The sequence below is a fragment of the Phaseolus vulgaris genome, chromosome 6, assembly GCF_000499845.2.
Source record: "Phaseolus vulgaris cultivar G19833 chromosome 6, P. vulgaris v2.0, whole genome shotgun sequence".
In the NCBI taxonomy this organism is placed as follows: Eukaryota; Viridiplantae; Streptophyta; class Magnoliopsida; order Fabales; family Fabaceae; genus Phaseolus; species Phaseolus vulgaris.
In genome coordinates, this window is record NC_023754.2 from 18,759,578 (window position 1) to 18,873,766 (window position 114,189).

General features: G+C 31.6%; 13 protein-coding genes across 16 annotated transcripts; 6 read left to right on the forward strand and 7 right to left on the reverse strand.

Annotated features, from left to right (window-relative positions):
• Positions 1 to 17,962: 17,962 nt before the first annotated feature.
• On the forward strand, positions 17,963 to 20,217 carry LOC137831538 (uncharacterized). Of its 2 annotated transcripts, none has more exons than XM_068639257.1 (4): positions 17,963 to 18,857; positions 19,254 to 19,373; positions 19,713 to 19,883; positions 19,983 to 20,217. In XM_068639257.1, exons 1-4 carry the CDS (start codon positions 18,780 to 18,782, stop codon positions 20,076 to 20,078), a joined length of 465 nt encoding a protein of 154 aa, XP_068495358.1. In that variant the 5' UTR covers positions 17,963 to 18,779; the 3' UTR covers positions 20,079 to 20,217. The 2 variants fall into 2 exon arrangements, with proteins under 2 accessions (XP_068495358.1, XP_068495359.1); XM_068639258.1 differs by having other exon boundaries at positions 18,718 to 18,857; positions 18,943 to 19,373.
• A 3,341-nt stretch (positions 20,218 to 23,558) lies between these two features.
• LOC137831540 (eukaryotic translation initiation factor 2 subunit alpha homolog) lies at positions 23,559 to 26,406 on the forward strand. The gene is made up of 7 exons (XM_068639259.1): positions 23,559 to 24,122; positions 24,224 to 24,280; positions 24,361 to 24,447; positions 24,537 to 24,683; positions 24,830 to 24,934; positions 25,787 to 25,885; positions 26,047 to 26,406. The coding sequence occupies exons 1-7, from the start codon at positions 23,748 to 23,750 to the stop codon at positions 26,197 to 26,199; spliced, it is 1,023 nt and encodes a 340-aa protein (XP_068495360.1). The 5' UTR covers positions 23,559 to 23,747; the 3' UTR covers positions 26,200 to 26,406.
• A 4,095-nt stretch (positions 26,407 to 30,501) lies between these two features.
• Positions 30,502 to 32,418, forward strand: LOC137831542 (cationic peroxidase 1-like). Its single transcript, XM_068639262.1, has 4 exons — positions 30,502 to 30,952; positions 31,232 to 31,423; positions 31,560 to 31,725; positions 31,822 to 32,418. The coding sequence occupies exons 1-4, from the start codon at positions 30,740 to 30,742 to the stop codon at positions 32,205 to 32,207; spliced, it is 957 nt and encodes a 318-aa protein (XP_068495363.1). The 5' UTR covers positions 30,502 to 30,739; the 3' UTR covers positions 32,208 to 32,418.
• A 1,039-nt stretch (positions 32,419 to 33,457) lies between these two features.
• Positions 33,458 to 35,614, reverse strand: LOC137831541 (peroxidase RIP1-like). The gene is made up of 3 exons (XM_068639260.1): positions 35,201 to 35,614; positions 34,576 to 34,770; positions 33,458 to 34,355 (listed from the first exon to the last, which is right to left on the reverse strand). The coding sequence occupies exons 1-3, from the start codon at positions 35,414 to 35,416 to the stop codon at positions 33,792 to 33,794; spliced, it is 975 nt and encodes a 324-aa protein (XP_068495361.1). The 5' UTR covers positions 35,417 to 35,614; the 3' UTR covers positions 33,458 to 33,791.
• Positions 35,615 to 42,120: 6,506 nt separating this feature from the next.
• On the reverse strand, positions 42,121 to 43,837 carry LOC137831543 (peroxidase RIP1-like). The gene is made up of 3 exons (XM_068639263.1): positions 43,603 to 43,837; positions 43,240 to 43,434; positions 42,121 to 43,027 (listed from the first exon to the last, which is right to left on the reverse strand). The coding sequence occupies exons 1-3, from the start codon at positions 43,816 to 43,818 to the stop codon at positions 42,467 to 42,469; spliced, it is 972 nt and encodes a 323-aa protein (XP_068495364.1). The 5' UTR covers positions 43,819 to 43,837; the 3' UTR covers positions 42,121 to 42,466.
• Positions 43,838 to 55,439: 11,602 nt separating this feature from the next.
• LOC137831544 (peroxidase 4-like) lies at positions 55,440 to 57,491 on the forward strand. Its single transcript, XM_068639264.1, has 4 exons — positions 55,440 to 55,811; positions 56,170 to 56,361; positions 56,480 to 56,648; positions 56,954 to 57,491. Exons 1-4 carry the CDS (start codon positions 55,455 to 55,457, stop codon positions 57,343 to 57,345), a joined length of 1,110 nt encoding a protein of 369 aa, XP_068495365.1. The 5' UTR covers positions 55,440 to 55,454; the 3' UTR covers positions 57,346 to 57,491.
• Positions 57,492 to 61,520: 4,029 nt separating this feature from the next.
• LOC137831545 (U-box domain-containing protein 4-like) lies at positions 61,521 to 71,121 on the reverse strand. The gene is made up of 6 exons (XM_068639265.1): positions 70,674 to 71,121; positions 68,108 to 68,388; positions 64,398 to 64,514; positions 62,227 to 64,290; positions 62,038 to 62,129; positions 61,521 to 61,809 (listed from the first exon to the last, which is right to left on the reverse strand). Exons 2-5 carry the CDS (start codon positions 68,381 to 68,383, stop codon positions 62,070 to 62,072), a joined length of 2,517 nt encoding a protein of 838 aa, XP_068495366.1. The 5' UTR covers positions 68,384 to 68,388; positions 70,674 to 71,121; the 3' UTR covers positions 61,521 to 61,809; positions 62,038 to 62,069.
• Positions 71,122 to 72,680: 1,559 nt separating this feature from the next.
• On the forward strand, positions 72,681 to 78,542 carry LOC137831547 (phosphatidate cytidylyltransferase 4, chloroplastic-like). The gene is made up of 8 exons (XM_068639268.1): positions 72,681 to 73,029; positions 73,307 to 73,575; positions 74,782 to 74,972; positions 75,882 to 76,006; positions 77,068 to 77,201; positions 77,414 to 77,529; positions 77,899 to 78,001; positions 78,139 to 78,542. Exons 1-7 carry the CDS (start codon positions 72,799 to 72,801, stop codon positions 77,988 to 77,990), a joined length of 1,158 nt encoding a protein of 385 aa, XP_068495369.1. The 5' UTR covers positions 72,681 to 72,798; the 3' UTR covers positions 77,991 to 78,001; positions 78,139 to 78,542.
• Positions 78,543 to 82,322: 3,780 nt separating this feature from the next.
• Positions 82,323 to 84,933, forward strand: LOC137831546 (CBL-interacting serine/threonine-protein kinase 10). Of its 2 annotated transcripts, XM_068639266.1 has the most exons (3): positions 82,323 to 82,392; positions 82,534 to 82,606; positions 82,971 to 84,933. In XM_068639266.1, exon 3 carries the CDS (start codon positions 83,395 to 83,397, stop codon positions 84,781 to 84,783), a length of 1,389 nt encoding a protein of 462 aa, XP_068495367.1. In that variant the 5' UTR covers positions 82,323 to 82,392; positions 82,534 to 82,606; positions 82,971 to 83,394; the 3' UTR covers positions 84,784 to 84,933. The 2 variants fall into 2 exon arrangements, with proteins under 2 accessions (XP_068495367.1, XP_068495368.1); XM_068639267.1 differs by lacking the exon at positions 82,534 to 82,606 and having other exon boundaries at positions 82,329 to 82,392.
• Positions 84,934 to 88,290: 3,357 nt separating this feature from the next.
• Positions 88,291 to 90,615, reverse strand: LOC137831548 (uncharacterized). The gene is made up of 4 exons (XM_068639269.1): positions 90,397 to 90,615; positions 89,835 to 89,973; positions 89,262 to 89,395; positions 88,291 to 89,160 (listed from the first exon to the last, which is right to left on the reverse strand). The coding sequence occupies exons 1-4, from the start codon at positions 90,555 to 90,557 to the stop codon at positions 88,470 to 88,472; spliced, it is 1,125 nt and encodes a 374-aa protein (XP_068495370.1). The 5' UTR covers positions 90,558 to 90,615; the 3' UTR covers positions 88,291 to 88,469.
• A 2,386-nt stretch (positions 90,616 to 93,001) lies between these two features.
• On the reverse strand, positions 93,002 to 93,799 carry LOC137831550 (uncharacterized). The gene is made up of 2 exons (XM_068639270.1): positions 93,526 to 93,799; positions 93,002 to 93,444 (listed from the first exon to the last, which is right to left on the reverse strand). The coding sequence occupies exons 1-2, from the start codon at positions 93,700 to 93,702 to the stop codon at positions 93,343 to 93,345; spliced, it is 279 nt and encodes a 92-aa protein (XP_068495371.1). The 5' UTR covers positions 93,703 to 93,799; the 3' UTR covers positions 93,002 to 93,342.
• A 1,402-nt stretch (positions 93,800 to 95,201) lies between these two features.
• On the reverse strand, positions 95,202 to 101,234 carry LOC137831551 (uncharacterized). 2 transcript variants are annotated; one of them, XM_068639271.1, is made up of 11 exons: positions 100,186 to 101,234; positions 99,058 to 99,176; positions 98,836 to 98,955; positions 98,628 to 98,715; positions 98,164 to 98,255; positions 97,954 to 98,058; positions 96,512 to 96,621; positions 96,259 to 96,346; positions 96,137 to 96,172; positions 95,929 to 96,019; positions 95,202 to 95,599 (listed from the first exon to the last, which is right to left on the reverse strand). In XM_068639271.1, exons 1-10 carry the CDS (start codon positions 100,967 to 100,969, stop codon positions 95,936 to 95,938), a joined length of 1,626 nt encoding a protein of 541 aa, XP_068495372.1. In that variant the 5' UTR covers positions 100,970 to 101,234; the 3' UTR covers positions 95,202 to 95,599; positions 95,929 to 95,935. The 2 variants fall into 2 exon arrangements, with proteins under 2 accessions (XP_068495372.1, XP_068495373.1); XM_068639272.1 differs by having other exon boundaries at positions 95,926 to 96,019; positions 100,186 to 101,189.
• A 4,376-nt stretch (positions 101,235 to 105,610) lies between these two features.
• On the reverse strand, positions 105,611 to 108,423 carry LOC137831552 (CBL-interacting serine/threonine-protein kinase 11). The gene is made up of 2 exons (XM_068639274.1): positions 107,396 to 108,423; positions 105,611 to 106,591 (listed from the first exon to the last, which is right to left on the reverse strand). Exons 1-2 carry the CDS (start codon positions 107,970 to 107,972, stop codon positions 105,855 to 105,857), a joined length of 1,314 nt encoding a protein of 437 aa, XP_068495375.1. The 5' UTR covers positions 107,973 to 108,423; the 3' UTR covers positions 105,611 to 105,854.
• Positions 108,424 to 114,189: the final 5,766 nt, after the last annotated feature.

Genomic DNA, 114,189 nt, shown 5'->3' on the forward strand with positions numbered 1-114,189 from the left:
TTTGTTTAAAGGAGAAATAAAAAACTTACATAATAAGTTTTTTAATTACTTCCAACAACCTAAAAAAAACAATGTATATGTTCTCATTAAAGTTTTGTTACACTATGTTACATAGTATTGAAGTCATACATAAATGTTTCTTTTTCTAAATTTGACTGTCTAGTGAAGTCTATGACACATAGTACATGTTTCATACACATAATAGTATAAAACACGTGTCCGACAGAGACATAACATTGAAAAATCATTTTTGAATCTGATAATTTGATAATTTATGGAATATTGTTTTCAACAAAAATTAATATATTATGGTGATTTCTATGATAAATTTTTTTATTTTCTTATTTCTTAATTTATGTTATTTAGATTATTAGTAAAATTATAATATATTTTCTATTAATGAACTCTTTTACTTAACACTTTAACTCATAACTTGGTTAGAATTTGTTTCAAGTATCTAATAATAAAAATAAATATTTAAGACAACGAAAAGTAAATTATCTAATTTTTTTATATAAATTATATAAAATAAAAGAATAAAAAATAATACACCTGAATATAGATAAAAAAAATGTATCTATTAATAAAAAAATTATCTAATTACATACCAATGTTTTAAATACTTATTTTAAAATCTAAATAATTGATAGCTAATTAGATACCATTTAGAAATTATTTCTCAATAATAAAAACTAATTTAAATACCAATATTTTTTTTAGTCTCTAAAATAATATCTAATTTAATCAATATAGAAACTAATAATTTTTTGTCTCTAAAATTGATTTCTAATTAATTATTTTCATGTTACTAATATTATATGTTAATATTATTACCAATAATAATAAGCATAATATTATTATCAATAATAACAAAGAATTATTGGGAATAACATTTATAATTGACACAAATTGTATTTTGTTCAGGTGTTAAAATGTTGGTGAATGGTATACCATAAATTTGGATATAAAAACTTGACCTAACTTGTATGGCAGGGTTGTAGTAGCTTGACCATGGGTTTTCTCTTTTGTCGTTGCCATGAATATGTGATCAAGACTGTGACTGTGAAATGTTAATGCCGTCTTGCCCTAAAATTCCACAGGATTTGACATGCACCAGTTACACCCACATATATACTAAAAAAAAATAAAAAAAATTAACATATGTTTTACTCACTCACCACTACTGTACCATGAATTCGTTATTAATTGGACTATGGTTTGTTTGATGTTACATGCAATCAATATCAGAAGATAGGGTATGTAGTTTTCTTTTTTCACTCCTAACACATATACTAGCTTTTTATATTGAACCATAAGCAAGATACAACTATAGATGCTTTTATTAGAAGCCAAACAAATAAACGTTTCTATTAAAAAATCAGTATCAATTTCTTGTTAAAGAAGTTTCAAGGATGACGAACAAATTTCTGGATATTTTTTTTTATCCCGAGACACCTTTTTCCAATGACAGACAGCCAAACTCATCTCACTTCCATCGATGATTTTGTTTCTATATTTTATAATCGTCTTCGTTGAGAAAGTTTGAGATTTTGTTTCTATCTTTCATTTTCATTGAGAAAATTTATGTGACGGGTGATAGTTAAATAGAAAAATCTGTTGTTTTCTCTTAGTTGGATTGGTGTTTGGAACGTCTTTGTTGTATGAGGTATTTGAAAGTCTGATTCTTTACAGTTTTAACTAACGTTTTTTCAGTCTTGATAGTCGTGATGAGGTTTGTGCAGGTTTCATCGGTAACTCCTATCTGGCAAGGTTGGACTGAGGCTTGGAAGGTATTGCGTGGATGTGCAGGTGTCTTGGTCATTCCTTTTTGACAGGGTCGGATTGATGACTTTGTTCTGTGCTGCAGTAAAGAAAGTGTTTCTGTTGTATGCTTTTTGGTTTGGTGCTGGATTTTTTTACGGTGTTTGAATGTGGCAAAAGCTTTTTGGCCTATGTTTATTTCTTATAAGATTGGTTTGTCATTGTTAGCAATTGAGTTTTTGGTACAACTTAGTCGGTTCATAGTTATGACTTAGGTGTTGAATGGTGTGTATTATATTGGTTTGTTGTGTTTGTCTCTTGGGTAAGGCCCTCCAGCTTGATGACAAAGACCTTGTTTAGTTGTTGGATGTATGTTCTTGTTTGAGGGTGTGACCTCTCTGGTGGGTGATATAACTGTATTTGTTGGGTTTATTTACCTTTGTATGGGATTTTAGCTTGATAGGTAGTACAATGTTTGTTGGATCCTTAGTTGGTAGGGTTCTAGGAAACCTGTTTTGGAGTTTTGTATAAGGGTTGAGACACCCCTGAAGTATCTCATTTTATTTTATTTATTCTTTGCTGATAAAAAAAAGTTAAATATGAAAACAAAAGTTATATAATGTTTATTATTATTTTTATTTATATCTATATACTCTTATCTAGAATGAATTAAGAAAGTTGTGAGGTGAAAAAAAAAAGATCTTTAATGTATAGAACTTTATAGTGTTTTATAGTGTTGACCGTTATAAGTTTTTTTAACTTCAAACTACTAAGAAGACATTATAAATTATAAAATATAAATAAATTTTATACTAATAACCTATAATTGAGTTATGGTTTGATTTATATGTCTTAAATATTATATTAAATAAGTGATTATTGGTCCGAATGTAATTGTAATCTGAGTTATGTAAATAATTTCTTTTAACTTGAAATTTAAAAATATGTGTAGGTGGATTAATTTAAATGATGAACTAGCTCGGTTTAGATTAATTTGAGTTTAATGGATATCAATCCTTAATTTCAATTTCAAATAATATTTGTTAATCATTTTAATCTATTTTTTTATTTCTAATTATTATTTGAACTCGAATAATAATATTTATTTGAAGTTTGAGAAAACTTATTTTTATTGTATTGTATGACCTTGACTGTGTAATTTATGTTCTTAATATTCATATAGATTTTTTTTGTACAATTCTATAAAAAAAATGCGATCATAATAATAATAATAATTATTATTATTTAGTTTAAAGATTTTATTATTTTTACACTATAAAAAAATAATTAAATATAAATTAATTAAAAATAAAAAAATAATTAGTCATTATATTTATTAAGGTTAATACTATTTTATAAAAAAAATTCATAAAAATTATAAAAAGAAAATTTAAATATTAGTCAAAATATTTAAATAATTTTTCAAATAAAGTAATTTAATTTAATTTAATTTAATGTTTAACTGTTATATGAATCAAGCTAATAAACTTGAAAATATAAATTAACTAAAAAGAATAAGAGAGAATAAATTATAATGATTTTTTTTTCAAGTGAGAGTTATATATATATATATATATATATATATATATATATATATATATATATATAATATGTAGCTTAAACTCATGTCATAAAAAAACACAACTTTTTCCATATTTGAAAATGTACTATAATACTTCATTATCTAGAATTTGTTCGTATTTCTCTCCTGAAATATTCTACTAAAGTATAAAATAATTCTTATATACACATGTATATAATATAAAAAAATTATTAAATAAAAACTAATTTTAAAGATAAAAAATAATTAATTAGTATATTGATTAAATTAAATATTATTTTAAAAATTAAAAAAATTATTAATATTTAAAGTAATTTTTATTATTAATAAAATTTATAAAATAATTTTTATATTAGTATTTAAAGTAATTTCTATTATTAATACAATTTATAAATTAATATCTAATTAGTTAAAAAAAATACCAGTTAATTTAGATTTAGATCAGAAACTAATTAAATATCAATTTAAAAACTAATTTATAAAATTTATTAATAAAAAATCTACTTTAAATATTAATAATTTCTTTTAGCATATTAATAACATAAATATAAATACGCATATACATCTCATATATATAAATTGTATGTCCCCAAATTACTCATACTTATATTACTCATATTTATATCCACCTATATTCCAACCAGTTCACATGATACTATACAAATTTATTTGTGATTTCTATTTAAACTTTTTAAAATAATTTGATAATAATATTAGTTACACGATAATAGTACAATATTAATATGATTAATTTTTAGAATGGGCCCATGGATCTTAAAAGGATCCTTGGATTGAGCAACATCTTTAGAGTGTTTCTTCCTGCACCATAAATTATTCTAACACCTCCATACTTTGTCCTTTAGTAAAAAAAGGTACATTCCAGGGAGGAGGTTAAGAGACACGAAAATATGGGTTTGAATGTTAAGCTTTAATTTTTTCATGCCCGTGTTTATCTTTCTACCCCTTACTTTTTTCTTTTTTTTTTCTTTTTTTTTTATAAAAAAAATACTTTTCACTGATATCAATTTTATCGTGTTGAAGTTTTTGGTAAAATATTTAACACAGAAACGTTTTGTTGCGATAAATTTTATACTAAAAAAGAATAATACGACATAAACTTGTTTTTATTGTGCTTTTTTTTATACATATCGACAAATATTTTTCTATCATATGGAAAAAGAGGGAAAAAGAAAAGAAAAAAGAAGAAGAATAGGAGGGGGATGAGAATGAACGTAGTAGAATAACAAAGTTAATAAATAAAAATACACATATTGGGAGTGAGAAGAGGAAAAAAGGAGTCGAAAAAATCAAGGCCCTTGAACGTAGAGGTACATTTGCTTCAAGGAAATTTTATAGTAACTACATTTAAATAATATTTTTCTCTTTAAACCCTCTCTTTTTCATATCTTAAAGTTTGGTTTTCGAAATGTAATAAATAATTATGGAATTAGCCTTTAACCATTATGCCCTCAAATCTAGGTCAAGATGTATAAATACTTGTCAACACAATATTGATTTTTAAATTTAATCAACCTAATCAAATTAATATATATGTAATAATGATATATGTAATAATGAAATTTGAACTTGGTCAAACAGATTTCTGAACAATAGTCAGGAATCTAATGTGCTTGTTGCTGAAAAACTTCTCTTCACAGATGCGCATGCATGCTTCATGTACAATGTCCACATACGTCTAAAAATCTAGTGAGGGCACAAATGATATTTCACTCATTCTATTTGGCACTCACTCTCTCATCCTCTCCTTTCTCTTCACTTTTGAATGCTCTTTTGTTTGACCCAACTTTTCCCTTACCCTCACCCACACTCTCAACCATGATCAGATCCAAATGGGGTGGCATCCCACATCCGTCTGCGGCTACAGTGCCACCTCCCAATCCAAACAAGGCTTAGGGTGTTTTTTCCTACCGTTTTAAAATACTCAAATTACTCTTTCGTAGTTTTGGATGGTTCCAAAATAGAGTGTTTTGTAAGCAAAAGAGGTATCTAGAATAGGAAATCCAGAAGAGAAATAATCTGAAATTTATATATATATATATATATATATATATATTATGAATGGAGGAAGTGCACATGAATTGATCAGATCCTAAACAATGCCCGTGATTTAAACTTTGTTGCATGCATCATGCATCCACCACGTAATGGTGTTCGTAATTCACATTATTTTGGAAACATTATATTATTTATTGTATATATGAAAGAGGTGTTTGTGGATGACATTTTATTTCATATATTTTTGTATTTATGCATAGAAGAGACTGTTATGAACATATATAATAAATCTTGTTCTCAATAATTCTCTTTGCCTTGTTATGAAAGAAATAATTAATATTTGCTGATGAAACTTGAAATTCAAATTTGTAAGAAAGTGGTATACGGAATATGTTGTTCACGGGTCATCATCACACAAACATGCAAGAGGATTTCATTCGTGAGTTCTGCTGCATTCTTCACATAGCAGTAAATGGACCGATAATTTTATTTTTTTTATTTTATTTATTTATTTATCAGCAGAACGATAATTAATTAACTAAAAACGACAAAGATTAATTAGATGCCTTACATATAAAAAATATCTTGAATCTACGGCTCAAAATAAAATTTGCTTATGTAACCCTAATCTTCTAAAAATATGATACTAAAATAATAAGACACTAATTAACACTTTCTCTCTGTTAAGGAAATATCTCTGCACCAAAACAAAACATTCTTTCTATCTGAACCATCACGAGCTGCTTGTAACACAGTCACCACATTTAATTAAAAGCAACTTCAATGACTTTTGTATTAGGAACTTCCAACAAAGTAATTAATATTCAACATTTTTTATCCCAAGACAACCTTTTTCCAATGGCTGCCAAACTCATCTCACTTCAATCGATGAAATTTGTTTCTATCTTATATACTCATCCTTCAATCAATATACAATTTACTTTAGTAAAAAAATAAAATAAAATAAATGTACTGGTATGAATCGAACGGTCAACATTATAACTCGACTCTCATAACTGGGTCGATCAAATCTCGCAGGCCATTAACGCTCAATCAAAGTCAGCAAAGTTAAATCATCATTATAAATTAGATAATACACCTCTAAGTGCGATTCACCTTACTAATTTGGCCCAATAAAGTAAACTCATTAAAATAATATAAATAGTGCACTTTCTAAGAACAAGGTACGTCATTAATTACTATACACCTCCGAGTGCCGAACGCCCCTTTGTTGACTTGAGCTCGGAATGCCTTCTGCAGTACCCATTCGGCATTCTCCTTAGAGACTAAGCGATCAGACGACCCGGATCGGAAAGAGTAGCACGAAAATTGAAGGACTAGGCTAAAGTGTGAGCTGACCAATAGGAAAAAAAAAAAGACAAAGTCAGTTAACAGTTCTCTAGGTCCCATTTTTCTAGCAGCCAGAAAGTAAGAGAACGCAAAACTCACCACAATTCTTCTCATCAAAACTCAGCATTTACCTTTTTCAGAGAGGCTTCGTCACTTTGTGTTAGGGGTGTGTTTTCACCCTATTAGTAGATTAACATAAATTAAGTAAAGTAGATTCACGTATACACAGTACTTATTAATCCTTGAACATCAATCCAAAATTGACTTGAGAAATCATCAAAACTAACAAAATATCTTTACGTACCACCATTTGATGTTGCATCTTTGTCGAGAAAAGTCGACCAACATTAGAATATTTACAAGTCTTTCATGTTGCCACTTTCTCAAATAAGACTCATCAAACATAGCTGGTCATGGAGAACAATAGAGATTCATGATCATTTTTCCTTGTCTTGTTCTTAGTTAAATCTATGGTAAGATATTGAAATTAATTAGTTTAGATTTTCTCCGCAATTGTATTATTTTAGCACATAGTTCATTTTTTTCTTCGCTACTTTCACTTTGCATAATTTTTTATTGATGATTTATTTATGTCAGATATTATCACACTGGTCTCTATAAAAATAATGAAACCTCCCAAAACTAAGATCTTTCGCCACTTGACACCAAGTTTGAAACTCTTTTATGACATGATATTGAAATGGATTCTTCAAAACTGAAAATATAATTCTCAGTATACTAGGAGATCTTGATATACAAATGTGGGTTTATGACTCACCTTTCCGTTTTCTTGTCATAATTGGGAGGTTAATTGCCACAATCAATTGCAATCAATATGAGGTTAATTGTCACAATCAATTGCAATCAATAGGAGGTTAATTGCCGCAATCAATTGCAATCAATGGGAGGTTAATTGCCGCAATCAATTGCAATCAATAGGAGGTTAATTACCATTAATTGTATTTATTATTGTTGTCTCCTAGAACCACTATATATAGTGACTTCCTTCTAGCAATGTAACACACTAAAAACAAGCAACACGTGCTTCCTCTCTCTTTTCATATACTCTCTCTATTTCTGTTCTTGGGTGGTGTAAGTGTTTAACCCATATAGAGATGATTTGTTTTAGGGCTATTTATCTATTAGTTTGAGAGGAATTCATTGTACTCCCAGTATCATTATAGTGAAAGTTTTGGCTCTCTCGCCGGTGGTTTTTTACCTCTATTTAAAGGGGTTTTCCACCTAAAAATTCTGGTATCATTCTCACTTTACTTGTTACTTTAATTTCTCATAATCTTTTGTTGAAATTATCACGCTTCCGCACACGATATCCCTACAAATTGGCATCAGAGCTTTTCGATAATTCAACCAGGATCTATTGTTCAATAATGTCAAAATTGGATATTGAGAAATTTGATGGTAAAATCAGCTTTGCTATCTGGCGAGTCCAGATGCTAGCTGTTCTCACCCAGAATGGTTTAAAGAAAGTTCTGGCAGGTAAAATGATGAGACCAACCACTATGACGGAGGAGCAGTGGGATGAGATGGATGAAAAGGCATTGTCTGCAATACAGTTATGCTTGTCCCATGAGGTGTTGCGTGAGGTCATCAACGAGAAAAGTAGTACAACAGGCATATGGAGTAAATTGGAGTCTTTATACATGACCAAAAGTCTTGCAAACAAACTCCGGTTAAAGGAGCGACTCTTTACACTCCGAATGTTTGAAGGTACTCCCATCCAATCTCACTTTGATGAATTTAATTCCATCATAATTGATTTGAAAAATTTGGATGTTAAAATTGATGATGAGAATAAAGTCGTTCTACTTATTGTTTCTCTACCACCCTCGCATCGACAATTCAAAGAAATTATGTTATACGGTAATTATCTTACCTTAAGCTTTGATGATGTCAAGACTAATTTACTAGCCAAAGAAAAATTTGATACTCAAATTCATTCTGAAAGTTCTGGCGAAGGATTAGTAGTTAGAGGGAGAAACCACTGTACTGGAAGAAGAAGGGTCACCTTGGTAACCACTGTACTGGAAAGGTTGATTTCTGTGAACATTGCATTTTTGGTAAGCAGAAAAAGGTTAGTTTTTCTAAAGCCATACACAGAACCAAAGGTACTTTGGATTATATTCATTCGGATCTTTGGGGTCCTGTTCCCTCCAAAGGTAAATGTCGTTATATGATGACAATTATTGATGACTTCTCACGAAAACTGTGGGTGTATTTCCTTAAACATAAGAATGAAGCATTTTCCACTTTTAAAGAGTGGAAATTATTGATTGAGAATCAGACTGGCAAGAAGATAAAGAGGTTAAGGACAGACAATGACCTTGAGTTCTGTTCGAATGAATTCAATGATTTCTGCAAGAAGGAAGACATTTCCAGACACTTCACCATCCCAAGTACTCCACAACAGAACGGGGTTGCAGAAAGAATGAATAGAACTATCCTGGAGAGAGTTTGTTGCATGTTCTCCCATTCTGGTTTGAGCAAATCTTTTTGGGCTGAAGCGGCTTCAACGACATGTTATCTGATAAACCGCTCTCCTAACAGATCAATTGATTGCAACATTCCAGAAGAAGTTTGGTCAGGTAACCTTGTTGATTATTCTAATCTTAAAATATTTGGTTGCCCTGCTTATTCTCATGTAAACGAGGGAAAATTAGAACCTCGTGCTAAGAAGTGCATTTTCTTAGGTTATGGCTCAGGGGTTAAAGGCTATCGTTTATATGACCCAGAATCTCATAAAGTAATTCATAGTCGAAATGTGACCTTTAATGAAAATGCTATGCTCTCTTTTGCAAAAGATACTGTCATTTCCTCAATTGATACAGGTGACCAGGAAGATGCTCGAGAGAAGGTGGAGTTTGAGATTAAAACACCCGCTCATGAGGAAGACGTTCCCAATTCCTCCAGTACTCAAGGTGATCAAGTCACTGTTATTGATGGTACAAATGAACATTTGAGTCCACATGAGCAATGTCCACCTAAACGATGAGGGTTACCACAACCGTGGTCTATGGCTCAAGAACTTCCACAACAGAGACCAAGAAAACAGACTCAAAGATTAATTGCAGAATTTGCCAACATTGTTTATGCTTTAACTATTGCACAAGAGATGGGTGAAGAAGGTGAACCGAAGAATTACTCTGAAGCTATCTCTGGTGACGACTCAACAAAGTGGATTGCTGCTATGCAAGAAGAAGTTGAGAGTCTTCTCAAAAACGAAACATGGGAATTGGTGAAGTTACCAGAAGGAAAACGAGTCATTAGTTGCAAGTGGATCTTTAAGAGAAAAGAAGGGATCCCTGGTGTTGAGAGTACAAGGAATAAAGCAAGATTTGTTGTAAGAGGTTTTGATCAAGAGAAAGGTATTGACTTTAATGAAGTTTTTTCTCCTGTTGTTCGTCATACTTCAATACGTATATTACTTGCTTTAGTTGCCTTGTATGATTTGGAGTTGGAACAATTAGATGTGAAAACTGCTTTTCTTCATGGTAATCTTGAGGAAGAGCTATGATAACTGTGTTTATTTTCAAAAGACATTTGATGGGTCATTTATGTACTTGTTCTTATATGTTGATGACATGTTGATTGCTGCAAGAGATAAATCTTTAGTTAACAAGTTAAAGGCCCAGCTTAGCAGTGAATTTGATATGAAGGACTTAGGTCCTGCCAAGAAAATTTTGGGAATGGAGATCAACAGAGATCGTCAAGTTGGAAAACTTTTTTTATCACAAAAGAAGTATGTTCTTAAGATGCTTGACAAATTTGGAATGCGAGACTGCAAAGCTGTTAATACTCCAATTGCCGCCCACTTCAAGTTGTCATCAGATCAGTGTCCAAAATCAGACGAGGACAAAAGACGCATGTCACATGTCCCGTATTCAAATGCAATTGGAAGTCTCATGTATGCTATGGTATGTACTAGACCTGATTTAGCTTATGCTGTTAGCATTGTTAGCAGGTTCATGCATAATCCAGGCAAGGCACACTGGGAAGCCGTTAAATGGATACTTCGTTATCTGAAAGGTTCTCCAGATCTTGGGTTGGTATTTGATCAACATAGAGCCGATCCCGGAGGAGCAGTTGGCTATGTTGATGCTGACTATGGTGGTGATTTAGATCGGAGAAGGTCACTTTCAGCTTACATCTTTACCCTATGTGGGTCTGCTATCAGCTGGTATTCTTCACTTCAAGCCATTGCGGTTTTGTCCACCACTGAAGCAGAATATATTGCTGCTACAGAAGGTATGAAAGAGGCTATATGGCTTCGAGGCTTGGTAAGTGAACTTGGTCTTCAACAAGATGTTCTTGTTATATTTTGTGATAGTCAGAGTGGTGTCCACTTAACCAGGAATAGTAAGTATCACTCAAGGACCAAGCACATTGAAATTAAACACCATTTTATCCGAGACATTGCTGATACAGGAGATATAATTGTTGAAAAAATTTATACGACCGAAAATCCTGCAGACATGTTGGCAAAGCCACTTCCATCGGCTAAGTTCGATCATGATCATTTTTCCTTGTCTTGTTCTTAGTTAAATCTATGGTAAGATATTGAAATTAATTAGTTTAGATTTTCTCCGCAATTGTATTATTTTAGCACATAGTTCATTTTTTTCTTCGCTACTTTCACTTTGCATAATTTTTTATTGATGATTTATTTATGTCAGATATTATCACACTGGTCTCTATAAAAATAATGAAACCTCCCAAAACTAAGATCTTTCGCCACTTGACACCAAGTTTGAAACTCTTTTATGACATGATATTGAAATGGATTCTTCAAAACTGAAAATATAATTCTCAGTATACTAGGAGATCTTGATATACAAATGTGGGTTTATGACTCACCTTTCCGTTTTCTTGTCATAATTGGGAGGTTAATTGCCACAATCAATTGCAATCAATATGAGGTTAATTGTCACAATCAATTGCAATCAATAGGAGGTTAATTGCCGCAATCAATTGCAATCAATGGGAGGTTAATTGCCGCAATCAATTGCAATCAATAGGAGGTTAATTACCATTAATTGTATTTATTATTGTTGTCTCCTAGAACCACTATATATAGTGACTTCCTTCTAGCAATGTAACACACTAAAAACAAGCAACACGTGCTTCCTCTCTCTTTTCATATACTCTCTCTATTTCTGTTCTTGGGTGGTGTAAGTGTTTAACCCATATAGAGATGATTTGTTTTAGGGCTATTTATCTATTAGTTTGAGAGGAATTCATTGTACTCCCAGTATCATTATAGTGAAAGTTTTGGCTCTCTCGCCGGTGGTTTTTTACCTCTATTTAAAGGGGTTTTCCACCTAAAAATTCTGGTATCATTCTCACTTTACTTGTTACTTTAATTTCTCATAATCTTTTGTTGAAATTATCACGCTTCCGCACACGATATCCCTACAAATTGGCATCAGAGCTTTTCGATAATTCAACCAGGATCTATTGTTCAATAATGTCAAAATTGGATATTGAGAAATTTGATGGTAAAATCAGCTTTGCTATCTGGCGAGTCCAGATGCTAGCTGTTCTCACCCAGAATGGTTTAAAGAAAGTTCTGGCAGGTAAAATGATGAGACCAACCACTATGACGGAGGAGCAGTGGGATGAGATGGATGAAAAGGCATTGTCTGCAATACAGTTATGCTTGTCCCATGAGGTGTTGCGTGAGGTCATCAACGAGAAAAGTAGTACAACAGGCATATGGAGTAAATTGGAGTCTTTATACATGACCAAAAGTCTTGCAAACAAACTCCGGTTAAAGGAGCGACTCTTTACACTCCGAATGTTTGAAGGTACTCCCATCCAATCTCACTTTGATGAATTTAATTCCATCATAATTGATTTGAAAAATTTGGATGTTAAAATTGATGATGAGAATAAAGTCGTTCTACTTATTGTTTCTCTACCACCCTCGCATCGACAATTCAAAGAAATTATGTTATACGGTAATTATCTTACCTTAAGCTTTGATGATGTCAAGACTAATTTACTAGCCAAAGAAAAATTTGATACTCAAATTCATTCTGAAAGTTCTGGCGAAGGATTAGTAGTTAGAGGGAGAAACCACTGTACTGGAAGAAGAAGGGTCACCTTGGTAACCACTGTACTGGAAAGGTTGATTTCTGTGAACATTGCATTTTTGGTAAGCAGAAAAAGGTTAGTTTTTCTAAAGCCATACACAGAACCAAAGGTACTTTGGATTATATTCATTCGGATCTTTGGGGTCCTGTTCCCTCCAAAGGTAAATGTCGTTATATGATGACAATTATTGATGACTTCTCACGAAAACTGTGGGTGTATTTCCTTAAACATAAGAATGAAGCATTTTCCACTTTTAAAGAGTGGAAATTATTGATTGAGAATCAGACTGGCAAGAAGATAAAGAGGTTAAGGACAGACAATGACCTTGAGTTCTGTTCGAATGAATTCAATGATTTCTGCAAGAAGGAAGACATTTCCAGACACTTCACCATCCCAAGTACTCCACAACAGAACGGGGTTGCAGAAAGAATGAATAGAACTATCCTGGAGAGAGTTTGTTGCATGTTCTCCCATTCTGGTTTGAGCAAATCTTTTTGGGCTGAAGCGGCTTCAACGACATGTTATCTGATAAACCGCTCTCCTAACAGATCAATTGATTGCAACATTCCAGAAGAAGTTTGGTCAGGTAACCTTGTTGATTATTCTAATCTTAAAATATTTGGTTGCCCTGCTTATTCTCATGTAAACGAGGGAAAATTAGAACCTCGTGCTAAGAAGTGCATTTTCTTAGGTTATGGCTCAGGGGTTAAAGGCTATCGTTTATATGACCCAGAATCTCATAAAGTAATTCATAGTCGAAATGTGACCTTTAATGAAAATGCTATGCTCTCTTTTGCAAAAGATACTGTCATTTCCTCAATTGATACAGGTGACCAGGAAGATGCTCGAGAGAAGGTGGAGTTTGAGATTAAAACACCCGCTCATGAGGAAGACGTTCCCAATTCCTCCAGTACTCAAGGTGATCAAGTCACTGTTATTGATGGTACAAATGAACATTTGAGTCCACATGAGCAATGTCCACCTAAACGATGAGGGTTACCACAACCGTGGTCTATGGCTCAAGAACTTCCACAACAGAGACCAAGAAAACAGACTCAAAGATTAATTGCAGAATTTGCCAACATTGTTTATGCTTTAACTATTGCACAAGAGATGGGTGAAGAAGGTGAACCGAAGAATTACTCTGAAGCTATCTCTGGTGACGACTCAACAAAGTGGATTGCTGCTATGCAAGAAGAAGTTGAGAGTCTTCTCAAAAACGAAACATGGGAATTGGTGAAGTTACCAGAAGGAAAACGAGTCATTAGTTGCAAGTGGATCTTTAAGAGAAAAGAAGGGATCCCTGGTGTTGAGAGTACAAGGAATAAAGCAAGATTTGTTGTAAGAGGTTTTGATCAAGAGAAAGGTATTGACTTTAATGAAGTTTTTTCTCCTGTTGTTCGTCATACTTCAATACGTATATTACTTGCTTTAGTTGCCTTGTATGATTTGGAGTTGGAACAATTAGATGTGAAAACTGCTTTTCTTCATGGTAATCTTGAGGAAGAGCTATGATAACTGTGTTTATTTTCAAAAGACATTTGATGGGTCATTTATGTACTTGTTCTTATATGTTGATGACATGTTGATTGCTGCAAGAGATAAATCTTTAGTTAACAAGTTAAAGGCCCAGCTTAGCAGTGAATTTGATATGAAGGACTTAGGTCCTGCCAAGAAAATTTTGGGAATGGAGATCAACAGAGATCGTCAAGTTGGAAAACTTTTTTTATCACAAAAGAAGTATGTTCTTAAGATGCTTGACAAATTTGGAATGCGAGACTGCAAAGCTGTTAATACTCCAATTGCCGCCCACTTCAAGTTGTCATCAGATCAGTGTCCAAAATCAGACGAGGACAAAAGACGCATGTCACATGTCCCGTATTCAAATGCAATTGGAAGTCTCATGTATGCTATGGTATGTACTAGACCTGATTTAGCTTATGCTGTTAGCATTGTTAGCAGGTTCATGCATAATCCAGGCAAGGCACACTGGGAAGCCGTTAAATGGATACTTCGTTATCTGAAAGGTTCTCCAGATCTTGGGTTGGTATTTGATCAACATAGAGCCGATCCCGGAGGAGCAGTTGGCTATGTTGATGCTGACTATGGTGGTGATTTAGATCGGAGAAGGTCACTTTCAGCTTACATCTTTACCCTATGTGGGTCTGCTATCAGCTGGTATTCTTCACTTCAAGCCATTGCGGTTTTGTCCACCACTGAAGCAGAATATATTGCTGCTACAGAAGGTATGAAAGAGGCTATATGGCTTCGAGGCTTGGTAAGTGAACTTGGTCTTCAACAAGATGTTCTTGTTATATTTTGTGATAGTCAGAGTGGTGTCCACTTAACCAGGAATAGTAAGTATCACTCAAGGACCAAGCACATTGAAATTAAACACCATTTTATCCGAGACATTGCTGATACAGGAGATATAATTGTTGAAAAAATTTATACGACCGAAAATCCTGCAGACATGTTGGCAAAGCCACTTCCATCGGCTAAGTTCGATCATTGCCTGAACTTAGCTGGTATTATCCATACTTAATCAAGGCTTCATGGCGAGAGAGTGTTCCAATCAAAGGCAAGTCAAGGTGGAGATTTGTGGGTTTATGACTCACCTTTCCGTTTTCTTGTCATAATTGGGAGGTTAATTGCCACAATCAATTGCAATCAATATGAGGTTAATTGCCACAATCAATTGCAATCAATAGGAGGTTAATTGCCGCAATCAATTGCAATCAATAGGAGGTTAATTGCCGCAATCAATTGCAATCAATGGGAGGTTAATTACCATTAATTGTATTTATTATTGTTGTCTCCTAGAACCACTGTATATAGTGACTTCCTTCCAACAATGTAACACACTAAAAACAAGCAACACGTGCTTCCTCTCTCTTTTCATATACTCTCTCTATTTCTGTTCTTGGGTGGTGTAAGTGTTTAACCCATATAGAGAGGATTTGTTTTAGGGCTATTTATCTATTAGTCTGAGAGGAATTCATTGTACTCCCAGTATCATTATAGTGAAAGTTTTGGCTCTCTCACCGGTGGTTTTTTTACCTCTATTTAAAGGGGGGTTTTCCACCTAAAAATTCTGGTATCATTCTCACTTTACTTGTTACTTTAATCTCTCATAATCTTTGGTTGAAATTATCTCGCTTCCGCAACACGATATCCCTACAACAAAATATAGCTTTTATTCTCTTTAATAAGTTTAGAGTAACTATCGACAAAATTGCAATGTCAAGTTTATACTTTGTTAAACAGCTCTGATAACAAATTATCTGAAAAATCCGACAAAATGATTAAGATAAACTTTAATGTTGTTTTACTATATTTGAATTTAATCTTACGTAGACCCTTCTTTTTTTCTCTCTATGTATATATAATCTCTACACGACGTTTGAACACTGCATCACATCAATTTGCCTCTGCATATGACCAGTAGTATTCTTCAATTACATAAAAAATTAACACAGTGAAGAACTTGTACTAAATAGAGAAATCCTTTACCTTAAATAACACAGTTAGTGTGTACCTTGGTGATATCGTATTACTATGTATCATATATATATATATATATATATATATGATAACACTATTGTGAAAAGAAACAATGTAGTGTGATAATATAAAAAATAACTGATAGACATTGTAATATAAATAACAGGTGGTATGTAATAAGATTGAAATATTTTTAAAATATTTCTATTATTATTTCTTTACTTTCTGATAAAAAAAAAAACCTTTAGAGAGAAGTGAGTAAACCTAAATTTTGTACATTGCTACACTTTCTTCTAAGTTTATGTTATCAGTACTGTGGAACTTGTTTCTTGTGTACCACTAGCGAGTGACAAATTCTTCAGCCTACTAGCAACCCCAATTATAATCCAAGTTGTGAGGCACGTGAATCAACAGCAACATGCATGACAAATACATATGCCAATAATTCTTGTTGTATTCATTTTCTCTTTTTGCAACTAACAGTTCCATGAATCCACTACTTTTTCCTTTTAGCATTTCAAAGCTTTTCAGTTGCGGCCTTGATGTGCATGTCTACAGTTCCTTCTCCTTTTGCCTTTTGGCTTTTGAGCAGCAACATAAAATGGTATAAGCTCACATGCTTCCATCACAGTTTTGAGTTTTAACTTCATTCTCGCACAGGCTGCGCCCAAAAAGGAAACCAAGCTAAACGAAATAAGAAAAACAAGTTTTCCATGATTAGCCAAGAAAACTCATGAAATATAGATATAACTATATGTGTACATTTATAAGGACAAACTTTTGACAACCTATGTATGATGCAGTCCAAGCTGTGTAACCTATGTTTCAAAGCAGTGCCCTATAATTAAGGAAAACAGAAATTATGCATTGCAATGTATATACCTGTACCTTAAAAGATGGAAAGAAAAATAAAATGTAATGGCAATTACTAGATAAGAAATTGATGGTTCTAAGATCAGAAAGATAAAAGAAACACATGAACCAAAACAAATGAATATGAAACAATAATACACTATAAGATACACCACTTTTTTTTTAGTTTTTCTCTCATCTATAAGTACAGTGTTTACACATATTTCTTCACTTTAAATACAAATGTTTCTGCCTAAATACCATATATACAAAGTTAAGTCACTTAGACTTGCATACTAAGCAAATTTGTATGAAATTAATGAGAAAGAGTATTCCCATTAGACTAAATCTCGTCAAATTAAATGATGTCTCAACACATTTTTCAAAATTTCCCTCAAAAACAGGCAAATAAGTTGAACCAATCACAGAAATTCAATGACAACAGGTAAATAAAAACGACAGAAGAGAAAGACAAAGCGTTTTTGCTTTTTGTTTTGGAGGAAGTGGAGAATAATGAAGAAATTGAATGATTTAATTTTGTTTGTGCAGTAGTTGATAATAGAACCAAAAACTCTTTGAAGTGTGTGGGTAGAGATAGATAGGGAAAGAAGAGAGAGAAAGGGTTTCCCGTGAGAAAAGCTTGGATGCATCCAAAGAAGACACCTATAACGCTATAACATGTTTTTGACACTTCTTGGTAGATGCTAAGCTACTTCCTACTGCCATAACCCATTCAGATTCCTTTTCCTTGCCAGCTTCCTGCATAACCCCACTATATATGCTTGCTGCCAATGCACCACCACCACCACCTCCACTCTCTTACCAGTTTTACACGTTCCCATGCAGAAGAATGTTTTATTTCACTGTTTTCCCTTGCCCTATGACCCACATGCTTCTTCTTTCACCACTGTGTATCATCAATTGCTGCCTCATTTTACACAGGACAAACGTACACCAGCTTGCACATCTTGTCCCTTTCTCTGTTATCCACTTTGACTTAGAATCTGCCAAATCAAACTCCATTCCTCCTACATCATTAACTTTCATCATACTTTTTACTCATATCGATTAACTTTATTCATCTACTTCAACAACTAAATGGTAAATAGATCTTTAAGTTAATCAGTCAAAAGATTGATAGATAATCACTTTCTTTAGTTTTGTAGTTATTAAGAACATTGCTGAATTAAAGTTAGCCCCTGAAATGATTTTTTTCCCGCTTGTAAGTTAATTAGCATTCAATAGTTAATGAGAATGGTAAAAGATGGTTGGACTAATACAAAATATCTTAGTGTTTTTGTTTTCTTTTCCATTTTTATATTTCAGAAATCCCAATACTTTATTATTTGTACTGTCCCCATAAAACATATCGTGTCACACTTGGTCTTTGTTAGCTTGAGAGAAGAACAAAATTGGATCAGTGACAATGAATATCTCACGAGGAAAAAAACAAGACCCTTGATCGAAGTTAAACATTTCATGCATTTTGTAATTCCAAAACTGCATCACATGTGATCAACAAGATTCTGTATCATCATCCTCTTTATAAACCATCAATAATGGTTAGATTTCTTTGCTTATAGTTCTCTTGTGAGAGAGAGAGAGTGTGTGAAAAAGAGAGAGAATGGTTTCAAGGATTCACAAGAGAACAGCCATGTACAGGAACCTACAGCTGCTTCGTTCAATCAGATACTCCCACTCGGTGATTACTCTTCAATATCTCTTTCTTCCCTGTTTACATGCCATATTTCCCCTCATTCAGTTTCTGGACAAACCTTTTCATGCAGAATCCACTTTAAAAAGGGGGAATACCACGTTTGATTTCCATCAGAGTGATCACTTTCATTCTCTTTCTCTCATCAAATTCATATATTTCATGTCACTAATCAAAACTTTATAGGGAGACTTTCGATATTTCTAACATTCATGTACTCACTTTGATATTTGTTTTTTTACCTGTGTGTATATTTAATAGCAGTTGGATATACAAATTCTACTAAATCTCATCTCTTGCTCATACTTTTTACCTCCAAATAGAATTTTGTTTTATAATCGAATATCACTTTCAGATTGACGGAACGTTTTCGTGTTTATGCAGCCACCTAAATCCCCAGTGTTATTGGATTTGTCAAATTGCATACAAGGTTTAAAGCAAAAGCTGCAAGAATTGAACCAATTAACGGCACGAAAAATCGCTGACTATGATCCAATGCCTAAGGTATGAGAATCTCACCATCTAATACTTTAGAAAAGAAGGGGAAACAATTTTATTAGTAAAATGATTAAGAATGTTAAAGTTCTTCTCCAAGTGTTTAAAACAGTTTCATATTTAAGGTTGGAATTCAAAATCAAAACCAATAATAAAATAACTATCATGATTCATAGGTTATAGAAAGCATTCATAATATTGAAAACATTAACATTTATATAAAGGAGGGTATATTTAATCTCCTATTGATAATACCGAGAAATTTTTTACTGCATTATTACCTCTATATATCTGCAGATGTTGGTAATATAATTGATTAATCTGTGTTTGTTGTTAATGATTTTGTAGCTTGAAGTTGAAATGCAAGAAGAGGGTTTTGTGATAAAGGTGCTTAGTGAAAGGAGTTGCCAAGGGTTGCTGGTGTTTATATTAGAAGCCTTTGAAGAGCTGGGTCTTGATGTGCTCCAGGCTAGGGTTTCTTGTGCAGACAGCTTCAGTTTAGAAGCTTTAGGAAACAAAGTAAATATGTGAAACACTTATTTTAAAAAATCAAAATAGCAATGGTAGTGTAATTGTATTTGTATTGATGGAGTTCATTACTTGTTATGGATGTTTCAGGAGAAGAATGAAGATACTGGTGCTTTGGATGCAGAAGTAGTTGAACAAGTAGTGTCTAAAGCTATTCAAAACTGGAGGGAAGTTTCAGAGATATGATGATCCAGCTCCTATATGTATTGTCATGATTACAAAAACTATGCTTACTTAATGTTATTAGGTTGAGAAAGTTGGCCTTTCTGATGAATATTTGAATCTTTCTCCAGATAAATAGAACCTTGATCCACTTTTTGGTGTTTTTCTATGGTTGTACGAGTTATTTTATAAGGTTTTTTTTAAGAGAAAAATAAATATTAATTTTTATAAAAAATAATGAATAAATTAGTGATAAAAACATTTTTTCCTAAGAAGCTGTCATTAATTAAAGTCATAATAATAATAAAAAAAAAGTAGAGTAGGTTTATATTTATCATGTGGGTTCCGTACAAATATTCAAATTAGTGTAGAATGAGTGCAGAACATTTTTCCTTATAAGTTAAAACACAATATTTAAATCAGGAGTGTTTGTAAATTGGAATGCTACTGTATATATAGTTTTCCACAATCTATCTATATTTTAATTAATAATCTCATTTAATTGTTTTGCCAAATATAATTGATCTCCTATTCTAATTCTTTTAATTTAATTTGAAATTTTATTTTATTATATATATATATATATTAAAATACGTAAAACAAAAGTTTAAAATAAACTTCGTATTAAAAGATAAATGAATATATTATTAAGAATAGATGAACTAACAATCATAAATAAACCACCTTTAAAAAATTCGAAGATGAATTAGAATGTAGCACGATACGGATACGAATATATTATTAAGAATAGATGAACTAACAATCATAAATAAACCATCTTTAAAAAACTCGAAGATGAATCAGAATGTAACAGGATACGGACACTCACACGACACAGAAATACGTATAATCTTTAAAATGTAGGATACGGAGACACGTATCTATATATTATATAATTTTAAATTATATAAATTAAAAACAGATATTTATGTGCAAAAGTTTGTTTAAGATCTGAGAAAAAAATATTTTTCATGATTGGTTCAAAAGAATTTGTTCCTTATTTTTATAATTATAATAAAAATTTATACAATAAATTTGAGTTTTTAAAAAATTATTGTATTTATACCTTTTAAAATCGTGTTAGAACCATGCTAGAATTTTATAAAATTCAACAAATATTTTGAATTGAACACTTCACCGATAAGTGTCCTACGAGTGTCGTACAAGTGTTGACACGGATACGTGTGTCCGACACGAATACGCCATTTAAGAGAAGTGTCTGAGTCCCATAGATCACACTAGACTCAAAAACAGTAATGAAGATATTGCCTAAATAATTAGAGGATCTTAAACACCTTTTTTTTTTATTACATGTTTTATTTTTCTGTTGTAAAATTATTTTCTTTTTATAAAGATTATATTTGTTTAGCAGTTTATGCAAATGAAAATGACATGGTATAAGTATTGCACTTCAAGAATTAATTAAATTATATATTATTTTAAAAACTAAAAAATTATTAATAATTAAATTACTATATAATTAACTATAAAAAATTCAGCTATCAACTATTTATATTTTAAAGTTAGTAATTAAAATTTAGTAGTTAATTATATATTAATTTAAAAACTATTTTTTAATAATAACAACTAATTTAAATATGAATAATTTTTTATTTTTTAAAATAATATTTAATTTATGGTATGCAATAAATTAATTTGTTTATGTGGTGGATCATAACGATTGTGCTTATACGATATTTTGATGAACTGAGATAATGTACTGAATTGAAACCACTTGCATAACTGATCACAACCAAAACACCAAAACTAGGTTAGATGAATAAATTCATCGTAATTCAGATAATTGGTAGATTGATAAGAAAAAAATTAATTAATTTACTTTAATCCTTAATAATTAATTATTTTTTAAAATAATTTTTTATTCAATAATTTTTTAGTAGTGTTAAATTAGTTCAATATATATTAATATCCTCAATCCATACTTTTAAATATATATAATAATTAATAAAATCATATATATATAATATTATAGAATGCTGATTTACCCAAATGATTATTTGAAATTTTGTTTTGATCTTATAATTTTACATATAAATCATTGATAATAATATATTAGAACAAAAAATTATGGGGTCACGTGTGTCACTGTTCTTTTACCTGTTATAAGTTTTCTGTATATAACATGTTTTCATTAGTTGGTCGTTTACATGTCCAATCCAAAACAGCTAAATACAATAAGCAATTCATTAGTCCTCTGCACTTTATCTTGTTAGCAGGGTGAAACCAAAATGGAGAAAGAACATCTTACAATAACATTCTGTGATGAATCAAAGGAATAAAATTTTGGTTTTGGTTTTCCTAAGTGGTGAAAACAGACACATTATAATGTAGGTGCATGTCCCCTTATCTTGAGTAGGAACAACCACTATCATAATAACTCATGCACTCCAATTTTCACTCTTTTACATCATTAACTACACTTCCACAAAGAGAATCATCCATCTTCCACATTAAACCAATTTATAATTATTAACCTTATGCTTCTTCACATTATTGCTTTTTTATCGCCAGACACATGTACCTTCATTAAACTTTTTTTACTTGGTCATTTTATTTTTATAGCATTGTTGTGGACCATATAATGAGGGAAATTTCTCAAACATTTTTCTTTCTTGTTTAAATAATATAAGAGTTTTTTCATCTAGGAGGAGGATATATATGTGGCTACTGATACATTTATACTTTATTAAAATTATTAACGATTAAAAATAGTAAGAAACACTATGAATACATTTGTAATTTTTAATAAATTTTAATCTATGACACCAAATATAGATGGATTATGTCTGACAGTAGTTCTGAGGCTGAAAACAAATTGGGCTAACCAGATCCATTGGGAAATTTCTATTTGCAGTCCATCATCCTACTAGGACTACCTGCATCCGTACGTTTTTCTTTCTGCACCCCCAAAATTTTCTAAATCCTGAAACTGGCCTTGATCTGTTATTTGAAAAAGGGCACCGTGGTTACTGGAAATCGGGATCTGGAAGTGTGATACGGATTCATCAATCCGGAACTGAATCATTTTTTTTCTGGATAAGAGGTGTTCTGGAAGCAAATTTTGCATAAATTATTGATTTTCGAATTGTTGAATCTGGAAACCTAATTCTGTTATGGATTGATGGATCTTGAATGTTTTTTTTTAATTATGGATTTCTGAATTCGGAATGCATATTTCTATTACGGATTGGTGGATCTGGAATGCTTTTTTTGAATGATAAATTTTTGAATGTGAAATACATATTTTGAATTACGGATTGGTGAATCCGAAATTTTATCGGAAGTGCCAATCCAAAATTTGTCCAGATTCCATAATCCAGAATGCAAAAAAAATAAATACAGTTCAAGTGTATTTTAAGGTTTTAAAAATGTAGGGATGCAGGAAGAAACTCCCGATAAACACGCTACAAATTAACATCCTTATCTCTACTATGCACAGTAGCTAGGGTTCTTAATATGCAAATACTTTTTGAAATCCAAAAGGGGAGTGTGTTTAGTAAACAAGGAAGTGCATGTAGTGTAAGCAGCATTTTTGGGTTTAGATTGATCCCGAGGAAGAGCGAGCCCAAGAACGTGGAAGATAGGATTCCCAGGGTAGTGTTTCTTTCCATTTTCATTTCCCACAGAGCAAAACGAAAACCCTGAGTCGGCGCTGAGAGAGATCATCGAAGGATGGGTCCGAACCTGGAATGTCGTATGTACGAGGCGAGGTACCCGGAGGTGGACATGGCGGTGATGATTCAGGTGAAGAACATCGCCGACATGGGGGCGTACGTGTCGCTTCTGGAGTACAACAACATCGAGGGCATGATCTTGTTCTCGGAGCTCTCCCGCCGTCGTATTCGCAGCGTCAGCAGCCTCATCAAGGTCGGCCGCATCGAGCCCGTCATGGTCCTCCGTGTCGACAAGGAAAAGGGTTACATCGATCTCAGCAAGCGTAGGGTCTCCGAAGAGGACATTCAGGCCTGTGAGGAAAGGTACAACAAGAGCAAGCTCGTCCACTCCATCATGCGCCATGTAGCTGAAACCCTCGACATCAATTTAGAGGTACTGACCAAAACCCCTTTTTTTTTCTCAGTTCTCATCACTTCCTATAGTACCATTTCACACTTGCTTTGAACTAAATTCAAATGGCCTTTATTTTGTAGGAGCTCTATCTTCACATTGGATGGCCTTTATATCGCAAATATGGTCATGCTTTTGAGGTGGGCAATTTTTGTTTTTTTAATTCTTTGATGCTTTTCTGTTCTTGCACTGGTCACTGAATAAACTTCACTCTGTTCAGGCTTTCAAAATAATTGTCACTGATCCTGATACTGTTTTGAATACGCTCACCCGTGAGATCAAGGAAGTTGGCCCTGATGGGCAAGAGGTAAAGTTTTTTACAGAGTAAAATTTACTTCCTCTCGTGAGTCTCTCTGTTCATGACTGAATGTATTTTTTTTTTTGTTTTGCCCATAGGTGACTAAGGTAGTGCCAGCTGTCTCTGAAGAAGTGAAGGATTCTCTTGTGAAGAATATTAGAAGACGGATGACCCCCCAGCCCTTGAAAATCAGGGCTGATATTGAAATGAAATGTTTCCAATTTGATGGTGTTCTTCACATTAAGGTCTTAATTGTTTCTATTTTACCTGTTTTTTTTTGGATAAAAAGTTCCTCCTTTTCTTTCGGGTGTCTGATTTGTTATATGTTGTCGTACTGCTTATAGCTTACCATCCACAGTATCTCAGGTTTTATAATCATTTGATCATGCAGGAGGCAATGCGTAGAGCTGAAGCTGCTGGAAACGATGACTGCCCTGTCAAAATTAAACTTGTTGCTCCCCCACTTTATGTTCTTACCACTCAGACACTTGACAAGGTTAGTGCAATCTTCACAAAAATTTTGTTATGTTGATTTTCTCTTTTATCAAAATTGAGCAAGTCTTTGAAATATGACTTTGCCGCTATTGTTGTATTATAGTTCATGCTTGAGGGCATTTAGGTTGTAGAACTAGGTTGGCAACTGTTTAACGTTACTATGATTGCCATGTAAGCCATGCATTTTGCAACAGCCAAATAGGATTCATCCCCGAAGGCCTGAACATTCTCTCATAACTCTTTATTTCATCGAAGTCAGTGCGGTGTTGTAAGATTATATTTCTCTGTTGTGGTTGTTTTCTAAAAGGGTGTCTAAGTAAAAAAAGTAAAACTTAAGGGAATACTTGTTTGTTTCAATCATTCTTAGGAATGTGAATCAGAAGTTGCTTGAAAGTTTCTGCCTTTTGCACCAAATATCCCCATCTACTTCTCATTAACTGTGGCTGCTACTGAGTATGATTTGTATAGTGTTTGGTCTGGGTATCTCCTGTCACTTAATGAGAATCAAATTCTTTTAAACAACAAATGTTTTCAACCTGATAGCTGGTGTTAACAAAACTAAACGTTGTGATTTTTCTGATTTTGCTGTTATAAGGAAGTTGTACTTTAGACATGGCTTGTCTGTGGGTGTGTATTGATACTTTGCTGAGATTTTTTATTCCAATTGTTTCATAGAACGGCATTGGGAGAGTTCAATGAACTGAGTTTATTAATATCACCACTGTTAGACACTATAATATGCATGGTATTCAATATCCACTCTACAAGAGGAGGTTGTAGATTTGTCTCATTAAGTTCATTTGATAACCTTGCTATTGAAAGTAATTTGTGTATTTTGTTATGGTCTGGACAGGAGCAAGGAATATTGGTTCTTAACAATGCCATTACTTCTTGCACCGAAGCAATAGAACAACACAAGGGTAAACTTGTGGTTAAGGAGGCATCTAGAGCAGTGAGTGTCACTTCCTCTATTTTTTTTATCATCTATATTCTATTAATTTACATAGTTTTTTCCATCTGCCTTTGGGTCCTGTTCTTTATTTTTTGTCAGTATAGGGATAGAGTTCTAGTACTTTCTTACATTCAGAGGTTTGACACTGCATTTTGTTTCAGGTGAGTGAACGTGATGATAAATTGCTTGCTGAGCACATGGCTAAGCTGCGCCAAGATAACGAGGAGGTCAGTGGTGATGAAGACAGTGAGGAGGAAGAAGATACAGGAATGGGTGAGGTTGATGTGGATAACGGTTCTGCCATAACAGAGTGAAAAATAAGTTGTGGGTATAGTAAGGCACAGATAGCATAGTACGGCTTTACTAATTTTGTGTTTTTTTATTATTCTTTAGAAACTGTTTATCTGCGGTTGTATAATACAAATTTGAATTACTGTTTGTTGAGTCATGTAACTTCCAAAGCGATTTTGTAGTTTCTTGACGAGGGTGTTCAACCCAAACTAAGGAGTTTTTACCTAGAATAGTGGTTTTAGTCTAAGAAACAAGATATTTAAATCTAGGCCAGTACTATATTTGAACAAACTTATTCAGTTTTGCCTTAACTATTGATAAACCTTGGGGCTAGCTAAGAACTCGCCATTTAAGAATGAAACTATAGAAAATGACAAAATTTGTTCACATTTGTTTTTGTGAATTTGTCCAAGTATTTTTCACTCTGTTTATGCAGGACTTAAGTAGTACCTTAAACATGTTCTGTTGACGTATGTTGGTATCTCTCTAATTTTGCTGCTGCTATTATCTCTCTATTTTGTTGTTGATTCTTGTGTGTTTGCTGTGATTTATGGGTACGTGTGCCTATAGGGTGAAAAGTGAGTCACAAATAAAATGAGGTTAAGTCCGTGAAGCCACTGTAGAAGTGTCCCCTTACATAGCTATTTTGAAGCTCATTTTGCCTGTTATTCGTTGAATTATGATTTATTTTGAAGTTTATATTTCACTTTATTAACTATGTAGTGAGTTATTTTACTTTAAAAGGCCAGTATACAGATGTTTTCATTGTTTCTTTATATGAAACACTCTTAGACCTGTTTATTTCTTTTATGATTTTGTGAGCTATAGATAACATTTTTAGTTATTGATTATGAATCTTAAGATTCATAATACAATTCGGTTCATGATTAAGAAAGAAGTCTTCTGACTTATGATTTGCCCTTTCAACCTCATTTATGATCTTTTTCATCATTTATAGTTTATCATTTTCACTATTTTCACGTTGTATGCATTAAAGTTTATCATTTATCATTTTCCCTTCTGTATTCTGCTTTCTACTGTCATGCTGGATTACAAACGGTAGAATTTTTTGTTTAGATAATAGTATAGTTGGCAAACGTATGTCGTGATGAACGTGAAAACATTGTTTAATGCAGAGACAACATGAAAATAGTGTTATGTGTAGGGCCAATTTGAGTACGCAATGGAAACAGTGCGTTACAGAAAATTTACCAAAGATGTAGATAACATTAATTAAATTTATTATTAATCTGTAATTTCTTTTTAATTGAAGTTGTAATGTTTAAATAAATTGTGAAGAAATTGGATAGTTAGTTGTTTTTTTTTAAATGAATGATAATTACTATTTTTAAAAATAAAAATGTACAGTTAAAAATATTATTTTATTAATAATATTAAAATTTAATTTTGTTATATTTAAAAAATATATATATAAAGTTGAAGAATTAAAATGATTTTTTACAATAATATTAAATAATTTGTAAAATATTGACTAATTTTTAAATATTGTTAGTTAAAATTCATTTATAAAAAATGGGATATAATTTATATATAATTTTTTTAATATAATATATGAAAATATAAATTATATAATATGTAAAAATAATAATATACATATATTTATGTTAAAAGAGATATATTAAAATATTTGATAAGAATAACATTATAGAGGATTTTACTATTTAAAAGAACAATTTCTTTTGTTGTGACTTATTATGACACTAAAAATAAAGGATGAGTATAAGGCCATAAGATTTAATTTATAAGGCTATAAGATTTCATTGCTATTGAATTATATAACAAATATTATGTTTGAATTAAATATAACTGAATATATTTATTTTTATTTTTATTTATTATGATAAGTGAAATTTTCAACTATTACGAATGTGACCTTTTTTCATTTATTTATTCTCGGTTTTATAGTAAAGAAGTTGTTTTCATCCTTTGGAAGAAGTTGGTTTCGTTATTAACATCTTCTATTCAAATAACATGCACAGTTTTATTTTTTTTATAAGCAATTCTTTATTTTTCACATCATATACCTAGCCTTCTCACTTTGTTAAGAACTTTTTTATCATATGTCTAAATAATTTTTACTTTGATGATATGGATATAATAATAACAATGATATATGTATTCATATTTTTTATTTAATAATTCATTACGAGAAAATCATAAAATAGAAATTAATTTATAGAAACCAAAAGAATTAGTTGCAATAATAACTAAATTAGAGACCAGAAACTCAAAAAAAGAATTGGTTTCTAAATTAGTTTATATTATTGTTAAATAATTTATAAATTTGTATCTAATTAGTAACCAAAATTTTTGTTACCAAATTTAGAAACTAAATAATTAGTAGTTAAAACTAATTAAATACCATTGAGAAACTATTTAACAATAATAGAAACTAATTTAAAAATCAATTTTTTTTAGTTTCTAAAATAGTTTCTAATTTAGTTACTAATACAATTAATTATTTTGGTTTCTAAAAATTAGTTTATATTTCATGATTTTCTTGTAGGGATATTTTTTATTTAATAGACTTCTATTACCCTTATATTCAACCAGGGTGAGTTGCATGTTTCTTTAGTTTTGACATTTTTTTTAAATGCTTGTTTAGTTTTGGTATTTTTTTTTAGATGCTTGTGCCAATTTACCTATAAAGGTAATTTCTCTCTTTATATTTTAGTATAATTTTATATTATATTATATATAAATATTATTTTAAAATGTTATGAATATTTTTTTATTATATTTTTTTAGTTTTATGAATATTTTTATATGATATTATATGTGAATATTAGTATATTATATTATTACAAATAATATTCTTTTTAGACTATTTTTATGTTACATTATATATAAATATTTTATTGATTCAAATTTTATTTTATCATAAATTCGATCAGCAGCACATTGAACATTTTAAAGAAAATTCATATACATATAACACACATATAAAGTAATATGATGGAACATATAGACAGAAAAATGAAAACAAAAATGTGTAAAATAAAGATATTCGTGTTAAGTCTTCTGGAAACCAAAAAAGAAAAGTGTCAACCATGATGAGTTTAGTGGGGTGTTGTGTACATAGGTATTCGTTGCTCCATATTTTCCATTTCGGCTGCTACTTTCTTGCAAATTCAAGTGAATGGAACAAATTATATATATAGTGACACATGAAAAGTCAATTAGTATATATATGGTGATAACTAAATATACATAAACCATTCCATCCACATGGTCATCTCAAAAACCATATCTAAATATGAACCTTTTGGACCCTTTTCTGTATTTAATGTTTACTTTTGTTCTTATTATTGATATTAATATAATGAGACATGTGGAATGTTCTGAAGTTTGGCAGATCCGCAGCACTTGGTTTCCAAGCTTAGGATTTGACTACCTTGATTCCTCCAATTGCATGTTCACATTCCTAATTGCAATACTATACTATTAAAAGCACTACTGATTTAATATTTTTATAGTACCAGTGTTCTATATACAACTTGCTAGCTACCTTTTATGACTATTTTCATCATCAGGATTAGGTATCTTCTAATCAAGCTCAACAAAATTAACTTTTGGACTTTGGCATTCTATAAGCAACACATGTCAAAGCATTCAAGAAAATATAATTTAAATAAGTTTTTTTTTCATTTCAGTGGCCATTGCCCTGCTGTATTTCTGCACCTTAGTTGTTAAAGTGAGACCTTCTATTTGGAATCTCAGACTATTAATCTCTTTAATTCGTTTACAAATGCTTATAACACCAGAAAGCTATCAGTGGTAAATCAATGGCAATTAACTAATGCAACCCAGATGCTTAAAGAACCAAACATTAATAATAATACTGTACTTAACATTATCTATACATATTTTTTATACTTTCTGCATTTTCTTGTATACACATTTTTAAAATATTTCTCCAAAATTAAAGGAAGAAAGAGGTTATAGTTTTGCAAAAGTATTTTCTTATTTAAGCTAGTACAAGTTTTAGGCCATGAATGTGAGGTATATATTGTTTGTGTATATCTTCTGAACTCTGCTCTTGATATATTACAAATGTATGTTTATGTGACCTATAAGTGCAACAAGAATTTGTGAATGGAACAATTTTTCCACTTCAAACTTTTTTCCATCACATTGCTTGGCAAGCAACATATTACATTGCTTTGCTTGGCAGGCAATAGATGCATTCCTTGGAAATGCCTTTTTCTAAGTCTACCAATAGAATAATAAATCTGTTTTTCCCCCATTACCTTGAACACATTACCTTTAATTTAATATCCAACACATCGAAATAAGCAACCACCATGCAATAATAAACCAAATGGGAGACTTTGGTTGAAACCCAATAACTAAAACATGCATAGTGTTTAATTTTCTGTTCTTTTGACCAACTTAAAGTTGATCAGAACCAGATCACATAAGGTCCAAAATAGACCGCGCATGGCTTGCTATATATTAAGCTGGAGGAGCAGTGTTCACTCACAAAACCACAAGTTCAAATTAAACTTGACCTAGCCAGTGCTAGTGATTATTTGAACTATAATGGCTTTGAATTCACGTTGCAACGTGTTTTGCTTCTCTCTTTTCTTTTGTCTGCTTGCCATAGCCTCTGCTCAGCTATCTTCAGATTTCTATGCAACATCATGCTCCAGTGCTCTCTCCACCATAAAATCTAAAGTCAAAAGTGCTGTTTCCAAAGAGCGTCGCATGGGAGCGTCCTTGCTCCGTCTTCATTTCCATGACTGCTTTGTTAATGCAAGTTCTTTCTTCTCTCTCTCTCTCCCTTCCTTCGTCTCTTTCATTCTCTTACTCACGTACACATGCATATATTCACTCAGATCTTGCATGAACATCCATGCATATGTATATACAACTTCAACATGACATGACATGATCTCCAAACATCCTTGGACTCTGTCATGGAATAGAATATATGTAGCTTGTATGAGTTTCCAGAAGTTACACATTTATTTTTCTACACCATGGAGAACACATTGTGTCTTTGTTGATTAAATATTGTTATGAAACTTGTAGGGATGTGATGCATCAGTTCTTCTAGATGACACTTCGAGCTTCACGGGAGAAAAGTCAGCTGCTGCAAACGTGGATTCTTTGAGAGGTTTTGATGTAATCGACGACATCAAAAGTCAGTTGGAAACTGATTGTCCAGGAATTGTTTCCTGTGCAGATATTCTTGCAGTTGCTGCTCGTGATTCTGTCGTATCAGTAAGTTAATTTATTACAATACTATGAACATATACAAGAAAAATTCACATAAACAAGAAATCCATTTTCACTGATGTATGATAAGTTTGTAGTTTTAATATAAAATATTAAGTGAATGGCATTTTTATTGTAACAGTTGGGTGGTTCATCATGGACTGTTGGCTTAGGGAGAAGGGATTCAACCACCGCAAGTAAAGATGCTGCCACCACCGATATTCCATCTCCTCAATTGGATCTGAGTGATCTCATAACAGCTTTTTCAAATAAGGGGTTTACCACCAAAGAGATGGTAGTCCTCTCAGGTAAATTCAGAGAACATGTCAAGATATTTGTAAATTCAGTACAAAACCTAATGATTTTGTTTTTTCTTATCTCAATTAATGTACAATGATGTGTAGGAGCTCATACAACAGGGCAAGCCAAATGCCAGTTCTTCCGGGGTAGGATTTACAATGAAACCAACATTGATTCAGATTTTGCAACATCAACACAGTCAAATTGTCCAAGCACTGATGGTGATAGCAACCTGTCCCCACTTGATGTGACCACCAATGTGTTATTTGACAATTCTTATTTCAAGAATCTAGTGAACAAGAAAGGCCTTCTGCATTCTGATCAACAACTCTTCAGTGGTGGTTCTACTGATTCTCAGGTCACTGCCTACAGCACCAGCTCTTCATCTTTCTATGCAGACTTTTCTAGTGCCATGGTCAAAATGGGAAACCTCAGTCCTTTGACAGGAAGCAGTGGCCAAATCAGAACAAATTGCCGCGCAGTTAACTAAAAATGGAGAAAGTTGGATGAGCATGAATTGAGCAAAGCTAGCTAGAGAATTACATGCTCATTCAGTCACAATCTTTGTGTTATGTTTTTTTTTTTGGTGTGTTCGAGTCTTGTTAATGTCAAAGAATTATCTGAATTTGTAGTCAGTTTATTTTTAGTTGTAGTTCTCCATGAATTGGATACTTTAAATAAAGAGTGTTATTGTTGGTCCATGACACAAGTGTTATTCTCATGGCATTTCAATTCTTGGTGTAAAAGTAGCATGTTGCATCATTTTCTGCTGATTTTAATTGAATCAACTATAATAATTAAACGCCATCATCCACTGTAAAAGATAACTCAGAGGCAATACAATTTTTTCACTTGTTTACTTTGTATCTTATTAACTTAATTCAAGACTCTTTTTAACTAAATGAATTTTGGTTCCAAATAGCTTCGAAACACAATATTATTTCTCCATGATTTCAGAGGAATGCACTTTCTTTATTTTCATGAAAATATATAAAACAAGAGTGCAATTTTTTTTTTAAATCGATCGTTATTATTATTATTAAAAGTTAAAACAGTGTTTGGTAGGTTATTGAGTTTAGCGATAGGCCAACAATTCGTTGACTTAACAGTTTCAAAGTTGTCCTAATTAAGGGGTTAAAAAAATTAAAATAACTTTTTATTGTTTTGTATTTTTTTCACGATTAATCATTTTCTTTCTTTTTAAATATAACATTTGTTTTCTTAGTTACCATTTTTCTATTGTTTTTATAAAAAAATATATTTTACTTAACACAAGATGGTGCCTATGTCACCATCCATGATTATGTTTTATTTAAAAACTAGTAATCATGTGCATCCCCCCATTGGAAAAAAAAATTAAATAATGAATATTCAATTCTAAATTATAAATGTTTTAAATAGTCAATAGAATAATTTTTTTAATAAAAATTAAAAATATCCAAACATAGAATTGCTTAAAATTAATCAAACCTTTTCACTATACAACTTTGAAAGTTCGTCTTAAAGAAAACCGAAACACACTAATAAAGTATACTTTGAGCACGGTTCTCAGCTCCAAGTCAAACTCATGTTCTTCCACTGAAAATAATCGTAACTAAATGTTGACCTTACGCATATTACTAATTATCAATTATAATATAGTATTATTAGGGTTTTAAACTGTAAATGCAATTATTTGAGCTAAGTTTTTTTAATTGGCAAAAAAATTATATTAATAATAGAGGATTTTGGGGATAATTATTTGAGCTCATTACGAACAAATACAACTAATTCAATTTATTATCACTTCATCACAATTATTTATGCTACTAAAAAATTACTAAATGAATACAAATACAGTCACAATTACATTATACAAATACATGGAAACTCAAAAGGAATGAACAGTTTGACATTGAAGCTGTTCATTCCTTTTTGTACTATCAAAAGAGTCTTAGGTTTACAATTTAAGACTAAGTTGTTCTACATTACAACGGTTAAAAGGAAAAATAGAAATAATTTTTTAATAAATTATGGATTCATTGAGAAATTTTGAAGGTTGTAATTGCAGTTATAACTCTGCAATTGCTCCAGATTAGTTGACTCTTCTACAATTGACTCTGATCTCTCCAGCATTCCCAGTAAGAGGCTTCATGTTACCCATCTTGATCATGGAAGCTTTGAAATCTCTTGCAAAAGCAAAAGGGTTACTGCTGTAGAGCTTCACCAAAGAGTCACTTTCACTGCCATCTCCTTTGAAGAGCTCTTGATCAGAATGAAGCAGACCCTTTTGTCTTAGCAAAGCAGTGTAGTATGAAGTGTCAACTCTTGAGGGAGTGACACGATCCAACGGTGCCAGATTACTATCTCCACCACTTTTAGGGCATGTGCTCTGCAAAGAAGATGCAAAGTTGGGGTCTATGTTGGTGTCATTGTAGATCCTGTTCCTAAAGGTAGAGCATTGCGCAAATCCAATGGTGTGTGCACCAGAAAGAGCTACGAGATCTTTAAGGTCAAGTCCATGAGATTGAAAACTTGAAAGAAGCTGGGAGAGGCTGAAAAATGGGGGAGGAAGATTTGAGTTTGCAGCATCCTTGCTTGCAGTTCTTGCGTCCCTTCTACCCAGTGGCACTTTGTACCAATAGAGTGAACCTCCCAACTGTTACCAGAGCAAAGCATTCATTACTATTTGAAGGAGATATTCATCTATAAGTATTCACACAGTTTATTTACTTCTACTTCATTTCATTTTATTTTTCTCTCTATTCTTTCTTTTTATTACATTACCAATCTAATTCACTTTCTAGCTCTTTCATAATTTATTTGTTCCAGAATGTGAGAAGAGAATTAAGATTAGTATGACTAGTGTTGACACTCACAATGGAAACAGAATCACGAGCAGCAATTGCTAAGATATCTGCACATGATACCACAGGACGTTTGCAAGCTTTGTCAACCGCTGCTTTGATTTCATCAACCACCTCCAAACCTCTAATTGAGCCAATATTTGGTAGTGCAGTCTTCTCCCCTGTGAAATTTGGGGTGTCATCCAGCAGAACTGATCCATCACAGCCCTATAATTTCAGCCATGCACATTACTTTTTTGAGGATAATTTACTCAGTTCAAACTAAAAGTTCTTATTTGAATACGGTACCAATGAAAATTTACTATAATGAAATGAATCAACTAACTTGACCTAGTCAACTTGGCTTGGAAATGATGTATATGCAGGCTGTATGTAAGAAGTCAACGGGGGGAGGAAAACAAAAGTCAGAGAAAATTATCATGAATGAAAAACCTGATCCTATAGCTAATTTGACACTGTTTATAAGAGTACCATTTGCAAGACAGACACATGCTATCAGATCATTATTGGAATATCTGCAATGCTTCTTATTGTAATTTTTTTGTTGGAGATGTTTAACTTTCAATGTGAGAAAGAGTAGAAAAGCAATATTGATTAGTGATAGAACTAAGGATTACAGCGTGTGCATGCAACTCACATTGACAAAGCAGTCATGAAAGTGCAAACGCAGTAAAGAAGCTCCCATACGTCGTTCACGGAATATGGCTCTTTGAACAACTGACTTAATGATTGGAAGTGCCTGAGGGCAAACCATGTTGTAAAATTCAGGACTGAGTTGTTGTGCATGAGAAGGGATTGTGAGAAGTGTGGCCATGGCAATAAGAACAAGGAAATGTTGGAGATGAGAAGCCATTTTTGGATCTCGATCTTAACAAGTGTATGATTTGTGTGAGTTTATCTTAATTGGTAGTGGGATTTATATAGACTAGACTCCAAGTAGCAACCAGCTAGTTTACTTGTTTGAGTAATCTACCTAAATTTTTGGATCGTTGTGTTTCAACTTGATTTTGCTAAATTACAAATTGACGCAAACCGCGTAAGAGAAATGTTCAAATATTGCCCCCACGGGCCACACATTTCTATGCATTGCATGCAAATGCATGCCAGCTTCAAATGGGAAAAAGTCGCATGTTAAGCAAAAGGTAAGAATGTTAAACCAAAAACAGTGAAGAATTGTTTTCAGAATCTTGCCCTCAAAATTTGAGTACTAATATTTCAGAATATAGAAAAACATAATGGATATTTACATGGAAGTTTTGAAACACATAAAACAGAAAAACGGGAGCCATTTATAATTAGGAAATGGATAAAGTAATGAAGAAAAAATGTATGTTTTTTTATAAAAGTATATTACGTATCACGGGTCAAAGAGAATTGTCGTTGGTACAAATAATGAAAAGTCTAGTGTCAATATATTTTCCGCTTTCGATATCAGTGTTACATGTTACATCACAGTTTTGTTTTTAAAAATCGTTTTTTAGGTTGAGAGAAGTATATAAACTACCTTAATATCCATTTACCCTTAACCTTAATTTCTGAGTTTGTGAGTGATATGAGAGTATATTATATATGAAAAGAGTTAATTGTGTGAGAGAGCCAAAAGTCCATGCCAGCTTCTATGAGTAAACTGATCATAAAAGTTGCGCGTAAGAAGAGGTAGTTGGTAAGTATTATATATGAATATAATAGTTCGTATTGACAAAATGTTAACCAAGGAAAGTTGAAAATATTGAAACGAAAATGTCGACCAATTCTGCAACGTTAAAACAAGAGTAAATAGAATCTTAATATAGTTTTTCTTTTCGTGCTGTACTACTCAGTGCAATTATTAGGTCGGCTTTAGTAAGGAAGATTCATAATTTGGATAAAGTCATAATTTATTAAGTAATTGGATTGCAAAAATTCATAATCACACATTAGTGAAAACGAAAACTGAAATAGTTCAACTATGATGATTTCTTCAAAAGTCAAGAAAGCATGCATATACTTTTTTTTTTTTTTAGAAATATAAATGTACTTGTACGACCAGCCGAGTCACCAACTTGAGGACCAAATCGTGACTCAAACGAGATAGTCGATCACGTCGCACACGTGGTCGACCGACACATAACATTCAAGTCAAAGGTTGATCGGATTTGCGAGACTAATCCATGATTAAGGGTGACCTAACACAACTCTAATTGTAAACTAACCTGGCCCAACAATGAAGACCCATTGAGGTAATATCAATAACACGCATTTCAAAAAGAAATGTACGTCATTATCTACAGTACTCTGATAACCGAGTGCTGATACCCCACTGACTTAAGTATCGAAGTGCATTTTGCAGGTACTTAAGTATCGAAGTGCATTTTGCAGGTACTCCACCCGCCTGAGGAGTTGGACAACCAGGAAGACGAATGCATCAAGAAGCATCAAAAGTGTGAAACCGACCGGACACGTCAGCAGGAGCAATTGTTCCCTAGATCTCCAAATTTGGTCTCTAAATCTCCAAATCCGTTCGAGAAAGAAAAGCTATTACATTGACGATGAATTTAATGATAACATTACTACTACCCGTGCTACGCGAACATAGTGACAGTTCAGGGGCAAAGTTACTGTGATTAGTGTACGAACTACTTATATGATAGATATTCATTGTTAATAAAAAACTTTTATGATAGTTAAAAGCCATAATAATAATAATTATTATAATAATAATAATTATTATTATTATAATCATTAATATTTTTTTGGAGGAAATCGAATCAAGTAGAGAGATAAAAGTTTTAACCAATACAAACATTATATCATTGTTTTTATTATAATTATGGTTATTATTAGTATTATTATTAAATATTACCCTAAATCCTAATAATAACAATAATAATATTGAGATTAATATCATCAATATTATTAATATGTAATTCATTAATATTATTAACATATATTAATATTATTATTACTAATATTAATAATAAAAATATTATTAATATTAAAATAATAATAATATTTATAATTATTATTATTTATATATATTCATAGATAAATTTATCCACAGAATTTGCATTCATAAAATTAATAACAATACTAATAATATTAATAACAATATTAATATTATTATTATTATGAATAATAGTATTAATATTTTTATTATTACTATTAATATAAAATTGTTATTGTTAATATTAATTTTTTTATTAAAATTGATGATAAAATTATTGTTATTAATATTATTTATAAATATAATTCCGTAGGTAAACTATTCATGAATCTGTGTTTGTAAATAAATTTATCTTCATATTTATATTCATAAATAATATTAATAAAATTTTGATACTTTTTTGTAGTTTATTGTTAAGAATGAGAGGTATGGTATATGAGATGTAGGTAGAAGGGTTAGAATAGTAAGAGTAGATCAGGCCATAACTAGTTTAGATTGAGCTTGATAGAAGATAAAAAAATAAGAAACAAAGGAGACATGTATTTCATAAAGGTAGTAAGAATAAGAATGTTATCATTATACTTGTCTCCATGCATTTCTTGGGTCATGTTCATCTATTATTTAATTAACTACAACAAAAATCATAAATAATAACAAAAAATTCAATCACTAAATGATCAAAATCAGCACTAAGTTAAACAGTGACCAAAATATTGATCACTATTTTAAAATCTTACACTAAAAAAAATTGGTTTATTATTATTAATACTTTTTTTACTATTATTATATTTTTATTATATCATTTTTAAGGCTATTAAAGTTAATTTTAACGTTTTGTTGAAAAAGGAGTTGAACCTCCAAAACTACAACAATGAATATTTCCAAAACCAGTAATGAAAAAGTATGATTATTATTGTGTTACTATGACTATTATTATTATTATTATTATTATTTATAATATTGTCATTAATAATGTTATTATTAAAATTAGTATTATTTTAATTATTATTAATCTATTTTAATTAATATTACTATTGATATTAATATTATTATATTTATTAATATTGTTAATGTTAAAATTATTATTATATTTATTAATATTATTTATTGATATTAATAATAATAATAATAATACTATTATTATTATTATTATTTTAATTATTAATATTATTACTAATTTATTATTATTTGATATTAATATTATTAATATTCTATTTAATTTTAATATTTTTAATATTAATAATATTAGCATTAATATTATTACTATTATTATATTATTATTAATATATTTAATATTATTATTAATATTAATTTTGGGTGAGCTAAGCGTGAAAATTAAAAAAGAGAAATATACATAAATTGTTGGAAAATAAAAACTTAATATAATTATTGATTTTTTTTTACTGATTTTGTGAATGATTTGATGATATAATTTATAATCATTAATTTGATAACTAATTTTGTAAATAATAGTTACTACATTTTTCGATGATAAGACCATATATTTCAGTCACTATTCAACAACTTTTTAATAATATTTTTATTTGAGACTAAATAAATTAGTTGATGCTAGATGTGAAATAAAGAGCACGTGGAAGGAGGAATAAGGATAGAGAGAGGAAGTAGGAGAAAATGTGAATTGTGTGTGTTGTGTTATATAGTGTAGTGTTTGTCATGTAGGTAAGTAAAGGATAAACCAACCGCACCAGGAGAATTGGAGCACAAGTTCTGCAAATAAGGAGAAGGATTTTTTTTTTCTCAACAAAAAATAAATAAAATTAAAATAAACATGGTGTCTCAATATAATAATCAAATTCAGCAAAATCAATTCACACAGTAACTACCTAGTTTGCATAGTAATGCATGACAGATTGCACATATTATAATTTTTGTTGTAATGAAGAAGGACTTGAAGGCATATAAGTAAAGTTGGATGATGAATGTTGAGGCTGTGAATAGTGAAGAAAATGTAGGGATATAACGATAACACTAGAAAGCTAAGCGGTGAATGGAAAAATCAGAACTTCAAGAGGGATGATATATGAAGGTGCTACAAGAATCAATCAATCAAATAGAAGAAGTGAAGTCCCATTATGATATAAGCCAAATAATCAAAATTCAAACTCTTTATTTTTGTGCATGTATTGGAACTCCAACAAATCTCATAATGATACATTTGTATGTAAAAGTCGTTGGTTGGTGAGACTAACGAAGCATGTACATTGTTATGTCTTCACGATGTTGTCTAAATATAAATTTCTTTGTTTTTTGGAATGGGCTAGAGCGAGTGACACTTATACTCAAGGCACAAGATTTTAAAGATTATATATAAATATTCTATTTATAATATATTTATTAATTTAATTATAGCTAATAAAACACTAAACTAAAAAAACTTCAATCTTATAATCAAACCAACAATATATTACAACTAACACAATGCGTTTACTTCAACATTGTTAATTTCAATGTGGTCCACTCTATAAGCTCTTCTTGCTGACGGTGTGGTGAGTATGCAAGTAACTAAGGGAAAAAATGATATATGTAACCAATAATAATACTGAGTAGGTATACATTGATAATTAAATAGAACATGAAGCATGCATTAATTTCCTATTGAGGGACCAACTTCAAATAATTAATACATCTCACATTGAGGGAGTACACCAACTCCAAATAATTATTAGAGCTTATTTTCTGTGTATTAATCTTTCACCTTATACCAGATGTAATAACGCTTTAATTAAAAAATGTTTCATAATAATTAAGTGCCAGATAATCTTCCATCATTATTTTATGTTGCAGGCCAATCTGCAAAAAATGACAGTAAATATTTCTTAAACTTTCAATGTTTGACCTAAAATTAAGCTCGTGAGTAATGGAGCATATATAAATGAAGATGAGTGTATACACGCGGGTAAATTGCACATATTACGGACAGATTAGAAGTTTGAGCGAAACAAGTAAACATAATGCAAAAAAATTTTAATCAGTAAAAAAATATATAAATAAAAGAGTAATGGAATATCTCAACTCATATATAAGGTTCTGTATAAAATGTTCTTAAAAAAAAAAAGAAAACTATAATCTACAAGATTACGCTGTACAAAATCCAAAAATTTAACAATAAGCTGAATCCTTATGTTTATATTGTAATTATCATATAAAACATAGAATTTTTAATAAAGAAATCTTTCACCTTTATGCATTGTATAAGGTCAAAAAAAACTGGCATGATTCTTCTTTTTTTTATCGACAATAATAAATTGATAAATGCGATCCATTTTAGGGATGGATCAACCCTTATACAACTGGTATGATTTCTAATGTGTCAAAGTAGGTGAAGTTGTTAACTTGACAGATAAATGACTAGCAGACTACATTTAACTGTTAAATGTGAGAACATATCCTATTTTAAACAACGAGATAGAACAATCAAGACAAGTGGAAATATGCTAAAGGGTTCAAACACCATAAAGGATAAGTAAAATCTGATTTTTTATTTTATTTAGTTTAGTGATCCGAATCCACCATTTGTTGGATTATACTAAAGATTTCCTTCCTATCACAAATATCGTTCTTAAACAAAACTCTATTTTTGTAAGACCAAATTTCTGACATCATTGTTGTTCATAGGCCTGGAGGGTGTTAGAAAACAAGATTGCTACTAAAGTTAACTTGGAAAGGCGTTCAAATTTTTTGCAGTTCTCTTTATGTAAGGCCTCTGTCAACTTTACATTGCATACGGATTTTTACATACAAATTAAATTTCGTATGTAAACAGGTATTATATACGGAAAAATCCTTATGTAATTACATACGGAAAAAATTGCATATCCGTATGTAACTTTTGGCGCCATGGAACGCCATAAAATAAAATTTGCAATGAATGGGATTCAAAACAAGGTTCCTTCATTGACCAAAAAAAATTTAACCACTACACCAAACAAATTCTTTAATATTATTATGATTTTTATTATACTTATTATTATTAATAATATTAACAATATTAATATTAATATAATTTATTTTATTATTATTATTATTAATATAATTATTATATTAATAATAATAAGTATAATAAAATTGATAATCTGACTAAAAAACTTATCTGGTCTAGTGGTTAATATTAATGTGACTAATTTGTTGTTAAGTAAAGTGATCAAATTATCATGACTTATTTAAATATGTATCTCTTAAACTCACTTTTCTTCCATATTAATTCCTCCTTCTGTCTCACTATGTTATATGAGCTATTTCCTGCATTATAGCCGGTTTAAATGTCGTATTTCCCACTGAAATTACATAATCAGGTCATTCAGTAGAAAAAATTTGAATGAAAATTTTAATCTTTCATGAAAAATGAATTCATTAATTAATATGAAAAAATTCAAATATTAAATCAACAATAGGTAATGAAAACATTATATAAAATAGAAACTTGCAAGCTATAAAAAAAAACTGCTTACTGTTAATTACTAGAAACTTGTGTAAGCTATAAAAATTTCTCACTAATAAGACCGATATTAAAAGTTATAAATATTAATTACGAGTTTTCTTGTTAGCAATTCACATAGCTTACATTGTGTTTACTTTATACAAGTCAACTTCAAAAAAAATTTAGTTAAATCGAATAACAAGATTTGAAACTCTTGCGATGATTCACTCACTGCACGAATTCAGAAAGTACAAATTGTCCACAAATTGTTACATAGTCACTGTCTTAGAGCGACCTTTATCTTTTGCTGGTTTCTTTTGACACTTATGGTTCAAAGTTATCTGAACCTAACACGTTAATCTTAATAGGTAGAAAAAACACAATTACAGACATTTTAAACGAACACATGCATCCATAGCTTAGTTCGCTCATAATATAATGATAATGATAATAATAATAATAATAATTATATTAATAATAATAATTTCTCAATCTTTGAGTCTTTATTGTGGTGCATCCACGAACGATATTTGGATGCAGCATTAGTTAATCCTTCTGCAATTGCGTCTGATCTCTCCATTTCTACCGGTGAGAGGCTTCAAGTTCCCCATCTTGATCATAGAATCCTTAAAATCGTTAGCAAATGCAGAAGGGTTCATGCTATAAAGCTTTACCAACTTGTCACTTTCACTTCCATCCCCCTTGTAGAGTTCTTGGTCAGAGTGAAGGAGACCCTTTTTGCAGAGCAATTCCTTGTAGTATGAAGTGTCAACACTTGAAGGAGTTGGGTCCAACGGAGCCAAGTTGCTATCACCACCAACTCTAGGGCATGTTCTGCGCAAAGAGGCTGCAAAACTAGGGTTAATGTTGGTGTCGTTGTAGATGCGGTCTCTGAAGGTACCGCACCTTGCAGAACCTATGGTGTGGCCACCTGAGAGTGCCACTAAGTCCTTCAGGTTCATTCCGTGAGATTTGAAGTTGGTCAGAAGCTGTGAGAAGCTGAAAAATGGAGGGGGAAGGTTGGCGTTTGCAGCATCTTTGCTTGCACTTCTGGCGTCTCTTCTACCTAGTAATACAGAGTACCATAGGTTTGGACCTCCCAGCTGTTTGGAACACAAAATGTGTTACTTTTTAAATAATCAATGAACTATAAAGTACTGTTTTATTCCAAAAATTTAAAAGAATTGGAAGAAACTATTTTCTTGTTAACCTAGAGAGAAAAAATAGTGGAAATATACATATATTTAGTAATATTTTATGATAAAAAAAAGATGATAAATGTGTGGAACTAATTATAACTATAATATATGCTTACGATGGCGACAGAATCACGAGCAGCTGTAGCTAAGATATCAGCACATGAAACGACATGGCCTTTGCAAGCTTTGTCAACTGCTGCCTTAATCTCATCAACCACTTCAAACCCTCTTATAGAATTCAAATTTGGTAGTGCTGTTTTCTCGCCAATGAACTTCTTGGTGTCATCCAACAGAACTGATCCATCACATCCCTGTAACTCATCCCAACCATCAATATATCATAATATTATACGAAATTTTCAACTTTGATTAGCAAAGTAATTGCTATAGGAAACTAGAGCGCAATATTAGTTAGTTGTGTCTATGTTTATGGCATCAAAACATGAAACTCAAATGTAACAAAGTAATTGATAACTTACATTAACAAAGCAGTCATGGAAATGCAGACGCAGCAGTGACGCTCCAATGCGTCGTTCACGATTAATCGCTTGCTGAACAAGTGATCTTATGATTGGTAATGCCTTGGGACAAACTTTGTCGTAGAAATTAGGAGTGAGATGTGCATTGGAAGGGACGATAAATGTGAGGAAAGTGGCTAGAACAAGAACAAGCAGGGATTGGATGATAGAAGTCATCGTGTTGTGCTTTGAACTTAGTTATTATTGCTTTGGCTAGGGCATGATTTATATAGAAGGAAGTGGCAATAAGGTATCCATTAGTTAATTCGTTTGCATGCTTCAACTAGCTATATTCACATAATATTTTATGCATGATACAACTGGATGTGCATAACATTGCCCCGCCCACGTTGGCTAGAGACATCAAGTCAAGAGATGCTGCATGTTTCGGGGCTGTGTTTATCTTAAATAAAAATGGAATTACACAATTGGCACTAATTGAGTTTATATTCCACTTGCACGAGCCTCATTTTCTTTCATCTAAATTCTCATAATCTTTAACCCCCTCCAACGTCTCTGAGAAATCACTTTTTGCTCCTCCTCAGTTGTGAGATTTTCTTTCTCTGAGGTGAGCTTCTTAGCCTTCCCCTACCTCCTTGCAGCTCCATCTTTTTTATCATTGATTTCCCATTGATTTCTCCAGCAGCTTCGTTCATCGTTTATTAAAGGAGTACATGAAATATTATTATTCTTATAAATTTCCTCTTCTACAGCTTTCCATATATTCAATGCTTCTAAGTAGGTTTCTGTACGAACAACCCACATTTGATAATTGTCTTTATCAAAGACAGATGGTGCCGAAAAATCGAAACCTCCTTGCAATCTACTAACCTCACAGATTCCTTAAGAAGATAACTCTAATACCAATTTTTGGTTTTTTAGAATAAATCAGAGGAAGATATTTTATTATCATTGCTAACAATTACATTTATAATCTTAAATGATTTTATGAATAGTTACCTAAAACTATTAAATCAACAATTAAAACAAAATATGCATTTATTTACCGTTAAAAGCAGAATTTCTGCGGCAGCTTCGTTTATTAAAGGAGTACAGTTACTATTCTTATATACACTAGGCTACCTATTTATTAATTACTATATGCTAATTTTAACAATCGAAAATGAAATATATGAAGAAAAAGATGTTAATTAAGACCATTGAACATCCAAGATCCACGATAAAGCCAATTCATGATGAATATATACATATCACTGCATGCACTTTTCACCTATTTTAACAAGAGTGTGCCCCCTCTTTTGGAATTTGCATAGTGATTCTACCATGTAAACAAATGTGAGACATGTGGGAACGTGAGTGATGTAATTAACATTTTTTTCTTCTAAAGTTAGTCCAGAAAATAATTGCAAAAGCTAACCTTTCGGAGTCATATTTTTCATTAGAGACAATAAAGGAATCTTAATTATTTTTCTCGGATCAAAAGCATACTTGCATTGACTCTAAGGCAGTGCTCACTATGATTGCCTCGAACTGAACCAGTTATATGATGAGCATTAAATGCTAAATATATAATAGTTATGGATGAGAATTTTTACAAAATTTTAAAAGAAGAAAATAAAAAGAAAATTTGAAATTAATGTTTTTTATTAAAATCAAAATAAAATATATTTTTAGACAAAAAGGAAATTTCATAAAAGGAAAAACATATTTAATCATTAAAATAATTTATACATAAGTTCATTTATACCAATTCTTTCATATACTTTTATAAATTCTTTTATTTTTAACTTGAATATAAATTTATTTTAATTATGAAAAAGTCAAAGTCTTTTTTCTTCTTTTCTCTCACTATAATAAAAACATTTTTCATACTTTGGATATATAATAATATACAATACAATTTGATCGTTGACAAATTTGTACTTAACCAATTATTTAGTTGTAGGAAATTATGATTTTTGTATCTCAATTAGTCATAAGAAATCTAAATCATGACCATGCCTGCGTTATTATTTTTGACATTGATATGTCAACTCTTGGAATAAATCAAAGCAATTGATAGAAGAAAATGTTAGGCGTATAGGATGGTGAGCTGGGATTCTTCTCGTCCTTTTGCTTCTCCTTCGGCACTCGGTCTCGGCTGAACATCGGATGGTGGGGTACCTGCGAAGGCACTCCGACGCTCAAGTCAGTAAAGTGGGTGGTCAGCTCTCAGGTAGGTGAACAGTAATAAATGACATACCTTACTCCTCGGAATACGTGCTATTTATATTATTCTAATGGACCTACCTTGTTGGGCCCGTTTATCGAGGTGAATACTGGTTAAGGTCGCATTACCTAATTCTTAGTGATGGATTAACTTCACTGATCTTGGTTTGAGCGTTAACTTTAGTAGGGGTCGGCCGACGGCCAAGTACCCATGGTGTGGGCCGGCCCTCGGCCAAATTCCAGTGGTGTCGATTGTCTCGGCCAAGACTCTTAAGGTCTCGACCGAGTCTTCCAAGGTCTCGACCAAACAGGCAGTCGGCCTCGTCATCTCAACCAAGTCTCTCAGGTCTCGACCGACCTTCCTTTAGTTTTAGTTAGGTTGACCAGATCTCGGACAAGGAGGTTAGGGGTCGGCCTCATCCATACCGGTACAATAGGCAATTCCTACAATTAAATTCTAGTTAATGTTTATAAATTGACAGAACATAAAAATAGCCTGTTATCTATTATAATATTTTTTTAATATATATAAAAAAGTTGCTCATAACTTAATAGAAAGTTTTCATTTAAATTAAATATATTAGGCAGGAAAATTTGAACTAGATTTTCTTCCAATCATATAAAATATAGATATTTATTTTGACTTTTTGAACTTAGCTTGGTTGGTCGGCTACCTGCTGATTTAATAAGGAGTGTAAGGTCTAACAAAAGGTCTATCCATCTAAATAATAATGATTCAGGGAGTTTACAGGCACTTGTCAATCAACAATTATCTGACTTTTCATCAAAACTTTTATATATATAAAGAATTTACTTTATAAACAAATTATTAAATTTAAAAATAAAAATAATTAATTATTATATTAATTAAATTAAATATTATTAAAGTTAAATATATTTTTATTAAATATTTTTAACGTCGATAAATAATCAAAGCCAAACTTTTTGCTGAAGTGAAATTTCGGGCTGACATTTATAAATAGTCAAAATTAGATTTTTAGTTGATGTGGAATTTTGTTTATCACGTAATTTATTTACAACAATCTCTTTCAAAACTTTATAAAGTATAGAAAAATAATTAATCTACAATTTTGAGTGAGGGAAAAAATTGTTAAATAAATTTATATAATATTTAATTTTGTATATTGTTATAGGTATTGATGGAAAAACGTACGCGAAAACAATACACACAATCATGGATTAACTGAAAAAAATAAAGAACACATGATTTATCGTGCTTCAGTCGCTAACTGCAACCGACATCCACACGGACAATTATTAGGTTTTCATTTCTTTAATGTTGCACACTAATTACACTAAACATGATATTTAGTTAGTCCAACTCAATTGATTTTGACTTCATACTCAATAAGTATTTAGGTAAAATGCAAAAATCTTAGATGAAATCAACACAAATATCTTTATTTGTATAAAAAAAAAAAAGTTTTCACTCTCTTTCCCTTCCACTCATCCACTTATGAAACAAACACAATGCTAAAAATATATTTAACTCAATACCACTATTGTGATTTTCTATGTAAATATACTAACATTAAATACAAAATTGTTGATCATATGATTTTCAGTTTAAACCATTGATGAGTTAAAATTGAGTGGATAAATAATCTCGTTTTACCCTGTCAAGGAATAATCAAACTTATTTATCAAACATTTAATCTTCAATTCATTTCATTTATAGGTAGATTTACAATTAAATGAGAATATAATATTTAGTGAGAGATCTGACCTTTTCTTCTCTCTTGTTCTCTTTTAAGAGAAAAAAAATTATGGGTGACAAAGTGGAGCGGGCCATGCAGGCCGGCCCGCGACTCGCTCAAAAAAACGCAAGATGAGTTGCATATTTCAACTCGCTGACTCGCTTAGGCCCGTCCCGCATAATCCGCAGTCCACATGGGCCAAGTGCAGAGCGGGGCGGTTGGCATGCATAACCCGCATAACTTTAAAATGTATAATTTTTTTCCTACACCCCCTATATTTTCTTTATGTAGCCTCATATTTCACATTCCGATTTTTTTAATAACATCTTACTACACATATATCATGAAAATAATATTATGAGACCATTTAACTAATGCATCTAAATTAAAAAAATCCAAAAATTTTATTAAAAAAAATGGACCAACCCTTATGTGGGAGGGTTAGAAAAATCAATCCACAGATTCTATGCGAGACAGGTCAAGTGCGGGACTGGCTTATTGGCTTATGCGGATGCATTGCCACCCCAAAAAAAAATCAAATGGAAGTTATGTTAAAAAAATCAATACTTTTTCTATTTTGAATTGATTAAACAATTAAACACTAATATTTTCAACTTCAATAGAAAAAGAATTATGAACAAAAGTGATAGCAACCACTTTGTTCATTGTTTATGTTGTGTTCTACACCTTTCTCTTTCCCATGAGCCACCGCATATGAAAAATATAATCATTTTGATGGTAAGGTGGTTTAGGCAGTATTTTTAGTCCGTTAATCAGTTTTTATATGTCAGTTTATTTTTAAAAAAAATTAAATAACATTTTCGTATTATTGAGATTTTCATTTCTCCAAAGGTTTAACCTATTCTACTTTATATTTTTTTTATAAACCAATGAAAACCTAGACCAATCTAACCCATTTTATCATCCTATATCATATAACTATAACAAACTAATTTAGAATAAATAGCATAAACTACTTAACTAGCATATAGAAAATTGGTAATGCACGTGGAATTTCTACTTAATTAACCCAATGTGATGCACATGCTAATTACAAAAATGTTAAAGCTTTTTTTAATGCCTTTTATCCACCTAATCTATCTAGGGTTTATTTGTGGTCCTTTTTTTTTTAATTTTGGACAATCAATTTGATTTTGTATAAGCTAAACTATATACACTATAGTTTTCTATTTAGTTGTTATATTGTAGGCTTATTTTGAGTGAGATTTAAAGGTTTATACATTTTTTTTATCCAACTCATTGACACCATTTTTAGTTAGTAGTTTTGAAAATTAAAAGATAATATGAACTAAGTTTATTATTTTAATATTTTCTGACAGTATCAATTTATATTGTGAAAAGTTGGAATCTTATTAACTTAGATGATTAGGTAAGAAAAGAGAAGAGGAAAAGGTAATAGGCATATCTAAAAAGTCTATATCCTATTCATTTATACACCACCTTCCATTAATTACATTTCTCCACCTGCTTATCTTATCTTAATTCAAAAGATTATATTATCTATTAATGGGAGCTCAATATTAAAATTAACTATTACTTTAACATAAATTAAGATCAAATTTTTTTATTGAAAGTTGTATGTATATTTAATTTTGTTATATAAATTAAAATATTATTTGCTTCTCTAAAATAGAGGAGAGGTAGAAAGAAATATAATTAAAAATGAGAGAAAGTAGATTGTGTCGAAGTAGAATTTTTAAAAGGTAATTCATTTTTATAAAAAAAAAGTTGAAATATTCTAGTTGAATGAATTTTATTTAGAAGAAATAAAAATTTGCATAATTTGATCCCCTAAAATTAAAATTATAAAATTTCAAATTTTATTTGTAGATCAAGAATTTTAAATTTTTCGTACTTTTTTTTTCCACATATATATGTTGTATGAGTTACAAATTGATATTTTAAGAATTAATTTTAGTTTATATTATTAAAATTGTTTTTCATTAATAGAGACTATTTTTTTTCAGTTGATGTTATTAAGAGTTTTTTTATGTTAATATTGGTGAGATAATTTTTCATTCAATGTCAATTAAGTGTTTTTAAGATCACTTTTGTCAAACTTTTGTAATTATTGGGTTTCAATCAATGTTATTAATGTTATTTTTTAACCAAGTCAATTAATATTTTTTAAAGTTAACTAAGAAATTTTTGTAGCAACCTTATTAAGATTATTTTTTTAGTTGTGTTATCTAAGAAAAAAATCAATTATTTATTGAAAAGTTGTCGAAAATTAATTTTAAAAAATAATTCTAACTAATCAACCAAAATAATTGTAACAAATATTAACTCAAAATAATTTTGACTAAAGACATGCGTTAACTAACATAAGTTTTGTAATAAAAGAATTAAAAAAATCTTGATGAGTTCTGATTAAAAATCAACATTAAAAAATTACTTAATAATATTTTTGAATTATTAAATATTTTTTAACATTAAAAAAACTTTTTATATTTGCTAATCATTAAAATATGTTTATTTAATAAGAAAAATAAATTTAAATTACATTATTCAAATAAAACTTTTAACAATAAATAATTTAAATCAAATTTAATTCAAATTCAAAGTATTTTAATTTCTTTAAAATTATGAAGTTTTTTTATTTTTAAAAGAAATTGCTAAAACCCACACATTTATGTTTTACACAAAACAACAACAAAAAAGTAATAAGGTATCTCATTGAGTTACAACATTGATTATGCATATGTATATGTTTAGTTTTGTGACAGATCAAGTTAAATATAAAATATGCACATCCAAATTAAACTATTTTTGAATCATTTTCTCATTTATAGTCAAAACATAAATTCAAGATTTTAAATATTAAACAAACATCTAGAATGGGTTAAAAAGAAAAAAAAAATCTTCTACAATTTTCATCTCTTTTTTTTGTCAACAAGAAAATAATTTATAAATAAAAGTATTTTAGGGATACATCAACCCTTATACATGGGATAAAAGGACGCAAACTTGAGCAAACCTGCTCATCCCTACCTTACCTCAATCACTTACACATACCCAACAGATTTGATCCACGCTTCTCTAACCAACATTACATTTAATAGATCTCATACACACCAATGATTCCATACATCAATCAGAAAAAAAGAAAAACTTGTTAAGCGTACCTTCGAGGTTATCCATGACCAAGTTTTCAATTGCGCCATCGTGAATGTTTTTGTATGATCTATGCATCCATTTTTGAAAATCTTGTTATTTCTCTATTTCCACAATTCTCCTATAACTACTATTCACACGCACATCCATATCTGATTAACTGCTTCACTTTTCTCAATCATCCTGAATTGAGAGAAAAGCATTTTCGACATCCATGCCCACCCACTCATAACATTTAGACCAAACAAGTCAGGCTACCTAACATGTACAAAATAAGTGAACTCTAGTTTCCTCCCCCTCCCCAAACATAATACAAACAATGTTTTCCACTATTATCTCCCTTTTTGCCCAATTAACTTTCGATGCTATTTTATCCTCAAACACCCTCCAAGCTTGAGTTGATGGACGATTATGCCTTAATCCTCCAAAACCCCTCATACATAGCGACACATTCGACCTGTCCTTCTCCTTTCAAAATTATGTATGCTAATTGAACTGAAAACTATGTAGAATCCCTATCTCTCCACACCCACGAATCCTCATTTTCTTCATTTAGGTTCTTCCTTCCCAACAACATTAACAGTTGTTGCTCCTGTAGCTTTCCCATTCAAACAAAGTCCTTCCCCATCCATTCAAGATTATTATTCCTTTCTCCTCCTTACCTAAGTTTCCTTTCCACAATTTTCATCTTATAATCTATTTTGTGTGGTTTAAATTTTTTTTTACCCTATTTTATTATAATAATAATAATAAATAATAATAATAATAAAATATTAAGCTAAAACACAATCAATAATAGTTTAATATCACTATGTTGGGAAGTGTGCATTTGATTTTTGGTAGTTCTTAGGAACGTCATTGCACTTGTTCAGCAGGTCTTTGCGAGTCTTGTATGTGCTCTGGTGATCTAGAACCAAAGGTTTCATGTATACGGGTTGGGACACCCCTGAAGTGTCTCTTTTTAATTTATTAATTCTTTGCTGATAAAAAAATAATAATAATAAAATAACAAGAAATAACATTTTATTTATTTGTTAAATTGAATAATCTTAATAGAATAATTTATTTTTATTTAATTAAATATTTTTTATTTATATTCTTTGTTTTTCCATATATATGTTATCTTTTCTTTTCTCTTGTGGAAACCAAATACGATTGAACTCTTTTTTTCTTTTACTTGAAATTATATGTATAAAGTAAAGGAAATAACAAATTCATGTGCAATCTGTTTACTGTAGTTATCCACTCAGATTTTTTTTCTTAAACTAAACATATATAGCTAGCTTTATAGTGTATATTTGTCTTAAACAAAATTGTATCGAGAGGGAAAATATATGTAATATCTAATTTCATTCAAATCTCATACACAAATGGAGATTCAAACCTTTTAACCAACTCATAATTATATGTCACGAGATTCAACCTTCACCAGAAAAGCTATCAGAATTTATTTTCTATGTAGCATTCTTCTTTAATGGTGTTTGCATTTGTTTGATGTAAAGATAACTTAAAAATACTAGTATTGTTAAAAGTAATTTAATTTTTTTTTTCTGATAAAAAAATTGTTAAAAGTAAATTTTTAACAATTTACTAGCTTCAAGTTTGAGAGTTAATGATTAGTATTTGAAAGAAAGATCAATTTTTTAACTATATATGTCTACTTGATCATTCGATTTATATCCAATAAGTATGACATACCCCAAGCTTAAGTAGGAGTAACCTACAAAGAGTTTAAAGTTTCTCGATGAACGTGTTTGTCATTAGATTTGAAAGGTAATTTATTTGTGACCGTTGATTGAAAAATTATCTAACGATTGAACACTTAGTTTGGAATTCCTCATATTTCGTTGTCTATGAATAGATCGATGTGTGGATTCCACGATCACCCTATCCTTCTCTCTTAGGGTGTGTTTGCTTCCAAGTGGGAGGAGAGAGGGGAAGGAGGGAGGGGGTGTTTTTTGTGTTTGTTTCCATGGTTTTGAGAGTGGGGGAGAGGATGGGGGAGAGGGTGGAGGGATTTTTTCATTCTTCACAAAATGAAGAGATTTGTGAGGATTTAATAGGATTGTTGCATTTTACCAAAATACCCTTGTACATGTATTTTATTTTAATATATAAAATTAAATATTACATAAATTTATTTATTATTTATAATTTTAAAAATATTTAATTATACTATTAATAACAACATATAATTATAAATAATAAAATAAAATTATAATATCAACAATATATATATAGTTATATAAAATAACAAATGAATATTATTTTCATAAATTTTAATGTATTTAATTTATTTCAATTTAACACCAAAATATTTTATATTATATTTTTTAATTTTTTATTAAAAATATAAATAATTATGAATATTATATATTAAAAATATTTAATTAATTCAAACCTACACAAAAAAAAATCATAATTCATTATTTAAATATTTTTTAATAAGAAGGATAATTTTGTAAACTTACAATAAACCATCCTCACAAATCCACTCTATCATCCCTCAATCCAAACAACCTCACATATCCTCACACATCCTCTCCAATCCCCACAAATCCACTCCCTCCCATCCTCACAAATCCCCTCCTCAATCCAAACAGAGCCTTAGGGTGTGTTTGCTTCCAAGTGGGAGGAGGGAGGGGCAGGAGGGAGGGGGTGTTTTTTTGTGTTTGTTTCCATGGTTTTGAGAGTGGGGGAGAGGATGGGGGAGAGGGTGGAAGATTTTTTTCATTCTTCACAAAATGAAGAGATTTGTGAGGATTTAGTAGAATTGTTGCATTTTACCAAAATACCCTTGTGCATGCATTTTATTTTAATATATAAAATTAAATATTACATAAATTTATTTATTATTTATAATTTCAAAAATATTTAATTATACTATTAATAACAACATATAATTATAAATAATAAAATAAAATTATAATATCAACAATATATATAGTTATATAAAGTAACAAATGAATATTATTTTCATAAATGTATTTAATAAATTTATTTTAATTTAACACCAAAATATTTTATATTTTATTTTTATTTTTTTATTAAAAATATAAATAATTAAGGATATTATATATTAAAAATATTTAATTAATTCAAACCTACACAAAAAAATCATAATTCATTATTTAAATATTTTTTAATAAGAAGGATAATTTTGTAAACTTACAATAAACCATCCTCACAAATCCACTCTATCATCCCTCAATCCAAACAACCTCACATATCCTTACACATCCTCTCCAATCCTCACAAATCCACTCCCTCCCCTCCTTACAAATCTCCTCCTCAATCCAAACAGAGCCTTATGGTTCGAGTGTATATTGGTTGAAGACACACTAGGTATGTATTGAAGTTTAGAATATTATTATCTCCTTTCATAGTTACGAATATTTGACACATGTATATTTACTTCAAATGTCTATGGAATGTATTTAACATCACCTTCCACAACCAATATAGGTAGGGGTGACAAAGTGGATCTTAACTTATTAGTCAGGTTTTATATTTTTAACTCATTAGCTCACTTTGTCCCATTTTATCTAATTTGCCAAAATGGTGAACCAAAAACAAGATGAGACAAGTTTAAATAAAAAATAATTTAAAAGATTATTTTGTTATATTATAGTATTTGAAGTATTAAAATATCTAATAGTAATTTGTATTTTAAAATCCTTCCGTCCATACTTTAGCCAAAAGTTAACTAATTTATGGTAAAGGTTTATTTATAATTGAATGAAAATGTCAATTCAGTTACACTATTTGTTGGAGATCCCACCTTAACTAGAGATTAGAGCCTTTCATTGTATATAAGTGGGTGCAAACCTCAACCCTATGAGCCGGTTTTATGGGGTTGAGTTAGGCTTAAAGTCCACTTCGTAATATGGTATCAGAGCCATTTCGAGCCTATCCTAGCGAGTATTTGTTGGGCTTATCAGGCCACCCGCTATCGGACCACCCATAATATATAGTCCCACGCACGAGTTGGCAGTCTCAGCGTGAGGGGGTGTGTTGGAGATCCCACATCGACTAAAGTCCACTTCGTAATACTATTTCTGCATCATAATTAAATATTTTTTTATAAAATATTATTATAAAAATAAATGGATTATGAAAGGAAATAATTGAAATATAAATACAGAACATGACACAAAAATCCAATTTGAGGTAATATGCTGAAAAGATCTGAAAAAAGCGAGTGGAGAAGAAATGGAAGGGAGTTGATTTGAAGAAAACAAGAGATGAAAAGTGAGAAATGTAAAGGGTATAGTGTATAGACAAAATTAGCCTACTAAACAACTAGTAAATGCTTGGATAATGGTTAATTCAAAGAGTGAAGATTACTATTTAGCATTTATTGGGGACTAATCCAACTAGATCAACATTGATCTTCTTCTCTTAGATAGGTTCTAAGAGGATTTTTAATCTAACATATCTCTTAGAAATTCAATTTTTTTTACCAATCATCCTAAAATTGTTGTATATAAATTGAAAATTCTCTTTTTATTTTTCCTATTTATACTATTTCTTTTACCCATAAAAAAAATCTCCATAAGTACATAGCACAGGTGCTTTTGCAACCTTTGAATAGTCAACATTGGCATGCTCTTTGGGGCAACTACACATAACAATGTAGACCCTACAACGTAGAAAAATCAAAAAGCATGGACACGAGACACCCCTGATTCAAATCAAGTTCATTTCATCGTCTCGTCTAAAAGAAAATAAATGAATAAATAGGTATAATCTTCATCAAATCAATCCACATTTTCACGTAAAGCTTTTAAAATGCTTAGTTGGAAGTATGAACTACCACCTTCATCATCTCTATATATTGGAGGCATCACATGCACAGTTTCTCATTCTAAACTCACTGCTATCATAACTTCATCACAGCAAAACATGCCACTTTCTCCTTTACGTTCTTCCTCTTTTTCTTCATTAGCTAACATCGTTGCATTAGCTGTGTTCTTGCTGCTTCTTACTGCACCAACGTCTTCTGCTCAACTCTCAAACAACTTCTATTCTAAGACATGTCCCAATGTTTTCAACACCGTTAAAGCTGTTGTTAAATCTGCCGTGGCCAAAGAACCTCGCATTGGAGCATCTATTCTTCGCCTCTTCTTCCATGATTGCTTTGTTGATGTAATTTTCTTCTACCCTTATATTTTCTGTTCATCAAGTAGTCTCTTTTTATCTCTATTATTGGACTACATGCAGCTCATATTTATCATTTTTCAAAACTTCATTTTGGCTTTACTATAAAAGAAAAAACTAACTTTCATGATGATTTAACCTATCATTCATGATATGTCTCACTTGTTTTGCTTTTACGTGACATTGAATCACCCAGTACAGTGTACAGTGGTTGATTTGACAGAACGAAATAAAAAGGAAGTGAGATGCTAAAATTATATATTAAAAAATGTGTTTCAAATCAAAACTTATTATTTAAACTGTTCCAAGAAAGTTATCTTTTATTGGTTGGTGGTGAAACAAACAGGGTTGTGATGGGTCATTACTACTTGATGACACTCCATCGTTGTTGGGGGAGAAAACTGCAGCTGCTAACAACAATTCTGTGAGAGGTTTTGAAGTGATTGATGGTATCAAGTCTAGGGTGGAGAAACTGTGCCCCGGTGTTGTCTCATGTGCTGATATATTGACCATTGCTTCTCGTGATTCTGTTGTTCTTGTGAGTTCATAACAATCTTCTAAACAACAAATACTGCATTATTTTACACTTTCATTATAACAATCTTCCACATCATACTAACTCAATAATATCTATTTGTTATGTGATTATGGTGCAGCTTGGAGGGCCATTTTGGAAAGTGAAGGTTGGAAGAAGGGATTCCAGAACAGCAAACTTCAGTGCTGCCAACAGTGGTGTTATTCCACCTCCTACATCTAACCTCACCAACCTCATTAAAACGTTTGAAGCTCAAGGACTCTCTGCTAAGGACATGGTTGCCTTATCTGGTATTTCTCCTTGCTATACTCTATGTTAGATTTCTCCACTCCTTCTGGAAAAGACACGTTTTTCCTATTTCAGGATGTGACATTTAAACAACTATATACATTGAAGGTCAAGTATTTTTTCCTAAAACTAACGCAATTAAAGCATTGAGAAAGGGACACAGAACCTACTGAGAATCATTATGATCTTTCATATCCTTTGTTTGGACTCGAAAGATGGATTTAAGGACGTGTAAAAAACTAGATTTGAGAGAAAAAAAAGAGTAAAAATTGTATTTATGATATCTTGTATGTGGTTTGAATTGCAGGAGCTCACACAATTGGAAAAGCAAGATGTGCTAGTTTTAGAGATCACATATACAATGGCAGCAACATTGAGAGGAGATTTGCATTGGCGAGGCAGAGAAAGTGTCCAAGAACTAGTGGCACAGGAGACAACAATCTAGCAGTTCTGGACTTGAGAACTTCAAAACATTTTGACAACAACTACTTCAAGAACCTCCTCAAGAAAAAGGGACTCCTCAATTCTGATCAGGTGCTTTTCAATGGTGGATCCACTGATTCACTGGTGAGAACTTATAGTCAGAATAACAAGGTCTTTGATTCTGACTTTGTTACAGCAATGATCAAGATGGGAGATAACAAACCCTTAACTGGGTCAAGAGGGGAGATTAGGAAGAACTGCAGGAGAGTGAATTAGAAGAGACACATAGATTTCTTTGATCAATGGACTTCATTAAGTGATGATTTCTGCTGAATTCGAAAATTGGGAATGGTTTGTTTTGTTCAATTTAAAGTGTATTGTATTGTGGAATAAATTATAAGGCTTTTTGCCTTCTTTAGTGATTTCTGGGACAAAGTATAATTCACTTAAAAAGTTTGCTTACGTCATAATACCTATTTCATTTTACATTTATCTAATACGTTTTATATAAATTTTCATTCCTTTTTCTCATAATTTGGACACTTAACCCTTCATATTTAAGTTGACATCTATAGATAAATGGACACGTATTAATAATGTTAATTAGAAAATATTTTTTTTTAATTTTATAAACTTATTACTTTAAAATTTAATGTAATATTAATATTTAAAAAAAAATTCAACATATTTTTTACCATATAAATCTTAAGCATTAATTAGTATGAACAAATCATTTTCTTATTTTGGGAATTTTTCTTTTAATTATATAACTTCATTTTCTTTTTGGGATACTTAGAAAAAAAAAAGTAAATTAGCTTAAAAAATTACTTCTTAATTTACAATTTTTTATTTATATAACTTAATTTTCTTATTTGGGATTTCTTGAAGAATATACATCATGAGACTCATTAATAGAAAAACAAAAAAGTAAACGTAATATTTAGTTATTTTGCTCTTTCTTCATTTCATTAAGCTTCGTTCTCCCTCTATAAATGTAAATGTGTTCTTAAATTATTTTTTTTAGCTTTTGGAGAAACTCTATCTGTGGGAGTGCTATTCATATTTTAATATTTAGAATATAATATATATATATATATATTTTTTTTTATTATTATTATTATTTATGTATGTATCCGTGTTATTGATTTGTTTTGTTATTCATTTCTTAGTTATGCGTGTGTTATTTCTTTCTTTTTTTTAATTCTCAATGTCTTTTATTCAATTTTTAATATTTAAAAAGGTTAGTTGCTTGTGTTTGTGTATTATTATTAAGAATTTTTTTAAAAGATTAAATTAATAATATCTGAATTTAAATAATTTTTCATTAAAATCTTTAGAGACTAAAGTAAAATTTAAATCTAAAATATCTAAAACTTAATTTTAGAAACTTATTCAATGAACAGATTATTATTTGAAACCTAACCATTATAAATATCTAATATAGTATATAAATTAGTATATATAATGATTAATTTTTTTTTATCTCTAAATAAGTTTTTATTTAATAAATATAATGTAATTAGAAATACTTGTAAGGTCTCTAGCATTCATTTTGATTAGGTCATTTTTTTAAACTAGAGATGTATTATATTTCAACCGAACTACTCTTTTGAGAACATGATCTTTGTTATCATAGTCTTTTTTTAATCTTTTTTTAATTATGGACTTAAATTCAGTCTATAACTTATTTGCATTGGCATAAGTGGTATAAACTTGAGAAACTTAATGTAAACCAAATTTGGTGGAGGAAATAAAAGATTGTGGATCATCCTCTAGTTTTTATAAATTCATGTATATGTATCTGTACAGTATCTTTTGGATAAAAATACACAAGTTATGTATATATGAATTAGAGCATCCTTTACTAAAAATACACAAATTCATGCAATTCCTATTTAAATGTTCTGCTCCACAAAAAGGTTGTGCAAAATTGAGGTTCTTACTTTTATACTTAGACTGTTAGGTGTTATATAGAGTTTAGAGTACTACTATAATGGAGAGAAAAATATTAAAATATATAACTTTTTATTAATATATTTTAACTGTCAAAATACATAATTAAACTAGATAATAACTTTTTATAATATCCTTGTCTCAATAAAATTATATATATATATATATATACACACATATATATACACGAAGTTTATGATCGTTCGTTAAATTTATTTGAATTAGAATATTAATGAATAGGGAGAAAATATAGTATTGAAAAGGGCAGGACAATGGAACAACTCCACTTTCTAAAGCAATAAAACACTTTATTTTTTACAATTATGTAACCAAGTTAGAGTGAGACATATCAACGAAGAAAAAAAAAATGAGAATGAGACATATCAAGAACAATAGTGATTTTCCAAACCTCAAGAAAACGTGTGCGCCATATTTGTATTGGTGAACTTCTACTTTATCACAAGTCATGGAAATTTAAAAGAACAATAATACAACCAAGCTCGGACATTTATACACTTGTATGTATATGTTTGAAATATGTTATCTTTTTTTTTCAATATCATTAAAGTTTATAATAATATCAAGAGAATGAGATATATATTACTTCATATCTTTATGTTAATATTTTTCTTTTTAATTTTTAGATTAGTTGATAAAATTTATTGAAAATGGATATATATTACTTTAGTATCTTTATGTTAATATATATTTTTTGAGTTTTTAGATTAGTCGGTAAAATCCGTCAATACTTTCATTCATCGGTAATAAATAAAAGTTATTAATGAACACAAATTTATCGATAATTTTTGGTCGATAAATCAATAATTGCTTGTAATGGTAAGTTTCTAGTTTGTCTTATTATTCTTATAAATCTCTTTATTACAATGAGGAAGAAAAAAAGATTAAGAAAATCATATCTCATTTGCAAGAATAAATAAAGCATAGTGCGTTGATTTGATACTATACGAAATAAAATATAATAAGGTCATATGATATGTTTATAATTAAGTTAAATTCATACAAAATTATCTTGTATTGACAATTAGAAATTCATACACTTAGACTGTGAAAAACTTGGTCAACAAAATATATATTAAGAAAAACAACTTTAATTTTGTATTTGATTATGCATGTATCTTCCCATGTCCCTTCTTTTAGAACTGCATTTTTCTTAGTGTTCCTACATCTAAGCTCGTGAAGTCTCTGCTAAAGATATGGTTGCCTTATCTGGTATTTCTCCTTCCTCTTCTTTATCCTATTATTTCCTTCCATTTTTATGACCAATTAATAATTTTGTCTGTGTTTCTTTAGACACATTCTAGTAATAATTTTGTAAAATAACAGTGCTTTTTTCTACAAAGTTCATACCAGAATATGACATTTAAACAACCAGGTGCATTGGATCAAGTCCTTTTTTCTAAGCTTAAAGTAATAGTGAGACATTTATAACAATCTTGAAAGGCACATTTAACCACCAGAAAATCACCCATTTATGATAAATAAGTGAATCTAAGAATTACCATCATTCACACTTCATATATAACTAGAAAAATATATATATAAAAAAAAAACAAATCACAACTATAATTACAGAAACATCACAATTTTTAGGATTTAATAACCTCAAATTCTTGAAAAACGGAGGATAAAATTAAATCTTATAAAAAGAAGAAAAAAAAACACCATTTAGTCCTATGTATTATTATAGTGGTCAAACAGTACAATCAACCACTTAAAAGTTTATATTTAGATGACTTGACGTATTTTCTAAAATTGACTATAATGTTTTAAGCTTAACTAGATCTTAGGTCAATAAACTATTTTAGTTCATTTTAAAAAACTAAATAAATTTAAATAAAGAATACAAATAAAATATGTAATTTTAAAATTTGAATCATATTAATAAAATTAATTTTATATTATGATATAATAATTTGATATATAAATAAATAATATTATAATTATGTATATGTTATAAAAAATAATATTACTTTTGTTTTATAAAATATAATAATTGTTATTATTATAAATGAGATCGGCCATAAGTTTATGGATGGATGTCATCTTAAATTACAAATTAAATGGATTAAGTCTCAATTTAATTCTCTGTTTTGAATTAATTAATTGAACTAAGTCTGTTTTGATTATAAAAGTGAGAAATTATATAAATTTAATTAGAATTATAGTAGAATTATCATATAACTCGTTATGCACAATAAAAATGTTATGCCCAATAAAAATAAAGTGTCTCACCTTTCCTAAAAGGTATCAGTCGTTTATTGTGCTTTAGAACGAATAAAAAGTTACGCTCCAGAATTTGATAATTTGATGAAGCTGAAACAAAAATTAAAGACTGATGATCTAGTTCGGTCTGTGTAAAATTCAATTTCTAAAATCAATAAATTTGTAAAACCACAACTTGCGTTGATATGGAAAAAAGAGAAGCTTTGATATGGAAAAAGAGAAGCCGTGCCTTACAAAAAAGAGGACAGGAGAAATTATTGAGAGAACTATTTTATTTATATTGTAACATGAGCAGCAACACTACAAAATCATCATAGGAAAACTGAAAAATATGAAGAAAAGTGCTATAACAACACTACATGTGAGATCAGGCATCAAACGGAGACATATAATCATGCTTTCTTCGAGATGATTGCTTCGCCTGCTTTAAAAAATCCACGCATGAACACAACAGTTTACACCTATATCCCCATCTCGATGAAAGGGGCAGTTAAAGCGTCACTAAATAAACCAAACGTTTTATTTGTCCACAGCCGTCATGTCCTACCACAGCAATAAAAACAAGACCCTTTTTGTTATACAAAAGCTAAACTTACATGTGAAAAAATTTTACATCACATAAAGGTTTTTCACAAGGAGGACAAAATCAATCCTCCATGAATTTTTTTTTCCCTTTCCAAGCAAGTGAAAATCAATACAAAACACCTTTACACACATTATTTGCACCATGTAATGTATAAATTGGACATTCTATAGGAGTTAATTCAAAACCTTTGGATACCACACAAGGTTGGAATTCAAGATCAGCCCCTCCCAGCATTCCCATGTCTTTGATTTCTAAATTGATTGAGGAGAGCCTGGGCCTAAACATAGAAGAAAATTCACTCACCACTTTTTTTGAAAGAATGAAAAGAATAAAGGGCAACTAAAAAATGAAACTATAAAGACAGAAAAAAACACCTTTTCTTTGGCTCTTGGGGTGCCTGACTGTGATAAAGCTACTAATGGAGGGACAGCTCCTTGTTGAAGCACCTTGCCTAAAAATCTATCACTATGTAAGCAAAGATGAAGAAGAGCTGCGGCTGCATTCTCCTTTCCTCTAGCAGAACCCAACTCAACAACCTCAACCAGAACAGGAATCCCTCCTTCTTCACCAATTGCATTTCTTCCTTCTAGAATTGTGGCTAGATTTGCTAAGACAGCCACTGCCTTGTCAACCATTCCAGCTGCTGGGTCCATTAACTCCACAAGGTGCCTCACAGCACCAGCTTGCACAATCCGATTCTTGTTTTCATGAAATATTGACAAATTAAACAAAGCAGTGGCAGCATCTTTCTTTCCCCTAGGGGTCCCATTCCCCAATAAATCTACCAGCGGTCTAATTGCCCCAGACCTCCCTATGGAAATCTTGTTTTCCTCAATCACTGATAAGCTGAAAAGAGTGGCAGCAGAATTCTCCTTGGCTTCTGGGCTCCCATGCTCAAGCACGTGAATCAGAGGTTCTATTGCACCAGCACTTGCAATTTCAGTTTTGTTGTTATCATTGATTGATAAGTTTAGAAGTGCGGTAACAGCATTTTCTTGGATCGCTGTATCAGCTGATCTAAGTAAATCAACTAATAAGTTAATGGCTCCACAGTTAGCAATCGCAATTCGATTGTCCATATTGTGCTTTGCAAGAAGACGGAGTTCTGCTGTTGCCTCTTTCTGAGCATCCAGATCAGAGCTCCTCAAGCCCTCAACCAAATTCCGGACCTGGGCTTCAATACCTGAAAGATCACCTTTTGTTTCAATAGCAGGAGATGCTATCCTAGGAACAAGCCTCTCTGATGGCCGCCTCCATATAGCTTGGCTTCGAGGCCTTGTCTCAAACAATCGGACTGGGGACTCAGCTTCTCTATGTGTTGACAGCATGACAGTAGTACCAGCAGTTTCTGGCCCTGTATTTAGTTCACCAGAAGCATCTCTACTGTGGCCTGGACTTGTTGACAGATGAGGAGCATTGTTGTCATCATCTTGGGTTTCTTGAGGAAAGTTTGCAGTAGAAAGCGCACTGGAGTCAGAAACAGCTCTAATATGGGTTTGAGATTGTTCAGAGCCAAAGGCACTGGATGATTCCCTTCTAGATGGTGACAATGATGGTTGGCTAGCTGAATCCACAGTGCTTTCATCTGAGCTAGCAGACCTGTCATCCAAACCAGCAGGAGATATTCTTGCAAGATCCATATATTGCCCATTAATTATACCACTTAAGGAACCTTCTGAAGTTGAACGGGGATGCAAAGGTGATGATGTTTCCTCTAGCTGAATCCCACCAGAAGTTATGTTATTACCTGGTGAACTAAAAGAGCGAGAACGTGCTGACTCAGGTGAGGATGGCTGGTTGCTCCTGGGGTGAGCAAAAACAGGTGACTCCCTGGTTGTACCAGATTCCATATACCCATGAAGGACGGATGGTGGATTTAGATTTGTGGATTTTGTGGGATCAACTAGTCGCACATTGTTAGATTCACACCAATTTGCAATTAAAGCTTTTACAGTATAATTAGGTATTAGGTTGGTATGAGCCAGAGTTTGACGAGTCTTTGGACAAACTGTAAGCCCAAGATCAATCCAGTTCTTGATGAAAGCTCGCTCATATGTTTGCCCTGATGCTACAATCACAGGATCAGTCATCAACTCCAAAGAAAGAGGACAACAAAAATCAGCAGGTATTGGAACTGGGCTGCTACTCTGAGCTTGCTTAAGCATAATGAGACGCTCATGCATATGTGTTATGACAGCAATCATTTGATCAATGTATTCAGCCTCCTCGGTCTTTTCAGATTGTTCAGCATTCTCCTTCAACCTTTCAAGGGCCACAGCCTCAATAAGAACATCCTGATTAGACATTAGGCCCAGTCTATCAGCAATTATTGTCAGGACATCTGGACTGGGTCCTGCATATTCCAGTTGTACAATAGCTTCCTTAATAACTGATGAGCTTTCTTCATGTCCCAACAGCTTAAGTTTATGTGAACATTGCTGCAATTTTTACGTTAATTATACATCCAATTTACTTTTTTCATATAAAAATAAATCCAACTGAATGAGGATCTTAAATTAACTACTTGATCAGTAGAATATTCTACCTGTAAATCTTCGGAACTCAATTCATCAGGGAGAGAATGCTGAGAAACCTTCAGCTGCTGGAAAATATTGAGCCCTGAAGTGCGAATTCTTGATATCAGGGGTTCAACTTGCATAACCTAGCCAACAAGAAAGAGGAAGCAGTGAGAACTTGACATGCAATCAACATGAAAAAATTCAAACCATAAATTTTTATGAGAAACAGGCACAACACAACAAAAGAGTTACTTTACATTCTAATTCTACAATAGGTGGCAGGTGGCAACCCAACTCATCCGAAGATACTTGCATGCTTCTCAATTCCAACATAATCAAATTTCACTAAGGTGGAGACAAAAGAAACAGAAACCCTTTTAAAAAGGACTGATGTCTGGCTACGCTTCCTTGAAAAAGGTAATATGGATAGGAACTGAGTTCCAAGTGGATTAGAAAAGGATCCATAAATGGATATATCGGAGAATGGAAGTTGAGCATAGAAAATAACAAGTGGTAGTTATGTATTTGGAGTATATCTGACAGTAGGCTGCGTGATTAGACTAATGTTTGGTTATTTACACTTTTGTGGACAGAAACTGTCTCTGAGACAGCAAATGTATTGCTGTACTATGTAATTTCAGTGCTCTATATCATATTTTACTAGTTTATTAATTGATATTCTATCATTTTGGTCCAACACGAAGGATCATTAGAAAGGGAGATCTGTTTGGCCAGTGAGTTGATAATTTGACAGTAGTTTCTGATTCTGTAGATTTATTGGAGCAGGGAGAAAATAGAATGGATCCTGGTTCATTGATTCCAACTTTTTCGTAAAATAGAGACCTCACATTTTTGTGTCAACTGAGAGGAGTGATGAGAGGGTGATAGACTCACTGGGTAATTGGGAAAAGATTTAGGGATTCCAAACAAAATAAAAGAAACAAATTATAGGATTATTCTTTCTCCAGATCAGTATGACCCTGGAGAAAATGATGTACAACTCAGGGAATTTCAAAAGTGCCCAGACACTCTCCCAGTAAACACTGCTACAACAACAACCTTCCCTGTCTGACCAACCTCCTATTTATTTTACTAGTAACAGAACAGTTATTTCTAACTACTCTTAGTTAGTTACAACTGTATATCTCAGTTAGTTACAAATTATCGGATTATTCTTTCTCCAGATCAGTATGACCCAAGAGAAAATGATGTACAACTCAGGGCATTTTGAGAGCGCCCAGACACTCTCCCAGTAAACACTGCTACAAATACAACCTTCCTTGTCTGACCAACCTCCTCTTTATTCTACTAGTCACAGAACAGTTATTTATAACTACTCTTAGTTACAACTGTATATCTCAGTTAGTTATAACTACTATAATGCTCCTAGTTTGTTACAACTGTATTTGTATCCCAATCCTCATTTTGATTCTTCTTCCTTCACACATACACTTTCCTAATGAGGGGTCTTGTATCAGAGGTATTAAAGGAATTCTGTGAAAAAGAAAATAAGGGGCTGCTACATCTAACTTATCAGGAACTTACGAAGAAAAAAATCAAAGGTTTATGTTTTTATTATGAAGTGGACTTTAAGCCTAACTCAACCCCATAAAACCGGCTCAATAAGGTGAGGTTTGCACCCACTTATATACTATGAAAGGCTCTCATCTCTAGTCGATGTGGGATCTCCAACAGTTTTAAATTTGAAGAAGGATCCAATCCTTTGCACCAATACAAGGAAAAACAGTCAAGGTTGGAGACTTGGTGATATAATGAAGCCCAAAATGATGGAGGTAATTGTTATTGAGGTAGATGATGAGAAGAAGGAAGAAGTGTTTTTCCCTCGAGGATGATTTTTAGCAGGTTGTGATGACAGGAACTGAAATACATCCTAGTTGGAAAAGGATCCATTAAAGGATTGTGGGTAGTTAATCATTAGGAGTATATGTGATAATGTGATAGATAATAACTGACCTGTATTCACCAATTCCATATTAGAAAGTGCACAATGAAAATTATGCACAGAAAATAACTGATGGCAGCTTATCTATTAATTAGGCCGGTATGCGGTTATTTGCAGTTTGTGGACAGAGAATACATTAGTACTTACATATCAAAACTCATAATCTTTGCAGTATTTCATTATTGTTGGAGATCCACATCCATTACAGTTATGGATAAATTATAATATATAAGTAGGTACAAACCTCATTTTAAAAGTCAGTTTTGTGAGGTTGAATTAAATCTAAAACTCACTTTTTAAAATAGTATCAAAAACTATTCTAAGCAAGTTCACTGGGTCTATATCGAACCGCTATCAAAACATCCACAAATATCTAGTATAACACTCGAGCTGTTTGATTCTCAACATAAGGAAGTACGTTGGAAATCCAACATTGACTAGAGATATGGTGTTTCCTTAAGAAATCATATAACTATATCAAAATAACCAACCATGTATATGGTTAATCCATGCATTTGGCAAGTCAAATCTGAATCCAACCATCTCCCAAGACTTAACTTATCGTGTCAGTCAATTTGAAAACAAACCTTCCAATGTAATGAAAACTGTAACATATAATATCTTCATTCAATAATAAGATGCACCATAGTTCACCATATTATTTAACAGGTGAATCCTAAGAAACATTAGATAATAAGAACTATCTATGGCAAGTAGATCCCTATGAAATGGATAGATTTTTCTATTGATAATTACATGGTTCCCATTTTGAATTGAATGGTTCAATATGGTAAATCTCATGGGTTTGAATCATTCTATATGTGCAAGACTAAGTTGATTGCATATGATCAATGTGAAATGAATAATTCAATTATTCATTTATTTTACCCTGTTCTTTCTTCAACCTTTTTGGTCAAAGAATTTGAAAGGTCAAAAAAGTTTATATTGTTTAGAAAGAACTGAGGGAGCATGTGAATGCACCCAATTTGATTATCCCATTGCTCTGTTTTCATTCTCCTAAAAGAGAGGCTCCGCATATTCACTGGCTCACTTTATGCATGCCTTATTTGGCTATTTCATTGCTTTGTTTCCATTCTGACTTGTGACATCACATGTTGTCTTGTGAAAGTAATGTTTAACTTGTATTATCAATTCCTATCTCAAAAGTATTACATTGAGCCTTCTAATTAAGTCTTTCATATTGATTCAAACATTCAAAACAATGTATCATTCACAATTCAAACATTAGCACGGTGATTCACAATTTGAATCATGATTTTAAAACCATTAAGTTAGGGACTTTAATCTGTCAGATTAAATTCTGAGAAGAAAGTATATCTTGCCAAATAGCATCTTAACTTCACACTGAATCAAACAAGATAGACAATTATAATCTGGAGGAAAATTATACGTGAACTAAGTTCAGCAAGTTGCACTTTGAAAAACTATATCTTTTCTGAAGATGTTAAATAAAATGACAGGAACACATGTTCAAAGAAAACAGAATAAGTTATTTTTCCAAACATGTATAGAAATAATGACGCAGAATCATAACCAAACCAAAAGAAACATGAGGAAATGATACAAGACAAATATATTAAAAAAAACAAGGTAAATGTTATCACATTCACCACCACGACTGCATGTTCTCCATTATCACATTCACCATCCTATAGTGGAAGCTTAGTTCACTTTACTTTGAAGTAAGTAACAACATAGTCAAATAAGACTTTTGTATCTACAAACTAAGAGTTAAGATATTATGAGACTTACAAAGTATACTTTGCTAGACAATAGGTGCCAGTTCTCAACATGCTCCTTTAATTCATTAACGGCAAGACCAATTTCTTCCAATATCTTACTAAGCACTTCATCAGAAGCTAACTCAGAATTAACAATCTCATCAATGATTGGCTTCAACAACTTAAGTATTTCCTCTGCCTTCTGGTAATACTTTGAGACAGGTTCAGAGCTCATGTTTCCAGAAATTGATAAATGCAAAAACGAGGATATGCCATTTACTATCATTTTTAACAATGATATCTCCATAACACCTGCACATAATATTATTACAACAACAATAATAATAAGCTGAATGTAGATACAAAAGAAAAGGAGGGAAACAGCTCTCGAACTTTAAATGTTCATTTAATTTCTATATAGCAAATTGAGTATACAGCATTAGCTAGAAAATTTTAACTATCACCAAATGACCTTCAGGTAAAATACACAACAAAAATATACACATAAGTACCAAGTAGAAGATTAGACCCTTCTCACACTCTCCACTACATGCAAGTAAAAAGAAAGATATATACAAACAAGTTCATCTTATAATTGAGCAATTAATAAAATCCAACATAGCCAACCATAAATTATGTTGTGATTTAATTTCATGCTTTAGTTTTATGTGTTGTCAAAAACTTATGTGATATGAGTTGTATAAGATTCTATGTATCTTCAATTTAGGCTTAATAAAACGTTTGTTGTTATTTAAAGGTTATTTTTCTTATCTGTTTTATCTTGGATTTAGTTGGAGAGCTTACAATCATACAATCCTACAGCCCCACCCCCCCTCCTTCTCCCCTGTTCTAACACTGAAATTTGATTTTAACAATGCTGGTCTAATCAACAAAAATGTCTTAAATGACAAAATAGGTGGACAGCTAAAAAAGCATTCCCCCATTCATAACTGTTTGTGGTGGACAGTGGGTTTAATAGGGTGCAGGACCAATAGCTTTCTCACCCAAAAGAAACCCTATCCACTTTCCATTCTCATCAGCCATCACCCCTTATCACCAAGAAAAATAAACTAGCCTCTTCTTCCCCGTCAGTAATAACCCCCTACCACCAACCATTTTTTCCCTGGCAGATATTGCAGAACAGAAGCTATCCGGCAACAGCTCAGGTTGCAGAGACAATCCGGAGACACCGCAAATGGAGGAGTGGTCCCCAAACCCACAAATTGCCGCAAATTTCAGTAATTTTGATCACAATAGTTAGGAACAACTTAACAGCCCTCCGAGGAGCAGCACGGTGTCATGACACTAGTATGATAGCTGCATTATCACATGCAATTTACTACTACACTAATAATATACCATTTACTATTTAGTTATAGCACTGAATTAGACCTACTTGCACAACTAAATGACAATTTAAGAGTTTTAATGGTTTAGAAAAAGAGATGGTAAGACCAAGAGCATTGCAATAAATGGAGAAATCAAATAAGGCTAATAAGCAAGATGGCAAACTTTAAGTCAGTATCGATATATAAATACATCATTGGAATAAGGAAATTTTGAAGAAAAAGAGAGCCTAGTATCAAATGACAGGCAACTAACAGGCCTATAATGAGTCACACTACAGTGTCAACCCCATCATGTAATGGTACATGCACACAAGTTAAACAAGCCAGACTGTGGTTTCAATTGACATGGTGAAATGACAATTTGAGAAGAGTGGAGTCCCTCGATTACAAGTAGGGATTCTGCCTCCATCTCAAACCAAACAAAAAGGTAACTCGTACTCATGCATCCTCTTTCCTACCTGATCTTGTAACGTTATTACTCAGAAACTACCGTGCAAATGCACCCATCATCATTAGAACATGACAATTCTATTTCGTAATATATATTGGCATTCGAAGTAACATCACTCTACCTAGAACTTGAAACACAACCTGAGTCAAGCTAAAGCAGTCTAGGCTAGTAGGATTAACACAAGACACCCAAAATTTAACGGTGTTTGGTCACACATCAAAGTAAGATTTACAAGCGTCCAACCGAAGCAAGTATAACTCTCTTGAATCAGTTTGACGTGAAAAATTATATATACATGCTTGGCTAGAGTGTATCCACACGTACTAATATAAGTGTTTGGATTACTGTTTCAGAGATTTAAAACATAAATTCCTACGTTCCCATGCACTAAACGTAGAAGGAAGTATTCTGTCTCATCGAGATGAAAGTAAGTTTCGTTCAACGCAAAATCGGTGTCCTCAATCACGATGAGTTTATGAAGTCAAACGCAGCTACAGTTAAGTTTGTTCCACATGACTAGCAATCAGGTTTCTAAAAACAACCGAAACTCCTTAATCTAGAAAAAACACTTGGAGCTGATCCGCTGAACTCAATTCAGCAGAAAACAAATCACAACTTCTTTTTCTCTAACGCTTAACCAGCAGCAACTATATTTCAAACGTTCCTAGTTTTTTCCTCTTCTTCTCTCCGTTAACAGCGATGGAAAAGCGACTACAGTTGCAAACGCACACAAGCAAATTGTCACGCTCGGTCAAAGCTAAAATTCTGATAAAACTTTAATCAAACACGGAATTTACCGATGGAGTGAAAGGAGATGCCACTGTTTCCAGAACTGTGCTCGATTCGATTCGCCAAGAGATTGAAGCAGCCAGCTGGAGTTCACTTGCTCTCGCTCTGGTTTCTTCGACTTGGCTCGCCGCCGGCGAGGAAGAGTGAACGGTACGAGCGCTGGCGAAGGAGCGGCGCGCTAATTTTCTGGCCGGCGACGGTGGCGATTCGACGGAGGAATCGGACGTGCGACTAGGGCGAGGTCCTCGAGGAATTGGGAAATTGTAGAGACTCCGTCCTCTTTTCGCGTTTTTGATTTTTGATTTTTTATACTTTTCTTTTGTTGAATCCGAAATTCTCTTGATGGTGTTTTTTAATTAGGAATGATTGATGAACTTAATGACATGATTAGATTAGATGACTAATAAAACAAGCAAAGTACCATTCACACTGTCATCGGTACTGGTAGTACCACACACTCTTATCATCATCATCCATCAACTATATATCATTTTTCACTTCCAACTAAATTCTTTTAACATGATTTTCATAAACATACTTAAAGCTTTTGCTTTTATTTCTCTTTTTTTTTTGTATAATTTTTTTAAAGGAAATTCTCATATTTTTCTCCAATAGTTTCTTTTAGTTAGGAAATAATTAAGCATGTGTTATTTTCAACTAATTAAAAATTTACTTAAAGTAAGTATTTTAATGTTTATTTATCTTTATATCTGTTTTGGTTTTAAAATGGACTAAATTTATCATAAAATGCTTTAACTGCAAATAATAATAAACATGTTTTGATTTTTTTAGCTTACACGTTTGTTCATAATACAAAACCAAATCCCCATTAATGGCGTGATTCCTTAAACATATGCATGTGCTTCCTAGGGCAAGTTGTATTCATTATTATTCAGAAAAACCCATAACACTAAACAATATGCATCTATTACTCCCACAACATTCTTTCACCCTTTTTTTTTATCTTAGGCCCTTGAATGTAACAACATTCATCATTCCTCCTCTATTTTCTTTATATATATATATGAATTTAAGTCTATTGAGATAATATTATTAGAGTGACTGTATTTAATATATTATCTATTTTGAAATTTAAAAATCTTATTTTAAAAACACATCTTAATAAATATATATATATATATATATATTATTAAGTCTAATTTTTTTTATTAAAATATATAATATAAATAAAGAAAAAGAAAGAAAGACACCAAATTGTAGATAAAATGAAAAAGTCAACGTTAGGTCTAATTTTTGATATGATGTGTGATGTTTCCATGCTAAAATAAAACAATTTTTTTACAAAGATTTACAAGTCAAACACAAAATTAGGTGAATTTAGTGTATTATTAGAAAAGAAAAATTGGATTTGCATTGAGGTTTCTAGTGTAATAAAATATATTTAAAAAATATAGTTTTCTAAATTAAAAGCAATGATTCCTTAATTTTTTCAATCTAAATTTTAGTTTAATTAAATTATTTAATATAGTAAATATTAAAAATTTATAAATATACAAATGCATATATATTTATTCTAAAAGAAATTATGTAAAGGTTTCTAAAAACATTTATGACTAATGTAATGTAGTCAAATTCGTAGTCACTCTAAATATATAAAAAGTTTATTTCGTGATTTTTAAGGTCAATTGAGTTCAATAACAGAGAGTCTTAATTTGTTTCGTGTAAGTTCTCCGTATTATATCACTTCTAGAATCTTTAAAATATTTTTTATTCTTATAATCCATATTTCGTTAATAAAAACTATTAAACTTTATGTTATGAAAATCTTATAAAAACAAATCTTAAAATTAGGACTATGTTGTTTTATGCATTTAATAATTGTATTTGTATTTCTTCGCAAATTTGATTTAAAATTATATGAGCATACATATGATACGACATTTTAGCAAAGTACCATATTATTATAGTAATAAATCTATAAAATATTTAATGAAAAACATACAGAAAAATAAAAATCATATCATATCATTTGGTACCCAATACGGTACTACCAATGCAATACAATACAATACCTACGATACGAGTGGTATACGTAAAAATGAAGGTAAACAAAATCCATCGTGTCTGGTGTGTGAGCTGAGGTCAATTCCATTCTCTTATCGACTCGCTCTCATGGCTCACCTTCGACTCACCAACTCGCTCTCTTCTCCCCTTCCCAACAAACTCGTTACCTTCTCTTCCCAATCCCTAATTCTCCACCGCCCTTTCTTCTTCGCCAAACCTAAACCGCTCATCCGCTTCGCCCGCCGGAACGGTCCGCCGCTCGTCCTCGCCGCCGTCGGCCAGGCCGAACCGAACCGCCTCCCTCAAACCAATGCTCCGCAGGTCCTCCCCGGGGAGGAGGTATGCAATTCCACAATTAACTTCAAATTCCGTTCAAATGCAATTTCGTTTCATTTGGTTGTAGGAAGTACGATTTTTGGTTTTGAAGTTGGTTGAGTTTTAATTTAATGGTCCAGGCTTTCTTAGTATTTATTGTTTAGAACTTTAAAGAACCGCTGAGAAATTGTGTTAGGGATGATATAAACATTTCGAGTATGCATGTGGACAAAATTTGATCAGCGAAGTGGGTGATTGTGATTTGTGAGGAATTTATAGAAGTTGTCATTTGCCTTTGTAGGAGGATTTGCCCTCAAAATCTCAAGAACAAGGTAGTCAGCTTAGAAATCGGGTTGTTTTTGGACTTGGCATTGGAATTAGTGTGGGTGGTGTGGTTTTGGCTGGCGGATGGGTCTTTGCTACTGCCCTTGCTGCTGCTGTCTTCACTGGTGCACGAGAATATTTTGAATTGGTTCGGAGTCATGGAATTACTGAAGGAATGACACCACCTCCACGCTATGTATCACGAGTCTGCTCAGTCATTTGTGCCTTGATGCCATTGTTTGTCATGTAAGATTGGTTAGTGCACCTTAATTTTCCATTAGTGCTTGCATCTTGTAATCTTGTAATCTTTAGTATTTGCATTTGGATATCCCTCATGTGCATTTAACAACGAAAAGTTATTGACATTTATTTTACGTGTTGAGTGCAATTTATTCCCTAGATTTTATGTCACTACACCTGTCATTTAACTTCTGATTATTTCAAAGCATATTTGCTTTATGTGGTCCACGTTTTCAACTATAGTGGAAATGAACTAAAAATGGTAGAGGGAAGGGTGATGAAATTTGCCTTCTGCATATTTAAAGAAAATGGCAAGCTTTTGGGATCTGAAATCTTTCTCCCTCCTGCTAAAAACTAAAAGAATGAATGAAATGGAAAACCTGAAATTTGTTAGTGGCTGTACCCGTGAAACTTGTTATCATAAAATTCCTTACCTTAAATTGTCCTGCATAGCCCATTTAAGCTTGTTATGCTTTCATGTTTCATTGGAGTAATGTGGATGAAATAGCAAGGAATCGTCCAAGGTAGTATCTAAATATTAGCTGCTAATCTAAATTAGTGATCTTTCACATTAGGGGTGTCTATTTATCATAGTAGTAGTCAATAATGATATCGGTTTATCACCCTTTCTTCTCAATATCTTCTTGGCTCTTTCTCTAACACAATTAGTGTTCTGTTCATTCCACAAACCAACGTTTCTAGGGACCATAAATCATTTGCTGCACCTGCAAGGTAGTATCTTTTTCAACTTATCTTGATTGTTCCCCCTACATTACCCCCTATCTCTAATGAAATGGTATCAAAGGGATATCAACCTACCAACAAAATATCGTGTTTTATCTTGAAAAAGGAAAACCCCCTTAAGGATTTTAGTTGAAGAAGTATTTTTGTTTACCACTGTTAAGGAAGAAGATGAAGATGGTTTGGAATGTCTCACATACCCACTTCTGTCATTTACAGCCCATGCGATGATTTCAATCCTTCCTATACATTGAGGGCCTTATGTACAACTAATGAAGTTTGAGAAATGCCCCAAACCTTAAGGGATAATACGTATTTTACCTTTATAAGTTTGCTTTGCTTTTTATAAGTATAGTATGGACACTTATGTGTAGTAGAGCATCTAAAATGTATTTATAGGTCCATAACTTCTGCTATGGGAGGTTGATGGGTCTTGCTTGCTGATTGATTTGTATTTCTGATATACGCCAGGTATCGTGGTCATATTGACGTTTCTGTGACTTCTGCTGCTTTTGTTTTGGCTACAGCACTACTCTTACAAAGAGGAAGTCCCCGTTTTGCACAGCTCAGTAGTGCAATTTTTGGGTTATTTTACTGTGGATATCTTCCCTCTTTCTGGGTGAAACTTCGATGTGGTTTAGCAGCTCCAGCTTTGAACACAAGTAATTAACTTTTTTAATTCCTCTTTCAGATTTAGTTCTGTGAATGTGGGGCTGGGGGGATGAGATCATTTTTTTCTTAATCAATAAAAAACATCTGCTGAACTAAAGTCACCAGTTCTACCCTTTATTGGCAGTTATATCTCTTTGTTGTAGTGATTATAGACATCAACCTTGGCTTTGGTATATTGTTCACAAAATGGTTATTAATCTAGATGTTGCTATACAATATTCTGATTATAATTGTTTTATCTCAATTGCTTGCTTCCTTTTTTCAGTAGTGTTTCAATTTTCATTCTGGTAAGGTTATGCCACTGTGTTCTCTAACTTTATTATTGCATGGATATTGAGCACAAACACTTGTTTTTGATGTATAGCTGGTAACATTTGTTGAAGGTCCATTTCACATGAATAATGTAATTTATCACTGTACTCTTCACTTTTTACCTTTGAAATGTGTGATTAAGTGTACTTGTAATTTATTTGTATATGATTCCATGTTTGAACCTAAATTTGTGGATCCAAATGCATTATTTGTTCATTGTAGCTGTTTAGTTCAAAATTTAATACATTGTTTGAAATGTGTGCCCATGGCTGAAAAGAAATTAAACTTCAAATAGTATAATAGTATGAACTAAATCATGGAAACAGGTCTGTTAATTTTTCCTCCTTGTATAGATTAAGTACCTGGGTTTCTCTAGTTCAGAAACCCATTTGGTTATATATCTAGTTATTCTGCTTTCATGTGCAAAGTTTCGAATTTGACTACTGCAGTAGCAGCTCTGATTTCAATATTGAATCAAATGCCTGGTTGACATTATTCAGGACGCTTATATATAGCATAGTTCTGTACTCCCTATTTTCTATATGTCTTGAATTAGTGCATGTCCTTAATAGACTATTATTTTGTAGGGATAGGAGCAACGTGGCCTATACTTCTTGGTGGCCAAGCTCATTGGACAGTTGGTCTTGTGGCAACTTTGATTACCATAAGTAGTGTAATTGCAGCTGATACATTTGCATTTCTTGGTGGCAAGGTATATAAGCGTATTGGTTTGTGTTGTTAGTAAGTAGGATATTAAATGTACTACTAGAAGTTGTTAGAAGATTCTAGAGATCTCTTTTTAATAATTATTTTAGGGTTAGAGTTCTCTATGTATAGGGTTGATGTACTGTTTCAATTAATTCAATCTAATAAAAGATCTTCTTCCATTTAGATTATTCCTTATACGTTGGTATTAGAGCTTCCAATCTTGGAGGCCCTATTTCGGTATTTCTTCTTTACCGTCTTAGCTACAGTTCTTTTTAGGGTTGCCTGAAGTGCACCCAACTGGTGGCTCTATCACCACCCACCGCTGCCGCTGTCGGAGCCACTTCCGGCACTGTCGCCTCTGTTGGATCTGTCACCGTCACCAAAGCTTTCTGTCTTACTGTTTCATTTTACTTAGGAAGGAGACTAAGGAATCCTTATTATTTGGGGAGAGAGGAGAGTGGAGAAAGGTAGGCTGGATTATTGTCAGAAATCTGTTAGACAAGTATTTTTTTCTCTGGGAGGAGTCTTTGAGTCTGGGTATTTTTCTTGCTTGTAGAGCCATTGAGCTCACTGATATTCCTTAAATTAATAATATTATAACCTCTCTTCAATTTGTCTATCAGATTTTTTCAAAACAAAGTTCCAACTGATATTAGTGGTGTTCAAAAAGGTTCTCTTAATGTTAGTATAAAATAAATTACTTTTAGTGAATAAATTATTAAGGTAAACAAGTTTTGAAGCTTTGAGTTGTGAAAGATTAGAGCATCTCCTTTCTGAGTGACAGTAGCAGGTTGGCAGTAAACAAAATCCTGACTTTGGTGGAGCCAATACTAGCATTTACAAAGTGAAAAAACAATTTATCTTTTTCCTTGTATGAAAGTGTTTTATAGAGGCTATTGCATTTTTAAGTAAAAAATTGGTGTGTAACTGATTATTATGAATTTGTCATTATATAAATTATTAGTTTTCCTTGACTAACATTCAGACGGTTTATTTGTTATTTGTTCCAAAAATAACCCTTAATCTAGCATTAGTTATGAAATTTCTTTTTGTACCTTCATGCAGGCATTTGGTAGAACACCACTCACCAGTATAAGTCCGAAGAAGACATGGGAGGGTACTATTATAGGCTTTTGTGGATGTATAATTACTTCTGTAGTACTGTCAAAAGTTTTCAGCTGGCCAATATCTTTATTAAGGTACCCCCTACCTGTCCTTGAAGTTAATCAGTGTGTTGAAAGAAAAATGTTAGTATCATAGTTGTTTTGTTCTTTACAAGGTTACTTGTCTTCTGTTACTCTATAGACTTTATTATTCTTAGAGGAACAATCGTACATTTACCATACATCTTTGTATCCTGTGAACTGTTATTTGCACATGGTAATTTGTGGTTTTTACATGGATTTTTCAGTGCAATAGCACTTGGCGTTTTGATTTTCTTTGGATCAGTTTTCGGTGATCTCACTGAATCAATGATTAAACGTGACGCGGGGGTGAAAGACTCTGGCACACTAATACCTGGTCATGGTAATCCTCTCAGTAATATCTCCTTGATACATGCCTTATTTATTTTATCGTTTGATACGAGAACTTTTACTGCAGACAGAAGAAATAGTAATATATAAACAATTCTGTTATTTTGGTTAAAGATTTGATACACATACAATAATTTGTTCATTATTTTATATCTGTCTCTCCATATTATTTATTAATCTTAATTTTCTCTCTCTCTTTTAGCTGTAAAACAAATTCTTTATGATAAAGTTGTAAATTTATTTTAGTTATGTCATCTTGCCACCAAAGACAAACATTTCCTGTTAGAATCCCACCTTATTTTTTCTCCGTTAGAAAGTACTTGAAAGGTGGAAGATATTTTATTAACTCCAATCAATGCAGGTGGAGTACTAGACAGAGCAGACAGTTATCTGTTCACGGGTGCTCTAGCATATAACTTAATCAAAACTATGTTACCACTGTATGGAGTATGACATGAAACAGTGTAAGTGTTGCTTCAAGTATGTTTAAATTTTATGTACTTTTACTTCGAAACGATATGTTATCAGTAAATATTTAGTAACATAATCTTTATCAAAATTTTTAAGATATTTTTGTCGGCTATAATTTTTTTTAAATTAGGTGGTACCTACATGGCATGTTCACTGACAACGTGGGCGCGTTACCAACAATAAATTGAATTTAAATGCTCCTGCGTAAATTGGGACGAGCTTCTTTGTTGGAAGGATAGATTTTTCTGATGATCATCACAAAAGGAGCAACAGGAATTTTCTTATCATCCCAGGCCAAGTTGACCATAGTGGTTGCTGCTTTGTAGACGTTGCATGAGGTCATGGATACGAGGACTAAGCAGAGGTAGCATTGGTTGTATTGTAACTTGTAGATAGCCACAATTGGATTTGAAAAAAAAGGGTGCTGTTGCTCCAATCATTTTGATGTCTTGCTAACCAATAATTTGAGGATACTGTAAAACAATCATTATTAATTATGTGGTGTTAGTAAAAGTAAATTTTTGTTCTTGTTTATCATCTACTTATCATTTATATGTTTCAAGGCGCTAAAAACATCATATATCTGAATCACGTTTTAGGGTTTGTCAGGTAAAGTAGCACACACAAGAATTGTCTGACTAGTTGAAGCATACATTAAAATTAAATTAATAAAGGCTTGCTAGGAGGGAAAAAAAAAGAGAAGTTATATAAATTTGATATATCCATTTTATTATATTAACATTTGTAGCACAGATTCACATAAAACATGTCAACTGGCAAAAGAAAAGAAAATAATATAGAGGATGCTGATGTGTGCACTCAACTTCCACTGCTGTCATTAACTTCAATAAGATTGTTATAGAGCACAGAATAATTTCCACCAAAAACAGAGCACAGAATAAAAAACAAACTTAAATACTTTCTATATGAGCATTTATGTGGTACTAAAGTTCAACTTTACTCGTGATTGCCATCCACATTCTCTATTCACATTACAATCACTGAAAAAAAAAATAAAAAAAATATAAACTACAAAAAGTAAAAATTAAACTTTATCCCTCCAAAGATTTAATATTACTGCATGAATCAATAAAAACTAAATGATCGCAACAATAATAATAAAAGTAACTATAGTGAAATCATAATGCATTTATTCGTAATATGGGTTCTAAACATTGAGCAGTGATAAAAAACGAATAAAGTAATTGAAAAGAGAAGAGTGATAGATATGTTTATTCTCTCAGTTTCTTCCATTGTTAGAGCAGACCAAATCCAAATCTTTCATGATAAGAACCCAATTCCATCCGTGGTCATTTTGATCACAAACATAAACTCGTAATGAAATAAAATAATGTTTATAATAGTTATAAAACAAAAAATGTTTTGGCTTTACTTCTATTTTTATATTTTTCTAAAATCTAAAATTATTATTTTTGATCCTTATAAAATGGATGAATTTTGACTTTATTTTTAATAAATTACTTTTCTTTAGCTTTCATTCTTCTGAAATCTAAATTCACTATTTCAGTTTCTTTAGAGTGATGTACCATAGTTTTAATTATTATTTAGATTATTATAAAAAATAAAAAAGGTAGAATATTATTACATGGAGGGGACTGATAGAGAGGCATTGAATGAGTGAAACTATAAACGGCGGCTAAGGCCGAAGGATGCGCACAGCCTCTCAATGCCACACAATTATTCTCTATTTTCTTATCACTTTTATTTAAATCTATTAAATATCTCTAACATTTCACAAAATAAAAAATATACATAAAATTTGTACATGTTATGAGTTCTTATTAAAAAAAACACATATATTTTCATCCTTTACCCTACTTATTTTTTTATTTGACCCATCTAAAAATATTCACTCAAAATATTTAATAAAATTTTCAAAATATTAATTCCTTAAAAATAATATAGCCAGTATTTTATATTTAATGTGAATATTATTTATTCTATTTTTAATTCATATTTCCTAAAACATTAGTTAATATATATTATTCTCTGAACTTGGTCCTAATCTCAAACATCAACATAATAATAATAATATTATTATTATTAATCCAAAAATGTAAAAAAAGAATGATAAAAATATTAAAAATAACTATATCGGTGCGGATGCTTTATAATTGCTTCAACATTCAAATAATTAAGGGGAGTTATCTTTTTTCAAAATTATGTTGAAATTTTGAATTACTAACTATTATTAGAGTTCAAGGTTTGAAGTCAAATATTGATTTTTACACCCGTGCTTAATTCCAAATCTAAAAGCATTAGATCAGTGATCAACTTCTTCACTCTTTTTTTTTATATATAATAAAATTAATTTATAAGGAGAGATTTACACTTCTTCGTAATGTTTTTATTTTCATTTGATGTGAGATTTCAAATACATCATCTCACATATCGTACGTGAAACTATATAATAAATTATTTAATAGCGATTCGATAGTGATGACGTAACCAACCCAACAAATTTTTGCTGAAATAAACTTTAAATGACTATGATATCAGAATAATAAATTTTAAGTCTAATTCAATCTTATCAATTTTGACTCATACAATAAAGTTTACACTTATTATATATATATATATTATAAAATGTGGTTAACTCTAATCCAAATGAGATATTCAATAATGATAAAAGATATTAGAAAGTAAAACTAAAAAAAATATAATTTAAAAAATAAAAAGCATGCCTCATAACTAATAAAAACAATCTTGATAAAACATATGAGTTCAAGATAAATTTAAAACTATTAACTTACTATAGACGGATTAGAGGGAGTGTGAGAAAATGTAAGAGTGATGATTCCAAAATATCTTTACTTTGGTAAAAGCAGATACAGATAGCAAACAATTAGGAAGAGCTATAAAAGAGAGTGAAAACAAAGGGTGTGTTTGAAAAAAATGAAAGGGGAAAAAGGTGAATAATTGTGGCCACTGATTATTCCTACAATAAGTTAAAGAACACACGATCCTATTATTTTAAATCTTCCATCAAACAAAACCATACATTTCATAAGCTACTTTTTTTCCCTTTGCGTACATCTTTTAAACTATTTTTTTATTATAAATCTTTCAAATATGTTTTCAATAAATAGATTGATAAATAGATTGAGTAGTTGAGTAAGTGTTTGATGTAGGACATGGAGAGTTGTTTAAAGGAACATTCAACAACTCTTCATCATGCACTTTTTCATTTTGGTTGAAAACAAAAAGCAATCAATGTATAAAATATATAAAACAAAATAATATGTTACTTTTAAACTATAAGTCAAATCTAAATGAAGAAATTTTAATTTATACATGTTATTAGTATATCAAATCCTATTCTTTACGAATTTGAGTTGAATTAGATTATTAAAAATTAAAATTTTTACTACATTAAAAATCCAACTCATCTAGATTGAATCCATAATAAATTGGGTTAGCTAATCCATATGATAATTATTTGATTATTATTTAAAATTATCATTTACTATTTGTATTTCTATGCATATTAATACATTATATATATATATATATATATATATATTATAATGACCATGGCACATCTTAATATATATTTAAAATAATATCTGTAACATGTGATAATTATTTAGGGTTTATTTAATTTTTGTGTTTGAGATGTTTATTATTATAATATTTAGAGTTTATATAATAAATAAATTTGAGTTTTTAGAAAATTAAAGTATTTTTTTTTAAATTATGTTAGAACCATACTAAAATTATTAAAAATTTAAGAAATATTTTTTTATTTGAACACTTCACCACATATCCTATAAATATTGTACAGTATCAGTGTCCGATAGTGTGTCCAATACAGATACATCATTTAAAAGACGTGTCCAAACTTTATAAGTCAGACATCTTATAAGCCGGTCCACTCCCACTATTCTACATATTTTTGTAAGAGATATATTAGCCTTTGACTATAATAAATATACTCCTTCAAAATTTTAATAACAACTAATTAACTCATTGATTAGAGTCAAATTAAGAAACTAATTAATTTAGTTCATAACATTTAATCTTTCATTATTAATGTGTTTGTTTTTATCAACTGTACATATCAATATTTAAAGTATATTTTTTAAGAAGTTTTTTTTATATAAGACAAAATTAGACCTTCAAAGAGTTTAAAGCATCAATATATTTTAAGTATTATTAATCCAGTTCATAAAAATAACTCACAGTTAAAGTTTTTTAAAAAAAAGTCATTGTGAAACTGCTTCCTAAATTTGAACTAATTTGATTTTTTTTTTTTTATAACTAAGTTACATATATATATATATATATATATATATATACAGAAACATCTGTTACTGGTTTTGTGTTGCATCTGTACCAACATGTGCTAATCCTGATCCTCAAGGTAGTCCATTATTTTTCTGTTTTATTTATTTTTTAAAATCTGGAAGAATTTCTGAATGATCCAGATGATACCATCGCCCATAGCTGTATGTACGAATTTAGTTGGTTCTTCCAAACTAATCATAAAAGCTTTTCCTCACAGGAAACCAAATTCCAGTCATGCTATTTCCTGCAAACAATCATCATAGACTAACACTGTGACTAAGATTTCTGAGGTTTTTATTTCTCTGCCACACTTTCATCTCTTCCCTCTACACCCTTTTGGATTCTTGTTCAATCAGTGATAAATTTTCCAAATTTAATCGGTAGTCTAGATTGTTGCTTTGATTCAGTTCCCATTTAAGCAATCATTTAGAGATCATATCTGTAAAAGATCACTGGGTTTACTTTCTTACATTTTCCATTTATTTTCAAATTTAATTACCGTGTGGTGGCCATTCTTATTAATTCATCTTCTGTGTTTTAAGATCAGCTTTTGATCTGTGTTCATCTTCTTAGTACATGATCTCTCCTTTTGTTTTTATTCAGATCTTGACAGTTATTGAACTGAGAGTTGTCCCTGTTCTTTTTGTTTATCAGGTTCCCTCTAATAAATTATCATCTGCCGAAAATTCAAGTTTGATGCTGAAGTTCATTGATTCACAGTTTCCGCCACATATTGTCGGTTGTGGTTGACAGAGACACTGGGAATGCCAAAAAGATGTGTCTTCTTGATTGCAGCTATGTGGCTGAGATTCATAAGGTGATGCCCCTGCTCTTGATGCCCCACTTAATGCTTGGTAAGAGTGGACCACAAGTTTGTAGCTCATTCATTAGCTATTCCTTGAAGCACAATAGGCACACAAGTTTTTTTATAGTGCCTGTTCTGCTAATACTTGATCCGTGTGAAGTCGGTTGAAACAAGTTTCTGCTATATGTATATATAGTTTTAGTTATACATACACTTCATAATAGCAAATGATATAGAATTTAAGTGGGTTGAGGAAGTTGTGTAAAAGTTCATATGGAGAGTAAACCAAATATCTTAATGCAAAGATATGAGTTAGGAAGATTACTTGGTCAGGGAACCTTTGGAAAGGTTTACTATGCTAGAAGTGCAATAACTAACCAGAGTGTGGCTATTAAAATGATTGACAAAGATAAGATTATGAAAACGGGGCAAGTTGAACAAATCAGGCGTGAAATATCTGTTATGAGATTGGCTAGACACCCCAATATTATACAGCTTTTTGAGGTTATGGCTAACAAGAAAAAGATTTACTTTGTTATGGAATATGCTAAAGGTGGTGAGCTCTTCAACAAGGTGGCCAAAGGAAAACTCAAGGAAGATGTCGCACACAAGTATTTTAAGCAGCTAATTAATGCTGTGGATTTTTGTCACAGTAGAGGTGTGTTCCACAGAGACATAAAGCCTGAGAACATTCTATTGGATGAAAATGGGAATCTAAAGATCTCTGATTTTGGCTTAAGTGCACTTGTTGAATCCAAGAGGCAGGATGGTTTACTCCATACTCCTTGTGGCACACCTGCTTATGTTGCTCCTGAAGTCATCAAAAGGAAGGGATATGATGGTACAAAAGCTGATATTTGGTCTTGTGGAATAGTTCTGTTTGTCTTGTTGGCAGGTTATCTCCCTTTTCATGACCCAAATTTGATAGAGATGTATAGGAAGATAAGCAAAGCAGAATTAAAATGTCCTAATTGGTTCCCACCTGAAGTATGCAAGCTATTGGGCATGATGTTGGATCCAAATCCTGAGACTAGGATTCCCATATCTAATATTAGGGAATATTGTTGGTTTAAGAAAGAACCTAATGTTAAAAACAAAAGATCTGTAGTGGAAAACAACACTGTCTCTTCTTCAGGCACTGTTCTTCCTGATCAAAATGATTGTGATGGTTTAGCAGCAGAAGCAAACGGAGAGTCAGTTGCCCCCTTAAGTATAAATGCCTTTGACATTATCTCCCGTTCTGTGGGTTTTGATCTTTCTAGATTCTTTGATGACAGTTTTCAGAAAAAGGAATCAAGATTTAGTTCAAGGTTACCTGCAAATGTCATCATCTCCAAGCTGGAAGATATTGCTAAGCAACTGAGGATGAAAATAAAGAAAAAAGCTGCGGGTTTGTTGAAATTAGAGGGCTTGAAGGAAGGTAGGAAGGGGGTTTTAACCATTGATGCAGAGATCTTTCAAGTTACGCCTTGTTTCCATTTTGTGGAGGTAAAAAAATCAAATGGAGATACATTGGAGTATCAGAAAATATTGAAAGAGGAAATTAGGCCTGCTCTTCAGGATATTGTTTGGGTCTGGCAAAGTGACCAACAACTGCAATCACAAACGTCAGAGGAACAGCTACATACCGATGACCAGCAGCAGCAACAACCACAGTCATAACTTGTTTTGAGATGTCATGCTTACTGCAATTCATGGCAATCCCAGTTCTTTCTTTTTTAAACTTTTTTCCATATCTTGCATTTCACGATGCTATGACCTCTCTGTAACACTTATTCCTCACTTTTAGTTGTTTCATCTTGTTGTAGCGTATCCTGTCTCATTTTTATTTTTTTTGCAAAGTTGTACACCGTTGGTCAAATTTTCTGTATAATACGAGCCTTAGGAATTTTTATCCAGTTTTTGTTCAAACCAAACTAGATTCGAAATATATGTCTTAGGAGATTAAGTACTTTACTTTTACTCTAGAGGAACTAAACCCCAATACCAACTTTTTGTGGAGCCAATCCACTCAAGCTAGTACTGTTACTCCAAATTATCTATGAATGCTCAAATCCATGTGTTAGAAGATACTAGGTGAAATTGGATCCCCACAGTTGATCATTGAGTTGCATGAGGTGCAGTTCTAAATATGATGGTGATTATTTGCAGAAGGAACTTTCTTATTTCAATTTAGTACAAAACCAAGTCATTTGAAAGGTTAAGAGTTGTGCAGTTAAAAAGTGTAACTGCAGAAGATCCCAATCCATGTTTGGTTGTGTTAGACAACAATAGTTTCTATCTCCTGAAAATTCAGAGAAATGAAATACTTAATAGTGAGGGTCGTGCAGGCCTCAAATTACTGGTTGCTTATAAACTGTCCGGAGGAAACTTCCTCTCTTCATGATACTTCCAAAGACCTTTGTCCCTTTTTATTGTTTGCACATAAGAGATTAGAACTTTGTTTATTAGCATTTGATAACAAGCGCTTTTAAAGTTTTTTGTTAAATAAGTTCCTCAATGATTAGTAAGTTATTACATCAGTTTTTGTTAGGATCCAATTGGAAGGTAAAAATTGAGTCTCATGTTAGAAATATATGATTCTAGTATGCAGTTTACATGGCCCTGGACTCTACAACTACAACCCTTAGCTTTCGTGGCGTGTTCTTCCAAGGTTCTAATCGATTGGTAGTTGAACCTTCCTCCATGTACTAGTTGCAAATGTTTGCTTATCATTGCAGTGACAGGCTATTATTCAATGTCATATGACCCTCATTTTTGAAAGACCAAGATAATCATTTACTCATGAAAGGGTCTCTTGTTTATTTTCAAAGGAATGAATAAAAACCAGCCAATTTTGAGACACCTTGCCTCAAATTGTCATCTGCTTAGTCCTTTTCAAAAACACTTTATATCAAAGTCAATGTCCCATGTGCCAAAAGCCAAGAAAGGAAAGAAGAGGTAAGCTTGGTGTTCTTAGCCGGAAGGAGCATTGCTCTTCTGAGGTGGAAAGAGTAGTATTCCTGAAAATTACACAAACCTCCTTTCATATTTGAATAAATTATAGGAGAGCTCTCTCCATCTTTTCACATAACTGAAAACTCCCTTCTATTAATGTGATGTCAAGATAAAAAAGAATTAAAATACAAATATCATCTAACTTTTTTAATATTTTATTTCTATTCTCCCATTTTCCAGATCTCTTATTTAAATCGAAACTCATTTGGTTAAGTATAGGATTCTTAAGAACAGACAAAATCAAAGTTTGAAGTCATTACTCAAAGGTTAAAGACAACCTTCAAAGAAAGTTTTTTGCTTTTGCAACATTAAAGGAAAATAAAAGGGCTAGGGTTCATAGATTACTTTAACCCTAAAATGTATGTTTAATGACGAGTTTGTTTCCATTTTTTTGTTTTTGTAATATAGTCATTATAATGAATTATTCACATAATGGTCTTGATATGCTTAGAGAAACAAGCAATAAGAAAATATGGATCCTGATTGTTTTGGAATATTTGATGCACATGATGTGGTCAATGGTAATGTAGAAGGGGAATGACTTACACTTTGTTTTCCTTTTTCCATGGCTCTTAAGAAGTGATAGTCGTCAAATTCTACAACAAAATAAGGACGTTGATATTTAAAAAATGTTTGGCGACAATAAAGATGATTTTGGCATTCATGTGTATATGTCAAAGCGATGTTTGGATGCAACATTAACCTGTTAGTAATGCTAATGTGAGTGAAGCTAATGATATGGTGGTAGGTGAATGTGATGATAAGAATACTGAAGAAGATACAGTGAAGGTTTTGGTAAGATTGTTAATGAGGGTGCAAGAGAAGATTTTGATGAGATTGTAAGTGATGTTGTTGATGAAGATGTAGATAAGAATGGGGTTGTCCTGATGAAGTAATGATTGAATGTAGGTTGGGATGATAATGGAAATGAAGGTAGTAGCTGGTCCTTTGAATGTAGGTATGGCTATATTTGGTGAGTGGTTGAGGTCGTTAATGTGGGTGCCACTAATAAAGTATTGGTCAACCATGAAGAGATTATTTCTTTTATGGGGTTGATGGTAACTTTCCAAAAAGAGATGTGAGAAAGAAAATATTTGTGATAATGATGTGCAATCTAGAAAATCATGCAAGAAGTTAGGTTTGTAGTATTAACATGTGTTGAAGTTGTTGAGTTCCAAGTGAATGAGAGGTCCTCAAATGTTGTTAAATTAGGAGAAAAACTGTGGATGTAATCAATGTAGTATATTTAGGTTTTCATGCAAACATGCATTGCATGTGCTTGCATAGACTATAACAATTGAGAATTAATGTGATTAAACTCTTATGTGTGACATTGATCTCCAAAATAGTGGAGTTATCCTAATATTGACCTTTTAGTACTGAAAAGGCTACCATGTACATAAGAAGAAAGGATGCTATGGAGGGATCTTTTAGGAGCCAAACTGTAAGAAGATTAAATGTGACTTGATCAACTTGGCAAGCAATTTGTTCATAACCATATATTTGCTAAAGAGCTCCAAGTAGAAAACAAACTGCAAAAAAACAAGTAATTTTCAGAAACAAGAAAATAATGAACCACCCATTCAAAGTCACAACAATGTATCTTAGACTAAAGTGATGTTAGTGGATCAAACTAAACACCTAACACACAAATATATGCTTTCAATCAAGTATTTAACATAGAGATGGATGTTTCCATTCAAGCGCCAAACATAGAGACAGAAGTAGGAGTAAAAAAGAATAAGAGAAGAAAGACCAAACAGAGAACTAAATCAATGAAACAAGACTAACTAGGAAGATTACTATGTCAATGTTACATTTTTGAAAAAACTTTAGAAACATATTCAATGACTATTTTTTTTAACAAACCCTACTATTAAAAATTGTGTTTAGTGATTGTTTTATTACGTAGGGCTGCTTTTTTGAAACCAAGATTGTTATGAATTCACTCTTCTGAATTCTGTCCATTTGGAATCTAAATTCGCCTTGCCTAATAAAATTCATTTGGTAATAAAAAACTGGTAGTATTGAAGGTGTAGAACAAGTGAAAGGTTTCAAAACATTTTTCATGCGAATAACTACTAACTCTTTTAGAAATGTTTTATTACTGGAAACAAACTCCTTGGATAAGAACACAAATATGGTAGAAAGAATTTTGGCAGTAATCAAAACTTGAGCAAATAAACAAGATTATATTTATTCGTTCAGATTTCTCCATTCTTACACTGTTGTGGTATGTGGTCAATAACTTCTTTGTGTGACCCATATCAGAGAAAGATAAGGGGGTGTGACACAGCAAATTATTTAACAACTAATGTTTTCTCACCACAGGTTGTGACAGGCCAGAAGCCTTACAACTGAACAAAGTTGGGGGAGTTTGTTAAGTCAATAAAATCAGTAACAAATGAAGGAACTCTTCTCTTCTTCCTATTCACAATTCCGCAACTAGGAGAAGGGGTAGACAAATCAATAATCTCAGCTTCATGAGGCACAACAGCTGTGCTGCCAGCAGTTCGATTTGTATTGGCTTCCAATGTACCACCCGATTGTGCTGGTTGACTCAAGCCAGAACCACTTCTATTAATCACATTCATAAAATCAGCTTCTTCAATGATCTCTATTCTTTGTAATGGAGTTGTTATTGTTGATGATGATTTCATCGTCAGTGGTGTTGTAGAACTAACTGGTAGGCGCTGCTCTTGTGAAGAGAATGAATTACCTGATTCTCTTGCTTCAGATTCTTTAATCCACTCATCAAATGCTTCACTAATCTTCTCCCCATGGATTTGATTTTTTGGTGAATCAGGAGAGTCTAAGTCATCACTTACATCTGGAACAGAACCACTAGCACTAGTATTATTATTATCATCAAATTCTACATCATCAATATTGTCATCTTCATTCTCTGACAAACCATTGATACTATAGCATGGAAGTTCATCTAGTGGGCCAATTTTGGTCTTCATGTGCGCTGGTAAGCTCGGGCAACCAGCACAGTGTTTCATGTACTTGGTGGAGAAGAAGTTCACAGTGATATTCATGCTGTGATCATTTATATCACGTCAGAATCAAAAACCAAATCATAGGTCCATTCCAAAGAAAAAAAATGTCAAATCCTACTTCTATAGAGATAGAGACCATACCTTTGCCAGGATGGAAGGGTGAGCATTGTGTATGCAAGTTTAATCTTGTTGGCAATTCCTGAGAGGGATTTAAATTCCACTGCTGCCTTCCTTACAGCCAATGATTCAACAGGGTGCTGCCAAGCCCATTCAAACTGCAAATCCCGAATCAAATTAACATAGAAAAGCATTTTCTTAAAAGTTGTCATTTAGATAGCATAATATACTTGCTTTCTAGTTGATCCAATCATGCCAAACTTCTCAATCAACCAGACCAAACTCATCTATGCCATGTAAAGCCCAACAAATTAAGTTTGCAAAGGAATAAAACAGGGAAATGGAAGAAGCCAAAACAAAAAGTGTTGGATCTGAGCTCATCATCCATATTTTCCACATTCTCATACAAGTGATTGCATATGTTAACCACAAAATGCAAGAATTTAAAAAGATGGATGTCGGTTGCCAAGTACATCTAGTAGCAAATTAGTCCTGTTGGGATGACATAGAAAGTGTTTAATAACTAACAACTCACTTAATTTTGAACATTCTTTAGCCAACAAAGACATGACATAGAAAACAATATCAGACTCAAACCTGAAGAGCAGAGACGTTTGTTGGGAAGCCATAGATACATAAAACCATCTCCCAAGGCCTCCTCTTCTTCGTTCTCCAAGCTCCACACCCAATTTCCCCATTGTGTTGCCTGATCCGGCGCCTTGGATTCACTGTAAATCTGAAATTGAATACACGGAAACATAAACACACGGACTACAAGCTTAAGATCCATCACAAAAATAAAAGTTGAATCATAAACATTTTCTAAAAGTTGTTAAATACCCATCACTTATCCCAGAGAAAAATTCAAAAAATTTCAACCAAAAAAACAAGTCGAAGCAGAAACATTTTTTTAAAAATGGTTAAACACCCAACCTTTCTACCAAACTAGAATTGATTTTTTTTTTTTCAAAAGAAACTAGTAGCAGAAGAGGACCATCAGATCATAAAGACACCAACTTATTAAACAGAAACCAAAGAAATTGGCACAAACCCAAAATTTGTATAAAGTACAAATCAAAAGGGGCGTAGGTGATTTTTGGATTGAGTAATTGAGTGTAATCAGAATTTGATCTTTTAGAGGTGAAAATAAGAGATGAACCCGATGTATGTGTGGCCTTTGTAGCGAGGGCTGAGAGAGGTCAAGAGGTAGCAAGCAAAGAACCCATTTCCTTCACTATTCTCTTTTTCGTTTTGGTTATTGCCATGGTTTTGCAAAGTTTCTTCTTCTTCTTCGACAGAGGCAACCCTTCTCTTCCGCATCTTTCTCTCTCTCTAATGAATGAAATATGACCGTTGATAAATGTTGGATATGTCTATGATATCGCATAAGGTCCCAATCATATTAAGTAGTATAATTTAATAGTTAAATTATGAAAATTAAATTATAAATTATGCTTGGAAAAGACATTATAACATGTTTTCTAAAGATACCCTTTTTTTTTAACAAGTTTGATTTGAAAAAAAAAATGTTATGTGCGGCATAATGATCAATTTCAAATGTGTAATTATAGAAATTTTGATTTGATTTGATTTTAAAATACTATCTTTTTTAATTATTGTTTTTGTAAAATGTTTTCTATCTTTTCAAAAGTTTTCAAATTCAATAGGAGATACTCCAGCAATGCTAAAGCACCCCATTTAAGTGATTTACATAAAATTGAAAGTTATATAAACATATTAACCATTTCAAGTACATTTTTTTTCCTCAAGATAAAAAATAACAACGAAAGCGTTTGAAAAAATTTATAACTATATAAAAAGTTTTAAATTATAATGAATAGTTCATTATAATTCGAAAACTTTATTAGAAAAGTTGTAATTGAAAAATGAAGAGACGAGAAGTACTTGAAAATAATTATAACTGTAAAGTAAATTTTCTATTCTTAGTTACATTTATTTGACTATAATTAGATAGTAATAATTTGAGAAAAACAAAATTGTAAATAAATAAGATATTCACATTCATATAGGTTTGCTTCAGAGTAAATCATCAATTTAACTTTTCAAAACTGAAAACTAACGAAAGTTCTTAAATATTTTAAAAACAATCCTTCCATTAGTTTTTTCTATGAAGTAAACAATTTTAGGGTTCGTTAGACTTCCACCATTGTTGTTATTTATCCAAGGTTTGCCAAGTCCCTAATCTTTAGTCGCATTCTTGGAAAATGGCTTTTTAAGGAGGAATTGTTGTTTATTTTTCTTAGTGTTCCATTTAGTTATTCATCATTATAGCTAGGAAAATCAGACACATTTTGGTCACAATTGTTTCATAAATACATCCAAGTTCCTTGTATTCATAAGTTTGAGTGAAAAACAATATGATAACAAGTGTAAAAAATGTAATATGGATCAATCAACCTTTCCTCTCTCTTTCATTTTCAATTTTGATCACTTTTTAACCATCCAACACTTTTCTTGCACAACACAACTAAGCGTAGCCTTAAGGGGGAGAACCAAAGTCAGAGTACATAAACATTTTGAAAAAGAAAATAAAATGAAAAGAAACCAAATTGCAATGAAGTATACATCTCTTCTCATGTATAGAACCAACAACACATAATAAAAGGTGTTACGATATAAAAGTAAAAGTAAGAATTAGCAATGACACTATTTGGAAGGAAGATATCCTGTTCAAAATTATTACATAAATTTGTAATTCTAGACCCTATCATAATCAACACAAATTTTCATCCTTGATTGTGATTTGTTACAATCAGTGCAAGATGATCTAACATTGCCATGACACTGCTCTCCAGAAATAGATAAGTCATCATAGAAATTTTCCCAGTAAGAAATCATACCAATGTTTCATACATATAAGACATTAGTTGCCGCCATTACCATGCAATATTAGTTGATCAAGGAAACAGAAGCCCGAGAACAGATAAATATTGACACTTCTGAAAAACAATTGGATTCCTAGCATGCTATTGGTGTAAAATGGCTTAATCAGTTCATTTCCATTTCCAATTTCTTCTTTGTTTCCAGTTTGAGAAGTATTTTAAAGGGATCCTAGTCCAAGATGTGGATTTGGAGACATGAAGTGAACACGAATAGTTACAATAATGTTCTTTTTTCGCAATTTCATTCTCCGGTTTTACACAGGGAAGTTTCCTTCACCAAACAACATCTATGGAAATTCTTCTCTTAGAAACCAATTTGTTCTTGCTTAACTACCTTGGAACCCATCAGCATCCAAAAATGATTTTCAGATAAGCTGTTTAGAGAACTCAACAGCCACCAACTCGGTTGCCTTATCATTATCCTTCTATTACTAGTGAGTAGTGAACCAGACAATATTATGAAGTTTAACCATATATAGATTCAATAACCCTCCCTTTGATTCATCCAACTTTCCATGTTATTCTATACTGCAGAAATTTTATTCATTGCCATGCCTGTCCCACTCTCTTATAACTTTCGACTACATGAAAATGGAACAACTTACCCTATTCCTGCATATACACCACCAGATACCTTGTGTTGCTAAACAATGACAACGCCTGCAACTAAATCTCATTGAATCAAACAAGAGGAGAGCATCATCAGTACACTTGAAAAACCCATATCACGTCACTTTCTCTCCTAAATTAAACAAAATCACGCTCAAGTATTTGAAATCAAACTAAATAGTCCATCAGGTATACAAAGATCCTTCAAATTAGTCCTTGAACGTTAGTAAAATATATCAGCACAGGGGCTAATTTAAAAACTAAATCGATGGTTTATTCTAACAATTTTACATGAGTACAAGAAAGAACCCAGCAATCCAAAAACCGAAATGTAAAAACTAAAAGGGTAACACACTTCATATACGATGATATACCAAAAACATAGGCTTCATCTTCACTATTATCATTATAATTGCAGTTATGACATTTTAACCATTCAAAAACCAACAACAAAAACACCAACACTATGAACAACAGCTTATGATACACAGCATCCAAATTGACCCCCAAAAGTTACAACATCAGAGGCAACGTTGAATCACCCATTTTGGGCCCAAAGAGATCATGGAACCGAACAAGTGCAACAACACACATCACGATCTCTTGGCAGAGTTAGAGACCAAATGCCTCCACAGATACCGCCCACTAGCCATATCCACGAAGGTCCAAAACCCGCACTTTACCAAAGCCCGAACCTGGATCCACACAAATTTAGGGTTACATAAAAAAAGTCAACGTTTTTGTGAAATTGAGGCAAAAGGGTGAAGTGGGTGAACCTTGGAAGTGGCGTTGGAGGAAGCATCGGAGGAGTCTGAGATTTTGGGGCTGGAAGGAGCAACTACCGCGTCGCCGTCGTCATCGGTGGTCGGAGTCTGAGACCTTAGGTTCCGGAGGACGAAGAAACCGGCGAGGGTAGCGGACAAGAATACGAGAATGAATCTGAGAGGACACATTTTGCTCTCTGAACAAGAAAGAAGAATGTGATTGAGGAACACGCGCGTGTGTGCTGCACACTCTTGGACACAAGAAACCAAAGAGATTAATATTTATTATGTGGTGTTGATTTATTAACATCCTCATAAACACATACATTTCATACTTTAATAACTTAATATTTTATTTTTTTAATTTTTAATTTTTAATTTAAAAATATTATTATAAATAATATCAAATGTATATTCTTTATTGTTCATATCAACAAAACTTTTTCTATTCATAATTTCCCTTTTAAGATAAAAGCTTATTGGTGTTAGTTTTATTATTTTAATTATTTATTGTGAGTGTTAGTGAATACCCAGTAAGAACAGTCCCATGTGGTTGGTGGTTAGATCAGATTAAGAAGTCAAATTCTTTGAAAAATGATTATGATAATGACACTTGCCAAACTTTAATTTGAGTACTTCAATGCATGTTTCTTGAAGTTATGAAGATGCTTTGGTTTTTTATTGCTGCAGTGATGACACCATAAATTTTTATTACTAATTTATATAACTTATACAAGGGTTGTTCTAGGAGAATGTGAATGGGTGTAATGATACTTTAGTGTGGTGCATTTGCTTGAACAAATTTCCCTTTTGAAGTATTATTTTATTTAGTATGTATCAAACTAAATGTTTTATCTGTTATTTTTAAATTTTTAAAATAAAACATTTTTCAATTATAACCTTATAAAAAACATTAAATGTTCTTCGTAATAAGGTCAAATACCTTATTATATAATAGGAAAAATATATATTTATTGTTATTGATTAAAATATTTGTCATTATCACCAGGAGTAAAACCATTATTATCATTTTAATTTTACCACCATTACTACTAATAATATCATTATCGTTACAAACGCAATCAATATCATACAAAAACATATATTTAAACGAAGTTTGACGTGACAAATATTAAACTTTATTTTCGAAAAACAAATAGAAGATAAAAAATAGTTTTTCAAACTCAAAATCACCCTATTCTAAAGATTAAACTTTTGGACCACAGACTAATTTTTAATATTAAAAACTGATTATAACTCTCCAAAATTTTAAAACTTTCGACTAAATTTCCATGAGAAAGATGCTTCCAAAACTACTAATATTTTCATCATTTCAAGGAGGAACTAATAGATGTTTGAATCCACAATCTAGCAAGATATGAAATCCTGATTATTAAAATTTATCCTTCTCATCATCATCATCATAATAAAATCCATCTCATAATTTATTTTATCAAGGTGAGTTAGAAAACCCTACCAACCCTATCATATCACACTGAACCACCAACAAAGTTTAGATCTTTTAAAAAATAATTTATCTTTATCTGCGTGATTTTAAAAAAAAAATCTAAAAAATTAACACAAAACAATGAAAATTGAACCAACTAAATCTGTCTTTGAAATGACAAAATTGGATTAGTCTTGGTATCGAAATGTCTGAATATTGGACAGTTTTTGTAGGTAAAATGGAACTTTCAAAATAGCCAGCATCAGCATTAAATTTCAATGTATTATTCAAACAGCTACACAAGATAATGGCATTCTCACTCCTCATGGAAAAAAATAATAAATGAATAACTTTTCAATCAAGTGTGGGGCGGCTGAGGGAATAAGGTTAGGTATTCCCAGAAAACTAAAGTGGTTAGCTGACATGCATGCACTCATTCTTTTTTACCAGATAAAATAATGACTTCAAAAAAAGGGAACCTCCAAAAATGGAACTTCTTGCAATGCCACTGAGAATTAGATAATGAGAGGCAAAAATAAATTAGGTTTGGCCTGCATGTGGAAAATGAAGTTTGAATGCACTTCAAACAAACCAGTTCAGTCCACTATGCATATGTGCTGTCTTGAATATGTAACACATCTGCACCAGAAAGAAAGCATGGTTAACAAGGTTTGAGTAAATGAAAACAAATGATGTTGTTTGAAGCAAGTAGACATTACTACTTTTGATTATTTATGCTTTACTTATGAAAGGTTACAACTTGTTGTATGCTAATAAATAATAAGAAATGTATTGAATAGCTGCTGTAAGCGAAACTTAGTTCAAATGGTCCAGAAAGTAGTTGTTTTAACAGTGGAAAAGATAGTGCCCTTTATATTTTGTTTACTAGTAATTTGTTTATGCACACATGGTGCGGATATGAGCAAAATAACTTGAAGTAAAGAAACAAAGAAACAAGATATGACCACCTTATTACTATCTTTTGGCAAATCGAGTAATGTTGGCTAGAACAGTTCTCAAGCTTCGGATTCCTGCTCCAGATTTTGAGCTTACCATCATCTGCAATAGACACAACACAACACATAAAGCAAAAAATCTAAAGCTTAATCCCAATAATAATCAGAAAAAGTGAAAAATAGAATAGTATGAACAAAACTGTTAAAAGAATCAGCATACCAGAGGCTTGACTACAGACTTGTTATGCAAGAGGCTCTGTGATAATGCATGCAGAAACTTGTTAATCTCTAAACTAGAATGTTAAATTTCAGACAGAGTTCATTAGGATGACTCATGCTTACCTCTTCAATTTGTGTGGCTCGGCGTGCCACATCAATTGGAAAGACCACATCTGTCTTAGTTAATACAATCTGATATTTAGTTTTTGATCTGCAAATTGATATCACTCGTCAAGAAAATTTAGGTAAGACTCTCTAACTTGACTTTATATGATCAGAATTTAAGCCACACTTGTATTTGAATAAAGGTGCATAACACCAATTGCAAAGATATGGCACAGCAATGCATAATACCAATTGCTCATGTATGATTTACCTTTCCATTAATTCAACTAGTTCATGATCTCTCGGTTTCATACCCCACTTTGTATCAATCAAAAGGCATACTCGTTTGAGGCCAGTCCTTCTAGAAACATACTCCTTCACCTACAATTTGAGGTTTCCAGAAACACAGTTGACCGGTGCTTAATATAATAACAACAATAATCCACTTCATGAACATTTCTACAATAAAATGAGGGAAAATGGAAAATGTCAACGCATATACTCCATATGCCATCCAAGAGTGAAGACAGGAAAAGGAAAAGTAAACAAAACAAGGAAAAGTTTATATAGCTCAACTAAAAATCAAGTCATGTCTAGTTTCCACTAAATTAATCAGCTGACAATAGCCATTATTATAATGTTTTTGGACAAAAGCAACAACTAAAATTTTAATATATTCATGATTGGCCAAGCATTGATGGATATTCTCTTTCCAACTGACTTTGCATGATAGGGAAAATAAGCAAAGACAGAAGGGAAATAAGAAAATATGGGCTCTTGTTATTCACATGAACAGAAAAGAAACTAAAGAGGCAGAATCCTCTTACAAGGGACGTCTTTTGCACTGAGAATTATCAGTTTGTATAATTTTCTCCAATATAAGCTCCTTTACAACCACCACCCCCACCCCAAATTCATTAACCGCCAAATAAAGTTAAAAGTAACTTGTTAAAATAAATGTAGTAACTTACTCATGAGTCATGACACATTAACTACATATTATTACAGTTTACTCCTACAAGAATAAACCCTCCACCAAACTGTATTCTCCAATTAGTTATTGGTGTGGCCTAATGTATAACAGACCCCTAATGAATGAAAGAAAACTTAGCTTAGTAAATAGCATGTTTTCTACATAAAATTTTGCAGATGGGCTCCTTAAGTCTAACATCAACATTAAACCAAGCTTTGAAGACTTGGACAGTGCTAAAGTTTATATCACCATGTTATTATCTTTCATCAGAGATGAAATATTTTCCTCAAAACTTCTTGTAATACGTACTCTCTCTATCTAAATTAAATTTATAACTTTTTTGCAGAAAACAGAAAATTTCAAACATGATTTCGGACATACTCATGGTGCCTTTAAGTGTAAAACTGGAAGCAACAAACCACTGAAACAAAAAAATTGAATTCCAGGAGACAACTCAACTAGTTTAGTGAACACAAAATCAATTAACACAATTATTTTCATCTTGACAGGTTAACAAAACAGTCCAGAACTGAATTAATGTCCATGCAGCCCCAGGGCCTCTTTCTTGCCCCACTGGTACAATCTTTCTGAATTGGTAGAACACAAGTAGTCAAAAGCCAAACATTGCATGGGAAGACTACCACCTCTGGTATAATATGATGATACTTTAGATGCTAAACCAAACATTCAATTCAAGAACAACCTGATGATTGGAAATTTAATATAATTTGCATACTTACAAGCTCCTCCCACGATTCTTTCACTTCTTCTTTTGCATAAGCAAATCCGTATCCAGGCAAATCAACTAAGCAAAGTTTTGTTCCCAGATTGAAGAAGTTAATTGTCTGCAGAGTATTTGTCATATGTTTATGTTACCAAATAACATTTCATCTATCAACACTTTATCTTTCAAATATCTACATCTACAAACTTTTAAGAACTAAAGATACCTGTGTAAGGCCAGGCTTCTCTGATGTCCGCACAACCCCCCATTGTCTAGTGAGTGCATTAAGAAGCGATGACTTCCCGACATTTGACCTACCTGAAAGACAGAAGACAATCAGAAATATCATCATAGAACATAAACCCTTCTCCTAAAAGTTTGTATGAATTCCCATCAGTTCTTAAGTTTACTATCTACAGCTTATGTCCTAGAATGTATCATCATTCCTCACATATTGTGGTATCAAGGGCTCAACATTAACAGTCAAAGTTCTTCTTGGAAGTTTAATGCTAATTTTTAGATAACAGCAATGGAAATAGCTAAAGATAATGAAATCAGGAACAAGGTAAAAATAATCAAATAAAACCTCCCACCAAATAAATGAGACAATGACATAATATGATTAACATAAACCAAGTAAACAAATTGACAAAGGAATAGACATTAAACGGCGGTGGCTTAAAACCTTACCAGCAAATGCAATCTCTGGAAGACTGGGAGGTGGAAATGATGATGAGACCTTTGCCGCAGCAAAATATTCCAATTTATTCCTAAAAACCTGTCAGTTACCAGAATGGCAACATTAACAGAGGCTTAGTAACAATACTTAAACAGAAAACCATTGCTTATTCAATGAGAATGTGTTATCGTTTCTTTATTGCCTTAAACAAGCACGTACATTTTCTTCGATTTTCTCTCTTTCTGAACTGCTAGAGAAGGGAATATTATCTAAGGGTGCAGAAAGATCTATATTGTAACCTTCCCTTCTTAGGTCAATCGTGCGTCTCCTACCCAAAAGCTGTGAATAATAACCATAGTACAGTGGCAGTCAAGATACCTTTGCATTCACAATAACAATGGAACAACATAATCAACACAACAATCAAAAGTCACAATTTACATTTTTTTCCACAAAGGAAAGTATTGAAGGGCCAGGCTGTATTGCACGAAACTGGGCATTCATGGACATTTTAGGCTCTTTCTCAGACTCCTTCTCCTTCTCCTTTTCCTCTTTACTTCCTGAAATAAACTTTGGGAATCAAAGGGAAGAAGTTCACAAGGTACTGGTGTAAACAGTAAAAAACATCACATCACATCAAATCACATTCAAAATAAACCACAAACAGTTGGTATGTCACGGACAAACAGTACAGAAATAGAGTCAGCATTTGAACTTTAAAGAGAAAACTTAAATGTTCAGGGGAGGACAGTTATCCAGTGATTCTATCCCATAAATGAACAGCTCCTCCTGTGCATCTTTTTCATTAACTTCTAAATGGAAATTACACAAAATAGGAAAACAGATTCTAAACATGTGACCTCAGCCTGCAGCTTCATCCAATTTTGTATATAATCAGTTTATTGAGACCAGCAAATTCCTAAAATAGTATCGTAGAAATGCAAATGTAATTCAGTTAAATATATACTTGATGATATACTGATATTTTCTCAACAGAAAAACAAGAGATTAGATGCACAAAGGTATATAATATCAAGACTGAGCAGACTGCAGGAAAAGTTAAAGTGTTCCATTGGAATTCTAATCTTATTGTTTGTGCTCATGAGAGAGGCAAAAGGGTAGTAGAAACAACGTGAATCTTCATAGCTTACTGACAAGAAAGAAGTTTAGATCCTGTAATATGTTCATAAAGACTCGTCAGTTAACCCATTTTTCATATTGTGCCAAGCAGTGTTGGAATTATACGACAAAATCAAAAGTTCATAGTTGTTTTTGTCTTCATTACATAAACGCAATTCATTATCTCAGTGCAGCTCTAAAACTCACCTCACAGCCACCATCAATTGCACATCTTAAACACATAGACATGGGTGAATGATTGCTAATACTATTTTATTATTCAGAATTAAAACATATATAGTTACCACTTCAAAGTATGATTTCCTATCACAAGTATGATTTCACAAAACATTTGAAAGATCCCAAAGCAGATATTAGCATAAAAACAAAGAGAAGATTTTTCAAACAGCGCCGATGAAAAATGCAAAGATAGGAAGATAAACTACCTACCATTAACACCAATGCCATCATCTAGCCTCTTGTTTGAGATATCATGAGGGTCAATTTTTATCACCCTTTTCTTCTTCTTTGGGCGATCACGTGGTGTCTCAGCATCATCATCATCATCATGGTCCAATCCCATTTTATCTCTGGCTTTTTTCTTAACAAAACTTGAAGGATATACAACTTCGTGACTTTTCCTTTTGCCCAATTCAGATTTATTCTCTCTACTTCTCTTCACCAAACCACTTCCTTGATCGTCTTCCCCAACAAACTTCATTTTACCCTCGTCCTTTCCCCTGCCTTTATGTTTAGTAGTAGCCAAAATAACATTTTCCTCCCTTTCCTTAACCGTGTGAGTCAAACGCTTCACCTTGGAACCAACATTCCTTAACTTGCCAGGAACCCACATTGTACGGTGGCCAGAGCTCCCTTTTACAGGATCAGCTTTCACTTTCTTCTCACCTTTCTTAAACAAAGTTCTCTTCTTGGATGTTGCCACACCATTTTCTAATTTCCCATTTTTATCCCTCCCCTCCTTCGCATATACCCTCTTCTTCTTCCCTGAAAAATCCAAAGTCCTCAACTTCCCTCTCTCCTCAATCTCTTCACTGAATTGCTTTCCTTTAAAGTTCACCCTTTTCTTCAACTTTCCCTCAGACTCATTTCCTCTACGATGAACCCCATTTTTCTCAAAAGAAATTCCATCCTCCTTAGTTCTCAAAGAGTTTCCAGAAAAGCTTTGTTTAGTCCTCTTTTTTAGCTTCTGCCTTAAACTATCTTCAGAAGGCATGTTGAACAATGCTATACTCACTTGTACTCTTCTCAACAAACACAAAAATCAACGCCCCACGTGAATTTTATGTTCTTCAAAGCAAATAACAGGGTTAGAAAATAAGGTTTAGAACCGTAACCTTGTCATTTAATGTTTGAAAGTTGAGAAGTTCTGGTGAATATTTGAGAGAGGAGCTTCCAATGTGCGGTGGAATGTGAGGCAGAGCAGAGTAAACTTCGGACGTCAGAGGAGGCGCGTAAGGTTAAGTTGGGTTGAGAATTGCAAATGTCATGGGCCTTGTTACCACTACCAATATGGGCTCTTAGCGATCTTAGAGTTGGGCTTTCTCCTAGATTTTGGGGTAGCTTCTTTCTGCACCTCCATACATTCTCGTGGCACGTCCATAAATTTTTATATTTCAAAAATCTCTTCTATAAAAAAAGTTAAAATATATGAAGTTTATGGTGTGGTGTAGTTTATATTCTGAATTACATAATCAAGAAGTCTTTAGCTTCCGAATTATGTAATCCGAAAGCATTTTCCAAATTCAGGATTAGCTTCCGAGTTACATAATCTGAAATCTGAAAGTCTTTTCATGATATGAGATTGGTTTTTCGATTATGTAATCTGGATTATATTCAAATTACATAATTCATCAACTAATCTCAAATCCATAAAAAGACTACGGATTATGTAATCCAGAATACCATTTTAAAAAAAAAGATTTAGATTATATAATTCATAAATTATTTATAATATGAGATTAGTTTTCGAATTATGTAATTGAACTATATATTTCTTTTTAAAATTGTTTTTGAATTTTATAAATTTGGAGAACACTTCTAAATTTAAAATTATCTTATAAAATATGTAATCTAAAATGTTTTTAAAATATGAAAAAAGGTGAAGGACACTCAAATCAATAACAAACTCATGCAAAAAAAAGAGTGGAAGTCGTGCCTAGTGAGATGACATGAAGAAAGAAGAATGTGAAAAATGTGTGGGATTTTAAAGGTTAATTTATTTATTTACTGAAGGAAAAAAAAAGGTATTTTCCCATTCAGTATAGTGATGTCACAAAAATGTATGGAGGTGTAGGAAGAAGCAAACAAATTTTGGTTCGCTTAGATTTTCGGGGGTGTTTCTTTCTGAACACCATCATTCTTCTTCCTACACCCATCCTCTTTTGAAATCCCGAATGCAGTTTCCATGGCAGTGTGTAGGTAGAAGGTGGGATTGTGGATGTTTCTGCAACAAAGGTTAAACTCAACAGAGGTACAATAGAGTTGTCAATGTTTTAGAAGGCTTCATTGGTATTTTGATGTAAAAAAATGAAGTATGTTGTACTGTTTTGGGTTAGATATGATCGTGTGAGTGTTTCCAAAAATTTGGATTCTAAGAATAAGTTTTAGAATTGATATTCCGAAATGGAAAATAAATTCCAAAATTGGAAATTCACAATTGAAAAAAAAAAACATTCTTGAATGGAATGCTGGAATGGAAAGATGTTTTCCAGAGTGATGTTTTCATAAGTGAAAAAATCAATTCCGAAATGTGTGCTCCATAATGCAAAGTTTTTCCTAGTAATAGAAATTCAGGAAGAGAAGAAAACCTTCCGGAGTCATTTTCGTCATTTCACGTTTTTACGGGAAGCAAGGAAGAAGAATAATGGAGTGTAGGAAGAAACACTCCTATTTTAGCATTTTGTATTGTCCCATATATATATCAGTTATGTAATGTTCTGGGGATACTAAAAAAATTATATTTAGCATTAATCAATATTTTATTTTTAATCATAATCTGATGTTTAGATGATGCACGTTTTAATGTTAAAGGAAATAAGAAAACATTGGAATCTAAGTTTGGAGTCGCGATGTTTATCTTTGTTAGTTTAGTTAGGTCCGCAGAGCCTCTAGTTACACACAATCACATAATAAGAAGGATAAAGACTTAGATTGTTTATAAATTTATTTGTACATATGGATTTAATTGAGTTATTTATTTTTGTAGGCCCAATCAAGATAACAACTCTAGGATGAAAGAATGTACAAACATATCCAAGAAAATTTCTAAGTGATCAAAACATAAACTAAAGCTTTGATTAGAAGAATATAAGAAGATCAAGTTTTGAAAGACTAGTAAACATTATTTATGGGTCAAGTTTTAGCTTAAATAAATTGTATAAAATTATTCATGGGCCATATATTGGACTTAGTAGTATAAAATAATTGAACCAAATATTTGGGTCAAGTATCATAGTTTTTTGGGCTTGTATTTTTGTCAATAGTAAAAAGCTGATTCTCCCTGCACCCAACACATTTGAACTGGTACCCAATCACATATAAGAAAAAGACAAAATTACCCTTAATGAATTTCAGAATACCATCTAACTCTATTCTTCTTATTCTTCCTTTGTGCATGAAGCAGCTATCACAGCCACTGTGAGCCACCGTGAGCCACCTTCTTCTCCATTCGTTTGCAGCCATCGTGACCTTCATTATCGTAGGCAAAGCAACAGTCACGACGGAGAGCTTCTGAAGTCGGAGAAGGAACCATCAAGGTACGACATGCATACTGGATATTTTTATCCGTAATTCACTATTGCGTTTCGCATAAATTTTTCTGTAATTCATTATTACATTCTGGATATTTTTATCCGTAGGTGATTAGTGGCTTACGGATATTTTTATCCATAATGGACTTTTGACTTGCGGATATTTTTATCCGTAATACACTTTGGACTTTTGACTTCCGGATATTAATATCTGTATTGAAAATTTTGACTTCCGGATATTAACAGCCATAGTGAAAAAAACAGACTTCCAGATTCTGATATCTAGGACGAGCTGAGCTCGAACAAAAACCAGAAATGACTCAAAATTGATTACTTACTTCATTAACTTAGCAAACGAAGCTTACACTGAATGTTCGTGCACAACAATAAATGTAACCTCCTCTTTTGCAGTTCAAAGCAAAGCTTCACACAACAATGAACTTCCTCTACCTCAACATACAATATTTTTCAAAGTGAAGAAAACAAGGGCATGATGGGATTTTAAAAAGTTCGTCGGATGCAGGAAGCAATTGTCATAGTAAAATAGGTCTAGTTATGGTTAAAAGTGACTAGTTAGGGTAACAATTGAGTTTCTTTGAGCCCAATGTAACCCTAAAACATTTAGGATATATTAGAGGACGAAAATTATCTTGGTATGGAACACATGGACATCCACATGGTATCCTAGGACTAAATAAGATTTAACATGGAAGGTGTAAGCTCAACATGAAAAATATGACTGCACATGACATTTTCTCATTAGAAAATTTTATTTTGAATTTTCAAATTTTGACTCTAAAATGTTCAGTCATCTCTCCTATAAATTAATGTGTTTGACTCATGAATTACTAAAATCAAATATATGAATGAATTAGTATCAAGTTTGCATGTTTTATCACTCCCTTGTTTAGACTCTCTAAAATAGATACCTAATCTTCTTTTTCCTCTTTTTCAAGTGATGTACACAACCAATCACTCTCCATACTTCTCATACACCTTCAATAAGATCATAACTCCATTAAAACCATATGTTTTCTCCATAAGTTTTGCACAACTTCACCAAAATTTAAAAAAACCAATTCAGAATAAAGGCAACGCCATCATATGGCTTGGAAAACTGAATATGGCTTGGGAAACTGAGACCAATGTGTCTCTGTTTCAATATATATAATCATATAGTAAATATACAACTGAATTACTAATACGTATAATTTGTATGTTTTAATAGTTTTAAAATTACAGATTTTGGGTGCTACACTTAACATGTAAAATAGTTACTTATATTAATACTGAAAGATAAAAAAAAATAAAGTTTTTCTTTAAAATTAACAAAGGTCAAATTTGACATAAATTATTTTGGATAAACTCTTTCAGAAATTTTCAAAAGAAAAACGTTATAAATTAAAATCAAGCATAAAAAATATTAATTTTCAAAAGATGATTTTAAACTTATAATATAAAGTGGTTTAATTTGTAAAAAGAACTTGTTTTATTTTTGAAATAATTTGGTGAATTAAATAGGTGAATCCGGATATGATGGAAAAGTTTACTTTGACACCCACAAACTAAACCACACAATCTGACAACTAATTATAATAATATAATAATATTTTAAAATTAATAAATATAATAAATATAATTAAATAATAATGTATTAGTGTATATATTTTAGTGTGTGAAATATTAAAATATAAATAATAATTTATTGACAATCTCTAATTTTATCCAATTACATTATAACTTTTTAATATTATTGTTTTAATTTTTTTATACTATTTAATTACAAATTTACCTTTTTATTATATATATATATATATTTTTTTTAAACTCATCATATAAAAAATTATATCCAACTATCATAATTATCAATCTATCATTTTCCTTAAAATATTACCCTCCAACTAAAGTTGGCACAAAAGCAGCAACCAAACAGCAGAAAGAAAAAGCATAAAGAAAACACAGTGGTTACCATGTAAAACAAAGAAAGTTAAAGCAAAGTCCCACACTGTGAAGAATGCAATTCAATTCAATATACACATAAAATAAGGAGTTTATTCAGTTAACATTATTCCAGTTTCTTCCACTTCAACTACCCCAAAAAAAAAAAAAAAATCAATAAAGTCCTTATTATTAATTAATAACAATAATGATAATATACAAAACAGGAAAAAAAAAGCTTAATCACTACTTCCAAGTTGGCTACTTCCATCTTCCAACTGCATCTTCTCTGTTTCGCAACATAACACAAGCACCACCTCCCAACAAATTATTACTTTTTTACATTTTCATTTATACATTTTCATTTTCTTTTGAATTTATTTAATCAAAAAAATTCCTTTTTAATTTTCTTCAGTCACCGGCCACCTCCTGCGACTCAGGTTGTTGTTGTTGATTTTGCTCTTCGCTGTTATACGACGTCGTCGCACCTCCGAGCAACGAAGACTTCAACTTCTCCTCCCACACGTTATTAATCGGCACGGCATCGCCGCAATTCTTCCGGACTTCCACAACCGTGAGCTCCGCCGTGAGCCGGTAAACCTCCACCTCAAACCCGAACTGCCCATTGAGCCCTTCTAACTTCACCCCGGAATCCTTCTTACGCTGCACCTCCATATCCGCAGCCGCCCCCGCCTCCTCCGCCATCTCCAGCACCTTCTCCGGCGACTTCCGCGTCACCAACCGCTCCCCCTCGCCGGCGTCCCCGAACAGCCCCGACAAATTCAAACCCGAAGAGAAAGATATTAGGTCAAAAGCGTTCAAATTAATGATCCGCTCGTCTTTGGGCCCTATACACGACCTGGTCATGTAATCCTCCTCGTTAAATTTTATCTCTTTGTACCCTTTTTTGAACCACGGATCTTGAAGCATGCCGTCCAACGTGATCCTCGTTTCTGGGTTGGTGTCTAGAAGCTTCGACAAAAAGCGTCGGAGATCCGGCGACATCCACCGCGGGCACCGGAACTCTCCCTTGTAAATCTTCTTATACATTACCATCAAATTCGGATCGTTAAACGGTAAGTAACCCGCGGCGAGGACGAACAAAACGACCCCGCAAGACCAAACATCAACCTTGGCCCCATCGTAACCTGAAAAAAACAAATGTCATTTTCAACATAGAATTTTAGAATTAAGAAAAAAATCAGAGAAAATATACATAATATAATAAATGAGGTGAAAAATTAAAAATAGAAAATAATACTTGTAAATCAATGTTGCAAAGTACTTATGATATAATTTTGTTGATTTTTTACAGTAGAGAGAAGTGTGATCAACACAATTTTGTTGACCTTTTAATATTGTATATTTATTTTATTAATTATGATTAAAAAAAACTTCTAAGATGAAATTGGGGTGGTAGGAGCAAAATTGGAACATTGTTAAAGATTTCAACAAAACTACAACCATGTACTCGAAAATGGTGGCCTTGTAACATTAGCCACTGGAACAAACTACAACTATGACTATAGTTCAAAATGTTGGTAGAAAACATTTAAAAAATACCGTGACCAAACATTGTGATAGTGGTTTTGGTGAGTAAAAAAAAAACCTTATTGATGTGCTTACAACCTTAATAAAAAAGGAAAAAAAATTCTAGGCTGAAATTCTTGGAAAAGAATTTTTTTAACTAAAAAGTCGTTGATACAAATCTCAAATAAAATGTTGTATTTGAATCAAATTTAAGTGACAAGTAGTATTAAATATTTCTTATCAATAGTATAATATAGTATATAATTATTAAAACAAACTTTTGAAAAATATTTCTAATTCAAAACCAAAATTAATTATTTAATAGGACCAGTTTACGCGGGGAAGAATCAAGAAATCATCACAAAATCTTGATATAAATTTGTTTATTTTGAATTGTTTATATAAATTTTTATGCATGTAACCTTTTTTGCTTAAAATCTCGGGTGCCACGTAGGCAGGGGTTCCGCAAAGCGTGTGGAGCAACCCGTCGGATCGGATCTGGTCCGTGACGGCACTCAAGCCGAAATCGGTGACCCTTAAATCGCCGTTCTCGTCAAGGAGGAGATTCTCCGGTTTGAGGTCGCGGTGGAATATACCGTGCGAGTGGCAGTAGCTGACGGCGGAGATGAGCTGGTGGAAGTACCTCCGACTGAGATCCTCCACGAAACGACCCTTCGAGATCTTCCCGAAGAGCTCACCGCCGCGGACGAAGTCCATGACGAAGAAGATTTTGGTTTTGGTGGCGAGAACCTCGTGGAGACGCACGATGTTGGGGTGGTGGAGCTTGCTCATGATGGTGATTTCACGCTTCACGTTTCCGGCGAGGCCCGTTCCGTTGAGCTTCTTCTTGTTGATGATTTTCACGGCCACGCTCTGCCCCGTCTGCACGTTGCGCGCGTAGTGCACCTTCGCGAAGGCACCGCACCCGATAACACGCCCCAGCTCGTACTTTCCGAACAAGCCAGTGTCCTCCACCGCCACCTTGTCGATCTCCGGCATGGTTGCGCCGGCGGTGCTGCACCAGAGGTCGAACCCAAGGTCTGAATCACGGAGGAACCCCTCGAAGCGAAATTGAAGGAGGCGTTACCCGATTTGAGGGACGAATTGAAATGGGTCAAAGGCAGAATTCGATTTTGGTGTGTGTTTGCAAATGGGACGTTTATTTGGGGAAAATATGATAGGGATTTTCAGTTTTTGATTGTGGGTTACGATGAATTCCGAAAAGACAGAGGATTGTGAGGCGTTGTGGCTCACACGTGCTTCAGCACAGTGTAACGGGATTGACACGTGTCCCAACCCGTGCCCTGCGTTGCGTTGTTGAATGTTGTTTGAGGTTGCTTTTGAGTTTTGAAATTTTGAAAAATTGACCATTGTGTTTCATTCTATTCTTGCATGTTGCAGTGATATAATAAGATTAACTTACATTATAGAATTGGCCATCTTAGTATTTTCACTCTTTGCATGATTTTATTATACACATTTTATTTCAAAATTATTCAGTTCTACGTTTTGAATGTTGAACTAATTATCTCTCTTATTGCTGTTTTACCCCTTGGTCTCATCTTATACACATTTTATTAAAATGTTGACAATCTAATCAATTATGTTACTTACTTACGTAAGTTGATCAATAATGCAATATTAACATTCCAACCAAATGTAGAGCAACAATGGGTCTTCAAATATATTGTCCACAAAGTGGGAAACACATTGCTTTACACCTAATAACGTGCTACCACAAACCCTAAAGGCAATGAAATGAAACACTGATATGTTTTTCTCCACTTCATATAAACATAAACACTAAATCTTAAACACTTCATAATTTGAATTATAAGAATCTTCACTTTTCTCATAATTTGTTTTGCTTTCTGTAATCTTACAAAACATGAAATTTTCTGTAAGAGATTTTACTTTTATGTCCATGTTTTTCATTTTCAGATATTTTTCTTTTACTTTTTTACAGCTGTACATATTTTAATATTAATTAATGGATAAAATTAATTTAAATATATATTTTTTTCATTTGTTTAATAATTTAAAATCATTTTTATCAAAATAAATTTTTTATTGCAATAATTTTTTTTTTATGTTTATTAATGTGATTATAGAAAGAGAATAATATGGTAATGATTTTTTTTTTATTTTTAAAATAGTTATCATATATAATATGAAACTTTGCAACTCCTACCTATATTTTCATTAATATTTAAATTATCTAATTTAATCATTAATGATTCATACTTATTAGCTAATCAAATGTTGTCTACCACAAACAATCAGATCTTAGTTCGAAGCTGTGCATCTCGATATATCCGTAACAATGTTTCTTTAATTTATGTAAAAAATGAATAATAGTTATTTATCGTAAAGTCAATAACTTAACTACTTACCAGTTTATTTTAGAATATTTTAATTCAAAAAATATAAGTTATTTCAACTTATAGTTTATTTAATTTTTTCTAATTAATTTTTTTTTCTCTTATTATTATTTATTTCAATTCCACTAACACAATTAATTATTATACTATTTTCAATATTTGTTGGGTTGCTTTTAATTTTTTCATATAATTCAAATTAAAATTGATTTAACATTGCAAATTAAAGTAATAAATATTTCATTGCATATTGTATGTGAAAATTTCTACAATAAAAATTGGAAAATAAACAAATTCAACGTGACAATAATATAAACTTAAAAATAAATATAAATTTAATTTAATTAATACTTATACTGATTTAAATAAAATGACTTAGCCAATAAAAAAATCCATACAACTTTAAAAAATAAATAAAAGTATACTGAAAAGTTTAATAAAAATTAATTATTTTAAAAAATTTCAAATTATAATTACATAATAATATATTTTTCTTTAAAAATAATAAAATTTATATAGTCATATAATTTTATGTCATTTTATCTTTATTAACTAATTTATCAGTTAGTTTATCATATGAGACTTTAAGGTAAACTTAATTTCCAAATTTTTATTCCATGTAAATAATAAAATAGTAATTTTATTTTATTAATTTAGCCCGTTTTAATTTAAGTACAAATATATATGAATTTACTATGAAAAAAATCATTCTAAAAAATATCACCATACAAATATGACATTTATATTTATATATATATATATATATATATATATATTCTAGAGAATAAAAGTGAAAAACACAATAATTTCTGCTCATCATATTACTGGTTTTTAGGGTTATAAAATGTGGTTTGGTGTTTGAGATTAATTAATCGTAGGACACAATACATTTATAATTTGATTTCACTTTGTTTCATGTGCCACTTGCATATATAGCTAGTGAGTTTTATTTTTTTTTTGTTTGGCACAATAATTATTGTTTATGTTACCCTAAAAAGGAATGAAAGGTAGATGCATGAATAGATGGTGCTTGCTAATTAGCAGACACGCATGAAGCAGCACAGTGCATGCAAATGGCAATACAGCTACTCATTAATAATGTCAAATAAGTTGTAGAACATGCATGCATTCATTCACAAAATTTAGAATTTTCAATTTTATTAATAAGTGGATCTCTTCTACAATTGTATTTCAGGTATTCTTATATACAAAAATATCTGATAATAAGAAATTAAAATAATAACATATAAAGGGAGTGAATATGAATGATGAAATTTTATTCCTTTTGATAGTTGATAGAAAAGTTTATATAGACTTTTGAGTTTCTACCAATAAAGATAAATATAAAGATAAAATATAAGGATAACTATCATCATCTTTGTTCAACAATGTCTAAATTTTAAAATATAAACAAAAAAATTGTTTAATAAAAAAAATACAATTCTTCTAAAATCCTTTAATGTGGAACAACCTTTCATCCACTATGTTTCAAGATTATTCCATCAATCTGTTTTATATACAGTATTTGAATCAAAGAAGAAAGAGAAAAAAGAGAGAATCTTCTTTGAAGGATACATAGAACTATGGGAAAAGACAATAAAACCAACAAAAACAAAATAAAGAAAAATATATAAAAAAGACAATTCAAAATGACAAAAAAACCAATATAAGGGACACATAATGAGATAATAGGAATTAACAATTTAAAATTTTTCCAAGTAGTTTCTTTCTTATAATTATATTTGATGACACAATAGAAAGATTCTTAATTAAGAGTAGCAAAAACAAGGTGGAGTTACATTTCAATCAAAGAAATTATCATCTTTATGCAACATTTTGAGCTAAACAATTCAAATAACTTCCATAATCTTACCACATTTTGTTATTTAACTCAAGGAAATGAACAACTCACTTGATGTCAGCAATTAATCACTTTATTCTTTTAAATTCTAAATTAGTTATTATAAAAATTAATTTAACATTTAAAATAGTAAATAGTTAAAATTTTGATAAATAATGTAAAATATAAATTTATAATTTTTTATTAATAATATACACTATTTTAAATATTAATAAATTTTTATTTTATGTATTTAATTTAATTAATATAATAACTATTTTTTTTTTAAAAAAATTTGTTGTTATTTAATGATTTTTGTAATGTACTATTTTGACTTTAGGAATTAAAAAGAAGGTTTGGTTTTTCGAATGATAGAAAACATCATTCAAGATCTTAGATTGATTTTTTTTGCTTTATGTTTTATTTGATATGAAAGAAAGAAAGAGATGAATTCACGGTACAAAAAATCTCAATTTTTAATTTTTGTCAGTGTAGGTCTCATTCATTTTTTTCTCAAAACTTTAGAATTTTCCCTAAACCCTAAATCATAAAAAAAAATATCTTTATTTATATAATCATGAAAGCAATATCTTTATTATTTGTATCTTATTTTTCTGCTACTTAAGAATTTTATATGTAATTTTATCCCAAAACGAATAATAGAAAAAAGTAGAGGCCATTTGTTTAGAAACGTTTTCAATTTTTATTTTTATTTTCGTTTTATAAAAATAATTTCATTTTTATTGATTCTCCATAAACTAACATAACATACATAAGATAAAAGAACGGTGAAACTACGTAAATATAAAAGTTAGAGTATTCCCTAAATACTTATGTTTATTTTATCCATTCTTTTATGGAAACAAGCCTCAAATTCTTGAAGTAATTATCAAGCATATAATTAATTTAATTTTAATTGATGTCAACATCATTTTTACTTTCACTTTTCCACTTTCTTATCATTGCAAATATTCTATTTCTTTCCCAGTAACACGTTCAATGGCTTACGGATAAAGTTTTTGTAGCAATAATTTAAGTCTTTCCTAACAATCAACTCTTAGAAAAAGTGAAAAACCGACACACACAAACACACTATTTGTTTTATATAGTTGCATTTGTCTTAATCCAAAACACTATGTCTCTCTCAAGCATCCATCAATGAAGAAGACCGAACTCAGAAGCTTCTCGCAAGATCATGGCCATGTTACTGTTGAAAGAGGGAAAAAAATTGTATTTGTGTGTGGATTTTTAAAATCTGTTATGGTAAAGTTGTTAGTTTTTATAGTATTATGTAAAACTTGATACTTAACCTATTTTGTTATAAAGGTCAGATTCAATGTCTTGTTTACACCATTTATTGAAACAAATAACGTAACATTATCGTTTTTTTTTAAGTATGCTCCTTCCTCAACGATAAATTAGTGAGAAAATATTATGAAAAAATAATTAGCAGGATAATTACATGGTTCACCGAATCTTTTACTTGATAAGTTAACTGTTTCTTGTGGGATCGATATCTGTCATTATGAACAAATTATTACTTTTGATAATACGGTGTACTTGTTGTAGAAAGTCATCAGCTGACGCTAGACACTTTTTCGCTCACCCTAGACGCTCCTTCACTCATACTAAAAGTTCCTTCACTTACACTGAACGCTCATTTGCTTACGCTAGATGCTCATTTTCTCACTCTAGACGCTTGTTCGCTCATGTTAGACGATCATTCTAGACGCTCGTTCTTTCATGTTAGAAAGTCTTGCTGACAGTCTCGCTAGACGACCCATACGGAAGATGCTAGACGGTCGTGTCCACATATGCTAGACGGTTTGCTCATACACTAGACGAGCTTGTTGGACAATCTGACTAGACAATCTAGATGGAAGATGCTAGACAGTCTTGCTAGATGGTTTGCTCATACGCCAGACGATCTTGTTGGACAATCTCACTAGATGGTCTAAATGGAAGATACTGACAATTTAAATGTTCACATACATATACTAGACGATCTTCTCATACTCTAAATGATATTGCTGGACAATCTCACTAGATGGTATAAACATCAAATTTGTCTAGTCAGTCTGTTAAACAAACCTTACATCTAACCCTCAAGTTAGTCTAAATGGTCAACTAGACAAACCTAAAACCACTGACGAACCCAAAACTATTGGTTCAACACAATCCACACCACAACTGTCCTCACTAATTAAACACACACCCTTGCAAATCCAGAACGAAGTCCACACCTGAAAACCCTAATATCAACCTTTATTTAAACAAAAAATGTTACCTTTATTTCAACCAACATTAAGTCTTTCATGATTTCTGTGCCCCAATATCTCAACCAACAATCCTTCCAACAACTACTCGGGCCGTCGTCACCAACAATCCCACATCTGACAAAAAAACCCAACTGCAAGAAGCACAATACACACAAACGGAAACCCATCCAAGAGACACCTATAAAGGAAAAGATATGGAACGAGAAGAGACACTTGAGACAGAGAAAAGGAGAAGAGAGAAAAATAGAAAAACTCAAAAGAGAGAAAGGATAGTGAAAATAAAAACAAATTAAAACACAAATCACTTTTTTCCAAAAAAAAAGTACCGAATCGGACACAATCATACAAATTTATTAAAATTGTTACGTTTTTTTGGCCAGATCAATAGTTATCAAATGGGAGTGGCTTCCCTGTATCAACCTATCGTTGCTTATGTATATATTATGCCTATAATATATATGGCCACGCCACCGTCATGAATCTCTTCGGACTTCTAGTGCAGGAAGACCTTTCGTTTCTATTCAGACCAGAATCTCTTACATGACACTTTACCATAATTATCATAAAACTCACTGAGTTTAACGATGTGATTTCTGAATAATGGATGATAAAGAAGGAAAGTAGTAATGTTTTTTCTTTCATTTTTAGAACTAAAAAAATTAACTAATTAACAACTACTATTTGTTGATACAAAATGAATTTCTTGATTGTTGTGTGGG

What these genes read in the sequence shown, in the direction of transcription:
- LOC137831544 (XM_068639264.1), top strand. Translation starts at nt 55,455, where the DNA reads ATGCTTAGTTGGAAGTATGAACTACCACCTTCATCATCTCTATATATT. An exon ending in TCCATGATTGCTTTGTTGAT is followed by an intron (nt 55,812 to 56,169) that starts GTAATTTTCTTC and finishes TGAAACAAACAG; the next exon opens with GGTTGTGATGGGTCATTACT. An exon ending in GGACATGGTTGCCTTATCTG is followed by an intron (nt 56,649 to 56,953) that starts GTATTTCTCCTT and finishes TTTGAATTGCAG; the next exon opens with GAGCTCACACAATTGGAAAA.
- LOC137831545 (XM_068639265.1), bottom strand. Translation starts at nt 68,383, where the DNA reads ATGGAGATATCATTGTTAAAAATGATAGTAAATGGCATATCCTCGTTT. An exon ending in TGTCTAGCAAAGTATACTTT is followed by an intron (nt 64,515 to 68,107) that starts GTAAGTCTCATA and finishes CTTGTTGGCTAG; the next exon opens with GTTATGCAAGTTGAACCCCT. An exon ending in TGAGTTCCGAAGATTTACAG is followed by an intron (nt 64,291 to 64,397) that starts GTAGAATATTCT and finishes TAAAAATTGCAG; the next exon opens with CAATGTTCACATAAACTTAA.
- LOC137831542 (XM_068639262.1), top strand. Translation starts at nt 30,740, where the DNA reads ATGGCTTTGAATTCACGTTGCAACGTGTTTTGCTTCTCTCTTTTCTTT. An exon ending in CTCGTGATTCTGTCGTATCA is followed by an intron (nt 31,424 to 31,559) that starts GTAAGTTAATTT and finishes TTATTGTAACAG; the next exon opens with TTGGGTGGTTCATCATGGAC. An exon ending in AGAGATGGTAGTCCTCTCAG is followed by an intron (nt 31,726 to 31,821) that starts GTAAATTCAGAG and finishes AATGATGTGTAG; the next exon opens with GAGCTCATACAACAGGGCAA.
- LOC137831543 (XM_068639263.1), bottom strand. Translation starts at nt 43,818, where the DNA reads ATGACTTCTATCATCCAATCCCTGCTTGTTCTTGTTCTAGCCACTTTC. An exon ending in TCCATGACTGCTTTGTTAAT is followed by an intron (nt 43,435 to 43,602) that starts GTAAGTTATCAA and finishes GATGAGTTACAG; the next exon opens with GGATGTGATGGATCAGTTCT. An exon ending in CTCGTGATTCTGTCGCCATC is followed by an intron (nt 43,028 to 43,239) that starts GTAAGCATATAT and finishes TGTTCCAAACAG; the next exon opens with CTGGGAGGTCCAAACCTATG.
- LOC137831551 (XM_068639271.1), bottom strand. Translation starts at nt 100,969, where the DNA reads ATGCCTTCTGAAGATAGTTTAAGGCAGAAGCTAAAAAAGAGGACTAAA. An exon ending in CTAGTTGAATTAATGGAAAG is followed by an intron (nt 96,347 to 96,511) that starts GTAAATCATACA and finishes ATCAATTTGCAG; the next exon opens with ATCAAAAACTAAATATCAGA. An exon ending in GAGCCACACAAATTGAAGAG is followed by an intron (nt 96,173 to 96,258) that starts GTAAGCATGAGT and finishes GCATTATCACAG; the next exon opens with AGCCTCTTGCATAACAAGTC.
- LOC137831541 (XM_068639260.1), bottom strand. Translation starts at nt 35,416, where the DNA reads ATGGCTTCTCATCTCCAACATTTCCTTGTTCTTATTGCCATGGCCACA. An exon ending in TTCATGACTGCTTTGTCAAT is followed by an intron (nt 34,771 to 35,200) that starts GTGAGTTGCATG and finishes CTGAAATTATAG; the next exon opens with GGCTGTGATGGATCAGTTCT. An exon ending in CTCGTGATTCTGTTTCCATT is followed by an intron (nt 34,356 to 34,575) that starts GTGAGTGTCAAC and finishes CTCTGGTAACAG; the next exon opens with TTGGGAGGTTCACTCTATTG.
- LOC137831538 (XM_068639257.1), top strand. Translation starts at nt 18,780, where the DNA reads ATGGTTTCAAGGATTCACAAGAGAACAGCCATGTACAGGAACCTACAG. An exon ending in CAATCAGATACTCCCACTCG is followed by an intron (nt 18,858 to 19,253) that starts GTGATTACTCTT and finishes GTGTTTATGCAG; the next exon opens with CCACCTAAATCCCCAGTGTT. An exon ending in ACTATGATCCAATGCCTAAG is followed by an intron (nt 19,374 to 19,712) that starts GTATGAGAATCT and finishes ATGATTTTGTAG; the next exon opens with CTTGAAGTTGAAATGCAAGA.
- LOC137831546 (XM_068639266.1), top strand. Translation starts at nt 83,395, where the DNA reads ATGGAGAGTAAACCAAATATCTTAATGCAAAGATATGAGTTAGGAAGA.
- LOC137831540 (XM_068639259.1), top strand. Translation starts at nt 23,748, where the DNA reads ATGGGTCCGAACCTGGAATGTCGTATGTACGAGGCGAGGTACCCGGAG. An exon ending in TTGGCCCTGATGGGCAAGAG is followed by an intron (nt 24,448 to 24,536) that starts GTAAAGTTTTTT and finishes TTTTGCCCATAG; the next exon opens with GTGACTAAGGTAGTGCCAGC. An exon ending in ATGGTGTTCTTCACATTAAG is followed by an intron (nt 24,684 to 24,829) that starts GTCTTAATTGTT and finishes TTGATCATGCAG; the next exon opens with GAGGCAATGCGTAGAGCTGA.
- LOC137831550 (XM_068639270.1), bottom strand. Translation starts at nt 93,702, where the DNA reads ATGTGTCCTCTCAGATTCATTCTCGTATTCTTGTCCGCTACCCTCGCC. An exon ending in CCTCCAACGCCACTTCCAAG is followed by an intron (nt 93,445 to 93,525) that starts GTTCACCCACTT and finishes GTGTGGATCCAG; the next exon opens with GTTCGGGCTTTGGTAAAGTG.
- LOC137831548 (XM_068639269.1), bottom strand. Translation starts at nt 90,557, where the DNA reads ATGCGGAAGAGAAGGGTTGCCTCTGTCGAAGAAGAAGAAGAAACTTTG. An exon ending in CAAACGTCTCTGCTCTTCAG is followed by an intron (nt 89,396 to 89,834) that starts GTTTGAGTCTGA and finishes CGGGATTTGCAG; the next exon opens with TTTGAATGGGCTTGGCAGCA. An exon ending in ACCCTTCCATCCTGGCAAAG is followed by an intron (nt 89,161 to 89,261) that starts GTATGGTCTCTA and finishes AAATGATCACAG; the next exon opens with CATGAATATCACTGTGAACT.
- LOC137831552 (XM_068639274.1), bottom strand. Translation starts at nt 107,972, where the DNA reads ATGCCGGAGATCGACAAGGTGGCGGTGGAGGACACTGGCTTGTTCGGA. An exon ending in CGAGATTTTAAGCAAAAAAG is followed by an intron (nt 106,592 to 107,395) that starts GTTACATGCATA and finishes TGTTTTTTTCAG; the next exon opens with GTTACGATGGGGCCAAGGTT.
- LOC137831547 (XM_068639268.1), top strand. Translation starts at nt 72,799, where the DNA reads ATGGCTCACCTTCGACTCACCAACTCGCTCTCTTCTCCCCTTCCCAAC. An exon ending in AGGTCCTCCCCGGGGAGGAG is followed by an intron (nt 73,030 to 73,306) that starts GTATGCAATTCC and finishes TTGCCTTTGTAG; the next exon opens with GAGGATTTGCCCTCAAAATC. An exon ending in TGGCCAATATCTTTATTAAG is followed by an intron (nt 77,202 to 77,413) that starts GTACCCCCTACC and finishes TGGATTTTTCAG; the next exon opens with TGCAATAGCACTTGGCGTTT.